Source organism: Aspergillus pseudotamarii (genome assembly GCF_009193445.1).
Source record: "Aspergillus pseudotamarii strain CBS 117625 unplaced genomic scaffold BDV38scaffold_63, whole genome shotgun sequence".
Lineage (NCBI taxonomy): Eukaryota > Fungi > Ascomycota > Eurotiomycetes > Eurotiales > Aspergillaceae > Aspergillus > Aspergillus pseudotamarii.
Window position 1 is genome coordinate 1 of NW_022475077.1, and position 131,674 is coordinate 131,674.

General features: G+C 48.7%; 46 protein-coding genes and 2 non-coding genes across 48 annotated transcripts in view; 22 read left to right on the forward strand and 26 right to left on the reverse strand.

Annotated features, from left to right (window-relative positions):
• Positions 1-837: 837 nt before the first annotated feature.
• BDV38DRAFT_286545 (uncharacterized protein) lies at positions 838-1,215 on the forward strand (the record flags this gene model as incomplete). The annotated part of the gene is made up of 2 exons (XM_032060691.1): positions 838-934; positions 995-1,215. 2 exons carry the CDS (start codon positions 838-840, stop codon positions 1,213-1,215), a joined length of 318 nt encoding a protein of 105 aa, XP_031909708.1.
• Positions 1,216-3,077: 1,862 nt separating this feature from the next.
• On the reverse strand, positions 3,078-3,785 carry BDV38DRAFT_286546 (uncharacterized protein; the record flags this gene model as incomplete). The annotated part of the gene is made up of 2 exons (XM_032060692.1): positions 3,078-3,601; positions 3,674-3,785. The coding sequence occupies 2 exons, from the start codon at positions 3,783-3,785 to the stop codon at positions 3,078-3,080; spliced, it is 636 nt and encodes a 211-aa protein (XP_031909709.1).
• Positions 3,786-5,513: 1,728 nt separating this feature from the next.
• Positions 5,514-5,603, reverse strand: BDV38DRAFT_t192. The gene has a single exon. It is a non-coding gene; the product is annotated as a tRNA-Ser (tRNA).
• Positions 5,604-5,933: 330 nt separating this feature from the next.
• On the reverse strand, positions 5,934-6,022 carry BDV38DRAFT_t191. Its single transcript has one exon. It is a non-coding gene; the product is annotated as a tRNA-Ser (tRNA).
• Positions 6,023-6,225: 203 nt separating this feature from the next.
• BDV38DRAFT_295913 (polysaccharide lyase family 1 protein) lies at positions 6,226-7,631 on the reverse strand (the record flags this gene model as incomplete). Its single annotated transcript, XM_032062802.1, has 4 exons — positions 6,226-6,872; positions 6,941-7,021; positions 7,089-7,428; positions 7,486-7,631. The coding sequence occupies 4 exons, from the start codon at positions 7,629-7,631 to the stop codon at positions 6,264-6,266; spliced, it is 1,176 nt and encodes a 391-aa protein (XP_031909710.1). The 3' UTR covers positions 6,226-6,263.
• Positions 7,632-11,034: 3,403 nt separating this feature from the next.
• On the forward strand, positions 11,035-13,027 carry BDV38DRAFT_295915 (FAD-binding oxidoreductase; the record flags this gene model as incomplete). The annotated part of the gene is made up of 5 exons (XM_032062803.1): positions 11,035-11,154; positions 11,203-11,670; positions 11,719-12,152; positions 12,210-12,391; positions 12,484-13,027. 5 exons carry the CDS (start codon positions 11,035-11,037, stop codon positions 12,753-12,755), a joined length of 1,476 nt encoding a protein of 491 aa, XP_031909711.1. The 3' UTR covers positions 12,756-13,027.
• On the reverse strand, positions 12,723-13,526 carry BDV38DRAFT_257608 (uncharacterized protein). Its single transcript, XM_032055626.1, has 3 exons — positions 13,379-13,526; positions 13,076-13,285; positions 12,723-13,007 (listed from the first exon to the last, which is right to left on the reverse strand). Exons 1-3 carry the CDS (start codon positions 13,489-13,491, stop codon positions 12,833-12,835), a joined length of 498 nt encoding a protein of 165 aa, XP_031909712.1. The 5' UTR covers positions 13,492-13,526; the 3' UTR covers positions 12,723-12,832.
• Positions 13,527-13,643: 117 nt separating this feature from the next.
• Positions 13,644-13,957, forward strand: BDV38DRAFT_257610 (uncharacterized protein). Its single transcript, XM_032055627.1, has one exon. The coding sequence runs from the start codon at positions 13,719-13,721 to the stop codon at positions 13,929-13,931; it is 213 nt and encodes a 70-aa protein (XP_031909713.1). The 5' UTR covers positions 13,644-13,718; the 3' UTR covers positions 13,932-13,957.
• A 161-nt stretch (positions 13,958-14,118) lies between these two features.
• BDV38DRAFT_257611 (Hsp20/alpha crystallin family protein) lies at positions 14,119-15,023 on the reverse strand. Its single transcript, XM_032055628.1, has one exon. The coding sequence runs from the start codon at positions 14,914-14,916 to the stop codon at positions 14,353-14,355; it is 564 nt and encodes a 187-aa protein (XP_031909714.1). The 5' UTR covers positions 14,917-15,023; the 3' UTR covers positions 14,119-14,352.
• Positions 15,024-15,080: 57 nt separating this feature from the next.
• BDV38DRAFT_257612 (uncharacterized protein) lies at positions 15,081-15,926 on the forward strand. The gene has a single exon (XM_032055629.1). It carries the CDS (start codon positions 15,395-15,397, stop codon positions 15,683-15,685), a length of 291 nt encoding a protein of 96 aa, XP_031909715.1. The 5' UTR covers positions 15,081-15,394; the 3' UTR covers positions 15,686-15,926.
• Positions 15,927-16,047: 121 nt separating this feature from the next.
• Positions 16,048-17,164, reverse strand: BDV38DRAFT_181810 (uncharacterized protein). Its single transcript, XM_032052092.1, has one exon. The coding sequence runs from the start codon at positions 16,785-16,787 to the stop codon at positions 16,149-16,151; it is 639 nt and encodes a 212-aa protein (XP_031909716.1). The 5' UTR covers positions 16,788-17,164; the 3' UTR covers positions 16,048-16,148.
• On the reverse strand, positions 16,916-18,308 carry BDV38DRAFT_257616 (uncharacterized protein). Its single transcript, XM_032055630.1, has 2 exons — positions 17,092-18,308; positions 16,916-17,028 (listed from the first exon to the last, which is right to left on the reverse strand). Exon 1 carries the CDS (start codon positions 17,801-17,803, stop codon positions 17,588-17,590), a length of 216 nt encoding a protein of 71 aa, XP_031909717.1. The 5' UTR covers positions 17,804-18,308; the 3' UTR covers positions 16,916-17,028; positions 17,092-17,587.
• Positions 18,309-18,511: 203 nt separating this feature from the next.
• BDV38DRAFT_181889 (uncharacterized protein) lies at positions 18,512-19,363 on the reverse strand. The gene has a single exon (XM_032052093.1). The coding sequence runs from the start codon at positions 19,162-19,164 to the stop codon at positions 18,670-18,672; it is 495 nt and encodes a 164-aa protein (XP_031909718.1). The 5' UTR covers positions 19,165-19,363; the 3' UTR covers positions 18,512-18,669.
• Positions 19,364-21,512: 2,149 nt separating this feature from the next.
• On the reverse strand, positions 21,513-23,638 carry BDV38DRAFT_181800 (uncharacterized protein). Its single transcript, XM_032052091.1, has 2 exons — positions 23,007-23,638; positions 21,513-22,945 (listed from the first exon to the last, which is right to left on the reverse strand). Exons 1-2 carry the CDS (start codon positions 23,295-23,297, stop codon positions 21,680-21,682), a joined length of 1,557 nt encoding a protein of 518 aa, XP_031909719.1. The 5' UTR covers positions 23,298-23,638; the 3' UTR covers positions 21,513-21,679.
• Positions 23,639-24,404: 766 nt separating this feature from the next.
• On the forward strand, positions 24,405-26,502 carry BDV38DRAFT_274109 (uncharacterized protein; the record flags this gene model as incomplete). The annotated part of the gene is made up of 3 exons (XM_032057793.1): positions 24,405-24,742; positions 24,912-25,215; positions 25,276-26,502. 3 exons carry the CDS (start codon positions 24,405-24,407, stop codon positions 26,500-26,502), a joined length of 1,869 nt encoding a protein of 622 aa, XP_031909720.1.
• A 200-nt stretch (positions 26,503-26,702) lies between these two features.
• Positions 26,703-30,173, reverse strand: BDV38DRAFT_286553 (major facilitator superfamily domain-containing protein; the record flags this gene model as incomplete). Its single annotated transcript, XM_032060693.1, has 3 exons — positions 26,703-28,415; positions 28,559-28,808; positions 28,864-30,173. The coding sequence occupies 3 exons, from the start codon at positions 30,171-30,173 to the stop codon at positions 26,703-26,705; spliced, it is 3,273 nt and encodes a 1,090-aa protein (XP_031909721.1).
• Positions 30,174-31,304: 1,131 nt separating this feature from the next.
• BDV38DRAFT_257621 (uncharacterized protein) lies at positions 31,305-33,856 on the forward strand. The gene is made up of 2 exons (XM_032055631.1): positions 31,305-31,725; positions 31,837-33,856. Exons 1-2 carry the CDS (start codon positions 31,691-31,693, stop codon positions 33,665-33,667), a joined length of 1,866 nt encoding a protein of 621 aa, XP_031909722.1. The 5' UTR covers positions 31,305-31,690; the 3' UTR covers positions 33,668-33,856.
• Positions 33,723-35,009, reverse strand: BDV38DRAFT_257623 (GNAT family N-acetyltransferase). The gene has a single exon (XM_032055632.1). The coding sequence runs from the start codon at positions 34,651-34,653 to the stop codon at positions 34,195-34,197; it is 459 nt and encodes a 152-aa protein (XP_031909723.1). The 5' UTR covers positions 34,654-35,009; the 3' UTR covers positions 33,723-34,194.
• A 2,045-nt stretch (positions 35,010-37,054) lies between these two features.
• BDV38DRAFT_286556 (uncharacterized protein) lies at positions 37,055-37,471 on the forward strand (the record flags this gene model as incomplete). Its single annotated transcript, XM_032060694.1, has 1 exon — positions 37,055-37,471. One exon carries the CDS (start codon positions 37,055-37,057, stop codon positions 37,469-37,471), a length of 417 nt encoding a protein of 138 aa, XP_031909724.1.
• A 1,814-nt stretch (positions 37,472-39,285) lies between these two features.
• On the forward strand, positions 39,286-41,488 carry BDV38DRAFT_286557 (putative 5'-nucleotidase; the record flags this gene model as incomplete). Its single annotated transcript, XM_032060695.1, has 3 exons — positions 39,286-39,666; positions 39,748-39,941; positions 39,997-41,488. 3 exons carry the CDS (start codon positions 39,286-39,288, stop codon positions 41,486-41,488), a joined length of 2,067 nt encoding a protein of 688 aa, XP_031909725.1.
• A 221-nt stretch (positions 41,489-41,709) lies between these two features.
• BDV38DRAFT_181970 (5-oxoprolinase) lies at positions 41,710-46,154 on the reverse strand. Its single transcript, XM_032052095.1, has 2 exons — positions 43,307-46,154; positions 41,710-43,251 (listed from the first exon to the last, which is right to left on the reverse strand). The coding sequence occupies exons 1-2, from the start codon at positions 45,827-45,829 to the stop codon at positions 41,932-41,934; spliced, it is 3,843 nt and encodes a 1,280-aa protein (XP_031909726.1). The 5' UTR covers positions 45,830-46,154; the 3' UTR covers positions 41,710-41,931.
• Positions 46,121-48,153, reverse strand: BDV38DRAFT_182026 (putative cytochrome P450 monooxygenase). Its single transcript, XM_032052096.1, has 3 exons — positions 47,629-48,153; positions 46,565-47,581; positions 46,121-46,511 (listed from the first exon to the last, which is right to left on the reverse strand). The coding sequence occupies exons 1-3, from the start codon at positions 47,902-47,904 to the stop codon at positions 46,413-46,415; spliced, it is 1,392 nt and encodes a 463-aa protein (XP_031909727.1). The 5' UTR covers positions 47,905-48,153; the 3' UTR covers positions 46,121-46,412.
• Positions 48,154-48,684: 531 nt separating this feature from the next.
• On the forward strand, positions 48,685-51,085 carry BDV38DRAFT_286560 (transcription factor domain-containing protein; the record flags this gene model as incomplete). Its single annotated transcript, XM_032060696.1, has 7 exons — positions 48,685-48,761; positions 48,819-48,947; positions 49,002-49,225; positions 49,280-49,788; positions 49,845-50,130; positions 50,183-50,554; positions 50,619-51,085. 7 exons carry the CDS (start codon positions 48,685-48,687, stop codon positions 51,083-51,085), a joined length of 2,064 nt encoding a protein of 687 aa, XP_031909728.1.
• A 330-nt stretch (positions 51,086-51,415) lies between these two features.
• BDV38DRAFT_295921 (FAD binding domain-containing protein) lies at positions 51,416-56,451 on the reverse strand (the record flags this gene model as incomplete). The annotated part of the gene is made up of 4 exons (XM_032062804.1): positions 51,416-52,936; positions 54,418-55,281; positions 55,339-56,004; positions 56,050-56,451. 4 exons carry the CDS (start codon positions 56,449-56,451, stop codon positions 51,416-51,418), a joined length of 3,453 nt encoding a protein of 1,150 aa, XP_031909729.1.
• Positions 56,452-56,820: 369 nt separating this feature from the next.
• On the reverse strand, positions 56,821-57,274 carry BDV38DRAFT_286563 (DUF3759 domain-containing protein; the record flags this gene model as incomplete). The annotated part of the gene is made up of 3 exons (XM_032060697.1): positions 56,821-56,987; positions 57,076-57,204; positions 57,259-57,274. 3 exons carry the CDS (start codon positions 57,272-57,274, stop codon positions 56,821-56,823), a joined length of 312 nt encoding a protein of 103 aa, XP_031909730.1.
• A 234-nt stretch (positions 57,275-57,508) lies between these two features.
• On the forward strand, positions 57,509-58,599 carry BDV38DRAFT_182054 (uncharacterized protein). Its single transcript, XM_032052097.1, has one exon. It carries the CDS (start codon positions 57,739-57,741, stop codon positions 58,411-58,413), a length of 675 nt encoding a protein of 224 aa, XP_031909731.1. The 5' UTR covers positions 57,509-57,738; the 3' UTR covers positions 58,414-58,599.
• A 2,854-nt stretch (positions 58,600-61,453) lies between these two features.
• Positions 61,454-62,647, forward strand: BDV38DRAFT_257636 (putative 3-hydroxyacyl-CoA dehydrogenase). The gene is made up of 3 exons (XM_032055633.1): positions 61,454-61,652; positions 61,711-62,045; positions 62,104-62,647. The coding sequence occupies exons 1-3, from the start codon at positions 61,538-61,540 to the stop codon at positions 62,641-62,643; spliced, it is 990 nt and encodes a 329-aa protein (XP_031909732.1). The 5' UTR covers positions 61,454-61,537; the 3' UTR covers positions 62,644-62,647.
• Positions 62,648-62,782: 135 nt separating this feature from the next.
• BDV38DRAFT_295926 (SDR family oxidoreductase) lies at positions 62,783-64,454 on the forward strand (the record flags this gene model as incomplete). Its single annotated transcript, XM_032062805.1, has 1 exon — positions 62,783-64,454. The coding sequence occupies exon 1, from the start codon at positions 63,424-63,426 to the stop codon at positions 64,450-64,452; it is 1,029 nt and encodes a 342-aa protein (XP_031909733.1). The 5' UTR covers positions 62,783-63,423.
• A 65-nt stretch (positions 64,455-64,519) lies between these two features.
• BDV38DRAFT_257639 (GNAT family N-acetyltransferase) lies at positions 64,520-65,383 on the reverse strand. The gene is made up of 2 exons (XM_032055634.1): positions 64,928-65,383; positions 64,520-64,869 (listed from the first exon to the last, which is right to left on the reverse strand). The coding sequence occupies exons 1-2, from the start codon at positions 65,322-65,324 to the stop codon at positions 64,643-64,645; spliced, it is 624 nt and encodes a 207-aa protein (XP_031909734.1). The 5' UTR covers positions 65,325-65,383; the 3' UTR covers positions 64,520-64,642.
• Positions 65,384-65,841: 458 nt separating this feature from the next.
• BDV38DRAFT_286568 (lovastatin nonaketide synthase) lies at positions 65,842-78,186 on the reverse strand (the record flags this gene model as incomplete). Its single annotated transcript, XM_032060698.1, has 8 exons — positions 65,842-68,777; positions 68,847-70,649; positions 70,704-71,401; positions 71,469-73,707; positions 73,765-73,985; positions 74,034-76,797; positions 76,849-77,496; positions 77,550-78,186. The coding sequence occupies 8 exons, from the start codon at positions 78,184-78,186 to the stop codon at positions 65,842-65,844; spliced, it is 11,946 nt and encodes a 3,981-aa protein (XP_031909735.1).
• A 2,900-nt stretch (positions 78,187-81,086) lies between these two features.
• BDV38DRAFT_295931 (MDR family MFS transporter) lies at positions 81,087-83,615 on the reverse strand (the record flags this gene model as incomplete). Its single annotated transcript, XM_032062806.1, has 9 exons — positions 81,087-81,633; positions 81,699-81,983; positions 82,054-82,214; positions 82,278-82,781; positions 82,838-82,933; positions 82,991-83,165; positions 83,221-83,272; positions 83,332-83,408; positions 83,460-83,615. 9 exons carry the CDS (start codon positions 83,613-83,615, stop codon positions 81,493-81,495), a joined length of 1,647 nt encoding a protein of 548 aa, XP_031909736.1. The 3' UTR covers positions 81,087-81,492.
• A 1,087-nt stretch (positions 83,616-84,702) lies between these two features.
• BDV38DRAFT_286571 (uncharacterized protein) lies at positions 84,703-85,017 on the forward strand (the record flags this gene model as incomplete). Its single annotated transcript, XM_032060699.1, has 1 exon — positions 84,703-85,017. One exon carries the CDS (start codon positions 84,703-84,705, stop codon positions 85,015-85,017), a length of 315 nt encoding a protein of 104 aa, XP_031909737.1.
• Positions 85,018-87,788: 2,771 nt separating this feature from the next.
• BDV38DRAFT_286573 (bacterial alpha-L-rhamnosidase-domain-containing protein) lies at positions 87,789-90,896 on the forward strand (the record flags this gene model as incomplete). Its single annotated transcript, XM_032060700.1, has 1 exon — positions 87,789-90,896. The coding sequence occupies one exon, from the start codon at positions 87,789-87,791 to the stop codon at positions 90,894-90,896; it is 3,108 nt and encodes a 1,035-aa protein (XP_031909738.1).
• Positions 90,897-91,290: 394 nt separating this feature from the next.
• BDV38DRAFT_274123 (type II 3-dehydroquinate dehydratase) lies at positions 91,291-92,118 on the forward strand (the record flags this gene model as incomplete). Its single annotated transcript, XM_032057794.1, has 2 exons — positions 91,291-91,722; positions 92,104-92,118. 2 exons carry the CDS (start codon positions 91,291-91,293, stop codon positions 92,116-92,118), a joined length of 447 nt encoding a protein of 148 aa, XP_031909739.1.
• Positions 92,119-92,651: 533 nt separating this feature from the next.
• On the forward strand, positions 92,652-93,636 carry BDV38DRAFT_286575 (uncharacterized protein; the record flags this gene model as incomplete). The annotated part of the gene is made up of 2 exons (XM_032060701.1): positions 92,652-92,840; positions 92,917-93,636. The coding sequence occupies 2 exons, from the start codon at positions 92,652-92,654 to the stop codon at positions 93,634-93,636; spliced, it is 909 nt and encodes a 302-aa protein (XP_031909740.1).
• A 568-nt stretch (positions 93,637-94,204) lies between these two features.
• Positions 94,205-96,439, reverse strand: BDV38DRAFT_295936 (putative pentafunctional AROM polypeptide; the record flags this gene model as incomplete). Its single annotated transcript, XM_032062807.1, has 2 exons — positions 94,451-96,439; positions 94,205-94,402 (listed from the first exon to the last, which is right to left on the reverse strand). Exons 1-2 carry the CDS (start codon positions 96,374-96,376, stop codon positions 94,205-94,207), a joined length of 2,124 nt encoding a protein of 707 aa, XP_031909741.1. The 5' UTR covers positions 96,377-96,439.
• Positions 96,440-96,729: 290 nt separating this feature from the next.
• BDV38DRAFT_286577 (uncharacterized protein) lies at positions 96,730-98,851 on the forward strand (the record flags this gene model as incomplete). Its single annotated transcript, XM_032060702.1, has 2 exons — positions 96,730-98,705; positions 98,758-98,851. The coding sequence occupies 2 exons, from the start codon at positions 96,730-96,732 to the stop codon at positions 98,849-98,851; spliced, it is 2,070 nt and encodes a 689-aa protein (XP_031909742.1).
• A 76-nt stretch (positions 98,852-98,927) lies between these two features.
• On the reverse strand, positions 98,928-101,047 carry BDV38DRAFT_274127 (xylose isomerase-like protein; the record flags this gene model as incomplete). The annotated part of the gene is made up of 3 exons (XM_032057795.1): positions 98,928-99,916; positions 100,068-100,071; positions 100,304-101,047. The coding sequence occupies 3 exons, from the start codon at positions 101,045-101,047 to the stop codon at positions 98,928-98,930; spliced, it is 1,737 nt and encodes a 578-aa protein (XP_031909743.1).
• Positions 101,048-101,267: 220 nt separating this feature from the next.
• BDV38DRAFT_295942 (putative pathogenesis associated protein Pep2) lies at positions 101,268-102,088 on the forward strand (the record flags this gene model as incomplete). The annotated part of the gene is made up of 1 exon (XM_032062808.1): positions 101,268-102,088. The coding sequence occupies exon 1, from the start codon at positions 101,345-101,347 to the stop codon at positions 102,086-102,088; it is 744 nt and encodes a 247-aa protein (XP_031909744.1). The 5' UTR covers positions 101,268-101,344.
• Positions 102,089-105,798: 3,710 nt separating this feature from the next.
• On the forward strand, positions 105,799-106,350 carry BDV38DRAFT_257655 (uncharacterized protein). Its single transcript, XM_032055635.1, has 2 exons — positions 105,799-105,872; positions 105,931-106,350. The coding sequence occupies exons 1-2, from the start codon at positions 105,850-105,852 to the stop codon at positions 106,223-106,225; spliced, it is 318 nt and encodes a 105-aa protein (XP_031909745.1). The 5' UTR covers positions 105,799-105,849; the 3' UTR covers positions 106,226-106,350.
• A 1,274-nt stretch (positions 106,351-107,624) lies between these two features.
• Positions 107,625-108,500, reverse strand: BDV38DRAFT_295944 (shikimate dehydrogenase family protein; the record flags this gene model as incomplete). Its single annotated transcript, XM_032062809.1, has 1 exon — positions 107,625-108,500. The coding sequence occupies one exon, from the start codon at positions 108,498-108,500 to the stop codon at positions 107,625-107,627; it is 876 nt and encodes a 291-aa protein (XP_031909746.1).
• Positions 108,501-111,066: 2,566 nt separating this feature from the next.
• On the reverse strand, positions 111,067-112,314 carry BDV38DRAFT_295945 (uncharacterized protein; the record flags this gene model as incomplete). Its single annotated transcript, XM_032062810.1, has 2 exons — positions 111,067-112,076; positions 112,125-112,314. The coding sequence occupies 2 exons, from the start codon at positions 112,312-112,314 to the stop codon at positions 111,067-111,069; spliced, it is 1,200 nt and encodes a 399-aa protein (XP_031909747.1).
• A 355-nt stretch (positions 112,315-112,669) lies between these two features.
• On the forward strand, positions 112,670-119,954 carry BDV38DRAFT_295946 (P-loop containing nucleoside triphosphate hydrolase protein; the record flags this gene model as incomplete). The annotated part of the gene is made up of 8 exons (XM_032062811.1): positions 112,670-113,734; positions 113,790-114,126; positions 114,172-115,605; positions 115,658-115,994; positions 116,047-116,837; positions 116,886-117,785; positions 117,834-118,595; positions 118,648-119,954. 8 exons carry the CDS (start codon positions 112,673-112,675, stop codon positions 119,952-119,954), a joined length of 6,930 nt encoding a protein of 2,309 aa, XP_031909748.1.
• A 510-nt stretch (positions 119,955-120,464) lies between these two features.
• Positions 120,465-122,477, reverse strand: BDV38DRAFT_286585 (RNA dependent RNA polymerase-domain-containing protein; the record flags this gene model as incomplete). Its single annotated transcript, XM_032060703.1, has 1 exon — positions 120,465-122,477. One exon carries the CDS (start codon positions 122,475-122,477, stop codon positions 120,465-120,467), a length of 2,013 nt encoding a protein of 670 aa, XP_031909749.1.
• A 132-nt stretch (positions 122,478-122,609) lies between these two features.
• BDV38DRAFT_286586 (uncharacterized protein) lies at positions 122,610-123,404 on the reverse strand (the record flags this gene model as incomplete). The annotated part of the gene is made up of 1 exon (XM_032060704.1): positions 122,610-123,404. The coding sequence occupies one exon, from the start codon at positions 123,402-123,404 to the stop codon at positions 122,610-122,612; it is 795 nt and encodes a 264-aa protein (XP_031909750.1).
• Positions 123,405-124,522: 1,118 nt separating this feature from the next.
• Positions 124,523-125,822, reverse strand: BDV38DRAFT_295948 (FAD-dependent oxidoreductase; the record flags this gene model as incomplete). The annotated part of the gene is made up of 2 exons (XM_032062812.1): positions 124,523-125,227; positions 125,295-125,822. The coding sequence occupies 2 exons, from the start codon at positions 125,820-125,822 to the stop codon at positions 124,523-124,525; spliced, it is 1,233 nt and encodes a 410-aa protein (XP_031909751.1).
• Positions 125,823-126,078: 256 nt separating this feature from the next.
• On the forward strand, positions 126,079-128,705 carry BDV38DRAFT_257661 (Zn(II)2Cys6 transcription factor). The gene is made up of 7 exons (XM_032055636.1): positions 126,079-126,184; positions 126,238-126,266; positions 126,328-126,432; positions 126,496-126,905; positions 126,962-127,671; positions 127,731-127,960; positions 128,015-128,705. Exons 1-7 carry the CDS (start codon positions 126,134-126,136, stop codon positions 128,595-128,597), a joined length of 2,118 nt encoding a protein of 705 aa, XP_031909752.1. The 5' UTR covers positions 126,079-126,133; the 3' UTR covers positions 128,598-128,705.
• Positions 128,706-130,800: 2,095 nt separating this feature from the next.
• Positions 130,801-131,674, forward strand: part of BDV38DRAFT_274134 (uncharacterized protein) — a gene marked incomplete at both ends in the record, with an annotated part of 894 nt that continues 20 nt past the window's right edge. Inside the window, one exon of the mRNA XM_032057796.1 lies at positions 130,801-131,674. This exon is cut by the window's right edge and continues 20 nt beyond it. Coding sequence (XP_031909753.1) covers positions 130,801-131,674 — 874 coding nt within the window.

Below are 131,674 nucleotides of genomic sequence, written 5' to 3' on the forward strand. Positions count from 1 at the left end.
AAAAAAAAAAAAAAAAAAAAGAGAACCCACAAAAAAACCAAAAAGAACAAGTCAGAGACAGGTGTCACAGTTCGCTTTTCCAGGTTAAGGGAAATGATCCAATTCTAGGTCGGTGGCCAACTCTTTGGACTTGGCGAGGATGTAGGGAAGTTCCTCTGCGGGTTGAGGGTTATGTGGCACTGGAGTACGATGGATAAAGTCTAGCAACAGCCAGAACATCAGAGACCGAATAATAGTCAGGAGGCATATTGAATGAGTGAGCGGGAGTATAGATAGACAGGGTATGTTTAACGGATCAATAACACCAGGTTTTGTATATTTTACCTTGGTGGCCACCCCCCAGCCCTGTACAATGGGTAGGAGGTGCAGCAGGTATGATAGACAGTGTCCTTAATGGATAGAGATTACATATGATGAAAGGCGGTTCCAGCCCTGCAAAGCTCGGGGAGGTACTTAGAGTGCAAAATTACAGTAACCAGCGTGTCCCCAACATGAGGCTGGGGAGCCTGAGGGAAGACTACAATGAAAATATTGCCTGTCAGAAATGAATATGGAATAACCTAGATTGGTGGAGGTGTTATTCTCACCCCAAAAAGCTCAGCATATGTGGACGTTTGTACAGAAACCTATATCTCCGCACTCCCGCTGATTGTTATGAAGGGATAAATTGGTACCCCGGTTCCAGGAATGTCAGTAAAGCTTTCCGGTGGGGAGCATAGAGAAATCCTAGTCAAGCACCCCAATATATTCATTGAGTAATAGTATTGAGATCCTTCTTCCCTTGGGGCGCATTTCGCTTACACAGGACATAGGTACATCAATGTTGAAGTAGCCACAATGGCTGCGTTTGATCACGAAGGGTTTTATAAAACTGGCGACTACACTGAACGCATTGGGAATGACTACTTTTTCAAAGGCAGGGCTTCATCTGATTGTATGTATTCTCCCAGGTCCTGACAAGCGCTCACCACAGCCAAACTAAGTGCGTGTTAAGGGGTCCAGTTTCATGAATACACGATATCTATTCTGGAGCTCGAGCGTTATTTCATGGATCTTCCATATATTTCTGAAGCCCACGTTCTCCCAGTGCCGGATCGTGAGGCTGGTTGGTTGGTTGCAGCACTCGTTGAGGTTCAGAAGCCGAATGCAACCGAACAAGACCACGGTAATATCAGCCTTCGGCGTATACATGAGGGCCTCGGTGTGCGAATCTAGTCTCATACAGATTACCTGCTCTTTTAGGGATTCTTCCGAACAAAGAAGTCCCTCGAACGACCTCCGTCAAGGCGTTGAAAACAGAAATCCTCCGGAAATACTTTAATATATCGGGATACCTGCCAAAAGATTATGCCATGGATGGCGCAGAGTATTGGGGAAACAAATTGGATTTGACCGCTTCGACCCGCACGTTTGATTGGGGAGGCATTTATCAGGGTTAGTTGGGAGTTTATGCGGAGCATGATAGTTGACAAATTGTTTAGGGAGTCTCACTTACTATAGAAGAAGCACTTGCAAAGAGAGAGAGATCTGCTTGCAGAATTCTATTGCCACCAATGATTTGAGGTAGTCGTACATTTGAGCTACAAGCCCTTGCTGAGTCCAAGATTTTGGACTTGGATTCAACCGGACCTCTGAGAAAGAAGGAGCTAGGGGTGGTCCAGTTTTGGTCCCTGCCACTCCTTTCAAATAAGCCTAACTGTACAAGATTATCCCCAGTCAATCTCGTATGAGGTTACTTTGTTAAATTATCAAATTCCCACAGTATATTAGGAGTAACACGAGTCCAGGATTAAGCAAGCAATATGAACGGCGTCCTTTGTCTGAATTATATAACAACATCACGTTATGCCTTTCTGGCATAGATTATAATATCCGCTTTGGACAAATGGCGCCACAGCACTCATCAGGATTGGATTGTCTCTCAGGTTTCAAAGGGACTATGGGTTGGCCGCAAAGTCGGTCCACTATGTCGGTCGTCCCACAACCACTGTTTGCACCCGTAAGGACACATACCGTATTGCTTGATCATTGCCACGGCACTGCATTTTGGAATCACTGTTGGTGCCCTCAATACGGTCTCAGTGTTTGCAGGTCCTTGTGATGTAGTTTACAACTCTATCATCAGTTTGTGAGCAAGTTTATGGAAAAGCGAATGGGTATGATATAACAATCCCACCCAGAAAAGAAGGGGCGGTTAACAAGCTTGCAGGAGTGGAAATGGCTGGTTATAGCGGGGAAAGAGTGTTGAATAGGCTGAGGAAGGGAGTGAGGTTTTTATAGAAATTTTAAAAGCGGCAAGCAGGACTAAGCGGCGGGGTGATTGGCGTAGGGTGTCCCATCAATGATAGTACAAATCCAAATGCTGTAAAAATATAATTTCTTCCAAATCTTCATTTTTTACATATATGATAAATCAAAGCCAGCCATTATATAATTAAGATCTTATGTAAATTTAGCCATTACAAAAATAGAACTAGGCAGCCTTCCTCCTCTAGGACCTAGGTATATGATATATCTATCAGTAGATTATAGAATCAGTCCAAAGATAACCTATCCCTGCATATGACTAGTGACCCCCTACTCAGAAGAGGGATTCCTTCTGCTTAACTTCACTGTGAGTTTGAAAGAACGTGAAGCGTGAGTCACAATCCATAACGGAAAGGGGATTGAATTTATACACCCTCTCTCATTACACTAAAATAAGGTATTACAAACCATTGGCAGATTCCATCTGGAGTTACTATGGCAGTACTGACCGGTTTACTCATAGAACTGTGAAGCCTACGTTGGGCGCTGAGTTGGATTCGCATATACAAAAGAGGAGTCTTGTCCCTTTTATCTTTATCTTGCGCTTCTTAGTTTTGTTGCTACTCCCACTATTGTAAAGATTAATAAAAGCGAAGTACATGAGGCCTACATAATCACATATTGACCGGGAGGAGAAAGCAATTCTCTAGTCATCTAGATATAAGACTGAGAAAGAAAGAGACGAAAAAAGAAAGATAAGAATGCTTGAAAACTAGATTTATATTGCTTCTTTATTTATATAGGGCTAGTAATACCGTGAAAGCCCGCGTTTAGTAGATAACATACTCAACCACGACCGTCTTGCTGCTAGTCTCAATCTCAGTCTCGGTTTCCGCCTCGCTCTTGTCCTTCTCCTGCTTGAACTTGGTCTCGACCTCGTGCTGGAGCGAGTAAGGACCAGCCTTTGCCTCGTGCTTAGTCTCCTTGCTAGTCTTCCTCTCTGGCTTCTTGCCCTTGGTCCATTCCTTCTCCACCTCGACCTCGCGTTCGATTTCGATCTCCGTCTTAGTCTCAGTCTTGGTGGTCTCGAATCCAATTGGGGCGTCGTCGGCCTCAAGTTCGTCGCTGAGCTTCAATTTAGGTGCGCTCTTGTCGACGTCGAAGACGATCTTAAAGTCGGCCGTGAGACCACCGGCAGTGGCAGTGTACTTGAGTTCGTCACCCTGAGTGATCTTGAAGGAGGCCTTGTCACCCTTGGAGAGGCTCTTCGGGGCTTCGGTCGACTCGCTGATGGTTGACTTGTCCTCGAGGAGACTGATGGTGGCGTCGGTAGTGACGGAGATGGTCACAGGGACTACACACACACAAGTTGTCAGCAGAACGTCAAGGTATTTGTGTAATATATGGGAAGAATATGATCACTGACCAGATGAACGGACATCACCTCCCTCCTGAATTGCCTTGATCTTGGATAGCACGTCGAACTGCTCGACGAGAGCCTCGACTTGGCTGTGGAACTGAGCAATTTCGACAGACATTGTGGATGGATATACTGGTGTTACAACGCACGTTATAATATCACAGAGGAGGAATGGATTAGAGGCCAGGAATGAGGAAGGAAGACGGCAGTGGTATTAAGTAGGAGGGGAGCTTAAGGGAGCCAAGAGAATGACAACGTAGCGATGCGGGCAGAGCCGTGGTTCGATCATTTCGATCAATGAGGCCTGTGTCTGCTAGCACGGGTGTACTCCGTACTGCGAAGGTCGTGTTGACCCTTGGTGGCGCAGTTCGCGCAGAGTGGAACGTGGTCCTATTACATCTTGTAGAAGGAAATTGATATACAAAACCACCCCCGCTCCCGCAAGCACGGACCAACTGTACCCTAATCAGCTTTAGCTATTGATTTTAATTTTTAGCTTTATTGTCGTGACCATTGAATAAAATTGTATTCATTTGAGGATTCTATATGTTCTGAAACAGTAAAAGTTACTATCTTACCGTTTTCTCCTGTTCATCTCTGCTTGAAAAATGAAATATTCCAATCTCTGAGGGAAATTTTCGCTGGGAATCTGGGGAGCCCTTGAACGGAGTATTTTGGTGGGACTGGGTGGGGTTTAGTGAAAGCACTGCCACTTTACTTCCACGTTATTGTTTTAGATCGGCAAGACCATTGACGATGTCCACCTAATCTGGCCAATCCTGTGTCGCAGCAGGTGGTCGTAGCGAAAGACTATCGCTGGCGGGGATGGATTGGATCTCATTTGTCACCGGTCTCCCACAGCCAGGCCCAGATCATTATCTCCAGTAAACGAAGAAAGGTATCCGGTATAGTCGGCGTTTCAAATAAGTGGTTGCATGCCAGGCTGCTGTGAGAGATACACACATAAAGGGGAGGAAAGCAAGCGTGGGGACTTGCATTGTGATAGATTGTCAACCTGTTTCGATAAAATATGGAGAAGTAAATAGTGAATGCGGAGGCTTTTCATAATTAATTTCAACGTCTTCTCGTATCCTGATCAGTACAATCAGTAACTAGCGATATGCAATATGCCCGGGAAGGATGGTTCATTTCAGAGGCACATCTCGGCCTGAAGTGTCCAGTATTCCTGGTTCACATATACCCAACACAATAAATACGAGATGTGATGAATAGATCGGCACGATGGACATGTTCATGGGTTCCCTTATCTTACGTTTTGTGGAATATATTTCCTGTGCTGAGGCACACTGGAAATACAACTTCATACCGATCTGGGGTAGAGAAGAATCAAAGTGAACGACTGCTGACCGAGAGCTCGTCCGAACATGGCCGCCGACGAGGCAGAAGCAGACGGATTTCCTCTTCTACTCGTGCTTATCCAGGGAGTGGGTATGAACAGTCCAAACATAAACTGTCACCGCATACTATCCACGACTTCGACCACTGTGAACAATGAAAATGTTGGGGATGGTGAGGCTGCTAGCATTCGTTGTGCTGTCCCCAGATCGTCACCATTCAATATATTTGCGAGCCATCTACCTACTGACATGATCAGCGTCTGGGCAATATATACCAGACATTGTGCTCTTTCAACTGCCGCGTTGATCTGCGCTGCTCGGCAGTTTTATCCTTCAATGGGTGGAACCTTCTGACGACCAAGGAGGATTATTTGCACGCGACAGTATATACATGTAGTGTGCCCTGGTCACGGCATCCCTAATGGTACACTCTTGTCATCGGGATGAAGGCGGAGAGAGGTAAAATAGAATAAAAAAAAAAGAACACACGTCAGCACTAGGATTCGAACCTAGGAGGGCGAACCCAATAGATATCGAGAATTCGAGTCTATCGCCTTAGTCCACTCGGCCATACTGACTAATCCTATTTGGGCCGGACTTAAAAAAGAGTATTACTAAATATCAGGAACAGTTCCAAAAATCCACCCGTCTTCCCCTGGTAAATGTTCGGCAGCCTAAAAAAGTTTTTACTATAAAGAAAAAAAATACGATAATTTATATTATCATTGATAAATATCTATAGCGTAAATAAAATGATAAACGATCAAGGACTCAAGGAGGTTGAAATTGTTGATTGTTCTACTAGTGAGGTGTTAGCTACGTCACTACTATCTAACAAAGGCGCGCGTAGGCGCTAGGCCAGAACGGGAACCCGCGGTCAACGTAAAGTAAAAAAAAACAAGATTTCACGTCAGCACTAGGATTTGAACCTAGGCGGGCGAACCCAATAGATATCGGAAGTTCGAGTCTATCGCCTTAACCACTCGGCCATACTGACTAATCATTGTTGATTGGATTATAATGCTGCTATACAAGCCAAAAGCCATTTTATTCCCAACAATTCTTGCCCCTATGCCTCGTTTCTCGGCAGTCTGAACTTCTTTTATACGCTAGCATGGATTGAATGAGCAATATCTACAATAATGTCCGAGATTATGATACAAAAAGTGCTAGATGGTTATAATAGTTCTCCAGGGTCGCCCTCCTTCTTGCTGTGTTCAGCGGATGCAAGTTCAAACTCACACCTTGCCAACGCCAGCGTTGGCCTTGACGTTGGTAGGGACATCGGCCACACCAGTGTGACCGATGAGGTGTTCCTTGAGGCTCGAGAATCCGGTCAAGACCGAGGCGTCAGTACGATCAGGCCAGGTGCCAGTGCTGCCGCCCTCGCGGTTCCATTCGCAGATGTAGCCCAGAGGGGAGATACAACCGCTGGCAGCGTCGACGGTGCTGGTGGTGTACAGCTGAGCACCACTCTTAAGGGAAGTGTCGGTCATAGGGGTCTTGACGTTGTCGAAGTAGTTACCCTCCAAGAGCACCCAAGTGTTGGTGTCCACATCAAACGCATGTCCGTCAATATCTTGGAAGTAGTTGTTGACGCCATGGAAATAGATCTTGGAGTCGTCGTAGTCGGTGCCCATGTGAGGAGCACGGCCAGAGAGATCATGAAGCCAGTTACCAGAGAAGGTATACCAGTCTTCCAGGCCCAGAAGAAGAAGAGACCAGTAGTGCTTGCCATTGCAGCCAGCTGACCATTCGGTGACACCGTCGAACTCATTGTTGGAGATGGTGACATGGCCGCCCTTGTTCCAGCCGCTGACGATCATCTGACGACCGATAAGGGAGAACTGGACAAATCATTCATTAGTATCCTACTATACACAATGAAGCGAGCAGATAGAAGAGATTAATATACCTTATTGTGGTCAATCCAGACGTTATCGGTGCCATCCAAGGTGAGTGCATCACCGCCCCAGACGTACTGAGGGTTCAAATCCTACACCAAATGACACCAATCAGTCCTCGTATTCCGACATTGCTGCGAACCAAGCTTGACCTCTTACCGTGATATGGATGTTCTGGATGATGACATTGTTGGCACCACCAGTAAGGCGCAAGCCCTTGCCCTTGAGGACTCCCTTGCTACCCACACCGACAATGCTCTTGTTGCTGCCCACGTCCAGTGGCTTCTTGGCAGCGTTGTCGTAGGTGCAAGAGACCCAGGTGCCATCATCGCACTTGTCCTGAATCCATGCCTGGCCGGCAGAGGTGCCACCAGGGCACTTCGTGGTCGTATCTGAGCTGCAGCATTTGCCGGAGGTCTGGCCTTCCGTGTTGGTGAAATCCCACTCGCGATCAATGAGGATTACACGGGCCACATCGTCAGTGATCCAGCTCTTCAGCCTGTCTCACAGTTAGAGAGCTTTTCACCTTGACCACGGATTGAGATTTATCTCTTACTCGTCAAGACTGGATGGGGTTTGTGGTGTTGCATTTCCTCCACCGGTCGTTCCTTGAGCAAATCCAAAAGCCGTACCGCTGACTCCGGCTGCACTGACCGGGCTCAGCAGCATCGCGGCCAGCATGGGAAGGAGAGAGGAATGCATTTTTCTATTTTTGAGAAATGAGCCTATCGTACTCTGGTTTCAGTGTTATTTTGGAATTCTTCAGCTTGGTTGTCGTTCTCCAGCGGACTTTATAATCGGCGGCAGTGTCCGTGCACGCTCAATGGTACAATTGACGCCCATCTCATGGCTCCCTCGACAGGTTCGCCGTTGCTCGTTGGCGCGCCCCATCGAGTCTCAGCTTAAGAGCAGGTGATGGGGACGTGCCAGGACACCGGAACTAGGTGGAAGGGTTTCTATGGCTTCAAGTTACCCGAACCAGGAAACGAAATTGAGCAGGGGAAGGGGAGAGTCTTGGCATAATCTATTCTAAACCTCAATTGCTTGACTGTCAGACAGAAATTCATGCCGGTAGAAATATTCCGACGCTATCGGTTGTTTAAAAACTGGACCCCCACCGGGCTAAGACTCAACTCGGCTCCTTGACCGACGGAGTGGATCTCCGTGGCCTTTTTTTAGGTCGCTTCTTTCCCTCTCAGCCAATGGCATCACAATTTGCTTTTAATGCTCTCTGTTATGGTTGATGGCGCTCAGTCCACCGTTAGGGCTCGTCAGGGACCAAGGAAAACGGCAGCATTTCGGACTGACTCCGGAAATGATCAGTGCCTTTCGACAGACAACTTCCGGATGCGACCTTGGCAGTGAGCAGCATGGGCCTTAACATGTGGAAAACAGGCAACAGCTAAAGGGCGATTTTCTTTTGGTTCGCCAGCTGAGTTCGCCGTACATTCGCCATGTCGGGTCCCTTGGATAGCGTTGCCCCGGAAAAATTAACGCTAACTCGATAATATTAGAGGCTGAGACAGGACCCTTCTTTCTTTCAATAGCTCCTCAGAAAGTATTGACATCATGTCTCGCAAACGCTGGACTAGTGACAATAGTCAGCCATGGCCGTTCTCAGGGCTTTACAATTCATTACTTTTACCAATCGTGGACATTTCCTAGATAGCTCTAATTCAAGAATGGAATCCTCATTCTTCTGGGACCTATAGTCAACCGAGTTTGTTTTGACCAGAAACAGTGGCACCGTATAAATCCCACCAATATAGGGTCGTGTCGAGCAGGAACATTCGCACATGTGGACGGAGAGGATCATGGAAAGGCGCGAGGCGAAGGTGGAATGCGGCCGGAATGATTTTATTGAGTCAAGTGATTGCAATACATCCCACAATATGAGGCTATGTGTAGGTCCTCGGCAATTAAATGCACTATCCTCCTTGTCTAATGCAGGATAGATTGCGATGCGCATTGCAGAATGATGTAAGTTCCAAGATGATTCGTCCAACACCCAGCCCTAATTGGCGCTAACCTCGTACTCTACGGATCTCCTCATCCTCAGCCATGGCGAGGAACCGTGAACCCTCTCCGTCGCCTATGGAAATCCTTCACTACAACGCGCGCAGCCTGGTTCTGCTCTTCGCTTAGCGGACAAAACGGAGCCGTCAGCCTCCAAAGCGCTTCCACCTTCATCTCATTCTCCTGGAAGTTTATCACCAGCTGACCCTTTGTAGAATAGCTTCGACCCTCACTTCTCTTTCTTCCGTGATTAGACCGACCATGCGCCGGGAATAAATCAAACACGCACTTGATGCATTCGAAGAGAAGAGTGTTCAGCAATGCCCCCCTTTCCTTAGCGTCTACCTTCTGCATCATCGTCTGACAAAAATGCAACCCTAGATATCATTAGTACCTTAGCCCCGATAGATTATAGTCGCCACTTAGAACTTCCTAAGTCTGTCAGCTGGGGGAGTGACGCTAACGGTTTCAAAGTCCCGCATTGTCTTGGTGCCAGACATGCACCTCAACTCATGGTTTGCGTTGGTTATTCATCCTGGTTTGTGTGCAGGATTAGTACATGTGATTGTCCACTGTCCCATATACGAATCTCATATTCCGGAGTTTGGCAGCTCCGGCCGGGGAAAATACCAAGCACCTCAGGGTATTCGAAGACAGATGAGGGACGATGTCCGCCGGCTGAAAGCCCTTGAAGGGCGTGCGTAGGCATCATTACGAAATAAGATGGACATATAGAAGAGAAATAACCTGATTATATTTATGGGTGTTACAGGACTGACCAATACGAAGGTAGATTACGTGGCAAGTTGATAATGAAAAGGGTTTTGCATCCAAATAAGAATACCGTGATGGCTCCTGATCAGTCTACTTTACGTGCATAGGCTAACTAGCCTTACCAACATGGATATGTATTTGCCGCCTTTTGAGTGAGGCATTTGCTACTAGTCTTTTAGGAACAACACGGTGAGCTATCCCACAAAGTCATCTACGCCAAATCTTTTATTGACGAATGTGATTTGTTCCTTAATGCAGCCGTCTGAACATTGACTGGATCGCACATTTTCCCTAGTAATTCTAAGATAGAATGTTTATGTATCGAAAGCATTGATCTTGATCGGTCAGTTATCATCCAAGATGCTGAAATGATTAGACTCGCTCTTCCTTACAGCTTACTTGATACATCAGTGCCACCCAGTGAAACCCATCCAGGTCCCATGAAGCCCTATCTCGCCGTATATGTCTCTAGGTTCTATGCTTCGACCATTGCGCATACGAGGCAAGATGGTCTTAACGACTACAGAGCAAGACATGAAACGCCTCTATCCTGAAAGTATTACACATTTATTATTTTCAATAATCCCCTGGTTCGATAAGATTGTGTCTGGCCTATGATCAAACTAACCACCGAAGTCCGGCCATCCGTATATAGAATATCCTCAGAGGTCAACAAATGCATTGACTGACAGATCCATTCAGTTGTAGAAGATCGCCATAGTTGGGACACGGTAGGGTTGCCGCAAGTTGCTTACGCAGACCCACTTGATGCAAGGATGTTATCGGAGTTAAGAACATTGAAGCGTCAGCAGGTCACGTTAGTATTGGGTATACCTGCATTATCTTATGGCCATATAGCTGGATGGCTGCTTGCTTCTGGCGAACTTCTACTATTCAGTCATAAGAGTGTACGTTGTTGTTCTTACCAATGGCGATATAGGTAGCAGAACATGTCCCATTACGGATTTCATTATCGTCTACACGAAGATTATGCACTTCCACAGTCATCTGGAGGCAGTACGAGTACGTTCACACTGCTGAGCTCCTCACTCCAGGGATATTTCATACCCTGCAGCGGCCTGACGATCTGCATAGCACGACAGTCGAATTATAACTCAACATTCAGGACATGTTTCAGATAAGTCATTTAGGACTTAATACCCTATCTCCAGAGTAAGCCTATTGCATATCGCCAGGTTTACGATTATGTAGCCAGGCGAAGTCTCGACCGAATGGCTGTGCGATATAAACTTACCATTCTCCCCATGGGCATCATTCAAAAACAATCGTGAACAGCACTGATATTCTAAGGCCAATGGCATTGGTCATGTCCGCGTTCATTACTACATTTCTCGGCGTTGGCCCGGCCATGGCCCTTGGGGCAGCGTTAGCCAACCAAGGAAATACCTCTGTTTTACCCGAATGTGTCCAAGCAGTAAGTACTCATATTGCTATTGCGAACAGGTTCCTGAAATGGTTATAGTGTTCCCATTTGGCGAGTATCTTCGGTCCAGATGCGTACTCTCTCGGCAATGCCAACGTTACTCTCTGGGATGCAAAGCAGCAGGCAACGCATTCCGCCTGTTGGGTCCAGCCCTCTTCGACTGAGGACGTGTCAACCATTCTGGGCGTTATCATCAACACCTCATGCCGATTCGCGGTTAAGGGTGGCGGCCATGCGCGCGACCCCGATGATTCTGTTTCAGCTGGCGGCGTCACCATTGACATGCAGAAGATGAGATCGGTCGAGGTTCCCCCGGATCAGAAGACAGCCAAGGTAGGGAGTGGCCATGTTCTGCTAAGTTTGTATGAGGCATTGGAAAAGTACAATCTGACCACGCTTGGCGGACGAGTCGCGGATGTTGGTTTGGGAGGTTATATCCTGGGTGGAGGATTCTCGCATCTATCGCCCAAGTATGGCCTCGCCATGGATAATGTTTTCGAATATGAGGTATGGGACATTACATCCTTGGTGTACTATGGCGCTAACGCTGTTTAGCTCGTTTTACCCAATGCCACAGTTGCGATTGTCAACCAAGAGTCACACCCAGATCTTTACTTTGCTCTCCGGGGAGGCATGAACAATTTTGGTATTGTCACGCACTTTACTATGAGGGTTGTGCGACAAGGTCAGATGCTCGGAGGGGTCAGAGCCTATACGGCCGATAAGAGGGACGCTATTCTGAAGCAGGCCTACGAACTAACGACGAGTTGGAAAAACGATACGAATATGGCATTCTTCTATAGCTATGGTTATCACCAAGAGAGAGATGACTTTACCCTTGCGGTTAATCAGGAGTATTATTTACCGGTTCTAAGCCCCGCGCCATTCAAGCAACTCAATCGAATCCCGTTCGAGCACAGTACTGTTCGCCTTGATCAGACCAGTCGGCTCAGTATCGAGAGTGCGTCGGCAACACCGCCTGGTGGTCGGTAAGTTAAATAAGTCAGTCTGTGTGCAATAGGTCATATTAGATTAACTGGTGACAGAAACCTATTTGCCACTGTTACGTACTCCCCGTCCGTGGACCTTGACAGGCAAATTCAGGATATAATGGCTCAAGAGATACAGTCTCTCAAGAAAGCACCCGGGTTTTATCCCAATCTCGTTATCCAACCGTTGTATGAGGCTGCCATCCGTGCGGGGAAAGAGCGAGGAGGAAACGCTGCCGGTATAGATGCCGATGGACCTTTGACAGGCATGTACAAAACCAACGTCTCACGCTGCTGCTGCAACCCAGGTCCTATGCTAAACTTGGTACAGTTGCCCTATTGACTGTCCTATGGGGAAATGCAGAGGATGACGAACGGATGAATGCGTTCGCACAAGAATGGGTGGAGAGGTCCACTGCTACAACCAAAGATGCCGGCAAACACCATCCTTGGCTCTATATCAACTACGCCAGCAAAGCCCAGGACCCGTTTTTGAGTTATGGAGAGGCCAACCTGCAGAGGTTGAGAAGGATTCAGATGGAGGTTGACCCCCAGGGCGTGTTTACGTCGGATGGGCTGTGTCGGGGATATTTCAAGTTATAATAAGCTATTGAGAATTGGCTCAGTGTATTTCGCATGGCTTCTCATCGGCTACAGATGCAGAGATCTGCTTGCAAACTCTACACCGCACTATCAGGGTTGCTCTCTACGCGAACATGAAAGGGCTTCTGACACATTGGGCAAGTATAATGATAGTTCAAGAACCACGTTTCCAGGCACTGGCTGTGAAACACATGTCGGCAGGGAAGAGTGTGAATTGGACACCTTTTAGAAACGGGCTCGAGGCAGATCGCGCTTGCAGTGTATGAGCCCAAATGAATCCATTCAACAGCAGATGTTGCAAGGCAAGAAAATTAACTTACCAGTCAAATACACGATCGTAGTCTTTGAGGGGACTGCGCTCGGTTTGAACCGATCTCCACCACGTAATAAACGGTTTGGTTGGCGCGACTCGTTCCAGAAGATTTAGTCTTCGCTCTTCCTCGGTGGCTGTGGGGACAGAGAACGAAGGATCTAAGATGGCACTGAGGTCCAGATTCAGTGTCGTAAAATAATAGCTTCGCAACAGAACCCTGTAGTAGTTCTTAATGATTAGTATTCTGCGCAACCGATCATCAGCCGATGACATATGCTAGTTATGCTTGAGACCCAGCAATAGGACCTACCAGATGGCTGTAAGTACATAAATAAGGACGCAGATGGCGAGTAGTACGCGGATTTGCAGATGAATATCGGTGGTGTGGTTCATGCCTTTCCCTTCTGTCTCTGTCGAATTCATCTCTAGATGCTATTAAATAATCTTATGGAATCCTCCGGTACAATATTAAGAACGATCCTTCTGGGGATGATGGCCAGCGTGTCTCTCTTTATATATAGGACTGTAAAGGAGGGCTCACCCTAAACTTTAATTCGTCCAAGTTAATCGCTCAAGTGGCCTGAGAACCCAGTGAGGGGAATCACAATCCACAACTAACCCAAACATACTCTCATGAGTACCACGAAATCATGAGGGGAAGATCCACTGTCTGTTGCCAATTTATCTTTAGGCTGAACGCTGTGAGTTGTGAAAGATATCCGCCTGAAACACTGGATCGATTTGCCGGGAGAAGCTTGCACGCTGCCGGATGTCGTCATGCAATTCATGATCTACGTTTTATATACACCCCCCCGGCGATCATTTCCTGGTACTTGATCATTACCCTATTGGGCTACGCGTGAAGTGAGGTACATGAGATATGGGCGGTTATTCCTGTAACAGAGGGGATGGGCTTGAGTCGAGTATCTTTTATGCATTAGAATCACCTGCACTCTTGGCTGGTCTGAGTTTATTCTACTCGGATTTCGATTTATAAAAATTAAATTACATGACAACAGGCTGCAAATGAAGAAAGTCAGGAAGAAATAAATGCATTTTAGTCTCGCTGAATACGCCTGGATGAAGAATGGTGACACTCCCAGCCCATCACGCCCCGTATCAATTTCCCCTATATACACACCCACCTTGACGAGGAAACCATCGTATTTTGATTGTGAATGTCGAATGGCCCAAGCAAACGCCATATATGTAAAGACTAAAGACTGAGAGAGTGCGTTTTCATATCACTTCACCTTATCAATTTGAACTCCAGTTCCCCTTCACCTATTCCTCGACTTTCACCTTCTTCACATCCCAAGTCGAGGCCACCTTTGGAATAGTCACCGAAAGCACTCCATCCTTCAGTCGAGCATGAGTGTTCTCCTGATCCACGGCGGATGGAAAGCTGAACGACCGACGGAAGTCCCCAGTGGCGCGTTCAGATATCCACCAGGACCCTTCCTCCATTTCAGACACATGCTCTGTATGCCCTTTAATATTGAGAGTGTGCGCGTCAACATACTCGATCTCAACATCGCTTAGCTTCACACCGGGGAGTTCCCCTTCCAGCTGGTAGGTATCCTTCGATTCGCGCATGTCGAAGGTTGGTGCATATGCCCGGGGATGCGGATCGAGGCTATGCCCTGATAGATAACGGTCGTAGTCATCCAACATTCGCTTAATGGCGGAAGGGCCTCGGTGGAACTGGGGCATCAGAGTCATCGCTCTGGCGTTCGGGAGCCTCCCTTGCGCAGCGACGATGCATGGCTCCACTCGAGGCTTGGAAGCGATGGCAAGCAGGCTCGGGATACGACTGGAAATTGTGCTGAGGTTGCTACGATAAACCATGTCGGATATATGAATGCTGGTGCTGGATAGCTGGATTCGAATGAGGTGACAAGGAATGAAGTCGGTATCATGACACAAGAGCAGCTTTGAATCACGCCACTGAGCGAGATATTTCGGGTAAAAGGTCCATTAGTATTGGGCCTTGGGAAAGTCTGCCACGTCTAGAACGATTGGATGTGGCGAGATCACTTGAACAAGCGTTTGGGGGTTTAAGTTCGCGGTGCCTCTGGTTCTGCGGAGAAAGCTTGGAGACCAACCACAAGGTCGTGCCAATATCCTGACCCCAGGAGACCAAGGCCTGGCCTGCAGTAGACACGCTGGGCAATGGCTCTCCTTGTTCAGCGGAGGAAAGCATCTGACTGAAAGTACTCATTATAAGAGCGAAGTGGTGTTACATGTACTGAATCATTAAATCTCCCCGAACACCAACGACATAATCATGGCCGAGTACTATTACTCTTGAAAGAAGCGAACATAAATGGACAGAAACCACTCGAGTCTCCTTCGCATATGCGAACGAAAATTGGACGAGGAATGTGCCCATGCCGACCGTGACTTGCGCATTCTAGTGGGCCACACGAATATCCTCAATGCATTGTTATCGGCCCCGATCCCGATCTCAAGCCTTGTGGACCAACAGGAAGAATCTGTTGCGATACAGCTCGGGGCTGAATTTAAGGCTCCACCCCAAAGCCTTCCCATAAGTACGATGGGTCTCATCTCTGCCGATGGGCTCGATTACGAGGTGCTGCTACCATCCTACGACTGACTGAAACGATTTCGCTGCAACCCTAAGTGAACGGATCCGTGTATGCCAATATACGTGGATCTTATTGCTCGCTCTCATATCCTGTTTCGGTCTGGAAGATTGTTGGCGCAACATTTATAAGTGATCAAGCACCACATCCCTTGAGTGAGGACTGATTTTTAGTCCCCACGCAAGCTTGGCGGGCTGGCCGATCTACTATGGAGTGGAGGATCTGAAGGCATCTTGAAAATATTAGACACAAACTATCAATGAAAATGTCCTAGTAATATTTCTCCATCTTATAGGGGTTGCAACTCCCGTGCTGCCTAGAAGGGGAGGTGGAGCTCGAGGCCGTTCTCGCACCCCAGTTCCCTGTTTTAAGTACGAAAATAAATCTTATTAAAAAAATAATAATAATAATTAGGTCTAGAACGAACCTAGTGTAAAAAAAGAAAGCCGGTCTAAGCCTGGCCAAAGTCCTGTTTTAGACTATCGACTTTTTATCAATCTCCCAGACACTACTGGGATGAAGTCCGAATTGATGGCTATCGGATGATTGATCGCCTTCGCGCGTATCCTTTTGTTCGACCTTCACGTTATAGCTCGTACTAATATAGACGTCGTAACTTCCATCCTGACTAGACTCATTAATCGCCTTCATACTCTCCCGCCGTGTGCTCTTCTTTGTCCGTGTCGTCAAGTTGTACGATTCCGATCCTCCATGGTATCCGTATGGATGACCGCTGGAGCCATCCTCCACGTAATTCGACCTCCAAAATCTCTTGGTGAATAGCGGACGCAGAATGGGAAGGTTAACTGTAGCGACACCGACAAAGGTTTCCCGGATTCCCCATCGGTTCACGGTGATACTAGACGGTTCTGCTTTTAATGTGAGAGTGGTTCGAATAAGCGACGCGCTGATGACGAAGATGCCGGAGCTGAGGAATATGGCGATAACGAGTTTTCTATTCACGATCAGGTCAGTTAGAAAGCGTCTTCTCTCGGGTGATCCCTGCATGTACAATGGATTGCGTATTACCTCGAGAACGATGTTTTTACTTTCCAGAGTAATGGGATTGGGATGAAAAGCCTGCATCGATGGGATGTGAGTAGGAAGGAACATTCTGAGATGTCCGGATTCCTTACAGAGCTAAGTCAGTGCTATCAGGAACTGGTCAGCTTGACTACACATATAGGGAATTGCGGTAGATTTGCATACGTGACGTTCAAGATGCATGTCACTATAACGTTTTGGATCTTGAGTCCACACCTTTCTGGAAGGTAATTAACATCATTGCAGCCCTTGGGGGTGAAACAGTTCCTTACTAGAGGGCGGAGGATATACTCTCCAGTTATCCGATATACTAGGCAGGGTGCATTAGCGCATATGGGCGTATGGAAGGAGATAGATATCCAGGAGCGCTTACGGAAAACATCCAAACGTCACGGTTAGAAACACCGCAATGTAGGTAATCCCACAAAACGCCGCGAGCCATTTAATGACCCGAGATTGCCATAACCCCAGGGTTAAACGCTTGCTTTTGTCACAAGGATTTCGTCTTAGTTTCCAAGTGCGTGCGATCACGGTGAAACATAGGTTCTTACTATAGGAAGAGCATTTTTGCTTTCATGACCCAAATTAGGGCTGTGTAGGAATACCAGGCAGCGAGTTCCGCCTTGGAGCCGGCTACAACGGAAGAATATTGGGTCGGTGTGAGGGAATCATGTAGGCCGTGTGGTATCTCGAGATTAGTACCTAGCACGTCTTCTTGGATTTTAGCATTGATGGCACCAACCCACGGGGGGTATGTCCTTACATGAGAGGTGTACTGTTACAGCATCCATAGTCAGGAGGCCTATTGCCTAGTACACTTCTTTAACATTCCAGGATACTGGCAAGGGCGTCAGTAAGAAGAGTGGATCTTACCAGAAACGCGAAATAATCATCGCCTTGAAAGCCTCTAACACCAACCGTCCGGATCCGGACACCCATTCGCACAAATACAATGAGAGCGCCGAGTCCGAATTCTGTCCATTGTTCAGGGAGAAATGACTTGTCTTCGTAAAAGCCAAGATCTGCCATAACGAATGACAAAAGAACAAGGCCCTTGTGTGGGATGAAAACGCGACGCTGTGCATCAACTAGCTCAGGGTCAAGTGGGCTACTGCATGCATGATATAGGAGATGTACTTCGAGGCAGGGGAGCCAAGGTGAGGAGATTGACGTTTGCTAATGGATTGGTCCCAAAAATGGGGAAACCTACACCCTAGTGCGAACACAGATTGTCATAGGGGATGGCCACTCCGATCTTCATGGGCTTGGAAAGTACTCTACGATCGAGGAACCTTATTCTAAGCCAGACAAGATCCGCTTCAATCATGGATGCACTTATCACTTGCCTGTTTGGGGGTAGCGAAGATCCATCGCCGCGGCTGGCACTCCGAGATCCACTCCCTGGGCACTTCGTCCCCAACTTGTTTCGATAGAGTCAGCTGCTAGGCCGTTAGGGCTTTCATTGCTTTTTCATGGACGGTATAACAAACAACAACCATGGTCCAGATCGGGGCAAGCTCGTCCTCAAGTGTTCTAGGGGCAAGATCAGAATCACCCTTTCAGGCACGAGTGCTTCCAAAAAAAAAAAAATGAGCCATTCTCCGAACCAGGGATACGATAGTGCGAGTTTATCCATTGCGACAGCATGCCCGAACGAGAGCCGATGCCCAACATCGAGAGCCTTGACTTCTACTGGGTCGCATACCCGAGATTGCTCCTAGTTGACGATGGATTTTGAGAGCAATGGAACATCGAGGCCCCTGATCAGCAGATTTCGTATACATGAATGGACTGGAACGGTCGAAGGATCAATGGATTCCCCACCAGTCATAGTAAATTTTATTAATGGTTCAGCTCAGCTTTGGTTGGAGTACGAAGGGTAAAACCACCAGCGGTACACCATGTGGGCCGAGGTCCATAAACCCAACGCCGCGGGCCGCAACCACTGGCATCATTGGGCCACCAGCTGCATTTCCTCGCTCTTAGTTGGTTGCCAAGTCGTGTCTGGGCGATTGAGATCCCTTATTTGGGTCAACTGCACGGGACATTTTTCCTTTGACATCGAGAAGTTGCACTTAGGGTTCTGGCTCCCAAGTGCCCATCTCAGCACGAGCCAATAGGGGCGCATTGGCAACTTCATTATAGTGACCATAATTATTGCCTCGGTTTCTAAATATATCGCAAGAGGTCTTCTGAAAGGCATTGTTTCTAACAGAATACTCCGTACAACATCACCAGTTATGCATCCTGGGCACAACGGTGGGTGGATTCCAAGCCGAAAGGGGTAGCATAAGTGCAAGTAAAACGTACTATGTAAATTCATACAGACCTTGTGTGGGAATTCGCTCGTTCCCCACGGACGAAGAGATTTCTCAGGGTCCAGGGAACCGAATTTAGGAGATGTGGAGCTGAACACGCAGGGACGATGTGGTATCCACACCAGCATCAGTGGGTATGACCTAATATACAATCGCAGTCTACCCAACCATATGCTCGTAGGTTGATTAAGCCATGTGCCGTCGTCTCATCTTGTAACTAGGATAACGACTTAGCGTGAACCATACAAAACCTCTTATGCCGTTCTATACCGTGTGTGCTTCGTCTAGCACAGGCACGGCAGAGACCCAATTGGGTCCCTCAACATGTACTAATTTTGAATCCTTCATAGAACTTTCGCCCTCGTGTAAGCTTTTCACTATGCCGAGTACTGGCAGAGTCACGACAGAGGAGACCCTCACAAGATGCGAGGCTACTGTGTGATACGTACATGGATTGGCGCTGATTATAGCCGTCTTTCCTTGGGTATATGACAACCGTTTCCTTCAACGGTTAATGGTCCATTAAATGGGTTCACTTCACTCGGTCCGAATTTGGCCAATCCATGTATTTCATTTTCCTAAATTCTCTCGGATTGTTCCCCTCTCTGCTTGTCCCGACAGATCCCCACCCTGGACAGAAGAGCTTTGGGGTACTGCAGGTTTGACTTCTCGATATTCCACATTTCCCACACTGGTCAATTATTATTCTCGAAGCAATTCTGCGTCCCAACTTCAAATGATCCATACCGTTCTTCCCCGAACCGACCCGGTCAAGACGATCGGTAATATGCTCAACATAACCTAGATCAGCGACAGCACCAGCCGGCGAAGCCGAACCTCTCCAGCGCTCAATCAGACCATCGACTCACTAGGTTAGGACAAAACCGCTAGTGCGATTGTCCGGATCAAGCTGTACAGTTGCACAAAGCAGGACCATCCAGGTCTAAACGGCCATAAAGTTGGGATATTTGCGGGGGTTGTTGATCCATATTGGCCAACATGGGTTTTCCGAGGGTAGGGCAGAAACCTTGTTTGATTTATGCGCGAATCGAATGTATGCATGAACCTCAGCATTACCAATAGGGTTATGTAGCTCACCAATAGCTTCACGCAGGTACGAGACGAACCGCGGTAAAGAACGTTAGCCCACTCAAAATACGTGCAGCGATTTAAAGTAACCCCTTCGGGCCCGAACACCTTTTTGCCATCCGTCAATTCCGAAAGTCAATTATTGACATGACGTCTCCTCGACTCTCAATCTCAATTCCTCGGCCGAATGTTATGGAAACATCCCCATCGTTGCGAGTCACATTTGTCCTTCGATCTCCAGAACTGATATGAGGCCGTCCTGTCGTTCGGGGCCTCTTGGCAATGGTGAGGTGATTGCATGAGATGGCAGTCCTTTGAATCACACATCCAATCGCTGGTTATTTTGATCATTCTGAGGGGACTTGATCCACACAGTATTTTGCAAGCCTCCCATAGTAGAGAACCTTTCATTGAGTCTCGACATGAGCTAGTTCGTACATGACGTTTTCCACTGATCCTCACGCTTCAAATTACTCGTCTGGGGCAATGGGGATGCACTCCACTTCTGTCAACATGCTCATTCCAATCATTTCTATCCCTCGGCACTTCCCTTCAAGCAATGAAGTGTGACCCTCCCGGCAAATGAATCCTTCAGACCCCATGGGCAAGCCTGCCAAGCTGACCGATTTCCGGTCTGGAATGTTCTGCTGTGCTGGTCGTCAAACTATTATTATGACTGGCACCACATCTACAACACCCTGGAAGGACACGTGCTACTCTATGCCCCAGACCACAGGCTACAGAGTCTTGATCAGCCCTTGCGTAGAGCACTTCAACTGACGTCAGATCCGTTCAATTGTCTTCTCGATAGTCGAGAACGTCGCTCGATATTGTATGAGCTGTAGCTGGGTTGCTTTTCCTAACGCAAGAAAAGCACCCAGGGAGAAACTCTGGTTCTGGAACGCTGGTTAATATCCATCTACTTCTGCCGAAGCCTCTGAATCGCCGGATCTAGGGGTGTCTGTTCTGGGGATCCAACTATGATTCTCCGACATTGCGATGAATGCTCGCGTTACCCGATCCTACTACCTTTGGCGATGTGTTATATACATCGCAGAGACGGTGTTCCTTGTCCATATCCCTGAGTATCGTGACTGTAGAAAGTTGTTGCATCCGTGCTTAGCTATAGCTAAAGGCGTAGTGTTAGAACAGGCTGGGTTGAAAGTGAGCAGGTAAGCCTTTCTGAGCACACTTGATCTACACGCAATGTAGCTGCACATGGCTGATCTGGATTACAGGGCGCTAGCATGGCCAGCGGTTGCATAGTGACTTTGAATATCAATGTTCATTCATTAAAATGCTTGCTCCAAGCCTTAGAACATGCTTCAACTATGTAAATAGACATGACTTCATTAATCATCCATACGTCGTGTCAACCAATTTTTAGGTCACGGCGTTACCGCGAGCCACGAGATGCGAGAAGAAAGTGCGGATATTAGTTCCATTGGCTCAAATGCACCGACCGGGCACAGTTCGAGTGCCACTGTTCAAATCAGAGAGGGTGGAAGACATTCGTCCATTCAGCAACCCTCTTCAGGCGGCTGAAGAGATGCTTTACCGCTGTTGCTTCAACTGCTTGCGGAACGACTCTTCTTGCCTGACCACCCCCATTGGGAGCGATCGACCAACACCGAACAGTACGAACGGTGCCCACTTCCACCGGAATGGGTTGACCAGGATCACAAACACAAACCAGTAGATCAGTTCGGAGTACGTGAAGAAGTCGAATGCGTTGGTCGGGGAATGCTGCTTCACAAAGCGGGTGAAATCGATCCAAGTCTTCATGCGACCCTCCGTGGGTTGCGTCAGGGGATCCGTCAAGAACATGAGCAAGAAGCGCGTGTAGATGCCAATGTGCATGTTGCCCACGGTTCCAATCGCGTCCACGTAGGTGCTATTGTTGGCGCAAATCTCGGGGTACTTCGGGGGAAACACCTGCAAATACCAGCTGGGTGGACTATACGGCTCTTCAAACGCATCGTCGGGCAAGAAAGATAGTGACGGACGCTTAAAGCCTGTCGCCATGATAATGACATCTCCTGTGACGACGGACTCATGGCCCGGGCCGCCCTTGGGCACCTTCCTGGCGCGGCGGTTGAAAAGGATGCCATTCTCCTTCACGGAGACAATATCTCCGCGCAGCCACCGAGCCTTGCCCTCCCGAATCTTGTCGAAGAGCTCCGAGTTAGCCATTGGCGTTGTCGTGAAGAGACCACCTGAGGGTGCAATATCCTCCAAGTCCCGATAGAAGAACTTGTGCAGGAGCCACTCCGGGATCCACGAAAAGGAGGTCTCCATTCCAAAGATGTTCAATGCCAGCAGGGACTGAACCAGCACGTTTCGGGGGATGATCCACTTATCCGACCGCGACAGGACATCGATTTCCGCCGCTTTCGACTGGACCGCGAACTCCAGGGCCTCAATGGCGCTGGCACCGCCACCGATGATGAGCACCTTTTTCCCTTCCACATCCTTGCCATCCAGTTCCGATGAGTGGTAGATCTTGCCCTTGAATTGCTCCTGGTCGGGCAACGGCGGCATCTTCGGGTCACCACAGACACCAACCGATGCTACCACGCCATCAAAGCGGCCGTACTTCTCTTCGTCATCATTGATGATCCATTTGCCATCCTTCGCCTGCTTCACGGAGGTCACAGGGGTTTCGAATGCCGTGTGCTTCTGCAGACCATAGCGCTTCCACACATCTACGATTTGCTCCCGAATCTCTCCTTGAGTCGGATACGCGTTATCGTATTTCACCGACGGATGAAATCGGTACATAATACTATGAATCTGCAAGGAGGATGTAGAGTTTACTCTCTATGAACTCATTGTATCAGCCATTGTCCGGTAATCTGGGAATCAATGAATACAAACGTACACTCCAGATACCTCCCAGTCCCTTTGCTTTGGAGCGTGCCTCAAAGATTTGTACGTCGAAACCATGACCCACACAGTGAGCTGCCGCCGACACGCCCGTTAACCCAGCACCAATGACTGCCACTCGTTTTTTGGGAAGGCCATTGACGAGTGCAGCGGGTGGTGGCGGGGCAGGAGCGAAGAACCAGTTGATGGCAGCTTGAACTAGGAGATAGAAGAAGGTGAAGGTGCCAACGAAAGGGTGTTTGATGAAGTCCACCCAAGAGGACTGAGATGTCCCTGGCTGAACCATCGTGGCTGGTTTTGCGAATTCAATGAAACTGTCCCGTCAATTTGATGCCCAAGGAAAAGCAGGAACCGATTGTGTGCCAGTTTTCTGTTGATTGTTGTTTGTGTGCAAAGAAGGACAACGAGGGGAGATTTGAGGCCCTTTTTCAATGGCAGCAAGATGCAAAACCATGACGTAGTGGGTGGATCACGTTTGTCGGAAGGTTCTTTTGTATTTTTTTCAATGCATGTGAAAAGGCCACGCAAGGATGCTCAATGGTTTCATCATACGGGAAGAGACCTGGTTCGAATCCATGCTGGCTCCATTACGTTATGTGGCTCCCTCATGCCATTCACATCTTGTGGGGTCTCTCTCTCTCTTTCTCTCTCTCGCTCTTGCTGTGTATAACCTTAACCTGTTTTCTCAGGCATCATCCCTTCCCAGCTGCATCTTATCTTATCGGGGGATTGCCCGATCCCGTTAGCTCCGTCTCTTCCAACCAGTTTCCTTCATACTGACAAGGGACTAAAGAACTATTTTCATGTGTTCTTGGAGTCCAACTTGTTCATATGAAATTCATATATTCTGGCATGGAATCCCTCGTCAAAACGTCACTCGGAGACGGTTGATCCTCATCGATTGACCGGAACACGATCAACCAAGTGCAACTAGTCCACATCACCGACTTCTTACTAGATATGTGATCAATGAGTAGGAATACCAAGTCGGAATTGGGTTGGGTCAATGACACTCGTCAATACTGTATGGACTGTGTTAAAACACAAAGAGCCGTGGATTCTGCCTGGCAAAACGTGACCTGTTCCCGATTGGGTCTAGGGCGGTCGTGGGAAAAGCATCCCGAGGATCCATTCAGAACTGCAAAACGATCATGTAATCTTCAATTTGTGTCGACTCGACCTCCACAGACCAATTCTACCTTGCCACCGTCGTGGTTCATACTCACACTTTGACTATCGAGTGCCGATAACCATGTGCGACTATCGCTAAAGCTGTTTCCTCAACGCGTCGTGTGAACTCCAACGCCCATGACGATTTGCCTTCTCCCACCGGCTGCCATTCCTTGACGCTCGTCCACACCCCCAACCATCTCTCTCGAACCCTTACCCAAAAATGGCCACGCAAGGTGCTCCAGTCCTCGACAGGTTCCTGTCGGGGATCTCAGAGATAATTCGGAATCGCGACGGCTCGAAGCTTCAAGACTTCCTACAGATTGAGCCTCCGTTGTCCGACATTTACCGACAGATGGTCGAGGAGTTACGGCGACAATATCCCAGTGGATCGAAAGAGGCTGATCTCCTGCGCCGATGCGAAGGGCTCGTCCCGCGCACCAAGAACGGCAGCTCATGGGCCGCTTTTCCGACATTCATGAAGCTATATTTCACCTTTCTCCGCGATGTGAATGTCGACAACCTACTCGAAACCTACAACCTGCTGAAAGGGCTGGTGAAGTAAGTCCTTCTGGATGTATCCTTCACCTAAATCCCTCCCTAGCACTACTCTCTATGGGATATTACCGCCATCGAATGTAGTGCTGGGCTCCTGTCGTCCTGGTCGGTTACTGATTGTTTCTGCGGTCGTCTCCGCCCATAGCCAGTCTGTTCTTGCGCTCGGTGACAGTCAATACGGTGTGATCGTGCTGCCGACCGTCCTTTACCTTTCCAAAGTCCTCGCGAAGCTGGCCATGGGCCTCGATCGCCGCCCCGAATTGATCGCACATTTACTGAGAATGGAGGGTCGCTCCGATCAGGACGAGAGCATCGAGAAAGTGACCTTGGTCGAGAAGTCCGCCAATGTCGTCCGGGAAGCATTCATCAAGTGTCTCACGGATCGCAGCGGAACCCCGGGGGTCCATGGCAAACCCGAAGGCAAGCGGGTGGGCATCTATCTCATGGCCAACCTGTGCCTGAAGTTGCTTTTCCAGGTACGGAGCCAGATCGAGACCGCTTCAACCGCTCCATTACACTGACACAGATGGCTCCAGTGCGGGAAACTCCGAAATGCAGAACAGATGTTTTCGAGTATCAGCGCCCAGTCTCCGCCCCTGAAATACTTCCCCGCCTCCCAAAGAGTGACCTATCTTTACTATCTCGGACGATATCTATTTTCCAACAATCTCTTTTACCCCGCCCAGATCGCCCTTCAATCTGCCTACGACCAATGCCATCACCAGGCCCTCAGCCAAAAGCGAGTCATTCTAACATACCTGATACCATGTAACATGATCATGGGTCGTTTTCCTTCACTAGAGTTGCTACAACGGCCGGAGTCAGAAGGCCTATCCGACAAATTCGTTCCGATCTGCCGACTCATCGTTCGCGGCGATTACATTGCCTTCCGAGAGCATCTTGCGCTGGATTCACCAGCCACCGAATGGTTTGCACAGAAGGGCATCTTACTTGCCCTGCGCAATCGGTGCGAAATCCTCGTATGGCGGGCGCTTGCTCGAAAAGTGTTCATCCACGGCGGCTTTCATGGTGAACCCCAAGGCTCCGCCCAGCGCGGACCGCCTCCTTTCCTGTACCTCCACAAACTCGAAACCGCCGTGCGATGGCTCCAATCGCAACATGCGCAGTCCATGCATGGCTCTCTCGGCTTCTCTCCGTCCGGCCAAAACCGCGACGCCCAGGCCGGGCGCAACGAGTTCGGATCGCAATTGGTGTATAAACTACCCGATCACGATTTCGCTGGAGTTAACGAGGTCGATGGACCGGAGTCCAAGCCGGACCCAGACTTGTTGTCCAAATTTGAAGACTTCCTCGTGCCAGACGGATGTTTTGACGTCATGGGACAATGGCAGTCCAATTCACCGGGGGTCTTAGTCGACGGACAGCCCGACGTCGACTACTCTCAGTATGAACTAGACCCCTATACCCACCGAGTCGAGCTAGACGCGGAAACTGATCAAGGAAAGCCAACGCCCATGATGCGAGAGCTTGAATCCGTCCTCGCGTCTCTTCTCACCCAGGGCCTAATGCGCGGCTACTTAACCCACAAGAATCCTCGGTTCGCCATTCCTGGTGCACGCCTGCGCGGCGCCTTGCCGACCGGGTTTCCAAATGTCTGGCAAACTATCTCCGCTCGCGAATCGGAGGATGGCCGGGTCCCTGGTTGGGTCCAACCTCCGCCACCCATGGCGGGTGGTGGTCTGGCAGCAGGCGGAGGTCGTGTCGTGAACCTGTCGGGGGCACGGCCAGTGGGCGTGCAGTAATTTAGGAAGTCCATCCAGAGTCTCGCACGACTGACTCCGTGACGCTTTCGGTGAATAGCACGATGTGATATATTATGATACCATTGATGTCCTTACAATCCCTATCCTGGCTTTGATATTGGCCACCCCATGGATGTTCCCGGAAGACTAGTCTAGAATAAAGATCAGACCGCGGAAAGTAAACGTATCACTTCCCACCCTCAGTCTTTCTTGCTCTTGATCAGGTAGTAGTCACCTCCTCTCCAAGCCTTATATACACCGTATAACCCGCACACCGGCCACGTCTCCCACACCATCCTCTTCGCCCAACCGACCCATCCCTCGGGGCCCCCATGCCCCATGAGACCCAAATTAACGCGCACCTTCTGATATAAATCTGGCAAATACGTCGCATGATATTTCTCCCGCAACGCATCATAGCGTTTCTGATCATAGATCGACCAAAACTCCTCCTCTGTATAGTAGGCATGGGCATACAGCCACTTCTTCCCGCCCAACTCCCGAACCTTGTTCTCCAAGCGCCGATTCTGCGCAACGAACGCCCCGGTATCCGACGCATGGGGGGACGGCGCCCACAATCCAAAGTTCATCAGACAGTCACCGTCATCATCGGGGTCCTCTTCCTTCTGAGATTGATGCGGGCCTGTCTCGGCGCCGCGAGCCATGATTCCCTGCGAATGATGCAGGGGACACAACCAGATCGGATACGCGCCGAAGGTTTCCTTGTCATCGAGCCAAGTGAGAAACTCCCCCGTAGCTTTGTACGGCACCGCCACATCCTGGATGATGTGTTGTTTTGAGAGCCCACTCTCGTGTAAGGCGTGATACATGACTCGGGTGTGCATAAAGGTATCCAGGATATACCGGGTGATGCGATTGAACGGTGTGATGAAGTAGCTGAAGGCGTATCGACCCGTCCAGAATGCGCCCCGATCGTACCGGAAGAGGTAATCTTGAATGGGGACGTAGTGGGTGACCGAGGCGGAGGGTTCGGCATTCGGGCGGTGGATTTTTCGGGTTTGGCGCTGCGCGTGGATGTAGAACCAGGGATCTTGGGCGCGTGTGAAGCGTTGGATGGGGGTTTTGTTGGAGGGCAAGTCGACCAGGCGACCAGCGCAGACGACGATGTGGTCCGGAGCATAGATGATGCCATCCAGGTATTCCGTTTCGGGGTGTGCGGTGGTCTCGCGGAAGACTGTCATCGCTTGGGACATGCTGGAGGTAGAGTGGTAGGTTAGTTCGACGTAGGGTTTTGCTTCGCGACATTGGATCTCGAGCATGGTTACGACGCCGAGGGTTCCGAAGGATGAGGCCGCCGCCCAGAAGAGTTCTTGCTCGTCGGGTACATTTTGCGAAGCTGTGCGGATGTCGCCGTTGGCTAGGACGACCTCGATCCGGTTCACGGTCGCATCGAAGAATCCGTGTCGAAAGGAGCTGCTCTCGCCCGACGTTCCGGAGAAGCCGCCGCCTGCGGTGATGCCAGGAAATTCCATGACGACCAGAGGGATGAGCCCATGAGGTAGGGTGGCCTTGACGAGTTCGTCCATGGGGACGTTAGGCTCAACCAGGATCGTCTTGCGGTCTGTGTCCACGGCCAGAACATGGTTCAACTGCGCGGTGTTGATGGTGTTGGCTGCGCTGTGTTGCGATTGTCGCGTGCTGTTCGTGGAGCCATGGTAAATGCGGAAAGGTTGTTGGCGTTTGTGGAATTGGTGGGCTTGGGCCGCGATAGTGGCGACAGCTATATTGTGAGCTTCCATAGTGCTATCCTGGAGGACGACATAGGTGTCCAGAGCGAAGCGATCCGGAGTGAAGTTTGTACGTACCTTTGGAATGCGGGTGCCTGTTGATGTGTTTTGATCGGGGCTTTTCCCCACTCGGAAAGTCAATGCACGGGTAATGACCTCATTGTTCTTCCAGATTAGATTAGATTAGATACCGGTTGGCATGAAAGCTTCTCGACACGATCTGTACATTGCCTCCTAGTCTATAAATTCTAGTTTTATTGCCAGGTTTATCTGGACCTTCGCGATGCCTGAGAGCGCCTCCAAGATACAAACATGAACAGAATCGACACCACTAGACCCAACCCCGCAAAGCCAATACCCAGGTAGAGAGCTCCTCGATAACCCCGGAGGACATTGCGTCCACCATCGTTCACATTCGACTCCACAGTCCCGGCAAATCCCAGTCCCAGAGAGATGGAGTAGTTCACCGTGGTAGTGACGAGGGATGCAGCGAGGCCTTGATGGTGGTGGGGCATGGAATTGCTGAGGATGAGCGTGCCGGATGGGAAGGACATATCCCTGTCGCAACATGTTAAGACGGTAAATTGGTTGGTTGGAGAGATAGTCAACTTACATGCCCCATGACGTGATAAGGCTGGCTACGAATGCCTGAGCCCAGTAGGTCTGATCCACGGGGACCGTTGCAAAGACGGACAGACCGGCCGTAAAGAAGAGCATCGCGCAAAACATAATGACACTGGGAGGCAGTCGGCCGAGCAGGAATCCTGTCAGCAGAGCCGCGATGGCACCAGACGGAGCCGCGGCAACCCATTTGGCTGTGGCCAACAAAGGAGTGTCACCCTTAATATCCTCCATAAATTGGTAAAAGTAGTAGATAATGATGCCAAAGCTGGACCACCCGGCAGCGATACATCCCAGCACCCACGCCAGGTCACCGGTTAAGACTGAGTTTGGCAGCAGCGGGCATTGGGCAATGCGTTCGATCCACAGGAAGCCGCCAAAGATGATAACGCCAACGATGAGCAGCACGTAGGTGTACGGTGTGGTCCATCCGACCAACGCAGCCTGGTTCCATGCAAAATTGATCAGCACGAGGGCAACGATACCGGCCACTGCTCCAAGCAGGTCTAGTCGTGCCCAAAGCGGGAGGTCCTTCTGGAAATGAGGTCGCGGCGTGTGCGGAATGACCAAAACACCCAGCACAGCAAAGGCAAGGCACACCATGCCCTGGACCCAGTATGCCCATGGCCACCACACCATTTGTGCCAAGATTGAGGAGAACACGCCCCCGACGATAAACCCGCTCGGCGCGGTGGCTCCAAAGAAGCTGAAGATCATCTCTTTGCGCAAGCCCGGTGGGTATGCGCGCCCGAGGATAGCAATCGCATTCGGGAGTAACATGGCGGGCCCCATTCCTTGAAATGCGCGGCAGCAGTCGAAGAAGATTTGATTCGACCAAACACTGAAGCCCGCCAGCAAAGACCACAGACCGAACCAAGCGAAACCGATAATGAACATCAACCGATGACCGAAGAGGTCGCCGAGCCGACCGCAGACTAAGATAAAAGTGCCGACGGTCAGACTGTACGCCGCCGCAAACCAGCTCAATTCGCCCGGAATGGACGTCTGGAAGCTCTTGCCGATGATATACACCGGGGCGATCGAGATGCACAGGCCCGCTTGCGTCATGAATTGAGCCATGCAGACGACCACTATGAAAAGAATCTCTCGCCACGGCTCTTTCGGCGGTATTACAGCGGACAGAGTGGTCTCAGTGCGCGTCAGTGCTTCGGGATCATCATTGGGGTACTTTGACAGTTTCCCATTCAGCTCACCAGGGCTAATGTCGGATCTCGACGTGGACGGAGAGGGTGTGGCATTGTACTTATCAGACTTCTTCATGTTGGTTCCAGCGGTTCCCATAACGTCCCGGTATATCAGTCCCTTGATGGAGATTCAACGGGAAACGGAGTCCAGCACGTCGGGGGTGACGTCTTTTATATCTGCCATGATCGAGACAATTCATGGAGAATGACCCCTTAACGTATTAGTGATATCCACTAAATTCTCTCATCGGCCTTGCCTGGTACTAATCAGCGAGCGCGTTCAATCCGGTTTACCATAGGGTGATTTGATAGTTTCGCTCTTGTCATTTGTTGCGTACCAGGGATCCGCTCCATTCCCGTCGGATTCGATGTCCGCGTCCCGACGGGACATGGCTCGGAATTGATCGACACTGATGGATAGACACGGGAGTTGCGAAGACTGGATTAAGAGGATTCATAAAGAAGGTTCTTAGTAGCGGAAAGAAAGAAAGGAAAAGGTATTGCAAAATGGCGTTGTTCTGGTAAATTGAAGTTCAGTTAGTCTTTCACACCGGCATCCGCTGTGCGCATATATATATCTCTCTGTCTCGAATGAATTAAATTGGTCTATTATGGTTGGAGTCCTCATCAGAATGAATACTATTCAAGTCATGATTAATAAACCAGGACGGTATCTTTCGTCGCGAAGAATACCTTGATCTGAGGTTAGTCCATTATGAATTTAATGGTTCAATGACTCTTTTCCAAGTTCAAGGCTGTTGACACCTGATGCACGATGGATGCCGGACACGTGATCCTACGCCTAAGGCAGCCGACTGGGAGTATTGTACATACTACTAGTAGTACGTCCAGAGTACCTTGTACCTAGATTCCTGCACGAAAACCTCCGACCCCCGGCTCTAGGGGATGCCTGCAGATGAGGAATTAAGGTTATAGGATTACCTACTAGTCGAGACCCCAAATGCACCTAAAGGGTGCGTCCCGGACTTCTTATCCGCCTTTGGGGTTGATAAGTCACCCGAGGACGAGTTGTGCACTCGAAACCTTAAATAATCTCCGCATTAGGGAGACATTAGAATACATAATCATCCCAATCAGGTTAGCTTCTTGACCTGCCCCGATGACCTCATCCGGTTACATAACCCAAATCACATGCTGGCTGTCAAAGAGAGAAACCAAAACCAAAAAAAAAAAAAAAAAGAAAAACAGAAAAGTCAAGCTGGTTGCCGTTCGACAGGGCATGACAGGGAAGGCCAAACAGATGTGATATGCGTTGTCTGCAGCATGTCTGCTTCAACTCCTTGCGTCCGCTGATCTCTCTCTCGTATTTGTTGTTTCCTCCCTTCACAAAAATTATATACGACGGCGTGAAGCGGTTATAGACGACTATTGATTGATCCATTCTTCATTCTTCCCCTTTTTACCCCGCCGGAGGTTCGAAACATCCAACGAGTCACAACTCCACTGCTGCCTTGACTTGGCTGTTCAGTCGCTTCGCTTGCCAGTACAGACCTACATTTTCCTTTCTCATTTCTTCTCTTTTCCCTCTCTCTCCGTCTTGCTCTTCAGTCGGGTTTACGACCGCGCTACATTTGACATCCGACACTTCACACTATGGGGAAACCCCCCGCCGCGATCGTTATTGCGAGGTACGTCTTAAATGACTTTCGACATTTTTGTTCTGGACTTGCTTTTGCACCCTTCATTCTCTCTGTCTTTCTATGTTAACGAAAACTTGCTGACCGGTAGTGATATATTAGACATGGTGCCCGTCTCGATGCCGCCGATAAGAACTGGCATCTGACGTCTCCAACCCCCTACGATCCTCCGCTTTCTTATGGCGGTTGGCTTCAATCCCGTGCGCTGGGGGCTCGTATCGTCAATGTTTTACAGTCTCTGGACCTCACCCAGGAAATCGATGGCGAGACGTTGCCGTCGTTTCGCCCACGACCTTCCAAGCGAAAGCGTCGAATCGTGATTCATTCCTCGCCCTATCTTCGGTGTCTACAAACCTCGATCGCTATCAGTTCCGGGATCAGCCAGCACTATCCTGATAGTACAGGACCAGGCCCGAGTCAGCCAAATGGGTTCCTGTCCGCCCCCATCATGTCGCCAGCACAGGAGCCGATCACTGGCGCAGTGACCAGTGCCTCTGCAGCTCCCGGTGATCAGCGATGTCTTCTGCGCGTCGACGCCTTTCTCGGCGAATGGCTATGCCCAGACTATTTCGATGAGATTACCCCGCCCCCTAAGTCAGAGAGGTTGATTGCCGCCGCCAAGGCCGAACTATTACGCCGGGACAGCATCGTACCGGAAGCCGATACCAAACCTCCCACGGGCTTTTTCCCGGGTGGCTGGGGCAGCCTTGGCAACAAACCCCTGTCTCCCCCTATTGAAGAGGAGGATCACAAGGCCTATTCCGGGTACACGTCAAACGAGCGTCGGGAGGGACAGAGACACCGGGCCGGCAGTTGTGACACCCTACGGTCCGCAGACACCCCACGCACCCGGAGGTTGCTCAGCAAAATCAACACTAACCTCCCGCCTATCCCCGATGGGGCGTACATGCCCCCGACGCCGAGCTATGCCATCTCGCCGTCCGAACCGATTCCCACTGGGTATGTCACGCACGCTCGGGATGCTTGTGTGAGGATCGACTATCCGTGGGATAGCATGCGAGACCCGCCGAATTGGGGAAATGGGGGTGAGTACGGCGAAGAGTGGAGTACGATGCACACCCGCTTTCATAACGGACTGGAGCGGATGATCGGCTGGTATCAGGAGCACGATGCATCCCTTCCCTCCGGTCGGCGTCGGCGTCACTCGCAATTATCCTTGTCCGAGACCGCAGAGGAGTCGAAGATACCGGACGACGAGGACGAGCCCACCGACACGATCCTGGTAATCGTCACTCATGGGGCAGGCTGCAATGCGCTCATCGGAGCCATCACTGGCGAGCCCGCCCTCGTGGACATCAATACTGCGTCCCTCACCCTGGCAGTCCCGAAGGACCGTGTGGCTGTCCCAGAGAAATTGGACGCGATCGGCGGACCCGTCGTGCCGTATCGTCCCGCGAACGAGCGGGCCGGGTTGCGCGATTACAAGCTACAGCTGGTGGCTTCGACCGACCATTTACGACCGGTCTCAAACGTCTCGACGTCCGTTCTCCCGTCGCCTAGTACTTTAACTTCTCCATCGTCCGCGTACCGTCCACGATTCTCGACCCGCCCGTCGTTACCGCAGGGCGGGTTCGTGATCGGCCCTTCTGCTTTGTCCGGACCGGGCACCGGTTCGTGGACATTTTCACGACCTTCCACCGCTCCTCGCAGTGCCAGTGGCCTGTGGGGCTCCAACTCCATCTCGGCCGGGGACGCGGCGGACGATATAATCCCCAACTTCGGTGATTCCTGGTCGGGTTCCAATGGGACTAGCAACAATGACCACCACTCCGGCAAGAAGCCGGAAGAGTCGTCAGATTGGACGCCCCAGCTTCCCCAGAGGACGCTCTCCCAACGAGGGCTCTGGGGAAGTGGGCCTTCGAAGGAGCCCCATGTCAAGCGGCGCTGGACGGTGACCGAACGACGAGTTTAACCAGGGTAGATTAGACCATGCGCGGAATACCTTTCTCATCTTCTGTTTCACACATTTAGCGGACTCGTCCCCCTTGGTTTCCCTATTCCCTTTCCCCCTTTTTCCTTTTTCTTTTTCTTTTTCTTTTTTTCTTTTTTTTTCCTTTTCGGTTATTCGGCGAGGCGTTTCTGGGATCATAGCGAATCTGAGCGTTTAACGACTGCATGAAAAATCCTAGTATGCTATGACTTTGAGCGATCGGGATCTTTGACCCATCTGAGCACATCTACTCAACTCTGGAAATGTACAACAATATTAATGCCACTCCACCTAGGTACCCTCGGCTCGCTGTCTTTGATACACCCGTAGGTAGTTTGTGTATATCGGAGGTAACTGAATATACAGATCCACTCTAATCAAGGTGTATTCGTGATTCCCCCTCTTAATAGCCGACGGAACATTTGCTTCCGTCAATCTGACCGTGGAAATAACTGTCGAGCATGTATGGCATGCTTGCCATCAAACCTGATCAGTAAGAATCATATCAATCAATGCAACACCTTCACCATGTACACTCTCCGCAGCCCATTCTCCCACCCCCGATGTGTCTCCACATACCCCAATCTCTCGTAAATTCCCAGATTCTCCACCATCTTCTCATTCGTATACAATCTGATGCGTTCAAACCCGCACGCTCTCGCCGTCTCCTCCGCAAACCCCATCAACCTTTTCCCCAACCCTACCCCCTGGGCCGCCGGCGCAACAGCCACATTATCCAGTAACATCGTCCCCTCCTCCGGAATCAGCACCAGAATCCCACTCATTACCCCATCCTTCTCCACCACATACACTCGCCCGGCGTCGATCAGCGCCCCATAATCCTCAAGCATGGGGCCGGGTTTTCGGCCGATCCGTTCAATGTAGGGGGTGTAAGCTTTGTTGACCAAGGTTGCAATAGTGAGTTTATCGGAGGCAGTTGCGAGCCGGGGTTTGAAATCCAGAGCCATTTTCCTTTTTTGCTTTCCCCGATGGTTCTCCAAGGGAAAGAAGAAGAAGGGGTGGAGGTTGTTGAGGTTGAGATTGATTTGGTTAGAGTTTGATATTGTATATATTTACCCCCGTACTCAGTACCTTGTGTAGGGCTTTCTTTTCTTTTCTTTTTTTTTTGTTACTTTTTCCCGATGAGAACCTGGTGATCATCAGGAAAATGAGGAAGTAATACACCAATGATGGAATTTGGTATCGGATGTCTTGTTGAATCTTGAATGTAACTTTGGCTTTTAATGGATATGTAGGTACGTACTGATTAGTAGGGCTCTATCAGACCCGTGACTGGGGTGTGAGAGTACACAGTAGTGGCAGGCGTGGGTGGAAGTTGTCGTTGATTGATATTGAGGAGGAAAAGGCGGATCTTACTAGTCATCGGGTGGTTGGGATGGTCATGTGTCATGAGACTAAAGATACAAACTAGTTTGTTGGTAGCTTTGGTTTTCAACTTTCGGGTTGGATTTCATGGCATTTTGAATTCATAGTCCTATTTACGAGGTGATTTAATGTGTAGGATTAGGGTTAGGCGGGCCAGTGGTAACACTGCAGTGAGAGAATGCCCTGAGTCTCAGGTAACACCGAGTCTGGAAGGAGAAGCACCACCAGATTGGCAATCATATCATCCGTGCAAGGAATTTCAATGCCGAGTTTATTACTCTAAGGAAAACAGTGGGCAGACGCCTGGATACCCTCACAATTCATTGATACATCGTAGTTCTAATGTTTCCACAAGAGTCTTATTCTTGATTGATATGTGATACGCATGTCTGATGAGATCTGATCAACATACCTAAACGCTTCTACTTGTAGGACACCTTTGAAGTAGCTATGAAGATGTGCAACTGAATTTGAAGGTCATTCAACGAGAACAAGAAGTTTATCGCCGTTTTGGCTTTGGTGGGAGAGAATACATCGATAAAGTTGTCTATGTTCTACGGAGAATGAATGAGCTGATTGACCACAAAGCGCATCCCTTCCCATCCTGATGGTTTCTGGTTGCGGTCGCAGAGGGAGCGTTCCAGAATGCATAGAGTGCATACTGGATACCCAGTTATTTCACGATAATAATAATTGGTTCAGTCTCTCCAGATAGCTATCACGATAACAACCTCAATATTCTAACAATTTCCCGTGGAGTGCTCGGCCTATACCATCTACCTTTCACAAATCATGTACCATACCCTTAGTAGAGCACTATCCTCTGGTAATAAGGACCTTTATCTGCTCCATTTGCGCGAAATAGAATTCTGTAGACTATCATAACATGACTGTAGGCTGTGTCTCTCGCTAACATAAGATACTGATGATTAACCATACACGACATTGCCGATAATGAGAAGTCCGATGTTACACTCGCCCCAGTGTCAGTATTAGCTAATCAACTCAGCAGAAGGGATTCCACAAGAGCTGAAATCCGGATCTCACGTTAAACAGGCCGAAATAGATGGTTGGGAGCAAAGTTTGATGGACAAATGCGGAAAACCGAAGTGGGAGTCATGACGTAGATTGAACTCCTACGAACACCAACTATTCCAATCTATTGGGATTGATTCCAAGTAGATCGTTGAGCTACTCCAACTCATGCGATTTCTACATTGTTTTGATCTCCTCGAAGAAGCGCCAGCGATTTTATAATCCCAACTACAATGCGGTCATCATTTTTGATTCTGGCTACTGCGCTGCTACCGTCTATCTGCCTTTGCACGACTCGTGAGCGAAGCGGTACGCATTGCTCCAAACACTATCAATGTAAATGGACTAATATATACTAGGGTACTCCGTACAGTGAACCTAATGGGAATGGCTACAAGCAATGGGCAAAGATTGATGGTCGATGCCGACGACTGAATCCTCGTCTGTAAGGTTCAAATAACCTTAGCAGCCTTAGCAGCATGGCTTCTATTACTGAAATAATGCTGGCTAGAGCCGAAAATATAGGGTCCCTCTATATTGGAGAGGACACTTCTTGTGATCTTTAATTCGAGTTCAAAGTCATATGTCATCGCGAGGGGACGCATTCCACCTTATAGACGAGTAAGCGTTCAAGTGGAGCGAGTACAAATATGTCTTGAAGTCACCAAGTTCTAGAATCTTTTAAGTAGAATGGTTTGGATCCTTAACCACGGAAAGTAATGATTTTGAAACCTAGTTGCCGCAACCTTGACCATTTAGCTCCAAGCTTTCCGGTTGCAGTAATGTTGAAGTTCAAGTCGAAGTGCTTTATGTCATAAGTCGTCACGGCAGAGTACACCAAATCAATCTATGTTAGCGGACTCCGGACTATAAAATGTGGTATAAAGAATCGGAAAATCATGAATTCTCAATCTTGGTCTGTCTTCCAACCACTATCCTTAACCAAAGATGAAGTCTTTCACATCTCTTCTCGTTCTCTTCAGCGTCTCCGCCCCTGTTTTCTCCTCTCTGCTATCACCTATCGACGTCCGGAGCGAAGACGTAATCGTGCAGCTCGCGAACGACTGGACAGGCGCTAATGCCAATGCTACTATCTCGCCTGACGGTTCAAAGCACGCCATCCAGAAGCTCTGGGGTAAATCTGACCTCGTTGGAGAAGACGGTGAAGTTTACGCGACAAGTGCATCACTCGTGAAGTTCGAACAAGGGACAGCATGTCGTATTGTAAAGCAGCCAAACGTGAACGTTATTATGCACTCGCAAACGACCTGGGTATTCTTGGATCGCGGGGCATGGGTGAAGTTGGACAACGCGATTTTACAGTGCGTTGATGTTAATCAGACTCCTTATACAGGTGATCTGTAGGCGCACTTACAAGAGAGGTCCTCATGTGGTATACACGGTATGCTGTTTTCCGCAGCCCTTGATGTGGTTCAATGTAGGCCAGCCTGCTTTCTGAAAAATATGTGTCTCCATACTAGCTTTCCATTCAGTGTCAACACCTATAGTCCATAATTCGTATTTGGTTAAATAGTGGCACATGGAGTTTATTGATGTGAGTATGTCTGTGCCGTCGCATTCACTGTCGATAGCATAAGTCTTACTATACAACCGCTAGAATAAGGAGTAAATTGTTCCCTGCATTATTCATCGTATCTATAGGCTGGAGCCTAAATTGGAATAGACTCTATTTGGACGATTAATACGAATGTCAGGAAATAGATTGTAATCCTGACAGGTGGTTTCAAAGCCCGCACCTTGGGTTCTTAATATCTTAGATCTTCTATATATTCGTACGACATCATCGGAAGGTTCAAAGGTTACAGTTACCACTGCCATGACGCATGAGACAATACGAGGCGTCCGTCCTCTCTTGCGACTGATTTCGGACAGATCTGAGACGTTGTTCTTTGACTTATGTCTGAAGCTGGGATGTGGCTCAGAGTGAAACATATATAAGAGTAGCGAGTCATACTGATGTATGTTATGCCCTTTGGAGTTGCAATCAATCAAAAATCTTATTGCTTGAACTCTGCAACACCTTCAACTATACATCGCCATCTAGCAACGCTACATACAATGGACAGAAATAGCTTGATTGAGAAATACAAGGCAGTTCACTCTTTCCAAGCTTTGTTGATACCCAGTCTTATCTTATAACAGAACAGTGCAAACGTTGATATGGTTGACATATTTATAAGAACATTTGAAGATTATATATGGAGTACACAGTGGACCTTCCCCAATACTCCGCTGATGCATTTCTCTGACAGGACAAGGACATCAACGGTGAGGCGAGCTGTGGGAAACCTTACGTCGATCTAATGTATTTGTATTAGGGACGATGAATGCGGATGAATACCGAACCATGGCAAGGGAGGTTTTCGAGGAGACCTAAGTGATCAAACAATCCAATGGTCCTTTCAAAATGTAGATAGAGATCATGATGGCCGGCTCTCTTTTTACGGTAAGTGCCAACCCAATGGAGGTATCCTTCAAAGTCAGGTTTTAATCAATTCTGTACGGATAGCTCTAAATAGAGTATACAGACGGCTGCATGAACCTGGAATAAGCTGTAAAGTGTTGGGGAAGAGTGGCATGGCCTCGCTGTTCTTGCCGCTATTCGTGTGGTAGACTGTGTTACAGCTTACTAAATCATAAACATTCATAGTGTATATAGAAAGATGCCTAGGTAAAGGATATACACATCAATAAGTGAGGATCCGAGCCTACGAAATTAATGGACAAAGGGCACAATACAGACTAGATAGGCTCTAAGCACGACAGTCTCTCTAGCTGGAAGCCCTTCTTGATGCTCAGTCACTGCGGGTTGCACTCTCTCAAATGATGACATCTTCTAGATCCACTTTGTCCTTGGTTTATTAGATTATCAACTACTCCGTATGGCTATAAAAGATGAGGGCTTTCCCCCCCTCCTAATCACTACCAATGATCCACACGGACGGGGTGGGGATCCCGTAGGTAATCGTCCGTGGTTGATTGGCTCGGACCATCGAGGGGGATCCACGGTGGCTCCGGTGCCTGCATGCCTGGGGTGTCCACTGCGCTGGTCACCGCTGGTGTCAAGTGATCCAAACCCCTCCTCCTCCGTCTTGCTTCCCCCGACTTGTTCTTCATCCCTCTTGATTCACTCGGTCGCTTTCTTCCTCCTTGTCAGAATGTCTGCCGTGGAAAACGACGGACTCACCATCACTCATTCTTCCGAACGAACCGGAACCCCCGATCTTCGTCTCATCCATTACAATGATGTTTACCACGTGGAGTATGCCGATCCCCCTCGCTCTGTGCATCCGTCACGACAGTTCACTAACCAATATCCGGAATCCAGGCCAGGGTCTGCGGAGCCAGTCGGTGGTGCTCCTCGATTCCAGTCAGTGATCAATCATTACCGTTCGGATCCCCGATTCGCCGGACAACCAGACGTCCTCACCTTTTTCTCCGGAGATGCTTTCAACCCAAGCCTCGAAAGCACGGTCACCAAGGGGCGCCATATGGTTCCTTTTCTGAATAAGGCAGGCACAGATGTCGCATGTGTTGGGGTATGTTTGCTGGTGTACGGGGAGAGTGTCCTATGCAAAGTACGATATGGATAATGCAGGTCTGACGTGTATGTGAGATAGAACCATGACCTTGATTTCGGTGTTGCGCAGCTGCGTCATCTGCGTAGCCAGTGTCAATTCCCATGGTTACTGGCCAATGTCCTTGATCCAGCCCTAGGAGAGGATATCCCCATTGCGAACTGTGAGCGAACCCGGATGTTGACCGCGTCGAACGGGCTCAAGGTGGGCGTGATCGGTCTGGGGGAGAGAGAATGGTAGGTTGTCCCAAACTTTTATATATGCTAAATGTCCAATTCTCACGTATTCAAGGCTAGGAACTATCAACTCCCTTCCCCCAGACTTGATCTACAAATCTGCTGCCCAAACCGCTCTCGAACTTGTCCCTCGTCTCCGTGAACAAGGCGCCGATATCATTGTCGCTGTCACCCACCAACGTGAACCGAACGACTACAAATTGGCAGAGAGGCTTCCACCGGGCTTCATTGATATCATTCTGGGAGGTCACGATCATTACTACGCACATGCTATCGTCAACGGGATTCAAGTTCTGCGCTCCGGGACAGACTTTAAACAGCTTAGCTACATCGAAGCGTGGCGGAAAACGGATGGACCAGGATGGGACTTCAGCATAGTACGGCGCGATATGGTCCGATCAATTCCAGAAGACCCAGCGACCGTGGCGCTGGTAGCCAAGCTAACATCCAGCTTGAAATCCAAGCTGGAGAAACCCATCGGCTACACTGTCCGGCCGCTAGACTCCCGATTTTCCACCGTCCGCCAGAGAGAGTCGAATCTAGGGAACTTTGTGTGCGACCTGATGCGATTTTACTATGCGGCTGATTGCGCCATGATGGCTGGTGGTACCATCCGCGGTGACCAAATTTATCCGCCGGGTATTTTGCGACTGAAAGATATCTTGAATTGTTTCCCTTTCGAAGATCCGATTGTCTTGCTCCGGGTCCAAGGACGAGCTCTGATGGACGCCCTTGAGAACGGTGTGAGCCAGTTGCCCGCCCTGGAGGGTCGATTTCCACAGGTGTCAAACATTGCATTCAGTTACAATCCATCTGCTCCGCCCGGCTCGCGTATCAACTGGGCGAAGATCGGAGGACACCCGATCGAGTACGACCGGACATACTCCCTTGCCACGCGAGGGTACATGGGCCGTGGAAAGGACGGCTTCGCGTCGTTGCTGGTACAGTCTGCTGGCGGCGAGGTAGAGGAGGTTGTCGACGAGGAAAGCGGAATCTTGGTCAGCACCCTCCTTCGTCAGTATTTCCTGAGCTTGAAGGTGGTGGGTAGGTGGCAACGCTGGAGTAAGAGCTTGGCACGTCACTGGGGCACCGTGCACCAGAACCTCCACTGCAATGGCTGGCTGAAGCCACCATCTGGCCAAGCCTCCCCGGTAACTGAGAAGGCTCCGGTACGGCCCCTGCGACCGACCCTCCAACGGACCAAACAATATCATTACTACGGCCGCTTTCAGGAGATTGACACGGAAGGGGGTCCGGAGACAGAGGCCGAGAGTAATGAGGACATGGATTCTGATTCCGACTCGGATCCAGAAATCTTGACTTCTCCGCAGCCCACTACGAACTATGTGACACTGCCTGCGCAATCTGCAGCAGAGGAAGAGCACCGACTTCGACTAGCGCGACGCGTCGTGCGTAAATGGATGCAGAAGGCTGGATTCCAGTCGACCACGTTGAACGGCACTGACGATGCTGGTTTTACCCCGACATGGACTCCGGGTATCTCCCCGCGTCTCGAGGGACGCATTGTGATAGAAGACACACGGTAGATTCATGATAGACCACGAGATTTAGACGATTTTCGATATGATTTATGATAGAACATGCTTTCAGATACAATGTCTCACATGGAAGCATTTTGACGGGCAATGGAATTTTATCATGTTGGTTTGCTTCTCTGCTATCAACTAAGACGCATCTATAGAGTACCCTGCTCGTAGATATTATCGCCTTGACCCCGAAAGTATTTCAGACTTTCTTTTTGGTTGAAACGATATATAGAGGAGCAAGGGTAGCATCTGATTGCCTCTAGCGACAATGGACAGTCAAAATCCGAGTGAAACACTTCGAAATTTTACATTGGTAACTCCCATGAGCACAGTCCAATCACAAAACGTGTATTATCAGTCATGAACCCTTCCGTACAATCATCAAGAAACTTAGATATAGAACACCATTGAATAATACAAGCATAGAACTCCCATTAAACCTCCTACTGCGCAGCACCCCAACCACCACCACCAGCAGTCATGATCACGACACGATCATGCGTCTTCGTTGAAACGGTATTCTTACCACCGATATTCACGACGCGTTCCTTACCCGTCTCCTCATCCTTGGAAATCCACAGATTCAGACCAGACTGCGCATCTTCTCCCCCTTCCAGACCGTAGGGACGATGGACTCGCCGTTCCGATAGAATTGAGCATTCCATAGGTGCCAGGAACTCGATGTCTCGGACGACGCCGTCACCACCGGGGTGCAGTCCCTTTCCGCCCGAGCCGGGTCGAAGGGTGAACTGGCGCAGCAGAGTCGGGTACCGCTTCTCGAGGATTTCCGGGTCGGTGATCCGCGTGTTGGTCATGTGGACGTGGATGCCGGACTCGCCCTTCCAGGTTGGTCCTGCGCCGCTGCCTCCGGCAATGGTCTCGTAGTAGCCGAAGCCGGGGATGGTTGCGCCGGTGTCCGGGTCAACCTTGGAGTTGGTGCCGAAGGTCAGGTTGTTGCAGCAACCTTGGGATGCGGCGCAGGCGCGGAAGGCCTTCAGGACGACGTCGGTGATTCTTTGTGATGTCACGACGTTACCGCCCACGACGGCTGCTGTCTTGGTCGGCGATAGGATGCTGGGTGATGGCACTTGGATGTCGATAGGCGCTAGACAGCCCTGGTTGAGAGGGACGTCTGAGGCGATCATGGCTCTTAAGCAGTAGATGATGGCCGAATGAGTGATAGCGATAGGAGCGTTCCAGCCTCCGTACACTTCGGGTCCGGTGCCGGAGAAATCGAAGACGGCGGATCCGTCTGACTCGTTGATCGTGACCTTCAGTCTAATCGGAGTGCCGTCATCCATGTAATCTACAGCTTCCAGGGGTTCGCCCTCAAAGCGCTTGTGAAGATCCTTCAGGAGGTTGCGCACGGCCGTCTCGGCTGTGGCTTGGATAGCGTACATGTACTTCTGCACGGTTTCGACGCCGTACTCGGCAAACAAGGATTGAATCAGGGCAATACCGCGTGTGTTCGCGGCGATCTGAGCCTTCAGGTCAGAGAGGTTGTCACTAATGCACCGTGAGCCCGAGCATCCCGGGTGTTGTGCTGGCTTGTTAACAAGCAGGTCGATTATACGCTCCTCCTCAAATACGCCGTTGCTCACGATTTTCTCTCCTTCAATCGCTGCGCCCTCCTGCCACAGTTCGGTGGATTTCGGTGGCATCGACCCTGGCAGGATACCACCGATATCCGCGTGGTGGCCACGAGACGCGACGTAGAACATAATTTCGGTACCACCTGGCTTGTCAAACACAGGCGTGATCACCTATATCGTTTTGTCAGTGTTGCTGATAACTTCGAGGGCATTGGACTTGACTTACTGTAATGTCAGGGAGGTGAGTTCCACCACAACTGGGGTGGTTAGCAACTAAGACGTCACCATCTCGCAGGTTGCCCAACCATTTCTGGTGTTGATAGCGAACGGCGAATTGCATGGAACCGAGATGAACAGGAACATGGGGTGCATTGGCTACAAGACCGCCATCTGGAGAAAATAGAGCGCAGGAAAAGTCCAGGCGCTCTTTGATGTTGGTCGAGACGGATGTCTTCTGTAGGGTGCGGCCCATCTGTTCAGCGATCGACATGAAACGATGACCGAAAATACTCAGTCTGATAGGGTCGATCTCGGATGAGAGCTCGGAGGGAACACCATTGACGGCAGTCTGTTCCTCCTTTAGGTCAATGACAATGCAAGTATCCAGGATCTTGGCCAGGGAGTTCGGAGCCACCACGATAGTCTGGGTCTTGTCGATGATAACGGCAGGGCCATGGACGCGAGTGCTTTTCTGGAGCTTGTCCAGGAGGTACACTGGGGTGTCAATGCGACTGGAGTAGCCGTCAAAGTAGGCTTTCGTCGTGTTATCCGGAGTTCCGCTCACATCTTGCAAGGTGGCCTCCCGCAACTGTACCAGAGGACTCTTCTCTGTGCGCACCTTCGATGAAGCGATGGTGCGCACACGAATGTCGTCCACCAGGACCGCTCGGTCGGAATTGAAGTTGAATTCTCTGCGATGCCGGATCTTGAACTGTTCCAGGAAGCCCGAATCATCTTCCGGTTTCAAGATCATTAAACTGGTATCGGAGCCTTCATAGCGCATATTGAGGTACAACTCGTGCCGCACCTGATCAGCTGAGAATCCTTGGGTGCTCATTTCTGCCGTAGCACTGTCTGTCATGTCATTGAAACGCTTCTCGAGGCTTGACTGTGAGGTCTCAAAGTCAGCGGAGACCGGCTCCTGAGACTCCTTGACCACCTCGGCCAATGCCAACCCGTACGCGGAGAGGACAGAGGAGTATTTATGGATGATAATGCGCGAGATGCCCAGTGACGCCGCAACCGAGCATGCATGTTGACCACCGGCGCCCCCAAAACAAGCCAAGTGATGCGATGCAGTTTCAAATCCACGAGCTTGGGTCAGATTGCGAATAGGGCGAGCCATCGACTCATCAGCCACCTTCAAGAATCCCAGAGCAACTTCTTCTGGAGCGTACTCAGGCTGCCCCTTCTCTTTTCGCTCCGTATTGATCTTCTGGGTCAACTCATTGAAAAGCTTGGTGGTTACTTCGGTATCAAGAGGCTGGTCCTCGTTGGGGCCGAAGATGTGTGGGAAGTACTCAGGTAGTAAGCGGCCCAGGAACAGGTTAGCATCTGTGACTGTCAATGGCCCTCCTTTGCGGTAACAAGCAGGGCCGGGGTGGGCGGATGCTGATTCCGGCCCGACATAGAACAATCCGTTGCGATACGACAGGATGGAGCCGCCACCTGCTGCGACGGTGTTGATATCGAGTTGTGGGGATTGAATGAGCACACCGGCAACTTTGGATCCGAACACATGCTCGAGGTGACCGTCGAAACGGGACACGTCCGTCGAGGTACCACCCATGTCGAAGCCGATCACAGGTGTCTTTTCGGTAGGATCCCAGCTGGTGGCTGCGAACCCGACCACACCGGCTGCAGGACCGGACAAGATCGCCTTCAGCCCGCTGAATCGGCGAAAATCGACCAGTCCACCATCCGATTGCATAAATTCGAAGCGGCACTCGCGTTGACGCTCCAAGCCGCCCTCGAAGCTGGAGGAAATCGAGTCGATATATGTTTTGATGACGGGGGTGAGATAGGCATCGGCTGCGGCAGACATGCCTCGTGGGACAATTTTAATCATCGGTTGTAACTTGGAGGACAATGTCACGGAGAAGCCCATGCTTTCAGCTAGTTCGCCAATCTGACGTTCATGCTCTGGGTATGCGAACGAGTGGACCAGCGCCACCGATAAGGATTGGTAACCCTGCTCCTTGTACCGCTGGAGCTCCGAGCGAACCTCCTCAATGTTTAATTCCTGCACCACACGGAACTTCTCCCCCGTCACACCCTCCACTATGCGAGCTCCGGAGAAGCAATCCTTATCCGCCGATGGATGGCACGGAACGATACGTTCATTGACCTCAACCACGCCTTCCGGCAGCACTCCTGGGCGGGCCATCGACAGATCAAAAATGTTTGGCCGCGACTGGTCACCGATCTTGAGCAGATCGCGGAAACCCTTGGTGGTGAGCAGGACTGACCGGGCCCCTTTCCTCTCCAGCAGCGCGTTTGTAGCCACCGTTGTTCCCATGCGCAGAGAGCCAATCCGATCCAGCTTCAGCGGTTGTCCTCTGGGGTGGGGTTCGCCCGTGACAAGCTCGAGAATCTGGCGCACACCCTCGGTGGGAGCATCCTGATAGTGGGCGGGATCAACGGAGAGTAACTTGAGGATGATGTCAGGTTTCCCGGGTACGATGGCATGTACATCAGTGAAGGTGCCACCCCGATCGATCGAGATGGTTATTTTCCCGTCTCCGGCCATGTTGCTTGCGTGCTAGTAGACTGACCGGATCGAGAGAGGAGGGTATAAGGAGGGGATGGAGGAGGAAGACGAGAAGAGACGTAATACTGCTGACAAGGTGGGTATTCCCCGGGTTTAATATACCTTCATCCGCAGTCCTGTTGCGGGACAGTGATAACGACAGCGGGACATGCCATGGAACCCTCCATCGTTTCGGTCGCTCTAGTCTCCGACTGGTTGTCGCGAGCCCACATCCACTATCTTGCTTCGCTTTCCTGCTGGTTGCGTCTTTCCCCACGGTCACGTGTCGGGCCGATGATCAACGGCGGCGGAAGCTCCGGCCCGAATAACCCGACGGCTGCATCATCGAGGTGTCATCCTTTACCTTTTGTTTTGTACGTCAAAGTACATGCACTCTCTGAAATGGTTCTCCCTAGAAACGCTCTTTACGTCTGCCTGGGTAGCGTCCTATCCGGTAATGCCATAAGAGGAATGTGCATCCGGAAATCTTAACACCTCATTTCTATCTATCTCTTATCAAGTATGAACATTCAATTAAACAAAGGGGTATCTATGCTAGGTTACTAGGTAGTGATTCCACGACTCAGTGATTTCGCGGGGTACAATATGCCATCGACGGTGGCATGCCTTGGTCAGACCTATCACCGGTAATTAATGCTTCACCAGGACGTACGAGCTGCAACTATGATGTGAGTCAGTCAAAAATACAAGCCGTAACGGAGAAAAGAAACCCACGTTGAACTTTAGGAGCACCAAGACAACAATCTTTTTCAACTCTAGCCAAGCGACCCGAACCTTTGGGCGATTATTGATGCTGGTGCTGAACTGTAGCAAGTTTTGGTTCATGGCCCACCGTTGTCGCGGGTCAGCAGTGAGCCATCGTTCCGGCTGATAGTTGTGAACGTCCTCCCCATAAATACCAGGATCGCCTCGTAAGGCTTCCGAATGAAGTTCCATCATGGTTCCCGGAGGAATGTAGTACCCTGCAACGATAGCGCCTTCGGGGGGTGTTACGATCTCCCGGTTGTAGCTTAAGCTAGGCAGCTGGCGCATTGATTCCTTGAGTACAGCATCAAGGTAACGCAGTTTACCCAGTTCCTGCCACTGGGGAGGGTCGGAGAGTAGGCCCTTGTTGAATGCCGTGTCTACCTCAGATCGGAGTCTCGTCATGACGTTTTCGTTTCTTAACAGGGAGGAGAATGTTGAAACGAACGCCATAGCAATACAGGTGTATGCGCTGTCTGCATTGCTACAACTCCGGGGAAAGCTGAGGTTGGAGCTAATTGCACGATCATGCATAGCCCTAGATGATTGACTGCCGTTGAACCCGCCTTGAACCTGCCTGTGAACAAATGAAATGCCGCGGCGCCTTTTTAACCTAGCGGGCGGGCTCTTAAGGAGCGCATATTCGATCATTGGTAACGTGAAACATTTGGTTGGGCGGCTATACCAGTGACAGCCTGCTCCCTGAGCGCTAGAAGGCATGTCTTGCGTGGTCAATTCTTCCAGAACCAGGCGATGAATGAACTCAGTGGCAAAGCCCTGAAGCAAGGTCGTTAGATGTACCAGTGGATGTTGTCTCAAAGATGTGATCAATTCGTTGGCTGCCTGATCAATGATGCCTTCATATCGCATCGCCGATTCCAGACACCTCCGTCGAGTGGCCTTGCTCATTAGATTACTTTCAAGATCGGTCGAGCTCGCAGACGAGACTTGGGCGAATACAGTACAATTATCATATTCAAATGTTGACTACGAAATAAATTAGTACGAGATACCACGACGATGATGAACATTACCCTTTCACTCGGCCGGCCATTATGGACTGGGAAGATGGCCGTAGGGTCGGAAACACTGATGGAGTGAGGCCCTAAGCGGACGACCTTGCCGTATTTCTTATGAAGGCCAGCTAGACTACAACCATAGTCGCTTGTACTGCGAGCGTATGCCCTCCACAAGTCAGATATGCCAGTGAACAGAGGACCTGGAACAGTGCTTAAGCGGGTGTAGTTGCAGAGCGCGTGCACAAAGGCCAATAATCCCAAGATTAAGATCGTAATTACACACACAACCATTGCCGATCCCTGGCCAAAACCCTGCGCATCTTTCTGAAAATCCTGTAGAAGTGGCCAAGGTTTGGTGGAGTTCAAATTTGCGAGAACCACGCTCAACCGGTGCCAAAATTGTCTCCTTTTTCATGGGCCGCGATATTCCGAGAGGAACCCGAAGGAAGAAAAATAGCCGGAAATTGGCAGCTGGCATTTTGGTTCACCCCGACGGTCCCCAATTATCCACCGACATGTTATTTTTGTCCCTAGAATCAAGTCTGTTGGCTGTAGTGCTTGACTAATCACTCCCACCTCACGATTCGCCCAAGTAATGGATTGCATGAATGGTGGTGCCCCATCGGGCCGATGTGCTGCATTGACAGGAACATTCAACGCTTAAATGTGGGGAAAGAAGTGACTTGAGAACTGATAGCAATCCAGATAACAGAGAATTAGTCAAGGATCAGGGGCATGACTGTTTGGGCCCCACAACTGGTTCGTATCCGCTCCCTTTGCCAGTGTTATCATGGCACGCGACCGTACACCGTCTGCAGTTCCAGTCCCTGCTAGCGGGAATGATTCTCTTCTGTACGAGACGAGCAAAAAGTTGATGAACTGTCATAGCCCAATCGGAATCTGTGGGGAGTATAGCTTGCAGGTCTGTGCGTTCGTTCAACGTGGACCCACGCCATCAACATCTATCCCGCGGGCAAAAAGAGCAGCGAGGTTCGGCACCACAACTAAGATTGGAAACGAAACTTGGACGCAGCACCTGTAATCGGTGCGATATGTTCTTTTGCTTGTCAAATGGCGCAAGGAAAGGACCGAAGTGGGTTGCAATCTCGTTCGGAAGACCGCTCCAATGCGAGACGGTCCATTGTAGCGTAGGTGACAGGTGGATACGTTATGGTAGGGTCACAGTGACTAACAGTTGGCCACAGGTGTAATCGATGTCGCAACAGAAAGACCCGATGTGCTGGCAATCCACCATATCAGTGTGCTGCATGCGAAGACGCCGGCCAAGTGTGTGTTTACTCCGAAGCTGAGAAACGCGTTTCCATTCCCGAAAGGTACTGCACATGACTTCAGAGTTCATCAGGGCACCTGACTAACTCGATATCAAGTTATTATCGTCAACTCCAATCTCAAGCGCGGGCTCAACTTCAGGCCCAGGCACAGACCCAGACCAGTCTATCCCGTTCACAGGCCAGTCGCCAGTCCTCACTGTTCACCACTGCTAGTCCTACCCAATCCACTCCGTACACTAGTACCGAGGCGCCTTTGGACCGTGATGACTGGTGGTATCAGGGCACCGACCACCTCTTCCTGAACCGGTCTGGCGAACACCGTGCGTTGTCCTCAATTTAAATGCTTTGTCATGATCTTGGCTAAAATCTAGTAGAATTTGTCGGTGCCTCGTCGGCTACCCATTTAGCGAAACGGTTGAATCCAACCTCGACTAATCTAGCGTGGGATGTTCGTCCACTATATGACGATCCTTCGTCGTTGCGTCGGTCGGTAACACGAGCCCTTCCTCAACTACCGCCCTTTGAATTTGCCAAGCGGCTGTTCTGGGTCCAGTACTCCTACATTGGCACGATCTTTTCTCTCATTCACCCACAGGACTTTGAGGAACGACTGCAGGTTGTATACAATCAACCGCCTGACTTCTCCAACCGAGAGTCGTGCCTGGTTTACTGCCAAGTTCTGCTCGTCATAGCCTTTGGCCTGATGTACTCGGTGAACCAATGGTCCGGAGATGATGGCCCTCCGGGATTCAAGTATTTCAAGCATGCATTGCGCTTTTTACCTGATATCCATGAAGAAGGTTCCATATTCTTCGTCGAGGTCCTATGCTATGTGGCGTATTATATGCAGAACCTCAACCGACGAGACGCTGCCTTCCTCTACGTACGCCTGATAAACCCTTTTTAGATGCTATCGACGCTGCTAACGTTGGTTAACAGATCGGCCTTGCTCTCCGCATGGCGATCTCACTGGGTCTTCACCAGGAGGTCTCAGACCCAGCCATTAGTGAAGATGACCGAAACCGTCGGCGCCGAGCCTGGTGGTCCGTGTACAGTCTGGATCGATTATTGTCAGTGAAATCGGGAAATCCGATCACGATACAGGACGAAGATATCGGAGTTACATGGCCGATTCCAGCCGAATCTTCCCATGCTGTCCCATGGCCATCAGTTGTGCTTACATATTATACCCAGCTGTCTAGGATCTTAGGACGGATCGGGGAAGGTGGGAAATCCCTTGTCCTAGCAAGGACTTATCAAACTGACGTTGAGATTAGAGATATATCGTAAAAAGCCTCGATCTGGCTCTAACTTATTAGCATCTGTCCAAAGTATCACGAACGATTTGTCTGAATGGCTGCGGCGGATACCTGACCGGCTGCGCATTGACTTTTCGGCCTTGGATACTCATATCAACCGCGAGTTGGTGTCCATCTTCTTACACTTTTATTCCTGCGTGAACATGACAGCTAGACCGTTGGTCTTCTATGTAATTCAGCGGCGATTAGATGCCGAAGCGCGAGGTTCTGCTACAGAGGACTGGAAGGACGGGCTGTCTCAGAATACAGTAGCTGTGATCGACAGCTGCATAACGGCAGCCCGGGCTACCACGGTGATTATGGATGCCGCTGCGAAGCACAACTTGATCGGTGAGTATATCCTATGTCGCCTTTTGTGTTTTTTCAAAAGCTGATGGTGCGGACTGCCTAAAAGCTACGTATGGCTATCTCGACGGGGAGTATATCTTCTCTGCTGCCCTTCTCCTGGTGATGGTGAATGCCGCATTCCCACACAACGAAACAAATGCCCGCGCGATGGAGACGGCACTGAATCTGCTTCGCGGCATGGCAGACCGTGGGAATACGTACCTCGGCTCACGTCATTCACTCTTACTCGAGCTGCAGTCCGCCATTGGTCCGAACCGTACGAGAAGAGAGGACGTCTTCATCGAGGCTCCCGTCACTCCCAATAGTACTCAGCAGCCAACACCATCCACAAACGTGGCTGAAGAGCAGCATCCAGGGGTGTCACCATGGCCACTGCAACAAGATCTACCAACGATGCGAGACATTACCTTTAACTTTGACATCAATGACGACCCAGGACTGTGGGAAGAGGTTCTACACCAGATAGATATTGATATGGATACCGACTGGATTGAGAACACGCTAAGGAAGTGATGAGGCTCGACCTCAGTTTCCAGCCATCAGCGCAATACAAAGACGAGCTTTGTGGTTATGGAAATTGAACTGGAAGTGGATGTGGCCTGACGAATGTGGTGCTCTGTGTCAAGCTTGTAATCATTTCTACAACAGCCCGTTTCCTGGATTTCTGATGCTTTGGCTTGCCAGTACGAAGAGAAACACGTCGGTAATGACTGAAGAATGAATGAATGTTATGAGATTCTCCTATTTATTCATTGTATAGTTGGTACATAAATCCAAATCATAGCTAACAATCCTCTAACGCCAAAGCCGATGCAAGAGCTCTTCAGAATCGATCATTCAGTTCTAATGGCTATTCACCCGAAAAGCGACTTGAGCCACAATATTATCCAGACATTTGACAGGGTTTGCTGGCACTACCTTTGTCCTCCAGGCAATGTATCCATCCGGTCGCAGGAGCGATGCGCCGGTAGCGGACACTCCCAGAGCCTCTTGGAAGCTCCCTCTGTCAGCAAATTGGACGTCTCTTCCGATGCAAATATGTTTCAACATGACCGATGATCCTAGATTCACTTGAGCCACAACCTCCTCCCATTCTACCGACTCGGAGACCAGTGTCCATGAATCCTCACCCACCACATCTAAGATTGAAACGGGGTTTTCATCTTGAGTGACCCAGAAATGTGGCACATGGGTACCCGGCTGGCCTGCCCATTCGTCAGGCTTCAACGCTCGTGGGAGGTTATTGTCGACCCCAATGAAGCCATGTGATAGATACAGTTGTCCAAACTCCATCGCATCGTCATCGAGCTTTTTACCGGCGGGTGTGGCCTTGTCCAGGTGGACTTTGTAGTCGGCGCGGGCAAAGATCTGATCATGGCGAAGGAGGGACACGGGTCGCCGTTCCGCATCGTACGTGTCTAATAGTTCAGGTGATGACTTGCCTGCTAGAACCGCCGCTAGCTTCCAGGCGAGGTTATCGACATCATGGATTCCTGTGTTTGCTCCATATCCTCCTCGGTTGGGCGGCAGCGTGTGCGCCGCATCGCCAGCGAGAAAAACACGCCCCAACTGGAAGGTGTCTGCGACAAGAGCTGCTAAGTCCCAACGACCAGTCGTGATAATGTCAACCGGTAGGTCTGATCTACCGATGGCTTGGTTGATAGCCGAGCGAAGGGTGGGCTCATCACGCTCAACGTCATCGTGGAACATCAAGACCCACCGACCGTCATTGTAGGTTGTCATAAAGGCTTTGAGATCCGGTTGATCGATACTGAATTGGTGCACCCCCTGCATATACTGTTCCAGGGGAGCGCGGAACAGTACGCTGCGCATGGTCTGCATATGGCCGCGCCCATTCCGTGGGATCTGCAGTAGCTCGCGAACTGTGCTGCGATTGCCGTCTGCCGCGATGAGATACGAGCCTTCGATTTGCATCTCTTTGTTTTGAGGATCGAGCACTGTCACAGTGACACCATTCTGGCTCTGCTCCACGTTTGTTACCTTGTGTTGGCGCCGGATATCTACACCTCTTTCGACGGCTGTCGCTTGCAGAATAGCTTCCAATTGATCCTGGGGCAAGGCGGCTCCACGGGACGGCGAATATTGTTTCTTCGTAGCAGGCACTTCCTGGCTTGTCTTCTTATCGGAGCTACCCGTGTCTGACCAGGACGTGCTTTCAAACCATTTGCCTGTCATGCTCTCGACTCTCGCTCTCATCAGATTGAAGTCTTTGGGGACTTCGGGGATCTGGTCTGCGATGCCGAGCCAGCGATAGATTTCCAATGTTCGTGGCGTAAAACCAATAGCACGAGGATGCTTCGCAATGCTTGCATGTTTCTCTAGGACGATAGTGGGTACCCTATGCTTAGATAGACACACAGCAGCCGAGAGCCCGACCAGGCTGGCCCCGACGATGATGACGGGTTGGTGAACCGAAGGAGCCTTCATGTGGTATAAAATTGAGTTGAGTTGTCTTGAAAATGATGTGAGGAATTAAGTCTGTCCAAAAGGTTGCATTCCAAGCTGGGGGCGTTTTCATATTCTTATATGTGTGGAAGAAGAGTGGCTCGGGCCCGAAACTCATTGTCTTTTGCCAGAATGCTTGAGTTCGGGCCCGAAGATGCACCCGAGCTCGGAGGAATGTCAACGTCGGACCATAATAAGATTTTTCTTAAAGTTATTTTCGGTTGTTCTATGGTGGTTCGAGAAGGATTTTTTATGGTTCTTTTGAGAGGGTTGACTGCGCCTTGCTTTGCATATGCTGTAAATCAGTGTGCTGAACATATCAAGATTCAATGCTAGTTTAAACCCAACCTGCCCAGTTGTGAATGAATTTTTGTAGAGGGAATCTCTACCAAAAGTATGGCATTGTTTGATTAATCGGCCGTATGTTCGACGAGTGAGTTAGGTATACCGAAAGTTGGTGGGGTTAAAGAAGCCTATCCAGCTTCCATAGATGCATATATATATAATTGAATGATCCGTCCAGTTTCACCTCACTTCGGAGGATTAAAATTGGTACGAAGTACAAAGGAACACAGAATCTTCCAAGGATAATACAAATTTTATTATCCACAATCGCTATTTCTTTATATAGCTAAATATTAAATATAGGTAGCACTAACAATGGCACCTTCTGTCAGCATTATGCTCTCCCTTGGGTTGGGAGTGAAATCGTCCCATTCTGAAGGGCCTAGCCGAACAATATCTGCTTGATGCAATGGGCTGTTATAAGCTAAAACCCCAATTCTTCCAAACACGGAGAAAACTTTCGACCTTCTTTCCTTCCTTCCTCCCTTCCTTCTTTCTTTGTTAGTTGGGTGAGAAGGGAAGGGTTTGTACCTTCATTATGTTCTCTTATCTTGACGATAGGGCATAGGATCGGATCTGAATACTGTTCTTGAGCAATGGTTTATCGAAGCGAATGCCTATTCCAAGCGACCCAATCATGTTTTTCATATCAATTGACCCTTAATCCAAGTAATCGAAGTACTTTGTGATATTGTATGTTTTGATGTCCTCAGTTGTTTCTGCCCTTCGGCCTTCTTGGAACTCGTCATTGCTATCCCAGCGGAAACCTATCACGCAGGCCATAAATTATGAAGCCGTCAAGCGCCTTATATATATCCTCTGCCGTTAAGACTGATCAGTTTGGAGTTTGCCGCGGAGTCAGTATTGCCACATGGAGGCATATCTCGACCAGGAGGTTCATCCCTCCGTCCACAGGGTCTAAGTCTGGGCCGATAAGAACCGTGTATTGTTCTCTATAACAACTTAATGAGCTCGTCCTTTTGTCCACTTACAAGCATCTTTAATGCCTTGGCCCTGCATTCAGCGCAATCCACGTAGTCCTTTAGAACATTTCGGACCCAGCACTTCTCATTTTTCACACCCGAATGGTCGACATGGTACTTCCAACGGACCGAGTAATTGTCTGGCCGCAGCTCCAGGCTCCCAACTCTCGTTGCCCCGTCTTTATCTCCTAGCGCTATAAGAGCAAACGCCCAAATCTGATTGTCGTAGGGGTTGTATTCCTGGGTTGTATGAGGGTCCAACTGGCGGAGAATAATTCCTTTCAACAACAAAGAGTCCGTGGTCTGGAGCGTCGATGCAATTTCTTCGTCTACCAGATTAACCTCAATCAGAACCTCGCATTCATTGTCGTTCAATATAGCACACCATGGGATAGGCGTAAGATCCGCAGCATGACTAGCAAAACCATCCCCGGTTCCTCTTACCTCTCGGCAGAGAGTTAGTGGAACAGTCGGTGCCTGCATATAAAGCTCTCGCGGCAGGGATGTTAAATCCTGGTAAACATCCCAATCTATCATGTTACACATGGCCTCCCAGTCTACCAAGTCCTCCTCCATTTCCACCAATAGCTTCACCTTAGTCAAGCTTCTCCCAGTGAGTCCATTGTGAGCCAGTGGTTGAGCAAAGCCCTCATAGACAGCTTGCCACCCAGACCAGGACCAACTCGGAAATTCGGCTCTGCGCGGCCCTGTTCCCCTCGCCTTCCAGCATAAATTTACCAGGAAAGCTTCCGTTAGCGGCCAGCTCCGACTGGGATCACGGCCCATGGCCTTGCGATGACTAACCAACGGTCCTAGAATAGGAATGCCAAAGTAGTGGTTCATTGGATACGGCCCATTTTCACAACGCTTCAACAACCCCAATATTCCGTTAATCGCGTCAGACGGATAGGTCAACTTCCGATCTGTGTATTGTGCAAGAAGCTGGTGAATGGTCCCCTCGTTCTTCCACACCTTGTCGTACATGTTTAGCAACGGACAATTAGCATCAGCTCCTAACCCGCCGTGAGGGAACATCTCGCAGGATGTCTTCCACCACCGTTCCAGGATTGTCTGCTCCGAGTTTGAGCGCTGGAAGAAGACTTGCTCATCGGTGAACGCGATCCAGTTCCGAGAAAAGACCCCTTCCTGGTATGTCCAGGCGCGAGTCATCCATGGGCTTTCTCGAACTAATGTTCGCGGGTCGGTCATAGAGGACCAGAGCGTGTAGTCGCCAATCTTGATGTAAGGCTGCTTGATTCGAGGTCGGGAGCTAACACCAGGTAATCCGTAGTCCCCATTTGAACCAGCTGCTCCGATGATGGTTATAAGAGCATGTCGGTAAATATCGGCCATCTGGTTGAGCTGTGCTTCGAACTCGGGCTTGTTGCTCTGGTCTAGGCAGTACCTGTCAACCCAGAGGTACTGGAGGCCGAGCTCTCTGACCACAGTCATGGCATCTTCGACTGTGCATGGAAGGTGAGGAGGTAGGGAGTTGCCTTTAGGAGCCTCTTGTGCTGCTGTCTGACCCCAGACGTAACTGAGAGCGACATAGTCGCAAGGACCACGCACTGGGACAATTTCTCGCTTGTGGCAGTCAATGACTGAGAGTGGCAGCACGTCCATTTCTTCTCTTGGAATCTTTTGAATCAAGTTGCACCATTTCCTCATAGTTCCGTAGCTTACCCTTTCATGGTTGATGAGTACTGGTGTTTCTGGCACTTTGCTATAGTTCACAAAGTGTCGTTGGCTAAGCGTCGGTCCACCACTATGCGTCTGAATTAACAGAGTCGTTCTGAGGGCCACATCTGGTGCATTGACTGGCGTGTTATTTGTCGAGCCGTTTCTAGTACTTTGCCGCGCACGATATATCGATATCCTTGGGCAAGTATCGCGTTCTTCAGGTGGGACCATGTCCAGGAAGAAGTTGCAAAGAGAACATGTCAAGTTTGCCCACTCTGGAGTCCGGTCAAGAACGAGACTTGGGTCTGGTTCAACGAGTGCACAGGAAGTTACTTTCCGGAAGAGGTCGTCCAGGCTTATGGTCTGACATCTTGAGCACAGGGTTTGCTCCTGGTCGTCTGCCATCGTGAAGGGTATCTTTGTTCAATTTTGGGGACAAAATATGAGACCGACATATCTTGCATTCCCAATATATGGCCTGTGTGTATCGGTGTACGGATTCTATCTTGTATCTAGTAATCAAGGCAATTGCGGGGGAGCAATCACAGGCGGTCACATGATCCGTAAGCGAATCTATTAATCACGATACAATTAATGCTGGAAGAAGCTATGACTGTCATTTTATATGTTCCTGTAAGATATGCCTTATGCCCCTCCAGTCTCCACTCCATCCCACAATATGGTGTGCGGTGCGCACAACATAAGATTGCTGCACATTTTCAATCGATTTGCCTTTCATTTGCGAATATTAATTTACCCAACCAACTACGATATCTAGTTGTACCGGTTCTGGAGCTCCCCGTCAAGATGGTTGTCCGCCTCTGCTTGGGCTCTCTCTCTATCAATCCAGTCAAGGCCCCTTGTCTCAATCTCACGGTCAAGTAAAGCACCTGTAATACCGGCTAAAAGCTCCTTGGCCGTGGCATGGGAGTCGGGCTCGCCTATAGGGTGTAATTGTGGTTAGCATCGTGCCATCGTCAGCACTCAAAGTGAGTTAATAAAGCCAAGAAATCTGATCGTGCTCGGCACAATGGTCTTCATAAGCCTTGGCGGCCTCAAGAGCAATAGCTCCTGCAAGGAGTTCGTGTGAAAGGGAGGCTTCATGGTGCTCTTGTGAGTTATTATATTCATCGTAGGCGGCGGCCTGATCGGAGTCATCTGCCCTATGTCAGCCAAGAAACTATACGACATTGCAAGGGGAGGTCTCCTTACCGGAAAACCAACCCATTGTAATCGGGTTTATCTTGCGTTTTGTTTGTGTTGTATAGTTATGAAGCAATGAAATCAGAAAAATAGATCTCTTGACTCTGGGAAGAGTGGGGAAAGAAAGCCCCGCAGTTGGACTGTTATTCGGGTTGGGCTGGGGTTAATTATACTCTGCCCTAGTGACTCAGAGCGAATCACCCGAAGAACTTGTCCTTCAACTTGCGAGTTGGAAAGTCATAATACCCGTTGAAATTGATCTCGACCAAGCTGAATACAGTGAAGGCTGTGCCAGTATCACTGTCACTGCATTCGGCTAACCTACAATGTATGTGTACGCTCCGTACGCTTCGTCAGCCGAGATCTAAGAAGCAGTGTGACAAAGCTATTGTGAAGTTTTGTATAGGCGCTCATACGACTATCGGTGTATGCCCATTGCTTTGTGGTCTAGCTCGTTATTCTTACTAAGAATTTGGGCAGAAGCCTGCTATGGCTTCTCCGTCGGCGTGCGCAAGATCCATCCGAATTTCACTTTTTTCATATGGTCATGCCAATGGGCCAATTGTGCAACAGCATACTAGGGAGGCACGATGTCACAAAACCTTAGCTTACAATATTCGACATTTGCCAAACCCACCCCGCCATCTGCGACTCAAAGCAACCGGGCTATCTCGGCGACTTCAAAAGGAGTTTCTCCAAAATGATAATGTCGAGGCATTTTTGGCAAAGGTCCAGCGGGAGATTTCCGATGTAGCCAAAGAAGAATGTGACCGACTTTTGTATTCAACTGAGCAGGATGAAAATAACCAAGGATCTGAGGAAGCTAATGCCCGTTCTGATTTGAATACGCATTCAAGTGAGGAGGCCGCCGTAGAAGGCGCAGACATCGATATAGTGGTGACAATATGCTGTGAAGAGGGTCGTCATCGGAGTGTTGCGTTTGTTGAAGAACTAGCCCGAAGGCTGGCTATGTTCAAACACGGCGATGGCTCTTCTCAGCACTGGCAACTCAATATCAACATTACACATCGTGATATCGGAGATCTCGAAGATTGCGAGCAGTCCCTAGGTCAGAATAAGCGCCCAAACAAGGTTCAAGCAAAGGCTAGACAAAGAGAACGACGTGAAAAGGGAAACAGGTATGAATCGCATCTTGAAGACTAGACCCAAACATCCTAGGTATTCGAGATTGGACCTCCCTGAGATATGTGGCGAAGCCAGGAAACATAATAGTAGCGAAACTCCTTCTAGAGAAATACGCATTTTATGAATATTCATGATTGTCTGCAACCGTCCCTTTGTGGCTTGTCGCCAGCCCTGGCCAGGTTGAAGTCGTGAAGCAGGTACTCAGACACCTACTGCCACCTCTATGTTCGCTCTCAATACAAGTTCTATGTATCCTAGAAATTATAGCATTACATTCATTCCGGAGTTGGAACTTGAGGTAGCTGAAATACTACGGTATAAATATTAGCGTACGCAAGCCGCCTTCTACGGGAACCGTTCTAGTTTTCTAATTTGGACAAATCACCCACATTGCATGATCCATATACGATCTCAGATCTGTCATGGATATGTTCGGTTGCACAGCGAACTATCGTTGTTTCCCTTATACCGTCGTTGCCTAGCTCAACTTTCGATTTATACATATAGCTTTTTCAAAATACAAAAGTAGCAGATATATCTAAATTAATAAAAACCGGAAGCACAGACATCGTCTGATTCGTAAGAGCCTCCAGAGCGGCAGTATTGGTACGTGACAGTCCCCGTACAATGAGTATTGTCTGTCCAGGACTTAACATTCAAAAGTCGGACCTGGATGAAAGAGAGTGAAGAGAACCTAAAATCAAAGAGGAAAGCAAAGGCTACTACAGACTAATAGAGATGTAGTAGACAAAGGGACACTTCTAAGGAGAATTAGTGATACCCATATCTTTTGTAGGTTATAGACGCTGTATACGCCATAGTATTATTAAGACTCAGCAGGGCATCCCCGCAGGAGGCCGATGATAGACCGCTCATGTCAGAGCGAAGGGAAAGGTGGACCCGGTTGTGCAGTGTATCAGGCCACACGCTCTCCCTGAGATGCAAAGGCGGCTGCCTTGACTAAACTCATCCCGCTCAAGTTACCGAACAAAGTATAGAGACTGGTAATAATGCATTGGCACCAAGCAGTGCACCAGAGAATACGAGATTGCTGATTGGTGTTTGGATTTATTTCCGCGATCCGTTTGCCGTGGCAGAGCTGCAGGAGAACACTAATTGGATTTCCAGAGTGGAGCAACGACGCCAATGCTGTGTCCATGCATAGGCACCCCTCCAACCTGCTCGGGATGCCTCGTATCAAGACCACAACTGAGAATATTAATTAATATAGCAATGAGACTTCGAGCGTGTGAGATATTGCATCCTCCTCTTGGACTACGATATATTGGTTCATGAGCCGTTTTTTTTGTTGAGACGATGTTTCTTCAAAGTAATCATAGGGTCGTATGAAAGTGGGACCGGTGGAGAGCCACGAGAGATGTCTGGGTAATCGAGGGGCCGATACAGATCCATCGGTACGCTCGGCCGGTCGAGCGCTGTTTGTTCTAATGGGATGCTAGAATGTCTCGACTTTTGCTTCTGTCGAATTTCCTCGATGCCAACCACGAAGGACAAATGGCAGTGGGCATGGATACATAGTCATAGCGGAGCACCCTGCTCCGTACTTATTTTTTGTCTATCTGTACACACGGCTGAGGCACTTACAACAGTAATAGTTTCAGGACAAGGGCCCTAGCCTCCTCCCGGGATTGATGGCTCAGCCAAAAGTCTCGGCGCACCAGTCTCGGCACCATCCATCATGGTAACTTATGCGGATGGACAGGGCAGTCCTGAGCTGATTGCTGAGAATAATGCCGCTTGCATCATAATCATCATGGGTGTTTCGCGCAAGAAACTGTCGCGTCACTGCGGCCATGGCGGAAGTTAAAGGCGAGGTTTCTCCCGGTCGTGGTAACACCATTCATCTTGTGCGGGAATGAGAGAATAGACGGAACTCTATAGTCCGCGATTGAAGCTGGCTATGCAGGCCACCATACCCCAGCATGTCAGCCAGATTGATCATCGCGCAGAAGGGGGAACGTTAGCGCACCGACCTGTATGGCCCTGGTACTTGCGTTGGTGGATGTCAATTTCTGTTATAGAGCCGGGGGAGCAATGCTATAGGCAAACACGAAGGTTAATCCTTCACCAAATGTGGTTACCGAGGGAATTAGCGGGCCCGCGGATGTCGGAATGGCTGTAGCGATTGGTGTTAGTGGCTTCGGTGGATCAGACGTCAACCCCGTCGTCTACGGTTGGAAGGACGAAAAATGTCAATTCCTACCTTGATTGGCAAATATGGTCGCGCAATCTAAAACCCCTGGACAGCTCATTTGGTACAGACACTAATGACCTGCGCCGGGACAACAGAAAAGAATGGTTGCATTGAGTTCCCCGGTCAGCCATTCCAATGACGGCGATGGCTTTCTGTTCAGTCTTCTTGGTGGCCTGAAAGGTTGACGGATGCACAAGGCAGAAAGGTTAATAATGTTTGAGCAATATGGCAAGTATGGCGATCAGTCGGGATGCGATGGTGTATAGATGAAGAACGTTGTTTGGATGGGGTTTCCGATGGTCCAGTGATCCAGGCAAACCCCAACAACTGATAGCCACAGGTTCCGAGAACTAACGTTATCACACAAAATCTTCCCACCAAAAGAAAAGTACTATTTTATTTCTTTATCTTTTCCTTCTCATTTCAATTCAATTGCACAATCATGCATCCATGCAGCCCTCACGTCACAACCATCCCCAGATATCACCCTCTCACCTCTCCCCGCATTGTGCCGATCCGCTGATCCACAGTGGGTGAGAGCGACAGAGACTGGCAGGTGGGGAAGAACGATGATGGTGGAGTGCATTCGACCGTCCGTCCAACAATGTCACTGCCTCAGATTCAGGATACCAGCTTACTCGTCCGATGGAGACTCCACCGGGACCCAGGGATCGAGAACCTCGCTTTGATTGCCTTAGTATAGACCGTCGACCCTGATTGGCTTTGAGATGCCTAGATATGTGTGGACAAAAGGCATTATCTTAAGGACGCAAGTGTCTGCTTGTCAGGCATAAAAGGTACCCTAATGTCCCAGAAAGCTCAATATCCATATCTTTCCAATCTCGAACTCATTCTCCGTCACTTCTAGCCTTAGCTTACTCATTTTCTCTTTTTAAAACAGTATACCCTTGTCACCAGTCCTACATAATGATTCCCCCTTCAGAGCCCGTCCCACCCTCCAGCTCTGCCTCAGCCCTAACCCAATTCTTTCCCGGCGCCAACTTCAAGGAGGCTTTCGATGAAAAGGTTGTCTTGACTGTGGGTAGGTAATCACGTTTGAGCTCCACTGGATGCCAAGACTAACCCGGTGTGTGCAATAGGTGGTGCCAATGGTATTGGAGCTAGCCTTGTCGAGCTCTGTTGCCAAAACGGCGCTCATGTCTGCATTGGCGATATCGATACCGCCCAAGGAGAGGCCCTAAGCAAGAAATGCCGGGACAAATGGCCTGTCTACTGGGACCCTGCCCTTCCACCAAAGCCTCCCCGAACCTCCTTCTACACCACCGACATCACCGATTACCAGGCTGTCGTCTCCCTCTTTGACCGTGCATTCAGGACTTATAAGCGTATTGATCATGTGGTGGTCACAGCAGGTAGCATGGAAGCGGGCAACAATTGGTTTGACCAAAAGTTGAATTTGGAGTCGGTGCAAGAGGTAAGTTCCTTGCCAAGACATACTTCATTGGAAGGGGAATGTGCTGAGCTTTCACCAGCCTCCTTCCACGAAGGATATCGACGTCAACCTCATCGGGTCTCTCTATGTCACCCGCATTGCTAGCGTCTATCTCCGCCATAACCGTGGGCCAGGAGTGGATCGGTCCATTCTGTTGTTCTCCTGTGCTGCTGGCTTCAAGGAGACACCAGGTGTATCCATCTACCAGGCCTCCAAGCACGGTGTGCAGGGTCTCATGCGCTCTCTTCGCCCCTACTTCCCATCACCGTACAAACACAATCTCCGCATCAATACTATTTGTCCCTGGATGACCGAGACCCGCACTACCCTTACAAAGATGGTGCAGGAACGCTGGACCAAGGAAGGCTTGCCTGTGAGCACGCCTCAGGAGGTAGCTCTTGTATCTGCTGGTGTGTTAGCTAACGACTCTCTCAACGGGACTTCTATGTACGTGGAAGGTGGCCGTGCCTGGGAGATCGAAGCCAACATCGATCGCTTAGAGCCGGAGTGGCTGGGAGAGGAACCGTCCAAAACGCTGGCGTTGGGACAGAAAGTACTGAATGACGCATGGGCTGCGTAGAGAAATATTAGGCTGAAGTAGTTGGATGTTTGAGTATGTGTTACAAGTTGATACCCGTTAACGACCATGAGAATGATTGCACTATTCTAGTGGAAAAGCTAAAGAACATTGTACGTCATGCGATGTAAAGCCGTTCGACGTTGAAAACTTGAATCCACCATTTTCCGAACTTTCACTGCTGAACTAAGATCACAGGTATCTTCAAGTAGGACAGAAGAGGCACATTCGTACATTAAAATTCAAGCGAAACTGGACTGTGAAGCTGCCAAAACATCCCAAGAACCTGGATGGTCCAACTTCGCCCTGTTCCAATCAATTAAACCTGCCGGCTCTTGCTCGATATGTAGCAATGACCACGCCGATCCTTTCTGAAAGGCCCGACCTACCATGTACAAGGACCATCCAGACTGTTATCATGGCATTTGAGTTTTGCGTAATACCCGCTTTTTCAACCACGGGCACGAATCATTCTCTTCCTGCCATATCCTGCATCTTGACTCTCTTTCTTGGCGCTCACCACAAATCAAGCAATGGAGCTGAATCACCAAACTGAAGGCTCAATCTAGAAGGACACAAAAAGCTTTTCAGGAATGCCTTGATAGTTGCTCTTGGCCATGATGTCATATTACTAGCACAAGGGGATGTTTTGTTTCTTGCGTGAACCTCTGAAGGTCTACTATATAAACCGTGAATGTGAGCAAAAACTGGAGTTGAAAGCTCAATCTATGCTATACTAGCAAAACAAGCCCGCTGTTATATTCATAGTTCTACCACGGAATCATGGCCAGTGAGACTGTCTTGGTCACAGGTGCATCAGGCTTCATCGCTACCCACATCGTTGAATCATTCTTGCGTGCCGGTTACAACGTCCGCGGCACCGTTCGATCCGAACGGACGGCTCACAAGGTCCGTTATACCTTCCAGGAGTACAAGGATAACTTGAGCCTTGTCATTGTCCCGGATGTCGCTGCTGCGAAAGCCTTCGATGAGGCCATTCAAGGAGTCACCGGGGTCATTCACACCGCCGCGCCCTTCCAAACGGAAGTTGAAGACAAAGAACGGGATCTGTTGCGACCTGCCATCGAAGGAACAATCAACCTCCTGGACTCCATTAAGAGGTGTGCCCCTCAGGTCCGCCGAGTCGTCCACACGTCTTCCTTTGCCGATATCCTTGATATATCAAAGGGAGACCGACCAGATCACATATACACGGAGGCTGACTGGAATCCAATGACATATGCGGAGGCCATAAATGAAAGTACCCCCGATATGGCTTCTTACTGCGCAGGAAAGGCTATGGCGGAGCATGCAGCGTGGGAGTTCATGACCACAGAGAACCCTCCATTTGACCTGGTCACTATCTGCCCGCCGTACGTCTTTGGTCCGGTCAAGAACGCTACGGCAAGCCTGGTTAACCTGAATACTTCGTCAATGGATGTATACCGACTGATGTCGCCCATGTCAAAGCCAAGCCATGCTATACCGCCAACTTCGGTGTGGGTGTGGGCGGATGTACGTGATGTTGCCGAAGCGCATCTAAAGGCCTTCGAGGTTCCCGAGGCTGGAGGGCAGCGCTTCTTGATTGCGCAAGGCAAATACAGCTATCAGCGAATAGCCGATATTCTCCGAGATAGAGTGGTGGAAGTGAGAGATCGTGTTCCTGTGGGTAAACCACGATCTGGATTAAGTGATGTCTATGGCATCGATGCATCCAAGTCAGAGAATGTGCTGGATCTAAGGTATCGTCCCTTAGAGGATTCTATAGTTGATGCGGCAAAGTCATTTCTGAAGCTGGAGCAGGCGAATTGATTACGTACTATATTTCTTAATTTCTTTTTTATATCATCTTTAGCCGCCAGTAGGCTTTGTTTATTTTTGATATACTCTAGGATAGGCATGCTCTTGCCGATATAAGGGTTAGTTTATACAGACTGTGAAACAAATATCAATTCGAAAACAAAACCCGGGAACAATCGGTGCAGGAGTGATACATGCAAGTCTAGGCATCCGCCGGTCTAACCATGTAAATCTGTACGAATCCCTCCGTGATCTCGTTTGATCCCACAACCTGGAATCCCTTCTTTTCGTACAACGGCTTGCCAGCCACAGTCGCGGTTAAGAAAGTGGGTGTACGCTCCACATCAGCCTCCTCTAGTCCCCAGCCCAAAAGCTGACTGCCTATGCCTCGGCCACCAAACTTGGGGTGGGTCGCGAGCATATCCAGTGCTGTTGTCATTCCGATTTAGCATTTATACAGCTAAAATATTGCGACAAAGGTACATACAATAATGAGGTATCGACCCCATAAACTCATGCTCTTTCTTGTCTATGGCCTTGAAATGCTTCGCACAGAGGGCATTGTCACCACTCGTCGGCCACTCCACTTTCTTTTGCTTCTCTACATTTTCTCCGGACGGGGGAAACTCAGTGGAAGGAAGCTTCCACTGTGCAAACCCAACAACATCACCGGTGGTCGTATCAACCGCCTTAATGAGAACGGGGCCAGCGGGATTCACATATTGCCCTTTACTGACGCGGTTGAATTTGGCGGCGAGCCAGTCCCGGACATCAGGCGTAGGAGGGAGAATGCGACGGTCAAAGTCGGTGTTGAAAGCGGCGAAGAAAATGTCAGCTAGGACGTGGCCATCATCGGATGCAGTTGTCAGGATTTCAATTGGCATTTCGTTATGACCTCTGCGGGTGAGTCTGGAGGGATTATATAGACGGTTCGGTGAAGCCGGGAAGATTTTCACTGGAGGTACGTCATTTCGATAAAAGTGGGTCACCCGTTTGTTGCGTAATTTTAAAGCTGTCTGTGTTGACTACTGTCTAAAGAGTTATATTCTACAAAATATTATCCTCTTCCTCTCGGTCTTTTTTTTTTTTTTTTTTTTTTTTTTTTTTTTTTTTTTTTTTTTTTGCGTGGATGATATGCTGTTGCTTTGCTGCGGTGTGCATTTAGAGGTACTGAGGCAACTGCCCTAAGTTCGCTACCAGCCAAAGCAACAATATCTGGAACACAACACCAGAGTGCGCCTCTTCGAAACCCTAGGCTTTTGTGAAATTATTAAATTACAGCAGCAAGTCGTATTAAAACTCTGCCAAGACATGTGTCATTGTCTAAGTGGAAATGCTGTGATGGGGTAATGGCCTTCGTATAAACAGCCAGCACGGCCTCTAGTGAAGATTGATAACGTCTCATCGCTGAGACACAAGGGGAGCCTCATCAGCACCGCTCTCAATTTGAAAGTTCTGAGACGCAACGATGTACGAGAAACCAACTCGTTTGGCGAACCCAATCCATTCCGGTCCCGATAGGAATTTCGCTCCTTCCTTCTCTCCCAAGCTCTGTTCCCAGATACTAGCCAGGTCCTCAACTGTGAGGCGAACAGAGCTTTGGTGATGAACGTAAGACACAGGGTAACGTTCATTGGTCGCGAGCTGCGCAGCTGCGGAATCCATGGGCGCGGTGAGTCCAGCAGGTGCGAACATGGTTGTCACTATGTTGCTCGCGACTTCGTCGGCTTTAACAAGGTCCATGTGGCCACGGATATTGGATGATTTTATGGTGATGTTGTGTTTCTTATTTATTGCACGCAATTCAGCCAGTGCCTCCTCATGCTCGTCAGACATGGTCTTGGGTGCTACGTGGAGGGGGCGATGGATAGTCACGGGGATACTGAGCTGCTCAGCTGCATTTTCCAAAATCTTTTCACTAGCCCATTTCGTTGCTAGGTACCCGTTTGATCCGTCGTTAGGAGGTAATTGAGAACATGGCACAGGAAATGGCGTTGGGAAATCTTTCATATCTCCCTGATGGGTGGAGAACACGCCCCCAGAGGATATATAGTGGATTCGAACTCGTCGTGGTGCAGCAAGGGCGACAAGTGCCCTGGTAGAATTGACATTCGGTCCTCGCATCGCTTGGTAGCGGTCCCAGAAAGAGCGGTCTGCCCCAACATGCAATATGACGTCGGCTTCGCCAGACAGCTGTTCAAAAACATTCTTTGGCAGACCCAGATATTGCTTGCTGAGATCCCCTGCGTAGTAGGACACCTTGCCTGGCTCTCCAGGACTCTCAAACTGTCGGCGGACTGCTACACAACGAATCTGGGAAACTCGAGAGTCGCCCATTAGCTGCGCCAATAGTCTAGAGCCAAGAGACCCCGTGGCACCAGTCAGAATGACAACTGCCCCGTTATCTCTCGGCTTGCAAGTCCTCGTGGGGATAGACACTAGTGTTAAAGTTGAAGTTGAGGTTTCTTGGCCCCAATCTATTTTTGCGTCCTGATGTGCGTTCTCGATGCGCTGAGCCATGAGCTTCAGAGTACTTGCTTCGTATAGCTCTTCTAAAGAGAGGACAGCCGAGAAACGTCGTCTGACTAGATCTTGAAGTTTGATCAGGAGAAGCGAGTTTCCGCCTGCTTCGAAGAATGTTTGATCTGGCTGTGCATCTATCATATTGATCAATTCAATTGGAAGGACTTCATCCCAAACTCCCTTGAGAGCCTTCTCGGCATCCGTTAATAGTTGAGATTGGTCTGTGTCTGCGATTCGGTTGATCGATGGCAATTCCAACTCTGCAACTGCGGATCTGTCTGTCTTAAAATGAGCATTGACAGGGAGTTGCTCAAGCTCGATGATCAATGCTGGACGCATATATTGTGGAAGGGCAAGGCTAGACTGCAAACCCTTCAAGAAATAGTTTCGATCAAGATCCGCTCTCTCGCGCGAGAATACTACATGAGCGATGAGGAACTCCGGATTTCCACGTACTGACACAACAGCTTGCTCGATAATACCTTTGGCCTGCTGGACTATGGTGCTCTCGATATCTTCCAGCTCTATACGGATCCCTCTCAATTTCACGATTGTGTCACTCCCGATCCGACCTTCAAAGTGCAAAGAGCCATCACTTGCCAGCCGGCCACGGTCGCCTGTACGATGGAATCGTGTCCAGCCTCGGGAGGAATGTTCCTCAGATATGAATGGGTCTGCTATATACTTCGAATGCGTCAACTGGGCATGGTTTAGGTACCCAATGGACACACCACAGCCCCCGATGTAAATTTCTCCGGGATATCCGATAGGCAAGGGCTTCATGTTCTCATCCATAATGTAAGTGGTATAATTTGGCAGAGGCTTTCCCACAGAAAGCACTTCATCATGAGAAGAGTTTTGGACAGAAATACAGTGACTGGCGATGGTAATTTCTGCGGGTCCGTAGACGTTGATTATCTGCGGGGTGCAACCACAGAGAGAGTTAAATTCATCTACCAGTCTCGGGGTCAGAATTTCACCTCCACTGAGAGCAAATTTCCATGTTTTTAAATATTGCAGTTGTTCATGGCCATGTCGGAGCCAAGAGGCGTATTCAGACGGCGTGGCAAAAGTGAATGTAATTCCTTCCTGCACCATCAGTTGAGTAATCTGAAATGCATCGCCTCTCTTGGATTGTGGCACAACAATGAGAGTGCATCCCGTGCAGAGTGCCATGAGTGTCTGACTGATAGCAAGGTCAAATGTGGGCGCGCTTTGCTGGAGAATGGTCTCTTTCCCCAAGCCCAGTGTTTTTGCCATGCCTTCAAGGTGTTGGCAGAGGGTAGCTTGGGATAGGATAATTCCCTTCGGCTTTCCTGTCGATCCACTGGTGTAGAGAATCATGGCGGGAAGGCTCGGGTCGACAGGCGATGCGGGCTTCATGTCTTGGCTGCTGCTAATATCAGAGACATTGACTATCGAAGTCTTTTCCGACGACAACGATTCGGCCAACTCGGCAGTGGCCTTGTGACATAAGATAACGCTGGGCTGACAGTCATCCAGTAGTTCGCGCAATCGTGAAAGAGGCTGCCTGAGATCGACGGGAACGTAGACCATGCCAAGTTGAAAAGTGGCCAGCATAGAGCAAATGTGGTCTACACCAGGTTCCTGAATGACACTGACCCTGCTTCCGGCTGGGAGTTCTAGTCCACGCAAGAACAATGTGATGTGATTGGAACGATTTCCTAAAGCACGATATGTAATCCCATTCTTATTACCATCATCCTGGATGGAAATTGAGTCGGGAACGACTGCTACATGATGGTTGATGCATTCACTTATGCTGTTCGGCCAATTGAACTGAATATAATGCCCTATGTTGCACATTGTCAGTATGGGTCAGACATTGAATGGGAAAGTTCAATATGGGACCTATAGCCTACCGCTACCAATGGTGATGGCTTTCTCAATATCCTCATTTGCGAACAAACTGCCTTCAGGTAGGCGCTGGGCAGGACTTGTGGCGAAGTTCGCGACTAGATTTTGGAAAGCTCGGCCCAATAAATCAGCATCTTCCTGTGAATATAGACTCTTCTGCACGCTCAGGGAGACTACAGCGTCCCCGTCAGTGTTTTCCATGACGTCTAAATTGATATCATATCCTGTCCTTCCATAGTCCCAGTGCGTTCTCTGCACCTGACAGTCCCCTAGCACCAATCTCTCCTGCACTCCTGTTCGGAAGTCAAAGAACACTTGGAAGAGGGGCGAATACTCAGCAGATCGCGGAATGTGCAGGTCCGTTAGCAAAACATCGAAAGGGAGGGTGGCATGCTCAAGTGCAGAATAGGCCTTGCCACGAGTGACTCGCACAGCATCACCGAAAGACTGATCCATATCGCGAGAGAACCGCACTGCTAACGGATTCACGAGGACTCCCATTGTTCGCAGTAGGTCCTTGTCTGTTCGATTTGACTCAGCAATTCCAATACAAAGATCATCCATCTCTAAGAGCCTGAACAGCATAGTTTGTAACACTGTCAAGTAGAAATGGAAGCTCGTAACATGGAAGTTGCGACATCTGCGTTTAATACGTGCGGTAAGGACTGGATTCAGTCGGAACGTGCTGACATAGTGCTGATATGCCTTAAGTGGCCGGCGAAATTTGGTTTTAGCAAAGGGCAGGATAGGTAGCGGTTGGGGCGGGTTTGCCAGCTCTTTACGCCAGTACTCGAGCTCATGGGCCATCTGGCCACTCTCGTATGCTTCATGCTGCCTCTCGGAGTAATAGATGTATTGGTGTTGAATCGGGGGTGGACGACGCTGGCCTTGGAGCTGAAGGAGCTCTTGTAAGAAGCCCGCAAACCCCACACCATCCATAGCAATGTGATGATACCCGACAATCAGATAATGGACTTGTGGGTCTATTGTCAGTAAGACGGCTCGCATAGTATCTCCGCTTTCCAGGTCATAGACGTGGTGCTTTAGCCGAGAGAACTCGGTGTTGACTTCTTCGCCAGTCGTGATATGGCGTAGTTCAAGCCGGAGGCGTGACTCCTTCATCACACCCTGCATTGGCTGATTACCGTCTGGGCCTCCTTCAAAGAAACAGGTTCTCAGTCCCTTGTGGTGGACTCCAAGCGTAATAAAAGCCTGGGCCATTTCCTCGATATGTGGGTTTCCTTCCAACCGATGACAGAAAGTGATGTTGAACGTCGTTGGATCTTGAAGGTGGTGCCGTACAAACCAAAACCTCGACTGTGCAAACGACATTCTCTCCTGTCTTTCGAGTGATAGCTCAGTTATACAGGCTGCATCTCCGGCACTGGGGCTCGAAGTAGGCGTGAAACGACTATTATCCTCATTGTCCGACGTGGAAGGTTCCGTGTAATCGTCGCTGGTGGCAGAAGCGGTGAGCATGGGTGCACTGGTGTCCGTTGAGCTTGAAATCGATACTTCCTCAGTTTCTGGGCGTCTTGGTGTTGTCACCATCACGACTTTCTCATCTCTGGCCTGTTTCGGAATCGTATCTTGAGGCAACTGTTGCAGTGCCAGGTCGACAATATCGGGTATTGTTGATCCACCGAGAACCTTTAACACAGGTATATCCACATTGATATTCTTCATGAACCAAGAACGTACCTCAACCGCAACCAGAGAGTCAAGCCCAAGTTCTATTAGGGGTACTTGGTTGTCCAGGCCTTCTGCGGGAAGCTGAAGCAAGACTAGCAGTCGGGCCGTGAATGCGTCTGAGTGAGATGATCAATATCCTGACTTCACTATGGTTGAAAGAACGGACTTACCCTGAATCATTTCCCTGGCTTCTTGTGTTGTATTTGCGTCGAGTAATTGCTCCTTGACTGAAATACGTATCCTTTCTTCAGGGCCTGCTGTAATTCGACCTCTATCGGCCAGCAAATGAGAGAGTCGGGGGTTGTGGATCCAGGACACCCTATCATCGACCACTGGGTCTACCTCTCGAATGCCAGAGATGATTTCATAGTTAGCGCCGTGTATGACAGGGCTTGCCAACACAGCCTCTGCAAAATGCTCTAAGAAATCCTGTTCAGAGATCGGGTAAGCGCCGTAGGCGTGGATATCATCCGAGGTTAACTGGCCAGCACGCGTGATATACCCTAAGCCAAGCACAGGTCCGAGATCCATGACAGATGCTGGGAGCCCTTGGCTTCTTCTTTGGTCGGCTAGAGCTGTAAGGTATGCGTTTGCAGCAGTATAGCTGCTTTGGCCGCTATTTCCACCCACAACACTGAGGGATGAGAAAAGGATGAAAAAGTCAAGTCCAGGGTCCTGGAACAACTCGCTCAAGTGCCTACTTCCGTCAACCTTAGGCATTAGAACAGCCTTCAGCATATCCACGCTCGTGTTTGAAAACAATGAATCCTGCAGGACCATTGCGGCATTGACAACTCCAGCTACAGGTGGGAGTTCTCTGATAAGCTTTTGGTACAGCTCATTGATGCTTCGTCGTTTGGTCACATCACTAGAGATGAGAATTAGTGGGTTACATACCTTGTCAGTGGGTATAGCAGTAAGGGCAGAAAGCTTACACAGAGTAGACATGGACCTGAGCGGCTTTCGTGCTCTGCATTTCTAGCCATTCTTGGGCTATCCGAGGTTTCCGACTAACGAGGACGATGGTCCTAGCTCCATGAGCAATCATCCACTCGCATAATGACTGACCCAGATCACCCGTGAGCCCAATTAGCAAGTATGTCTTATTACTGTTGAAGGTTGTCTGAGCGCTTGCGGTCTCAATGGGCACCATCACATCGCGGTTCGTTTCCCAGTCAACAACTTTTAGGTAACTGTTTTGCACGCCCTGGTGTGAGCAACCGTCGGGTGCCACGGATTCCATTCTGTATATTCGAGTTCCACTAGATAGCAGTTCGGCCGCGTTGGCCATTGCCTTCTCAAAGAGGGAATGAAGCACATCAGCATTGGTCTGAGCGCTGGTACTGACTTCTGAGCAGAATATGTCACTCCAACGGATGATAGCGCACCTATCAGGAACACAGGCCTGAACTTGCCTTCCGAAGAGAACAGGTATGCCGCCAGTGGAGAAGTCCGCAAAGACGGTTAGGTCCCGTGGTAAAGCATCAACAATGTGATGCTCCATAGTTCTTGGGTGCACAAATATCTGTTCTGAACTGGTCGCTGGTGTGTTGACTAGCTCAATGATTTGAACCTTAAGATTTATGACTCGCAGGTGCAACACAGAGAGCAAAGACTTCGGGGGTTGGTATAGTAGAACGGTCCCACGGGACGGTACTTGCAAGAGGATGTGGTCTGCTATAAGCTGCCAAACCACCGCTTCCAGGAGCTGGCCTTGCCATGCAGTGTCGAATCTACATGGGAAGACCTGGTGCTGAGGGGCCCGGACAATTGACGAATTGGACTCGGTGTACAGAACAACCGGTTCAAGGGTTCCTTGGATCATACCATACGCAACAAAGATAGGTCCACACAAATGGACATTTACTGCAGCCGATATTGATCGTACCACTGTAACTGTTACCAAGTTCTCCACAGCCTGGAATATCGATGGCTTGTGAGAGCCTCCAGATAGAATGTATGATTCACCCCGAATTTGTAGCTCCACAGGTGACAACAAAGAGTTAACTTTTTTGGTGATGGGACGCCGTCTAGAATTATAACGATTGTTACGACCCAGGTCATGCACGACACGAGGGATATACTCCTTCCCATCTTGCAGGTAGATCTCTGGCTCGGATGTCCATGCCAAGTCCTCCAATTGCCCTTGCTGCGCCCAAGTTTGGAGAGCGCACAACTTCAATAACAGTTCGGCAACGTATAACCCGTCAACCTCAGCTAGTGCCAAAGCATTGAGGAACTGTAGGTGCATTCCCGGAACCTCATGAATCAAGGACCGACCAAATCCAATGCTCATGTTGTTATAGGGTTCCTGTCCCTGGCAGCCAGATGTTACCCAGACGATATTATTCGCTGCATTGATCAGAGACTTCAGACCCTTGAACTTAGGCTCGGTGGCAGGATTAAATGTTGGCTCGTCGAGGTCGCCTAAATAGATTATGTTTGTCGGAACGGGCAAACCTACATGGTCAACAGTGTCTAGCCTGCCGACAGAGTGTATCCTCCTAAACTTGGAAGAAAGGACATTGCAAATCTTTCGAACAAGCTTCGATGTTTGCAAGCTCCTACCTCCCACAACGAGCAAGTCACCAAACTGCTCCGTGGGGGGCAAATTGAAGATTGGCTCCCGTAGAAAGGTAATGCGTTGGTCGACTGCTTGAGTGGCCATGACAGAGAGCGGATACGGCAGAGGATCAACGGAAGGGGTCAATGCGTCCACCCCAGAGAAGCCGGCTTTGTGAAGGACCTCATCCCATTGAACTGTTTTAATAGTGGGTCCCAGCTTACGGCCATCGTTGTGACCTACCCACCATCCAGGTAGTCCGCCCATAAGAAAGCCGTATCGCATTGGCCTAGCATCTGTGATCTCCAGGAGCATCAGGTGGCCTCCAGGACGAAGAAGGCCCCGGACTTGGCGAAGACTCTCCTCTAACGACTTCGTGGCATGGATGACATTGGACGCGATAACGAGGTCAAAGGAATGCTCCACATAGCCTTGAGCGGTAAAGTCCAATTCGATATCCAGTGTGCGGTACTCCATTTTACTCGAAAATTCCTTGAATTCGTCTTGCGCACGATCAAAAAATGCAGGGGAAATGTCGGTATATGTATATGAAGTGAACTTGAGACCTACTGATTGAAGGATTTCCTTCGTTGCACCCCCAGTTCCGGCGCCTAAATAAAATTAGCATTGTTGTATAAACTGTCGGAACTTGTCTAAGAGTCCTTCACCGATTTCTAGAATCTTCATGCGTGGAAAGCGATGAACCAGCTGCTTCACCATACGAGCAAGCCAGCCGTTCAACACCGGGAAACCGAGAGAATAGCGATAGTATTCCTCAAGCATGTTGTCCTTGGCCAAATGTTGCAATATGGTCGTCTCCCCACGTACCACAGAGATCAAATTCTCACCAACAGAATGCATGATGCGCAGATCAATCAGATGTGCATATCTAAGAAGCTGTTAGTCACTCTCCACAAGGATATTGCTCTAGGCCTACTTTTCTGCCACAGTAAGGATATCTTCCTTAGTGTCTTTTGCCCAATCTGGCTTAGCCCAAGGATGCTGACCAGAAGAGACCTGGTTCACTATATGCTCACAGAACGTTAGTAGACACCGATGATGAAACTGGGCACCATCCTTGTCATGCTGGTTGATACTGTGATGCAAGCGGCGAAGGTAAAAATGGGCAACACGCTCTAGTAGAGTGGCCAGCTCATATTCCTGTGCCGACGCTCTGTGTCCTTCTGTAATTGAAGCACCATCGAGAACCAGTAAGTCAAAGATTGTCTTTGAAAAGACCTTCCTGTCATCTGCCGAGGTTGCAGGTGTGAACGGCTTTGCCCTCACTCCTTCTAGTTGCAGAAGCGCGTTGGACATATCGCGTGGATATATCTGGACATTTCCTTCGTTTTGTACTGAGTCACGGTCCACAAGCGTCCCTTCAAACACAAGATCACCGAGGCCTTTAGTAGATAGCAAGGATGCAACGTATGGGTTCAGCCTGACATGCCGCACAGAGACGGGCATGTGTAACGACCAGAGGGCCCCGTCGCCGGGATAGGACATTGCTGCCAGCAGGGCCTGGAAGGCAGTGTCTACCGTTGCCGGATGGATGATCATATCGCTTGGAGACATGCGGAAGAAACCATAGGAGTAGTTTCTTTTCCTTTCTAAGAAGACAATGCTCTTGAATTCCTTTGTATAGCCGTACCCTAGGTGGCTCAGGGAAGAATAGAATTCCTCAGGATCGGTGTCAATAACATTTGGTGGCCGGAAAGGACTGGCGGGAAGAGCATTGAATGAAGGGTTGCCGTAGGTTATCGTGAGATCCCCTTTAGCATTGAGGAATAGTTGATTGCTATCACGGCTACTGCATGAGTGGCATGTGAACTTAGCATGAAGGGTGTCCGGGATCTCAGGGACTTTCTGGATATCGTTAACAGCGAATATTATCTCCATGCCAATGGGGTTTTCGTCGAAAAGAATAGCTTGCCCGATTTCCAAATTGTGAATTTCAAAAAGCTGAACAGGCCTGTCGTCTGAGATCTCCATAGCTGCTTCCCAAGCCATGCAAGTGTAGCCAGCTGCTGGAAAGACCGGCTGCCCCTGGATGCGGTGGTCCTTCAACCAGGGGATCTCTTTGGTACGAAGGAAGTTGCGCCACTTAATCTCACTTTCTGTGGTATTCTCTTGCTCTACACCAAGGAGCGGGTGGACTGCGCGCTTGCGGTACCGGTGGGCACTTGAGATTCTGGATTCAAACCAGTATGAGCGTCCATGGTCCCATGGGTACGATGGAAGCCCCCTGATAAAAGTGCGACTTGCTGAATGAGGGGCGATTATGCGCTCAAACGCATCAAAGGTGACTGTAGATGGAGGTATATGGGACCAGACAAGTCCAAGAGCGTTGGCAAAGGCTTCAATGTCGCCCACCCCTCGCATTAAGCAACCTGAATATGGAATAGGATCCTCTGAACTCGCTTCAGCAGTTTGCGAGAATGGTCCTCGTAGGGCTGGATGTGGCCCAATCTCAATCGCAATGTCAAATGGACCAGCGTTGGAAACAGCATTCTTAACAGCCTGAGCAAATAAGACCGTTTGAACCATGTTTTTAGCCCAGTAGTCTGCACCCGGAGCGGCAGTCATCTGCACGGGTTCCTGTCCTGGACTAACGCTAGAGTACCACTGAGGGCAGCTCTCATCTGGGATAATCGGTTGGATCCCAGAGCTCAACAGGGATTGAACATAAGACTGTGCGGATGGAATCATATGGTGGGAATGGTAGGCGGTATCAACACGAAGCATACGCACAAACACTTTGTCTTCATCTAGCCGTAGCTTCGCTACATCAATGGCATCCTTATCCCCCGAAAGCGTAACACTGGCGGGTGAGTTAGAAGCTGCAACAGTGATTCGCCCTTTGAAATCTGGGTGACTGCAAAGCTGCTCGGCACGCTCTAGAGAGGTACCAACTGCTAACATAGCACCTCTTTCTTCATTTGGGCCTTTTGCCAACTTCGCCCATAGGCCCCGGTAATATGCTATCCGTATGGCTTGGCCAGATGTTAGGAAGCCTGCTGCGTAGGCAGCGGCGATCTCACCAGATGAATGGCCGACTACAGCAGCGAACTCAATGCCAGCGTGTCGTAGCAAACGTACCAGCATAATTTGGATTGCCGTACAAAGCGGCTGTGCAATGGCGGCCTCGCCGAGTCGAGAGGTTTCAGACCCCGCGGCTAGTTGTTCAGTAAGGGACCATGCCGGTCTGTCTTCCTCTGGCAAGTCTTCTAGAGATTGCTGAAGCTCGACAACGATGCTCCTAGCATAGGAGGAGCGTTGGACAAGCTCCATGCCCATTCCAACCCATTGCGCACCTTGACCTGTGAAGATGCCAAGAACCCTGCCACTAGGTCGTGAAAGGGCTCGGATGCTAAGCGGAGTGGTCTCCTTAGAGTTGGACATTTGTAGTCTCTCGTTTATTTTGTCGACAAGTTGAGCAGTTGTTGCAGCCCAAAAGGTCGTGCGAAATGGGAAGGCTGATCTGCGAGTCTGTAGGGTGTATGCTAGGTCTCGCATATTAAGCTTAGGGGTGTTTTGCAGGTGTTCCGCAAAGGCAGTGAGAGTAGATATGAGGGCACGTTCTGACGGCGCGGAGAATGTGAAAGGTGAGAAAGACACTTCTCCCGGGTCATCAGATTCCGCAACCTGCGATACTGGCACAAAGCTTTCCAGAATGGCGTGACCGTTCGATCCACCAAATCCTGTGAAACTGATCAGCTGCCGAAAGGTCCATGTTCATGAAGAGAATATACCAAAACTGTTCACGCTGGCTCTTCTTGGACCACCCCCTGGAACTGCTGGCCAAGCAATAAGAGAAGTCGGTACTCTCAGTTGCTTTGTGAATACTGCGACAGCCGGGCTAAGCGTATCAAAAAGTAAGTTGGGCGCAATTAAACCATGTTGTAGCGCTAATGATGTCTTCAAGATTCCTGCAATGCCAGCGGCGCCTTCAGTGTGGCCAATGACTGTTTTGACCGATCCAACATACATTGGATTTGGATCAGTGGAACCGTCATTCACCCCAAAGAATGCTTTAGCAATTGCCTCTGCTTCCTTGGGATCCCCCGCAGGGGTTCCGGTACCATGAGCCTCAAAATACTGGGGACGGTCTCGAGGGCTATTGGGATCCAGGCCAGCACGTTCATACGTCCGGCGGATGAGAGCTGCCTGCGCCAACTCATTTGGCATGGTGATGCCTTGGGTACGACCGTCTTGATTAACGCAGACTTCCCGGATGATACACTCGATGGGATCACCGTCTCTCAATGCGGCACTGAGTCTTTTAAGGACAACTACGCCAACTCCCTCTCCTCGTGCGTACCCATTAGCCCCGGCATCCCACATTTTAGCCCGACCGTCTGGAGCGAGCATATTGAGATTACTGAGAATCACGTAGTTGTCTAATGAATTTGTAAGTCATCAAAAATATTATCCCACTAGAAGGCCGACGAACCAGGTCCGATGATCAACGACGCCCCAGCTGCAATGGCTACAGGGGCATCATCGTTTCGTAAGGCTTGCACCGCTAGGTAGATTGCCATCATACTGGAAGAACAAGCAGTATCAATAGTCATGGACGGGCCATGCCAATCGAAGAAATAAGACACTCGGTTAGAATGGATACTGCGGGCCGTCCCAGTACCCGTATAAGTCGGCGCACATTCCAAATCTCCTAGCACAACGTCTGCGTAGTCGCAACCCATCATTCCCACAAAAACAGCTGTTTCCGTTCCTTGCATATCTTCAAGGGTCATACCTGCAGACTCAATTGCCTCATATACTGTCTCGAGTAACAACCTCTGCTGAGGATCGATTGCGTCCGCCTCAGCAGGAGGGATGTTGAAAAACTGCGCATCGAACTTGCGGATGCCATCTTCAATAAAATAGGCTTGCTTGGTGTTTGTCGTTCCATGGTGAGAGCCATCGGGATGATAAAACCCTTTCCAGCTGAACCGATCTTCTGGAATATCGCTACTCACATCTCTGGGTGCACGCAGCAGCTCCCACAGTCGTGCCGGTGAGGAGGAGCCACCAGGGAAGCGACAACCGCTTCCTACAATGGCGATAGGTTCGCTTGAGCTAGTGTTCATGACTAAGTATGGGTAGTTATGAACTGGACTTTGCAAGAAGTCTTACCCTGCAAACGTGAATCATTATCTTTCCCTGGGACGGTCTTATACATTGCCTGTAGCTCGAACTATTTCACAAACTTCACAATATTCAGAATGTTTCATCAACAGACTTACTCCATCCAGACAATAAGGTCCAGGACTGCTATTCGGGGTATTTTCCTGAACCTAGTAGGCCATTCGATTCGTTTTCCTATTCTGTTTCCTTCCACTGACAATCATGCAAGCCAATGAACGACTTCCACTAGCAGCATAGTAGTTCAAGCCGAGATACTTAGGAGGGTACGGAATGAATCCAGTAAAGCTGGTGATAAATTCCAACATAATCCCCAAAAAGGCTGAGAGGCCGGCTTGCTCGAAGACATGGGTTCGAATCCTGGAGTTGCCGTCTTTCACTGGGCTGACTCGCTCACCATAGTAGCCTCTAGGACGCCCCTGCAGTGCTAGCGAGGTCCCCATTCCGCCCCAATAGAATGATAGTTCAGATCGGCCCGACGTCCCGTCTTAAACAAGGGCGATGATAAGACACGAGTCCGAGGACATGCCCTTGTATCAACTGATATTTCGTGTCAAGTGTGGAGACTCGTAACGAATGAGATGTAACCCTAACATAACTAAGCCTATGAGGATGACCATATTCACCGCAACCATTGAGAGATTGATATCCAATCGTACTACTGCGTGTCAGGAGGTATACTGAGCAGTTTTTTGCTACCCCTGCTTTGTCTAATTTTAAACAATATTTTTTCTGTCCTTGTGCTTTTCGCTACTCGGCGACTTTTACGAAATAGGAATATAATGCCTAACCCTGTCTGTCTTACTCCTTGCTAACCAATTATTGGGGCTCAGTACCGTTCTGCGAGTGCCAGACAAATTGATAGACGGATTGCTATTTTATTAGATGATCACATTTGTCCAGTGCTAACACTGAGCTCGCGAATCTTAATCGCACGTTAATCCTGGCGCTTGTTGTTGCCACTAGCATATCCCTCCATGGTTCTCTCTCATGCTCGGACTTTTCTCACGGACCTTGACGGGCGGCGTTGAGTAGAGATCATAAGACCAGGCCTACGTTGCATTCAGCCCATTAGGTGCATCTTTAGCCACATGGTAATCTAATGTACCTGATAAATTTCCGCGACCATTTGAGAGTCGGGCAACTCACGGGAAGTCTGTGACGGGGCATCAACCTCTATAAATATATCCATCATGGCATTCTAACGGACTTCTTCCTCTCTTTAAAGTCCTCAACACGCATTAAACTTGGAGTAGAACTTAGAGGTGAAAGGGCTTCTGCTGGTGTTCCCAGGTACTAGACCTTCAATTCTGCCAAAGCGTCTCCCCACCAACTCCACTCCGAATGGTGATTTCAATATTCGATCCCGACACTGGACAGATCCTCGATTTTACAGCGGAATAAATCTACCTTGCGGACAAAAAAATAGTACCAAATTTACCAATACCAACACACTATATATTACACAATTAGATCTATCCATTAGGTTCTGCTGGATTATCTACCCATAATACTAGTCTTTTTATCCGTAAGCTAGATTTAGTCCGCCGTAAGATGAAATCTCACTACTAGTCCCCAGTTCTTACGCCAAGGGGTCATAAGCGCTCTTGGCAAGAGCTTATCAGCGACATAAGTATTGGTCAAGGATGGTCCATATGTTTGTACAGAACCGTCCGCGTCCATGCATGCGTAGTGCGTCCCAAGCAGAAACCCCGCCCCAACTGTACATCAAATTGGCGCAATATGACTCGCCATATCAACCATTCTTCCGAAAATACTGATTCCGCTTTATCCGCGCATGCTCTCATAATCCCTTAGGTATTAATATACACAACCAGGGGTCAGTGCTGATACGACCAAAATAGAACATGACGCTTGATTTGGCTCTGACATGGTGGAATCATACGGCGTTAACGCCTTACATAGAATATCTTGTCGTGGCTTATCCCCCCGTTCGACACTTCCTAGTGTCTGTTGAAAGATGGATAGAACTGTCGCTTCATCGCTGACTCGACAGGCCTGTGACCGTTGCCATGAACTGAAGCTTCGTTGTCAAAGACTACCGAACAATGTGAATTTATGTGAGCGATGTCATGTATCAGGGCTCTCGTGCACATATAGTCAGCCTTTGCGGACCGGGCGGCCTCGAGAAAAGGGCTCTGCTGCCACACCATGGGCTGAAACGGTGTGGAAGTTGGACTCGAGAGATACGCCAAGGATCGGCACAGCGAGCAAAGGTCATGCAGTGGAGGTGAATCCCGACGCATGTGCCAAGGATACAATCATCAACAATGTTTATGGAATGGGAAATGGTCCACCAAATATCGAAGGAGAATTCAATGGCATCTCACCGATACACGCTGATGCAACACTTCGTAGGTTCGCATACCCCAAGATAATGCGCCTCTGCTAATATTCATTATCTTTGTGACAGTCATATCATCCGCCTCACAATTGGACCCTGTAATGTTTAATGCAGACCTTCTAAACGAAGACTCCGCTTCACTTCCTCCCGTGCCCCCGAGTGGATCGTGTGTCCTACATCCTATCCTTGCAGAGCATGCATGGTCTTCGCCAGCTGATCATGTATGGGATGGCTGTCTACAGAAGATTCTGTCTTTGCAAACAAGTCTCTTTAGCTCGTCGAGTATGTGCACTCAGACCCGCTCCATATCGAAGACGCACCAAGATGCAGGGATCGAATATATTGCAAGTATGACGCAACAGCTTATGGATGTCTTTCTATGGCACTCGCAGTTGTGCCCCGCTGGTTGTGGGCAACTATCCTGCGCGTATCACCATCGAGTAGATTTCATGACCCTCCTAATCCTGACGTGCTATGTTCGTCTCCTCCATGCATACATGGGCATGGTTTCATCAACCAACATTCCGAGCTACCATGATGGTCTTGTCGATAAGGATAGCCCGGAATCAAGCTATTCCACTGGTGCTTCTCTACCTGAGGTTCCGTGTACCAGTCCACTGACCGCCGCCGAGCTACGGGATGTGGCGCAGGCGAGCATTTTCGGCCACCTTCTAAACCGACTAAATAGCTCAGCACAATCTTTCATTAGAACGGTTTCGAACAGTGTGCAGCACAGATGTTGTCCTGTTGGTATTGGGATTGCTCTATCGATTACGCCTATGCTGACGGCAGTCGCGTCACTCGAGAAGCCTTTGCGTCTGAGATTAAACGGAGAAGATACCTCAGTCAAGTAATGTTGACATAGAGTAGCATCACAAATAATACCTCAAATGTGCTTTTCCCCTTCCGCGTTGTGGTGGACTGCTGGGCTTGTTGCTGTTTCCTTTGGTTTTTTGTTGTCGATATGGGTCCATCCTAATCCGAAGCAGATGAAGAATGCCACTCCGGCGAGTCCAACTCCCAGGTACTTTTGTTAGTTAGCACGTCGAGGAGTAATATCTAGGGAGAGTTATATATAGCAAGATTACGTACCCAGGTCTGTGTCAATGCATGATTATATGCTTGAATGACATCAGCGTAGTCTGTCGCCGGGACAAGCTGCGCAAAGCTCGATGGAATTGCCCCCGCCTGAACAACATCCTTCACGGTCTTGGGATCTGGGAGGTACTCCAGCAAGGAATCATAGAGTCGGTTTGTAAAGATTGTTTGCGCTGATGCTGTAAAAACTGCACCTCCGAAGAACTGCCCGAATAGAATAATGGAAGTTCCCGAAGAGATCAGCTGACGCGGAAGTACAGCTTGTGTAGCGATGATAGGCTGTGTAATAGATGCTAGTGTCAGAAGACAGGCTAAAAGACGGGATGGAATGACCGGCTTCTATACTGACCACTTGAATTGATAAGCCTCGGCCAGCACCAATGAGGATCTGATAACCAATCCACTTCCCTGACCGGGTAGAAGGAACGAAGGTTGTCATTAGACCTGCGCCAATGACGGTCAATGCGCATCCGGTTAGTGCTGGGGGTGCGCAGTACCCACTCTTGGATACTGCGTATAGATGTTAGCAGATGGTACAATGTATCATCACCGTAGGAATGAGGCGGTACTTACCAATAGCGCCTGCAACCACTGTGAACAGTGTCTGAGCGATGATGGTGGGCAACAGCATTACACCACTTCGGATCGGACTGGCGCCTTTGACAACCTGGAACCACAGCGGCAGATAATACGTGATCACCATAAGTGATCCGAATTGAAACAAGACTGTCCAGAATCCGAAAAAGACAACGGAATTTCGAGCCATCTTGGGTGCTATCATGGCTTTGTCACCGTGACGCGCCTCCTGTACCACAAAGAGAATAAATCCTACTGCAGATCCACATAGAGGGCCAATCACACGAGCGGAATTCCATGGATATTTCACCCCACCCCATTGGATAGCAAGGAGAAACAAGATGCATGATGGGCAGAATAAAAGAAACCCGACAGGATCAAAGAGAGCGAGCGATTTCCGCAGCCCTTTCGGAAGCTCTGGCTCATCGTTGCTAGTTGGGATCTTCATTACCACGAGAATTAGGGCTGTCAAACCACCCGGCGGGAGATTGATATAGAAACCTGCATCACGGTCGGATTAGAGATGATAAGAATTACAGCCGACAGCGATCACGCACACCACCTCCATGACACCCGCGAGGTCAAGCCACCCCCGATCAATGGCCCAAATACCGATCCGATCGTAGCCATCGATGTTCCCAAACCGATCTGCCCTATGATACTATATTAGCCGTCTTTTCGATGAATGTCGATTGTCTGTCAGCCCTTACAAGCCCGAGCGGATGGCTTCATTCCCTTCCCCATGATGGTCAAAGCTCCGTTGTAAATCCCTGCGCTCCCAAGTCCAGCGACCGCTCGGCCCACAATCAACATCCTCGAGGACACTGCCACAGCAGAAAGCAGAGAGCCCAATTCAAACAAAAAGAGGAATCCAAGAAAGGTACACTGTTACAGTCAAAGATCAAGGTATAAGTTTACCAATAATGGATTAGTATCAAACCTTCGGGTTGAAATGCGCGTAGAACTTCCCCGCCATCGGCAGGATAGCACATCTATCCAGCATGAGTATTCCCGCTTTGAAGGGTTCAGGGGTTATTGAGCAGGAATGTACATAGCAATCATGTAAACCGAGCTATACCACCCAATGTCCAGTGTCGAGTGGAAGCGACTAGAAATTTGCGGTACTGCCTGTACACCATGCGTATTAGCGACCGCCGAAGTATGCCCAGCTCAACCTACCGTTGAGATGATAGAAGCGTCTAGGGTGGTGAGAAAAATAGACGTCAATAGAGCCAGGGATACGCAATACATTCGGAAGCCCTTCAGGTGCTTCTCCTCCGGCTCCTGTGCCTCCCTATCGCTCGGTTCTTCGTTATTCTGACCAGACTCATTCATTCTTGCCTGGTGATGTGGAAGAGGGTCTTTTGCATCATCCATCATTAATATCACCTGTCAGTACGATAACCAAAGATACCACATGGGAAACAGTTCAGCTTTTTGAGAAGGTGGGTGATGCGGAATGCGATGTTGATTTTGGAACGGGCGGTTGGGACCTGGTTTAATGCTGGTAAGGAAGTGCAGGTCAGGTGTTGACGAGGGTTTGCCGTAATAGGAAAAGGCGCCGAATAACCTATGCCTCACTGGAGTAATAATCCTTTGAGATATTTATTCTCACGCACTAGAGGTGATATGGAGTGGAGGTTCCATTTCCCAATTCCGCAAGCCCTCGGCTTAACTTTGAAGGGATTGATCATATTGATTCCCTTATTTGACCCGACCGAAATATCAAGTTGGATATGGAGATACTGGTGTCTAGTATATGGAGCAAATTCCCCTGGTATAGAAAGGAGAGAACAGGAGGATCATACAGTGCATACCATCTTGTGCCTTGTGGGTATATATTTTGGTTGTGGTAATATATTACTACTAAGTACTCTGTGTAAAGTCAGAGCTGAGACTGGTAACTTGCAGTAATTACATGTCTCAAGAAATCTACACTTGGCTACTATTATTTCAGTGCATTCTTTAAATCGATAACAAGGCGCGATATGCCTTGTTATGAGGAATGTTCTTTGGGAGACAGTAAAATAACGATATTTCCCTGTACGACACGTGCTCAAAAGTCCTCTCCCGACGCCTCTAAATCACGTGCTCAATATCCAATGATATTGTTTAGACCTAATATCACGTGATACCATGACCCCTGGCAAGGACTTTTGGTGCACGCTTCCGTCCCACAGTCCGAACCCCCCTCAGCAATGGGGTTTGGCATTCCTTGATTTTTCATTGTCTGGTTCCTTTATCGTCTACTAGTAGTACTCTGTACATACCCACTCAAACATCCTTCGGCCAATCGTTGCACCTGTTTCATTTCTTAGTTTTAGACACCTGGACTTTTTGGTACGTAGTGTCAAACTGCCCGACCCTGCGAATCTTCCAGCGGAGCTATGCCGGACCATTCTGGGATATGCTTTAGATGACGATGACGAATGCGATATCCGTTACCTTTTCCGCCTGGGCCTTCTCAACCGTCCGTGGCACCCACATGCAGCTGTTCGCCTATACTCGGAAACAACCATTCAAGGTGCTTTGGAAATTCCTACGAACAGTCCTTCGTAATCCCCGCCTAGCAGCCCTGGTTCGGACCTTGACCATCGGGAACTGGGGATTCTACCCACATGTCACCTTTGGCAAACCCGAAAAACTGGGTCTATCAGGAGAGGATCTAGACCTCATCCATGTGGCGATTGTGAATGCCGGAATTCGTTCCCTAGAAGCAGGTATTATTGATGATTAACACAAACGCGATCGCCGGCCTTTGATGGCACTTCTTCTAACCTCTCTCTCTCCCAAATCTCACCACCGTCTGTGCATATGTGCCACCATCTGACCCCGTTTTGGGAGCAGTATTGCAGCATGTATTAAGGAGTCAAGAAAGTAATAGTTCCCAACCACCGCCTTTGGCTAAGCTGAGAGAGCTGTATCTCTTTGATGAAGTGCCTATCGCGTCGGGCCCCCTCTAAACCCAACGATGCACCTGGTGCCGACGGGACTTTCCAGCTGAACCATCTATGGCCAGTCCTCTTACTTAAAAGGACTGAAAACGCTTTCCGTCTATCGTATTGATACCACAGCTATCCAACTAAAAGACAATCATGGAACATCTGACCTGGAACAACCATACCTTATTAGCAGTGTGGCGTCAGGTGGTGCTTTAACGAACATACAGGGCCTGCTCGCCGTAACAATATCTCTGAGGAAATTCTCACTTCTCTTGGAAGATCCTGAATCTGAAGGAGTTGGAACCATGCCATCAAACAGAGAGATCTGGGATGCCTTACAGCCGCACCGACATAGCCTTGAGTACCTTGATATTTATCGGCAAGGAAATTCATCTCGTCGAGAGTCGGCCCTTCATCTTGGCTTACTGCGTTCATTCTCACGTCTCAAGCACCTTTGCCTTCAGGTGGAGGTGCTACTTGGTGGTTGCGCTGGACGTTCTATTGCTCCCTTCCGGTTAGTCGATACATTGCCATCTAGACTTGAATCCTTGTTACTCTACGTAGGTGAAGGGTTTCAAGCAATTCATGGCTTGGCCGTACAATTCCGGGAGGTATTTGCGAGTCGAAAGTTTCCTTCACTGAAATTGATAACGATGGAGGACTGCCGGCTGCTGACCTCTCAATTTAATCAACTATACATTGACGCGGAGCAGACTTGTAAAGGAAGTGGTGTGGACATTCGCCTTGCAGAAACTACTCGGCCATGTTTCATTATAGACGGCTCCCCATTGCAGTACGGTGGACTTGACCATCCCTTGTGGCTAAAGACGTACGGTATGCTAGATGATGGGAGAGCGCGATCTATGCTCTTCTCATGGAACCCCGAACGATATTGGCTTGCTGACGAGCCACTTCTACCATTCGACGATGACAAAAGGTTTCTGGGATCCGAAACCGATGATGAGGAAGATGCCATTCCATTTCCATTAAGATATTGAAGGCTCAAAGTCCATACAGAACCCTTTAATGATCATACGGGCAGCAATGCATATATGGTATTCGAAAATCTTGAGAGATGCCCTCTACCACCACTGTTCTCCCTTTCCTTTTATTTTACGCATGCAAACACAGTCCCAGAGACATTGATATGGTAAAGCTGTATGCGGAGCTTATTCCTCCAAAGCATGTTCCAAACCTTCATACCCGACTGGATCTGTACTTTCTCCCTGGGGGCAATGAAGACGACTGTATATCTCACTACCGAGGGGAAAGGGAGGCCTGTGGGACTTACTACGCCACAATAGACGCATTCAAACATGCCCTGCGTGAGAATATCCCGCCAGCTGCAGCCAATGAAGGGCAAATCCCTGGTATTGTCCCCAGGTACACTGTAGGCGGTAGCGGGGTATTGTTCATTTTTCAGCGTGAAGATTGGAATGATGACCAACGGGCCTTGCAATCTGTGACCTTTGATCCTTTTAAGAATGCCACAGAGGCGCCAAATGAAGCCGAACCCTACCGTATTAGAGGGTGGCATCCTATAAACAACAATGACCCAGCCTTTGACCACGAAGACCGAGGAATGGTGGCTAACGACTGGATATCCGACGTGGCAATCCCACACCGAGAGGAACGTAGCGGACCTTGGCATACAGCATCCATGAAAGGCTGGGTGAGCTGGCCATCACAAGTTTCCTAGATGCTACAATTCAATGTTCGCTAGTGTGACCAGTCTAAGTCAAAGGCAACCTGGAGTGAACAACTATGGACCAATCCTCATTGTACGACAAGAGTCACGAACGTTGAGGATATGTTGACAAATGTAGCGGCCACTCTAAGCGTGTGATAAACCAAGTTGAGTGTCTTGCATTGTACCCGGTGAACCTCAAGTGAATCAAATACATATTCTTCTATGGTCTTCCTGCGGGAGTGTCCAAGTCAAGAACAAATACTCTGCGGAGGGGATAGCTGTCCTCAGCTAAACTCTTTATCCCCAGTCAGAAACTCTCTGGCACCTCTCCTACATAACACGTTATTCTCCCTGCTAGGAGCGGCATGTACATGCGAAGCAATTGAAACGGACAACGGAAAGCTACTCAAGCCACACCCACAGCCAGACTCTCCCGGTACAGCTGTGGTAGTCCCGCTCAAGGTCTGCTCCATGGACCTAGTGGACGCGGCAACGAACGGCGCCATTAACATTGTCTCTATTCGGCGTGATGATGACAGCGGCCCGACATTAAGGAATCTTCATGGATAGTATTACCGTATTAGCTAGTTTGAATGTAGACTGATGGACCTTTCGCTTATCTCTACACCAATTGTAGAAGGTATATAGCTCTTTCCCCCTCTTAATATATCAGGATCTGCAGAAAAATGCGGGGGGAAACAATACTGGCTGGGCACTAGTCCGCTACATGCAAGCTCATCTCGACTACTCGGGTTAAAGAAACACCGAGGTTGGTCTCGCTATCTTGGCTGGTGGCTTAAAGTGACCCTCTGGGCCGGCTACAAAGATGCGGATGATATTGCGATAGAGATTCCCAACGGTGGAGAAGGGTTCAAGATGTGGTTGTGGTATACACCAGCCCTCACGGGCACGCTGCTCATGCTTCTACCGGCTTGGTCCCGTGCCGCTGTCCAAGTCACACATCTCACCGTCGACGGCAGAACCGACTCACCACTAGACCTTGGTAATTCGCGTCCTACTCTGACCTGGCAGATCAACCAGACTCACAACTGCAATGCGTCTATCTGTCCCGGTGATAGACAGACGGCGTATGAAATTCAAGCCGCCAAGACCATCGCTGACCTTAGCGAGGGACGGCTAATCTGGGATAGTGGTAAGGTTGATAGCAACCAGCAGCAGGTGCGCTTCGGCAGCGAGCTTAAGTCGCGAGACTCCATAGCCTGGCATGTGCGAGTCTGGGACGCGTATGGAGACGCTTCGGACTGGTCCTGGCCGGCCACTTGGACTACTGGTTTACTTGAGCAGACCGACTGGGGCGAAGCACGTTGGATTGATTATCCTGGGCGCACGGAAAACCAGCCTTTACCGCTCTTCGCCCGTCCATTTGACATCTCCCATAATAAGACGATTGCTTTCGCGCGCCTCTACCTGGCTGGCATTGGACTGCACCATGCTACGGTGAACGGAGAAGAAATCACCGACGAGGTCCTTGCTCCAGGATATTCGAACTGGCAGCTGTCAACTGAGTACCGAACGTATGATGTCAAGAAATGGCTGCAGCCCGGCATGAATGTTATCGGTGTCAGTCTCGGCAATGGCCCGGCGTACGTACGTCGCAGCGTTAAGAATCCGAGTGTCGGCCGAACCTCTCCCTACTCGTGGTGGGAGAGTCAGCTTAAGGGCAATGGCACACTGGTAGAAGGTGCACTAGCCGGAAGCATAAATATACACCTCAATGCTACTACTGGGTATCATGTCGGCGGCAGCATCAACATTGACACCGGAGGGGGCGGCGAGAAGCTCGAATCGCGAACCATCACCGCGATCGGCAACAAAACTATCACTTTCGCGCCTGGTCTTACACTGAATCACAAGGCTGGTGCTCAGGTCACCGGTTCGGGCAACAACATTGCTGCCAGTGACGCATCTGCTGGTGCCGCTGTCACCCCGCGCTTGATTGGTCGTCTGGAAATCACCTACAGCGATGACAGCAAAACCACCATTGTCACGAACCGGTACTGGCGCACCACTCTCGGGCCTCTGGTCACCGACGCATGGTACTCCGGCTCTGATTACAACGCAACCCGGGAACAAGTGGGCTGGGACCGCCCTGGAGCCGATCTCAACTCACACCCCTGGATAGCGTCTGGCTTGGCTCCTCCACCTAACCTTGCTACTCGGCTGGTTGCTCGTGCCGCTGAGCCCGTCAAGATCCAGGAGCGGCTCATCCCGGTATCGGTCACTGAACCCGTTCCTGGGACTTGGGTGTTCGACTTCGGCCAAAATATTGCCGGTTTTCCCCTACTCAACCTCCCTGAGCTACCAGCTGGTACGACAATCAAGGTGGCTCCCGCCGAGTCACTTGCTGCAAACGGCACCGTTGACCAGGCGTCGCTGGGTCCGGGAGACCGTGGCAGGGATTTGTTTATCACGTATACCACTGCCGGCCGGTCTGGCGGCGAGACCTGGCACCCGAAGTTCAACTACTTCGGTATGCAGTGGGTTCAAGTCACAGGTTTGCCGAGCGGCTACAAGCCTAGCCGGGACCTAATCACAGGTCTTCGCGTCCAAGCAGATGTCCCATTCGCTAGTAGCTTTACCTCCTCTAGCGCTCGTCTCAACCGAATCCATAAGATGGCGTGGTATTCAATGGCAAGCAACATCATATCCGTCTTCACTGACTGTCCCGGGCGTGAGAAGCTTCCTTACCCGGCAGATTTCACCCAGCCATTTGGAGCCCTGGCGCGCAACTTTCAATTCCCGGCTTTCTTGCGCACTGCCATGCATCACTTGGTCGAAGGCCAGTCCATCGCAAACACGTCGATGGCCGGGAACGTGGCCTTGAAGACACCTGTATACGATTGGGGGTATCGTGGCCGTTTTGGAGATGAGATTAACTGGGGTAATGCAATTGTACTCGTCCCCTCCCTCCTGTATGATTTGTACGGTGACACAACGGTCATGGCCGCCTACTATGACCGATTGGTCGACTTTGTTCACTACATCCAGCGGGAGAAAGCCCGAGGACATATTGTCGACGCAGCCCTAGGTGACTGGGTGGAGGATGGCCCCCAGACCTCGGGTCGTATCACCGGCACTTGGGGCTATTACCTTACCGTCAGAGCCATGGCCCGTATCGCCAACCTCACCGGGCACCACGCCGACGCTGACCGTTACAACGACCTATCCCACAACATCCGCAACGTTTTCCACTCCGCCTTCTGGAATGACACCAGTCGTCGATACACTAATACAGGCAATAATGGTACCAGCAACGCCACCCAAGCTGCGCAGGCATTGGCTCTAGACTCTGGCCTGGTGCCTGAGGAACATCGCCAGGAGGTCCTCAATGCCCTGGTTGAGCTTACGTATCACTACCCCTCAAGCGACGGACAGGGCCCACATCTAAGTGGCGGACAGATTGGTCTGGGCCCGATTGTACGGGCGTTGTCAGCTGGGGGTCGCGACGACATTCTCTGGGAAGCACTCCAGCAGAACGACAGGCCCAGTTACGGCTATTTCATGGCTCCGACCGAGGCTAATCCTCATGGTTTCACCACCATCGGCGAGGAATGGGACCGCAGCTCATCTAAGAATCACATGATTCTTGCGCAGATCGACGAGTGGCTCCACGCTGGAGTGGTAGGCATTCAGCCCACTGCCCTAACTACCATCAGCTCTACATGGGAGGATTGGCTGATCTTCCAGCCTAAGCTGGTCGGGGATCTGAGGAGCGCTAGTGGTTCTTACCAAATGCTGCAGGGAGAGGCTCGCTGTGAGTGGCAAAGGACTGCAGAGGGTAACTTTAATCTCACAGTAACAGTCCCAGCAAATGTTGAGGCAGAGGTGCGTTTGCCTTCAGTCGGCAATGTAACAGCATCGCAGCGGGCTAGGTTTGTCCGTGTGGACAAGTCCTATACAATCTATGCTGTCCCGGCGGGCACGCATGTCTTTAACAGCGAAACACATGGCATGAAAGGGTAAATTCTACTGCCGCAGTGCCAGCTCTTTAGTGTTTAGTCTCAATATATGAATCATAAGTTATACACGCTGAAGCTCAGGATGCCGTGATGTGAAGAAACACAAGGAAACTTCTATCTTCATATTGTGGTCAAGAAATATGTGTTCTGTAGTTATAGTGGATATACTAGAATAAAGTTTTCGATACTAAAAGTCTAAAAAGCTACCTCAGCCAGTAAATAGGTAAACCATCCTCGACGTACTAGTACGGAGTACTTCTATCGGCTCAATCAATACCCGACGGTTCAATCCACCACCGTACATCCAACACCAAACCATCTATAATACACTCTACACCTTACACCCGTCTCCATACCGCAAGAAAAAAGAACCTAAAGAACGCTTTTAAAAATCCAAAATGCCCTCAATCCTCCTCCTAAACGGCCCAAACCTCAACCTCCTGGGCACCCGCGAACCCCACCTCTACGGAACAACAACCCTCAGCGACGTCGAAACAGCCGCCAAAGAACTAGCAGCCAGCTACGGCGCGGACGTAGAATGTCTACAGTCCAACCACGAAGGCATGCTGATTGACCGCATCCATGAAGCAAGAGGAAAGGTCCAGGCGGTCGTCATCAATCCGGGTGCCTTTACACACACTAGTGTCGCATTGCGGGATGCATTGCTTGGGGTCGGACTTCCTTTTATTGAGGTCCACATTACCAACGTTCATGCCAGGGAACCGTTTCGGCATCATAGCTATTTGTCGGATAAGGCGGCGGCTATTATTATTGGGTTGGGGACTTTTGGGTATCAGGTTGCTGTGAAGCATGCGTTGGAGAATTTGGTGGTTGCGAAGAGGAAGTGATTGGTATGGTTAGAAAAGAATAACCTCTACGCAGAACATTATAGAAGGTTCAGGAAGGGATATCTATACTTGTACTGTATGACATTGGGAAGATTAAATTTATGTAAGGAGTATGTGTGTCCTTAACTTCAACACAATGGCGGACTAGTTATGGCATTCTACAGTAGGCCAAGCCGGCCAGGAGAGGTACTCAGTGAACACAAGAAGAAGGAGGATAATCCAAAGCAAACTCCTTATTTTCACCTCTGAAATGGCTATACCTCACGTTCTGTGGTGTTAGTATTAGTAGATTGGCCATACTACTCTTTAACTTGTAGGTTTATCACCAACTACTTTCTATGATACTTTTCTTTCTGCGAAGAGAAAAAGAAATCGTAGTTTATATAGGTTTTCTATAACGTCTATATCACTGTAATATAGCCCCGGAAGAGTATAACTAAATCTATATGGATCTTTTAATTTATTAAGCTTTGTAGTGTTACATCCGGGGAAGGATTCTGTAGAGGACGATACTGAATTAATAGCTTTCTTTCTCGAATGCCTCCTTCGAAACACGCTAATCTGCATCCCGCTTAGCCTTGTTTCAAAAGTATGGAATTGTATTGAAAGATCATATCGTGCGGGGTTCAGTTTAATATATTACGTGAAACCCGCTTACAGCAGTTTTCGCGTTCAGTTTCTTTCGACTTGATTTCCGGAGAATGAGCCCTAAAGAGGCGAGTTTTGATTGGATCCTGTTTTGAGCATTAACCTAGACCGCTTTCTACAATGGTCTATGTATATTTGAAATACGGCTTCAGTACCATTGATGTTGTATTTTACACGAAATTAGCGGGACACTGGATGTTGGAAACACAGATATTCCTTTCAATCCTTCGTCCTCAGCGGCGGAGGGACTGAATACATACAAAATGCCTGTCCATAAGATTGACGACAGACAACCAAAACAACCTCCCTGGGGAGAACTTCCCTTGGAAGTCTACTTCCTCTCCGAATGGGAAAAGCCCCACCCAGATCCCTCACAATCCAACGAGTCCCCCGCAGACCGTCGCAAACGGCTTGTTCGCCAATTTCTCGCTTTGGGGTTCGAAGGCAGACAGGTATGTGCCTCCTATCATAACTGAATGTGAGGATCATACCTCGGAACTGACCCCCGAGTCAATGCCACCTTGATAGCCTTACTATCAGAAATCGCCACCTACTCCAACTGAAGGCCAAATAGGCGAGATCCTTCGGCCTATACGCCCCGAGGCGCTACGCGCCTACGCTGATGACACCGGATCTTTATCGGGTCTTTGGCTTCGCCTCTGCTACACTGATGAAGAGGCGCATAAGGCTCTCTGGGCCGAAAATGAAGAGGCAGAATGGGTTACTTATGACGGGATAGTACTCGACGATGAAAGCATCTTCGGTGGCTTAGATTTGGCAGCCGCCCTGGAAGTCTTTCCAGAGCGTGTTACGAATGAGCCTGTTGATCTTCAATTCAGAGATGCAGAGTTCAGAGAGATGGTAGAGGCTGCGCAAGAAAGTCCATGTCCTAGTGCGCAGAACTACTCGGATGAGCTTAAAGAGTTTTTAGCGAGAGGTCAAGAGAGGTTAGACAAGAACCCACTGATGAGGTATTCCCGCTGGCACGCTGCCTGTGTTGTTACTCATATATTTGTGGAGGATGAGGTGGCGCTCAAGGGTGGAGGTATATTGCATGTATTTTTAGATGATTATGGGAATGTGGTGAGACAGTGGCGAGTTGAGAATGATGGATCAGAAAGTAATTATGACGGCGCTTGGTTTGAAGGTTGTTATAAAGAGGCTTTTGACGGCGGTATGGGAGGTAGTATGGAAGAAATTGGACCGGCCTATCATAAGGGCGGAAGCAGAGGGCCTCCATATTTTTAGTATGCTTAGGAGCCCGGGATGACGAGTCGGAAGAGCCTAGTATAGATAAAAGGACTTGCTTAATGTTCCAGGCATTGAGACTCATCATCGGCCTGATATGGGCTCGTTCTAAAAAGTAATCAAGATCCTTGGAAGCCCATGTTAGCTTTCTGGATGAGCCAGGTAATAGAAGATAGCTATCGATATAGAATGTCAAAGGGAAAGACTATATGGTGTAGTATATAATTCGATTATGATTAAAAGTATTTTCTTCATTATCTTCTCTCTCTCTTTATATATATAGGTTTGTGGGATTTAGTTCTTCTGGTCCAGAATTCTGTCTTATAGATAATGTGTCTGTATATGTCGATATTTAATAGTTAGGCTCGAACAGGCTAATAGAATTTTGATTGATGCATTGTTAGTAGGGTTATGTGAATGTGTGTTTGTATGTATAATTGAATATAGTTAGGGAAGAGGTTGTATGGAATTGGTTTCATTTGAGTAGCATGAGTATAGGAAGGCCGTCGTCTGTTGCGCTAATCATGGAGATACCAAATTAATATGTCACTGCCATCTGCATAAGAGATTAAAGAGCCCTCTCTCGGATCGACTGTTGAATGGCATGTCTCATAACATGGACTGGAGCCGGTCGTTTCGTAAAGAGCTCGTACTGCGCAATGCCCTGCTCGACTAAGACCGACAGGCCATCAACTATGATCCAGCCTCGTGATACATGTGGTCTCATTGACTTCATTAGTCGCGTTTCAAGGGCGTCATAGGCGACCTATAGATATTAGCGTACGATATTCTGGTAACTATACAAATGCCTTACCTCAACAAAGACACCACCAGTTTTGCTTTGTAACCACCGATCGGGGATATGCAAAGAGTGCGATGACTTGATATCGCACCCCTGCCCAGGGATACACGCGACAATGATTGTGGGCTGGCGAAGGTGCGCTGGCCATGGATCATCCGCCGAGGAGAGTATGGTCAGGTGTAAAGCGGGCTTATTCTTTGATTCCACCCATTCACGATAGTAGTCGACAAGTCGTTGGGCATTGGAAGGGGTCCGGTTATAGACACATATGCGCTTCACACCAAGCTGGTAACACGCATAGATTGCAGCATGGGCCATGCCGCCCGCACCAAGTATCAGGGCAGTTGATCCGTCACGGATGGCATTTGCTGGGGAAAGGTGCTTGTAGATACAATCTTTGATTCCAAGATAATCCGTGTTGTAGCCTTTGCGAATGACTTTCTGCAATCCATTGGGCTGGCATTCCTGATGCAATACCACCGTATTCACGGCGTCGATGTCCAGTGCTTCTGGACATATCTCGTCTAGGTAGCGAAGAACTTCAGTTTTGTATGGAAGTGATACCGCCACGCCTCCATAACCCTCGTCATCCAAGATTTCGCGAATATCAGATAGCCTTTGTCGCTCCATTGTGTCATATGTAAACGGTAGTCCACACGCAGCGTACGCGGCATTGTGCATCGCAGGTGATAAAGTGTGCGATAACTGTTGCCCAAAAATGCCGAATCGTTTCCGGCGACGAAGGAAGCATGCTGAGACCGCCATCTCTGCTTCCCGCAAGGTGACGCCTGTTGAACGCTTGCTTTCGAGAACTACCGGTGACAAGGTTGGATTTAAGCAAACCGAAGTGCGTCCAAATAGTCCTGTATTGTATGCGATGATGGGTATGAGAGCGTCTTTGGCGAGACTCTGCGGAATGGGTATACCGGGAAGAATGTCTCCCGCTGCTGTTGATTCGCCGGTTATACGGAGTGCGTCGAAACCAATACTTTGCGCTTTATGACGAAGGGCGAATAGCTGCGGAAGATTCTCGTTCCTCACCAGAGGATACTCTTGATGATACGTGCCTATGGCCATGATATAACCCTTAGCAGCAACTACATCCTGCGCCAGATCATTTCCATGAGACATGGAGTAAGTGATAGCATCCGGCATGGTCCTCAAGGCCATTCCTAGCAGCACGCGATAGCTCGATATATCTGGTACCGAGGACGGACTGATATCTACGATTACCAGAGCCCGCGAGTGCCTCCTAAGCATGGATACGGCCCTTGCCATTGACTCGGATGGCCTTCTGTCGTGAGAACCAGAAAGCTCAACTTTCAGGTTTATTGCATCCGACCCATTCTCGAGCTCCTCGTAATTTTCGAGTTGTCCCTCTAAGCAAGCCAATGGCACCTGCAAAGCATACGTGTACGACGCAGAGAAGGGATCCGCCGAAAAACGAGTCCGGTGTTCACGGCCCCAGATGCGATGCAGGAACCTTACGAACATTCTCTCCGTCTCTTTCAACTTCAAATACGCAGGTAGTGTGGAACAAGCCTCACCGACCGACCCTTCTGTCACGTTGTAAAAATCCAGGTTGGAACACGATTCAAAAAACGAATTTCCAGCCTCCCACATGCGCTCGAACTTGTCCTGGCTAGTCGCGATAAGCTGCTGTAAATCGCTTCGGTCCCGTCGAATGTAGAGAACTGGGTGACAAGAGGCGAACTCCTCCAGCAGAACCTGCTGTTGTCTGCTTGCCAGCCAGCCGAGTCCGACAATCACACAACCTTTTTGATGCTCTGTTAATATCTCCTGGGTCACATCTAGCTCGAGTTTGCGATATCGTTCCGAGCCATGTGCGGCAAAGTAACCATGTGGAGACATGCCGTGCCTTCGCTGAAATATAGCGGCATAGTCAACAAGCTGTCGGCGCAACGCCACAGCTGCCATGATCCCTAGGGTTTTCTTGCCCGCCCCGGGAAATCCAACCAGCACCAAGCTAGCGTCCGAGCTGTATCGTCGAGAAGACCAAGGAAGTCCATCATATTGCTCATTGCTACGAGTTGTTTGAAAGCTCATCGTCAGTATACGTACAGTAAAAAAACAATCACATGTTTAGAACACATACACGACGTGCTCGCTCGTCTGGATCTTCTTGATCTTCGAGTTTCGGATTTATCATCGGTTAATTCCATAGCCGATCACGTGCCCTGATCGATATCCTCCTCGTTTGGAAATGACGACGATGACCTCAACTAGCGAGCATCTCATGCTGAGGGTCTTGGTCTAGCATATTTAAAGTCATGCCAAGACCTCATTCAAATAAACGCCAGCGGATTAGTCGTGCTTGTGACCAATGCCGCCGACGCAAATCCAAATGCGACGGGGAGCAACCAGGGTGTGCGATCTGCCTCCAAGCCGGCCGGCGATGTACATACCAGGACAACGGTCGACGCCGTGGATTGCAAACTGGCTACGTGAAAACCCTTGAGACTGTACTTGGAATTGTTTTTCAGCAGATCCCTGACAGTGAAAGCGCCGTCCAAAGCCTTCTTCGTGATCCTCAACATCAGAACAGCTTTCTCGCCACCGAGTCGGTAGAGAAATATACAATGATATGGCGCAATTCAAAAGTAGCGAAAGGTGTGAATCGCTTATTAGCACCTGGGTCGCAAGAGAATATATACGATCCACTCGGTGATGATGATGATGAGTACCACCAATGGGAGTCATGCGACACGCGTAGTCCAGAGAGGACAAGTCACACCCCAATGAATGCCTCGAGTACTGATACGTACTCCATCCAACCTCCACCTGCATCTGCATTACATATAACGGCATCTAATGATATCTTAAACTTGCCATTCCCAGGCGACGTGGCAGAGCTGGTAGACTTCTACTTTGCTCACATTCAGTGCTGGTTCCCTATACTTGACCGACGCGACATTTTAAGGACTATGCACGGCGACCCTTCCGCAAAGAATCGTAGTGCAAGCTATCCAGTAGTCCTGTGGGCTATTATTGCATACGTACGCATGATGAGAGAAACTGCAAGTATGGAAGCTTGTCTACAGCCGAAACATATAGAAGCCGCCATACGCGTGCGCCTGATGCTGGATTTTAACAATCTAGAGTTGAGCCACGTTCAGACCCTACTGATTGTGGCTCTTCTGAATATTGGACGTGGAGACTTAAACCAAGCCTGGGTGCTCGTTGGTCAGGCTATGAGGATCGTCGTTACCCTCCCTGAACCAGCCAGAAACCAGAGATACGGGCACGTTTTCCAAGGTTGTGTGTTTCTTGATAACATGGTTTCCGCACTTCTCGACAGAACTCCTTGTCTCTCATTGGAAGAACAGAGTGAAAACAAACCCATCGCTGAGGATGATCTGGAGGAATGGGAGACGTGGACATCTTGTGATCAAGCCCCGAGTCTAAAAACCACTCAGAAGGGGCCATTGCGAGCCCTGAGCATGTTTAACCTGGTCCATGAACTTATGCAATTATTAACCGAAGTCTTGTACCGTCCATCTGGACAAGAGAACATACAGCACATTGCTTCCAAGTTGAGAGACTGGCAATCGGTTCTTCTAACACGCTACCCATATCCCCCACGCCACTCACCAAATCCTCCTTTACTAAATTTACACCTAACCTCATCATTTGTTACGTTGTGTTTGGTTAGCAAATGTAACTTCGACGATGCGACCATTACCACTATGGCACTCCATGCCCTACGGACGTGCCTTGATCTACTTGATCGATATATTGAGATCACAAGCGAAACGAAATCTTCCCCCCTTCTGTATTGGTTCTTTTTCCAGGCACAACGATGTCTACGCACGAGCATTCTGATTGGCCGCTGTGGTGAAGAAGATGTGCTCCAAAGACGCCTCAGTCAGCTTATGGGTAAACTGAAGTTGGCCAGTCCCCCGAGATTAAACAGGTCGTATATACGCGACTCGCGATCGGGCTGGAATATAGAGGACTTTAATCATTTTCTTCCTACAATCCAAGTGTTTGATAATACATACACTGCTGGTTTACCTGTGAACATGGCCCATGGTCGTACAACTGCCCCCATCATCAATCCTACCAGCATCCATGATTCTCAGAGCTACCTGGTCTCGGGTCTCTCTGACAAACCTGACATGACAGTGGCACCTACTATTTCTACTCCCATTTCTCCTGTTCCTCGACAAACGCCCCATATATTAGATGAAACCGGAAACTTTGACGCGTTATTTGAAGAGATGGTTGCTTCCATAACGCCACTGAGGTATGCTTTGTGCCGGGCATCTTCCGTAACAGCCCATGCTAATACTATACAGTCACGAACCTACATTTGCGCAAAACCTCGGCTTCCACGCAGGAGACCTGGTGACAGACTTTGTTGCCGAGCTGCAGCAACCAACTCATGATTGATGCTAATATGTAATCCTTCAAAATATGCATTCAACCAGGTAATACCGTCTATATAGTAGATACACTGTGAGAGTCCCTAGAGATCTAGTTCCTCTGCCAGCCTATTCCAGGCTTTGATGCCCCGTTGTGCATGTGTCCCGGGCACTGTTGAGTCCGGATCGGCCATCGACCTCGAAAATAACTCCATTGACACCCACCCCTCAAAATCAAGGCCTTTTAAGAATGCTTCAGCCACCTGTACCACTGGCAGGTAGCCACCCCGCTCTTGTTCATAAAGGAACAATCTCGCATTCCGACTCCAGCTCATCCGCGCTGGCTGTCCTTCAACGTAGAATGGATGACCCTCTATCAACGGACTTTGCATTCTTTCTGCGTCCACGACCTGCACGTAAAACAACTTATTCACATCGACCGTCTGAACAAGGTTCTGGATGGATGCGGTCAATTCCGCATCTGCATTTGGTGTCTTACCAGAGGCGCTGGCGGGGTCAGCCCATACCCGTCCGGCGATGTTGAAGGTATCCAGACAACACCCAAAATTAGGCCGGTCCACTCGCCGAACCACCTCCCATAAATTTTCCCACGTTGAAATGAAAGTACCCCAGGCGAGATTTTCATATGCAAACCGGACCGCTGGCTCTTCTTTCAATCCCAGGTCTGCGACTTCAACCATGTCGGCAACTATCAAATCCAGGTCACCTGATATTCCCTCGGTTTGAAAGTTAGAAGGTATTTGGATGATATCAGTTCCCAGAACCTTGACAATGGCGAACCACAGCTTAAGGCGCTCGATCTTTTCCCGGTGCTGAGCGCGATCCGTTAGACCTTCATAGAATAAGAACGGCTGCATTCCAATCACTTTTAGGCCACAGTGGTCGCAAATGGCTCTAGTTTCCTCGGCAGCAGCAAGTAACGTTGAATCATTTACGGGCCCTTTTTCTTTGGCGAGATATTCCAAATCTTCGTAAAATATTTCGACACCTTTGAACCCTGCCTTGGATGCCTGGGCGAGCTTCTCGGGGAGGGAATGTACCCAAGCCCTCCCCAAGGACATGGAGGCGATTGCTGGCGCACAAGGCATTTTGACGTTTTAAGCAGTGATGGTACAACTGTGAAATACGTGCAAACAGATAAATGCAATCATAATAGAATGTATACTATGATCCGAGGCACTAGTCCCGTTTATATATGTGTTGGTAACGGCACTATTCTTAACCGAACTTTAATAATCGGAAAATGCCCGATCGTCTATTTGAGATGCATATTGCTAAAGGAAATTTCTTTAACTTAGAAATTGATTGCCGGACTTTCTTCTGCTGCCCTTCGAAGCACTGCCCATGCCTCACTCACAGGTATTTGGCTACTTTCTTTCTCACCGCACCATAGTCGGTACTGCTCATGAATTTGGTGGCCGATAATCTCAGTGCCCTCAACTGTCTTCCAGCCACATACCTTCCCAGCTTGCAGGATGCGTGTCTTTCGTGGCTTGAAACACATGTCGAGTAGAACACCCTTCTCTTGGGGAGTGGATAAAAATGACTTAATAATCTGGTGAACTTCCACCTCGTCGGGGGTGCTGGGCTCGGCATCCGGAACAGTGCCCACGATGTAGTACGGCGAGGCGAGACCTTGGACCTTCTCGATGCGGTCCACGTAGATGATGTCTAAGCCGTCACCATACACCCGTTTCGCTTCTTCCAAGAGGCCCTTAACTTCATCGCGATCCCTATTGACAAGATAAATCTGCCGGCATTCCAGTTGGTCGTATAGAGTAAAAATCGCCGCCCGCGCAGCTCCCCCAGCGCCAATGAGCACCGCCGGCTTTCCTCTGCCTGCTTCGCTCGCTCCGAGCAGACATCCCTTAATCCCGCGCCAGTCTGTGTTGGTGCCTCTTAATTTTCCGTCGGCCGTCCGGTATACATTGTTGCATGCCCCCAGCCGGATAGCGTATTCGTCCAGACCGTCGAGGTGGTCCATGATGGTGCGCTTGTAAGGCATGGTCACTACTCCACCGGCGAAGTCGGATCGTCGAAATAGTTGAACAGCATCTTCCACTGTCGGACACTCTTTCGCGAGGAATTTCCAGTCGTGGCCCAGTGCTTGTGCAATGTAGTTGTGCATGAGTGGAGCGATAGAGTGGGTCACACCGACACCGACAAGGTATGCATAGACACGAGTATCTGTTTCTGAGGGCATTTTTGCAAGATGAGAATGAAGAGATGCTCAACTAATCGAAGGAATGCTTATCCGTGTAGATTAATATAAGCTGTGGTAGAAGCTACCATATCTTCTTATGCACAACTGATCGGTTGTGGATACAGCCGATCAGGGGATGATTTAACCGACCACCATACATTGATGCGTCACGGTCCTTAGAAATACAGTGCCGCACTTTATGCTTATTTATTATTGTCTCTTTGCGCTGATTGCCTTGCCCCTTCCAAATTCCAACAAAATTGCACCTGCTATCACACGTACATATCGTTCTTCAAAATGCCCGACCTCCATTCTCTCCCTGCAGGCACACGGCCCGAAAATGCCATCCGCAACAACGGACCTCCCCAACTAGCCCTGGAGCGGTATATGCTCCGCGAACTAGCAGAAGGATGGCCATGTTATCGCGACGCCTGCGAATGGGAAAACCTACGCTCCATCTTCCACCCGGAGGCACACATCTACACTACCTGGACGGGGTTAACCCACCACTTAAAGTTTATTGAAGCCTCCCAAGCCGGAATGGACAAGGGAGCCTTCATCATGCATCGAATCCACGGAAGCACAACTGACATCGACCCGAATGCCACACGTGCCGTTACAAAGATGAAGGCCACCATCACACAGCGGTTCAGCGACGTCAGCTGTGTATCTGGCGGGACATGCGAAGCTGATGCGGAAAGTGACTGTCGGTTTATCTTTTTCTGGGAGAAGATGTCGGACCCTGCCTATCCTGATCTGCAGGGACAGTGGCGGGCTCGGTTTGTTCGGCATTGGTACGAGAAGGATAAGCTAATTCCTGTTAATCCGGGACGGATCCCCGTTCTGGACGAGGAGAGGTTGCAGAAGTATCCTCCGGGGTATAGGTATTTAGCCTACATGCAGGAGGAAACCATGGGGGTGAAGGTGCTCTTGGATTTACCTGGCCACCGCAGGGAGGGGTCGACGATCAATGGGCAAAAGCATGATTTGCTCTATTTCCAGGCCCGGGATTGGATGGACGGAAAGGATGTTGCTTGGTAAATGTATATCGTGTGTTGTTAGACTGTGAATGATTTAAGGGTTTTGTACTTCCATCAATTATCTTTCCGTGGCGGCAAATCACCGTTATCTACTTGGTTAGCATTGATCTCTTAATTTTGTCAGTATAGTTCAGAATGTTCCGAAAGTGTTAGGTGGAGATATAGATTGTGTATATGATCTACCGTACCATCTGCTAAAGGGCTGTAACTTGCACTACACGCCGTGGACGAAAAACAACAACTTCCATGCAGAACGAATTTTTGAAATTTCCCCCCTGCCAGGAATTTATTCCAGTACTTCTTTTATTACTGGATAGTATTGTAATATTACTTTTCTGCGCTTTTTGCTCTCCCTCCCAGATTTACTATATTCTGTTACTCTGAGGGGGTGTGATTTCTCCAGTATATCTATATATAACGGAGCTGTGTCAACTCCGTTGTCCACTATTGCTTTGTGTATAGTGACGGTTTGGCTTTAGTGTTAAGATATAACTTGCTTCCAGTACTGGTGATATTAGTCGGTCTGCTATACTGTATTTTCTGATAGTGTGATATCTAGTGTTCTTGCGATTCTGGTATTGATCTTCTTCTATAGTGTGTTTTTAAGCAGAAGTCGCCCCGGATATTTTGATATCGGCCTCGGGATTTCAAAAACAGTCTCAATCGTATAGTTGTCAGAGCTGTGTTCAGTCCTATATATTGTACACTTTACTACAGACTCTGCCAGATACTCAGAGACAAGGACAAGGTCGATCGTGGATTTATAATCTCCACCCTGTCCTCTACCTTGCCATGTCTTTGTGCCTCGTTTAAGAAGACTGCTGAGAGCAAATTCATTCATGAGGTCAATGATTGGATCCGCTTCACCTTGTCTTTCCAATGACACATCGTTGTTGCATACAGTGGAGTGCGAAGTCAGTCTTACACTTCAACACTTTTATTGCTCTTTAATTTAGTGCCTGCCAAGACACGCTTTGACGATAATGATTAGCTCCGGAAAAAGCTCTGGTCATGTGATTTCGGTGTGGATAGTATCTAACCGTCACAAAGCTATTATGCATTTACATTGCTGGTAATCTAAAAAATGGTGGGATCGACAGCTTGGATGGGAGGCGTCTTGGGGTTTAGGGTGAATTTTGGATCCACCGTGATTTCTAATTTACAACCATACGGAAAAAGAACACCTCTACATTTGTAATATGATATAGGGAAACCTGCTCTTGGCAGGAAAAAGCCTATATTGAGATAATGTATACAAACAGCTGCTTGTAGCTAACCGAAGAGTTGTGCGTCTGTCTAGGTCAGAAACCAGTAATATAGTGATGACTGGGAGTCCTCGTTGTCCGTGCTCACTGAAGATAGTGTGAGTTCTGCGCGAAGTGAATGATAAGATAACAGTGAAAGGTGTCTCTTACAGCCTAACCACGACCATCATTATCAGTGGCATGTCCATGTAGTCATCATGCAATATCAGACAAGAAACCATCACTTATGCCCTATCCATATCCATTGTCGGTGCGGTGTTCTTGTAGTCATTATACAATATCAGACGAGGAACCATCACTTACATCCTGTCCACACACATCACTAACACTATTTTTGTAATGTCAACACTCCATATTTTAGACTACGACTCATCTGTCTCTTCATTACGGTCTTCCCCTTCTCCATTGGTAGGCAGCGCCGTAGCAGCAGCGAAAAGAAGTATAAGGATGTGTATAAATTGTGTACTGAACACTGACGACCAAGGTCTGAAAGAATAAACTTATTCTAGGTCAGGTATTGAATATAATCATGACCTTATTATACTTGTAATTATGGTCCTAAACACTCCCTTATATTTGACTTCGGATTGTACATTGTGTGCTATATACGGGGCCAATAGGGCAATTAGTGATAAGCACATATTTTTAGTTCATTATGATATACCCATTTTAGTACAGCCGATCTACACTTTGATTTCTGACTACGTAGCTTTGAATATTCATTTTGCGCAGACCCCCTAGATTTCGTTAATAGATATCAGCAGTCCCAAATAGTTAACAGCACTAGTAGAAAAAAGTGGACCTTGACTTCTGGTCATTTGGCTAGGATTTATACCTAAGATAGTCTTCAAAAGTTTTGGCGAATTTGTGTACTACATAGACAGCATACTACTGGCCAAATCGCCTTCCAGAGAGTCATATACCTTAACTAATTAATTGTAATAAAGTTAATTATGAAGACAGCTCTCAGCTGAATATCTAAGCCACTAGTACCCACAGACCACAGCAGTAGGAAAGGTGTATGGCTGTGACTGCCTCACTAGAAGGGTGGGCATCTGCTGTCAGTTGACATCGGCAAAACCAATTTTTCGTGCCAAGAACAGCAAAACGCCCAATAAAGCGTGAACTTGTATTATTACGGTTATGTACAGAACGTGCTACTTAAATGTATCATATGACTAGGGTTTGAAAGAGCATCTCTGTTTCCGACATGGAAGGCGAAGCTGAAAGCCCCACAACTTGATATAATTCATTATATGATTCAAAGTGGATCACTAAACAGGACTGAAGTCGCACTTGCCGCTAACTGGAGATCTTCCTTTACCATACTGGAATGTGCCTTGTGTGGAGCATTATTGGCCTACTTAAGTAGAATAATTGGCTGCTTAACTACCCCGCTATTCAGCTCTTCATGTTAACAGCCACCACAGATCGATGCCTTGAAAATCATTTTGCTATGAGACCCACACTGTTACGCACTCCAATAGACTAACGTATCTACATAGGGCATCCGGAAATACTAGTAGGTGTCTCTATCTATACTCTTTCATGTTTTTCTGAGCCCTCTGATTTCCATAGAAAACCGTCTATCTTCAAACGAAGATATCTCAACCAGTTCGCTTACAGGCCCGCAGCATTTGAGTGGGTCATCAAGGATCCAAGACCCCAGAAATGAAGACAGGAAAGTCATATGCATTTCCTAATACCTCAGCATCCCCCTGAGCCTGGGCAAAAGTTATTTCGCCTGCTCCCCGAGCAAAGGGGTGAGTAAGAGAAGATGTAAATCATATTTGGCTAAAGATGTCCGTTACCACCCAAGGCACTTCCTCACCTTAACCTTCAAACTCCCCTCCTAAAGTCGGTTGGTTGGCTGAATTCATACGCTGACCCCTCGCCCAGGCGATATGCAAGGTTGCACTATCTAGTCCTTATACATACAGGAAATTAATCGAGGATCTAACAGACAATAACAAATAGATAATTGGGCACTTAAACTCGGACACTCCTGGGTTGTAAACTGAGATTTCTCGAATGTAGTGAGAATAATACGTAAGCCAACATTCATGTGTGTTGCGATCTAATTGCTTTGGAGCTTAATCGCGATGCATTCAAATTGAGCGGACGGAAGAAGGCGGTAGACCGTATAGTAGATGTTTTTGTTGTCTTTTGGCGCGGTACGCGTTCTGCCAAGTATGGCGAGACTTTTAACCCACTAATGTATCATGCCGGTTTATTGTTGGGGACCATAGTAGGCCAGGCTGTTTAGCTGGCTTGTGTGATCTGCATTCAGCTGAAAACCCCGCTATCCAGCTCATACTGACCCCACTTAGTGATATCTAGTTGAACTCTCAGCTCAGCTCGGAAAGAACAGACTATTCTTTGCTATCTGGTTATTTATACCCCTCTCTTACCTCCTCAACCCTCCATCTTCGTTCAACTCACTGCCACTTGTTCCTCCTACCTACCAAACACAAACCAGTAGAACCGACCCTTCGAAATGCCTTTCATTCCTGTCCTTGAGTATGTCCTCTTCATTAATAACGCAAACACTCTCTATGAGACTAATACAATAATCCAGCCCCGGGCTTTATGCGCACGTCATCAGCAGACCCCAGCCCACTATCGTCCATTTCTGGGACTCAGAAGCAAGTCCACCTACCCCGGAATTCCAAATCTTGGAGTCGGGAAACTATCCCGGTAGCGAGCTTGAGGCATTCTTTGTTGATCTTTCCCGAATCCCTGTTCCAAACGCCCCGAGCAAAGTGCCTGTGACGATCCTCTTCAGTCAAAACACACAGCTGGATACTGCCGACACCGGAGATATGGACAAATTCGTCCAGCTTCTTCAGCAAGCAGCTGAGCAAGGGCTTTGAAATCATGAAGCGGCGCCTTACCACGAATGATGCATATGCCATGTTAGGGCACCGGGCCTTATGGACCCGAAGAGGGTTAAAAAGGACCTTACTTATTGTATCTAGCTTCTTTTCCCCAAGGATCAGTCTTGTAGCCAATCCAGCTGTTATCGTTGATCCAATATACCTCACCCTCTAGCTGTTTCCCTTACCTAGTCGACAGGCTGACATACCCTGTGTTGTATGTCGTAACCAGTATGACCATCATCGAAGATTAAGGTTTATTTTCTGTTTATTCAATATTCTCTGGGCGTAGAAATGTGGCTGGACTTAGCTGGACTCAGCTGGGGGTTGAATTGATCCCCGTAGCCCCACCATGGCGTGTCCTTCAGATCTGCTAGCCAGTGCCGTATCTGATATCGATCTCAGCCATTTCAACGCTGATATGGGACTGTGTTTGCCACAAATGCTGGGCAGCGAGGATTTCAACACCACGAAGATGGAGTAGAGATGTGTATGCTCGATCCATCTGCCCGTGGGATACATACCATAGTGACAATTCAGGAAAAAACAGACCAGCATAGGAAGAATGGCGGACGGGATGGGATAGCAAACGTTTATAAGGGACAGATTCAGAGATGATATTGACCACCTAACAATGTGTAAATGCCTTCCTTCTTCAACCGGTGGATAGGCTAATTAGTAATGGGCCGTAGCGTTATATTTATGAATCTTAAACCCGCTTATTTTTATCTATTTTTTATGTATAGCCTAATGTTGCTATTAACACTTAAATATTACTATATTATTTATAGCTTATTTAGTGTCTTTAATTAATTAATTTAAATAATTTTAATAGATAAATTAGGAGTACAATTGCAGACTCTGGTCCTTCGAAGCTATTTCTATGTAGAGTGGCATAACCTAACCGCTGTAACCTAGCTATAGATTAAAGTAAATTAAATTATAGTAATTAAATTAATAATTATAAATTAATCTATAATTAATATTTAATAATTTTATAAATCATAACCTAGTAGTTACTAGTTAGATATAACTGACCCCATTAACCTAACCTAAGTTACCTAACCTGGCCAAATACCAGTCTAATCTTCTCTATATATATAGATTTATAGAATTTAGATATACTAGATTAGAATTCTATTTTACTAATAAGACATCTGTATAGCTAGACATTTCATTAGTTAGGCTTGAACAGGTTAATAGAATTTTGATTAATTAATTAATTGACACCGTGGGTGACTACAATAGAAGGAGACGTACATTTAGGTCCAGAAAAGAAAGGCTGTCGATGTTACCCTCTGTAAGGCAACATTATTCTTCTATATCATATCAAAGTGGTATCACCACATATATAGTCATGTTCTATCTGCTCGATACAAATGATTCGTGTTTTATGTTACAATGACGATGTCCCTCCAACCTTATTTCCTGTAACAACCTCAATAGCCTTCCTCATAACGACCTCCGGTGCATCTAAGCCCGTCCACAACCGAAACTGCTCGAAGCCCTGTCGAAGAAGTACCTCTACCCCATTCGCCGTAGTCCATCCGGTGTTCTCCTTAGCCACTGCCAGTAAATTCGTCACTCTCGGCTTATACGCCATCTCAATACAAAGACCCTTCTCATTCCCAAACAAACCCTGGAATGCCTCCTGCGACATAGCATCCCCGGGAACAGTTCCAATAATCACTTCCGGATCCTCCGGCAACCTCGATGGAAACTGAACCGGTATAACCTGGCACATATCCCCGAAATCCTCTGCAATTTGCTCCGCCTTGGCCAACGTCCGATTCCCAACGTAGATCCGCTTGATCCCAGCTTGAGCCATCGCATAAACACCAGCTCTAGCTGCGCCTCCAGCCCCGACCACAAGTCCAACTGGCTTGCTCTCGTCTGATGTATACTCCTTGATCAGGGAATAAAGACCTGACCAGTCCGTGTTATCACCATGTATTTCACGTTTGAAAGTTCCATCTCCCGTATGAATCGATCGAGCGATGAGAGTATTAATCGCTCCAAGCCGAGTTGCAGAGTCAGCGACCTGGGCACAGAACTCCCCGGCGCTGAGTTTATGGGGCATTGTTACGCTAGAGCCACCGAAGGCTGGATCATCGATTAAGGACTTGACGTCTTGAAGACTATTGCATTCCTGTATGTCGTATCGGTGTGGGAGACCGTAGTGCTCAAAGGCGGCATTGTGGATTGTAGGTGAGAGACTCTGGGATATTCCGTGGCCGAAAATGTGGTAGTTTTGTGGAGTTGGCGTTGTCATTTTTCTCTCCTGGAACTGATAATTGTTGTTGTAAGGGTGTAAAGATGAACGAGAAGGGCTGTAATCTAGTGTATACATGAGCTCATTTATCTATCGGATAAATGGGGTGTTGGTTTACCTGGCCGTATTTAATCCTTTCGGCTATATCAATAGCCTAGCGTTCGGCAACGGTATCCGGGCCACCAATGACTTCGCCGAGTACTTTTAACGGTTAGCCGGTATATCCAAAAGGGAGGACGGAACAGATAGTGAAATATTACCGATGGTGTATCATGTTTTAGCAAAAATGGGAGAGGAGTTCGTTGTTCACAAAAGAAGCCTAATGGCAGATTCGAGTTGTTGAAACCCAAAAGGATTGCCATGAGAACAGACATAGCAACTAGTGTAATGCTGTCACTGGCCTGGGGCACCAGGGGAAACACAGATCGGATGGGAACATCCGTAGGCCATTTCTACGGCCTTAGATACATCATGTCCCGACACGCCTTTTCTGGCTAATTTACTTTTGAATAACTCCAAGGACATTTATTTTTTGTTCGTCTATTTACTTGCTAAGGTTATCCCGGATGTCAACCAATATCAGACCATTATGATCGTTCATGTTGAAGCCTCCGTTCGCGGTCTCGAAAACGGCATGTGGGTGAGAAGTAGTAAATTGTCGGAGGGCATTTTCGGTGTTCGGAAGCATAGTGCTCTCGAGGGGACATAAGTAGGTAGATTAAATTCCGTACAGTTCAGATATAATTGTCTCTCCTATAAGCCGACAGAGACAAGCAAATTACCTCAAATTTATTTCCCCTCATCACACCACGTTGGGTTACATCCCACAGTCCCATAAGTAGGGGCATAGCATAACCCCTGTCTCTAGGGTTACTGAAATTCCTATCTCCGATTAAACCGCATATTCATCCGTCAGCTTCTCATCCGCGGCGATCTTTGCTTCCAACTCGGCGTTTCTGCGATTGACCTCCTCACACATTCCATCTGATGCCACGGCAAGAACGGTCCCATCAGGATCCTTGGCGTAGTGGCCGTTATTCTCGGCATAAAAAATTGCATACGGATGCGCCTTTTGGATTTGGGCGGCTTTGTCGAGGGTTGCGAAGATGCAGACATCTTCGGGGATTGGGTCCTTGTAGCGAGTGGTGGACATCATCGAGTCTTTCTTGTAACCAAAGGAAAAAGTTGTGAGGTCAGTGCTAGGCAATAGAGGATGCAACGGGCGACAATCGACCCAGCATTGCTATTTATATTGGAGCATGCCTCATGGTAAGGTTCTTGGATTGTTCATCCACCCAAGAAGCTCGAGCCCGATTGGGAGATTATTCGTTCGAAGACCCTTGTCCGACGTCCTTATCCTGTTTAAAGGGTCTTAACACTAGGCCTAGGCAGGTTAGAGGATGGCCTAATTAGGTAAGATAGCCTCCTAGTTAGTTAACTAGTTAAGGTAGTCGGATGGATAGCGGTGGACTTGCCTAATTGGGCCTAGTAGAGAGTATCGGGTCGGGTGCGGGTTGGCCTGCCAAAAACCCGACCCGCGAACTACCAGAACCGACACTCGGCCACAACATATCTATATGTGTTCCTCCCCGAATCGCTAGGGTACTAAAGATAATGATGTGTAAGTACCCTTGGTAGTAGTAGCACAATTTTATCATGCAAATGGCATTCATCTATGCTCCACACACGAAGCCCTTACATGACTTCAATTTAACCTATCGATTTGACGAAATATATATTGCCAACCCATGCCCTGTCGCCAAGAGCACAAGACGCACGGCCCGCAAAATGTGGAAGCTGCATTGGCGATTAACCCTAGATCTTGTCTATTGTGTAATTCACATAATAAGAGGACTGTTACATAAATACTGGCCTGATAGCTAAGCTATGTAGTTTGGAATAAGCCTTAGCAGAAGGAAATCAAACAAATGAGACTAGGTTTCTATATGCGCTACGAGAAAAGAGTGTGAATACGGTGAGATACAAACCGAATCACATCCTGAATTCTGATGTTCTCCGGGATCAATGGAAGGCTATTTACTGGCTTAAGATATCGACTATACGGAATTCTTTTATCCAATTGTTTGCTCCATGTGAAACCTTTGTTTAAATCAACCCGTTTACAAGAAGGTCAAATCACAGCATGCCTTTGTATTCGCATTATGATACGGGGACAACCATATATAGGACAAAAGCCGGTATCAAGGCATCCAAGGGAGCACACATTGCGATTAGCCCCGGATCCAAATCTACCAGTCGCAATTGATAAAATAGAGGTCTACAACTAGGTGTTGTATTGTCAACACAAGTATCGATCCAGTCTGCTGCATCCAGCATGAGTGTTTACATTGCCTACTTCCAAAATCCTTTCGTCGACTGGAAGTAGGATAATGGTAGGTTTGCATTAGTTTATAACTAGAGGTAGGCAAAATGGATTGAAAAAAGTATTACTAGTACTGAGAATACCTAGGTTCTCTACCACTTCGACGCAGGACGGGCGGTTGAGAAGTTTCGGATTAAAAACCAACTCGGCCGTCACTTCAGGAACAAACATTCTGCCTTTGAATCAACCATTCAAAACCCACCTGTCTTCAACCTGCTCCGGTAGAGCTTTATTAACATTGTCTCCAACCTCCCTCAACTCCAGGACCGAACTGCCTTCATCGTGGAACACTTCCAACTGACCATCGGGCTGGCCCCTCGCAAACGCTACCAACATATTCAACAATTCCACAAACTTACGTAGGCTGTCTTCTTCCTCGGTTTCCCACTTTCCGATCATCTCTCGAGCGTCAGTCTTTTGTATTTCTTCAAACACCCCAAAACGATGGAAGGCAAGAACAGTATTGGGAATTTGGGAGATCCACAACCGAGGCAGCTGTTCCCCTAGGAAGTCCTGTTCCTTCCGGCGAATGGAACGGGTCTTAAGGTCGAAGATGGCTGCCTGGGGAATGTATCCTCCTCCGATTTCCCTAGTCAGAGCCTTGTTGGCCGAATAATATGAACTGATTGAGCTATCATTGAAAGCACCTAGGAGTTGATCGACCGTCCTCTCATCCTGCGCAGCACTGCCCTGTTTCGTAGAGTGTTCTCCCGGGCTTTTCTCAGCAATCAAGTCAAGGTGGTACCCATCCGCCTCGAATCGAACGAGACAGTTCAATCCTCCAAGAGAATACTGAATAATCCGCTGATGTGAGTCGGACCCTTTGACCTCTGCATCCCACGTGGTATAGGCTTCTGGGAATGTATGACCGTAGCCCCGAACGTCAGGAATTGTCTGAGTGGGTGAATTCTCTCTGCGGATCAGGAACACGGTCCTTCCCACACATTGCACGACAAAGCGAAACTTCTTATCAATATTCCTGGCGAAACGCAGCAGATTGCCCAATGTACTACCACAGCCCACGATGTCTACTTCGGCAGTGGGGAAGCCTGGATATGTTTCAAAGATCGCCTCAACTGCAGGCTGGAAGGGATAGGAGGGGTATCGGGCGGCATTCTGGTCACGAAAGTATTGGCCCGCGTCTTCTTTGAGCTTGGTCGGTTCAGACAAAGGGGTCCAGGCAGGTGGCTTCCCTATCCTAGAGTTAGACATGGCCGGACATCTCTTGACAGCGGTCATACCGGGGATCATAATGGTTGCAGTCTTCCGATTCAACCAGTTGTACGATGCAATATCACGGACGTCGGTGATTTTCCAGTCCTTCCTTGAGAAATGTAGATCATCGTGCTCGATCGTGGTCAAGGTAGGACCGAGTCGAGGAGAAGGTGGTTGGGTGACGCCTTGTCTTCCCCATGGACGGTCCCTTCCCATGTTTCCCCTCCATGAGCGACTGTATCTGCCCCTGCGGGATTGCATGATGATAGATGATAGTTTCTGATCCACATAAGGAAATTACCCCACTTGAGTAGTGGAATGTACACCAGACGACCATGACCAAAGTACGAATAGCCGCGCAAGGCTCTGTGCTTGACGCGCTGTGGCACAGTGCATTGACGTGTCTGTGGTCGATTGGCTGTCATTGATTCTTTCTTGACCTGTGATTTCTACGACCTGGTAGGTTAGGCACTCCTCTCTTGGGACCTTAAGTATCAGGAGCGTCTTGATGACCTGGCAACGAAATCCCTTTTCACACAAGCTACCCACCCATATCGCATCATTCATGGTCGCCATGTCCCAGCGCTCAGCCAAACTACACAGATTTTTCAACTTGGTTGTCCAGGGGAAAAAGGCCATCGTCAATGTCGATAGTCTAAAGCTGTTTCTGGAATCGATCCAGCATCAATCCAACCGTGCTTCGTGTATTGAACGCATCATCGCCAGTCCGGACGCACGTAGGGCTCTTCACACGGGGCTGCGGTTCGACGTTACCCCGCAGTTTATCAACCAACATACTACGCCATTTCTTCACTATCTCGCGGATCCTGCTATCAAGCAGCTCTGCAGTGGTCAATGGCTGCAAGAAATCTTAATACTCATTGTCGAGCCAAAGACAATATGGACGGCATTGGTTGCTTGTTTCAAGAAAAAGGAATTATCGGAATCCGGGATCCACGCGTTGGCCTGGATGGTCGTGGAGTTGCTCTCCTTTCCACCCTCTTCGAGCATCGATGTTAGAGATGACGCCCAGGAAATTAACGATGATGGCTCCTTGCTCCTCTCTTCATCCGCGCAGGTCCGATCGTTCGGATATAAAATCCAGCACATATTGATGATCCGATCAACCAATGCACCCTTTAGCCCCGACTTTGCACCTGGTGGGCGGCACGACAATGACTTCGCAGATTTTCGAACGGTCGCCATATATCCAACAGCCCATGAATTCGCATCGACGGAGAAACCGTTCTATCGTCGCACGGGTCAGATATCAGAACTGTCCCCCGAACAACGCATCCCAGCCCATCTGGACAATCAGTTCCGTCTTATGCGAGAGGATATGTTGTCTGAACTCCGTGATGACATCCATATAGCCCTGGGAAAGAAGAAAGGTAAAAGAGGTGCATCTTTACTTGAGAAACTATCCATTGTAAACATTCTTTGCGGCGATGATCGACGCCTTCGTCCTTGTTCACTCGCTGTTTCCTGCGCCAAAGGACTTAACGCCCTCTCTAGTCTCCCAGCTGCCGAACGAAAGACATTCCTGAATGAGAACCGTAACTATCTCAAACATAATTCCTTCGGATGCCTGCTTCGTAATAAAGAGATCATCGCATTTGCCACTCTCGAGCGGAATGTCGATCAACTGTCTTGACATACCAGTGCTTGTCATGCGGGTCTTAGGGGAGCAGGCAATGAGAAAGACATTGACATCGTTCAAACTTCACAACGATATTCAGTTCTTGCTTGTCGATGCTGCGGTCTTTGCATATGAACCGATCTTGAAATGTCTACAGGATAAGACTGATCTGTCATTGTCGCGAGAACTGCTGGATTTTCAACGAGATGGACTTACAATGAAGGCCGGCCTTATCCCAGATGATCTTGTGGAGAATATACAAAATGAGGGCAACGGTAATCTCCAGGATCTTATTGGGACGAAAGCACCAGTGAATCTTGATCACACTCAACTTCAATCACTTGTTTCTGGCTTGACACAGACGGTTAGTCTCATACAAGGGCCTCCAGGTAAACCTCTCCTGCAAGAAGTCTAGACTGTTGCTGACTTGTTAGGAACCGGAAAATCCTTTATAGGGGCACTACTGGCCAAGATATTCCATGACCACAGCAAGGAGGCGATTCTAGTGATGTGTTATACAAACCACGCACTAGATCAGTTTCTTGAAGACCTCCTGGACATTGGAATTGACTCGTCATCAATTGTTAGACTGGGATCTAAATCTACTACTCGCACTCAACCCATGAGTTTAGCCGCTCAACGTTCCTCGTATAAACACACTCAAAGCACTTGGGGAGTGATTAACAACTATAAGAACGAAGCAGCTGATAGCAAAGAGCGGTTGACGACAGCGTTCAACAAGTATATCGAGTTCAGAGTCGACGTACGCACCATGCTGGAGTTTCTCGAGTTCGAAGAGCCATCCTTCTACAATACATTCATGCCACCGGAGAACGAAGGGATGAACATCGTGGGTGAGAATGGAAGAAAGGTCAATTCGAGTTATCTCTATGATCTTTGGGCAAGAGGCCGAAACCAACCCAACTTCTGCAAATGTGACGGGTCTGAAGACTCTCATCGCGTCTGGTCAATGGATATACCCACACGCCAAGATTATATCCGCACATGGTCTCATCACATCCTTGAAGAACAAATCAGTAATCTACACGAATCCACGCGCATCATCGACCAATGTCAGAAGCATATAGAGAAAGTCTGGAATCAGAGAACCAACTCCATCCTCAAGTCCAAACGGATTATCGGGTGCACGACCACTGCCGCCGCCATGTACACCGAAGAAATCCGTGCAGTGTCTCCAGGGATCATTCTACTTGAAGAGGCTAGTGAGATATTGGAGTCGCATGTCATGGCGGCATTGAATTCGGAGACAAAGCAATTAGTCTTGATTGGAGATCACCAGCAGCTACGACCGAAGATTAATAACTACGCTTTATCAGTAGAAAAGGGCGATGGGTATGACCTTAATCGGTCCTTATTTGAACGACTAGTCCTGGCCGGATATCCCCATTCAACGCTAGCTAAACAACACCGAATGTGCCCGGATATTTCTTGCTTGGTGCGAGGTCTAACCTATCCCGACTTGGAAGATGCGCCAGGAACACTGTCTCGTCCCGCTCCTCGCGGATTACAGGATCGGGTGATCTTTTTTCATCATGAAAATCTAGAGACGAACTTCGCTCAAGTCTCTGACCGTCGAGATGAAGGGACAAAAGGGAGCAAGACAAATCTGTTCGAGGTGGAGGTTGTTTTGAAAGTTGTTAAATATCTAGGACAGCAGGGGTATGGAACTGACAAGGTTGTTGTACTGACACCGTATCTGGGACAGTTACATCTACTGAGAGATCGGCTAAAAAAGGATACTGATCCGGTGTTAAATGACTTGGATTCTTACGATCTTGTTAAAGCTGGCCTGCTGTCGCAGGCTAGTGCAAATTATTCCAAGCGCCCGATTCGACTATCAACGATAGGTAAGTGAAACAGCTATACACCCTTCTTTACACAATGCTGATCAAACAATAGACAACTACCAGGGTGAAGAAAGTGACATTGTAGTATCAACTTTAACCCGCAGCAACACCAAGGGTGATATTGGCTTTATGGCAGCCCCCCAACGTTTGAATGTTCTCTTGTCTCGTGCTCGAAACATTCTCATCATGGTGGGGAATATAAATACATTCGTCAACAGTCGAAAGGGAAAGGGTGTCTGGGTACCCTTTGTCAATAATCTCAAAGCGAAGGGACACTTGTATGATGGGCTACCGGTCAAATGCGAGCAGCATCCGACAAGGACTGCGGTTATTAAAACAATACAGGAGTTTGATGTTGAATGTCCGGATGGAGGGTGTCCTCTCCCTTGGTAAGTCTTTCCTTCACGTCTGATAACGTATACCAGCTAGCTGACAACATAGCGGTGTCAAATTGGCCTGTGGATTACACACCTGTCCATCTAAATGTCACCAGCTCTCCGACCACTCCAAAATGAAATGCCAGAAAATCACCGAATGGCACTGTTCCCGCGGTCACAAAATAACATGTCCCTGCTTCCAGGTCAATGGTGCTTGTCAACCATGTATTGCTGAGGATCGAGCCGAGGAAGCCAAGAAAAGACGAGATATGAAGCTCGAGCTGGAGAGGGAGAGAAAACAGAAAGAGTATATGAGGGAGTTGACCAAATTGCAGGATGAAATTTCTCACCAGAGGCGATTGTGTAAAGAAAGGCAGGAAGAGGATGATCGGCAGAGAGTTTTGGCTCAACATCGGAACGATCTCAATGTTTTGAGGTCTTCTGGCTCTTTAGATAAAGGCAATACCGGCATCGATATGTCCACAGTTGGTGGTTCCAATATCTCGACAACAAATAGCAACTGTAACGGCAATGTCAATGGAGCCTCATTCAGTACTCACCCGTCCACCTCCACTAAACCGCCTACAAATCGAGCTGTGAAAAATAACCCAGCAAAGCCAGTCCCGCCAGCAACCATGCCAGCCAGTTCATCTGCAAAGGATGATTGGGATTACCAGAAGCAATTTCAAGGTGCACGCAATGACAGCATTGATAAACTAATGGCTATGATCGGACTGGAGGATGTTAAACAGAAGTTTCTTACTATCAAAGCCCGAGTCGATACGGCGGTGCGGCAGGGTGTGGATCTGAGTAAAGAACGATTTGGCTCTGCCCTGATTGGGAACCCAGGAACTGGTACGAATTCTCGCCAGGGCATACGAATGACAGGCTAACCTGTGATAGGCAAAACAACAGTGGCCCGGCTCTATGCCAACTTTCTCGGCTCGGTTGGAGTTCTTCCGGGAAGCAATTTTGTAGAAACAACCGGTTCAATGCTCGCGAACGAAGGCATACCAGGTTGCGAAAAGAAGATCAAGACGATCCTTAACAGTGGCGGTGGGGTTCTTTTCATTGACGAAGCATACCAGTTAACTGAAGGCCAGACCCAAGGAACACAAGTCATGAACTTTCTCTTAGCAGAAGTTGAGAATCTCACGGGAAAAATGGCGGTTGTGTTGGCTGGGTATCGCACACATATGGAGAAGTTCTTCGCGCATAATCCTGGCTTACCTAGTCGATTTCCACATGAATTTAGATTCGAGGACTACACCGATGACGAATTACTTCGGATATTCGAATACAATGTCAGTCAAACCTACCAGAACCGTATGAAATTAGAAAGTGGTGCAGGCGGTCTGTACAGTCGCATCGTGTCTCGTCGCGTCGGCCGAGGGCGTGGAAATGAAGGATTTGGTAATGCACGCGCTATTCAGAACGTTTGCTCGAGAATATACGACCGACAAGCAACTCGGCTCAAAGGAGAAAGGAAGAAAAATGCGTCAGTGGACGATATGCTTTTAACGAAAGAAGATCTCATCGGTCCTGAGCCATCACAGGCTCTACAGAACTGCACTGCGTGGCAGAAACTTCAAACAATGATTGGACTTGACACCGTTAAGAAGAGTATCAAGGCATTCCTGGATAGCATGCAGTATAACTATCATCGGGAATTGGAAGAGAAACCGCTGGTGGAATTTACTTTGAATCGTGTATTTTTGGGATCTCCAGGAACTGGAAAGACGAGTGTAGCCAAGCTATATGGACAAATTCTGGTTGATATTGGCTTCTTATCTAATGGAGAGGGTGAGTGGCAGATCCACAATTGCCGGGCAAGTTGCGCTAACTTGTTAGTTATTGTTAAAAATCCGGCGGATTTCGTGGGAAGTGTGATCGGCGAATCTGAAAAGAATACAAAGGGCATTCTCGCATCGACAGTCGGTAAAGTCCTGGTTATTGATGAGGCATACGGACTCTTCGGAGGAGGAACAAAGGATAAAGCAGGCTCTCACACGAACCAATACAAAACAGCTGTCATCGATACAATTGTCGCAGAAGTACAAAGCACTCCGGGAGATGACCGTTGCGTCCTACTCCTTGGATATAAAGATCAAATGGAGGAGATGTTCCAAAATGTCAACCCAGGACTCACTCGACGATTTCCTCTAGATGCGGCCTTCACATTTCATGATTTCACGGACGATGAAATGGGCCAGATCTTTGATCTAAAATTGAGCCAGCAAGGGTTTGATACCACCAGTCTCGGAAGAAAAGTTGCGATGGATGTTCTCGGAAGAGCGCGAAATCGATCTCATTTCGGCAATGCTGGTGAGATTGATATCCTCTTGAATAAAGCCAAGATTAACCACCAAAAAAGAATCAGTACTGGCCAGTCACGTATATCGTCGAACTTTCTACCGGAAGACTTTGATGAGGATTATGATCGCGGACAACAGGCAGAGCGGAATGTAAAGAAATTGTTTGAAGGGACGGTTGGGTGTGACAAGATTGTCACTCAGATGGAGGAATATTGTCGAATTGCGACTGGAATGAGGGCGCTGGATTTAGATCCTCGAACACAGATCCCATTCAACTTTTTGTTTCGTGGGCCTCCAGGTGCTTTAATTCCCGATTACCCTTGCTATCATTATACTAACAATATGACCAGGCACTGGCAAAACAACTACAGCCCGTAAGATTGGGCAGCTATATTACTCAATGAACCTTCTCTCATCTACAGAGGTGATTGAAGCATCGGCCACAGACCTTGTTGGCCAATATATCGGACAGACCGGCCCCAAAACACAGGAGTTGCTCGAGAAAGCACTTGGTAAAGTTCTGCTCATAGACGAGGCATATAGACTGGCCGAAGGGCAATTTGCCAAAGAGGCCATTGATGAAATCGTCGCTTGTATGACGCACCCGAAGTATGCACGAAAATTGGTCATTATTCTGGCCGGGTATGATGAAGATATTAACCGGCTCATGACCATCAATCCGGGGTTGACGAGCCGTTTCCCAGAGTCTATTGCTTTTAATGGGCTTGATCCAGCTGCATCAATCACGCTGTTAACTACCCTGTTCAGAAAGCAGCGAGATGAACTGAGAGAAAAGGGGAAGGAATTCAACATTGGCGTTCTGGAACATCTACCTCCTGATTTGCGCGGGAATATGCACTCCTACTTTGCAGAACTTCGTCAAACGCCCAATTGGGCTAATGCGAGAGATATTCAGGATCTTGCCAAGAAGATCTTCGCCAAAACAATTCAAAATATTGGTGGTGGGAGACTAGTTCTTACAGATCATGATATTTTGATACAAATGGGTCGGATGGTTCAAGAACGTTCGAGCCGGTCAACAGTTGGCCATCGTCATTCTGGGGCTGCTGTTAACCATCTCCCAGCTGCCACAGATACACAGAGCAATGTACAACCTGGATCGAATGTTAATGCGTCTACAAATACGACGACAGCTACGAATACAAATAAAGCAGCACAATCGCCAGATCTTGGTCCGATAGACTCAGCAACACCCCCACCGAACACAGCTGATCCACGAGATGCCGGAGTGTCAGATGAGATATGGAACCAGCTACAACTTGACAAGCTCCAAGTCCAGAAGTCAGACCAAGAGTATCACCATATTCTTCAAGAAGTGCAAACGCTAGAAAATACACTTAAGCAACAAAATGAAGACGCCGACGATAAATCAGCAAACGACACCGCGACAAAAATGGCTCATGAAAAAGAACGTTTCCGCCGCGAACTCCAACGAAGAGCTCTAGAAGAGGCTCTAGAGAAACAGCGCAAGAAGAGAGCTCAGGAAGAGGAGAAGCGGAGGAAAGAAGCTCAAGCACAGAAGAAATTGAGACAGATGGGGGTTTGTATTATGGGGTACCGATGGATTAAGCAGAGTGGTGGGTATCGCTGTGCTGGAGGTTCGCACTGGGTGTCGGATGCGCAGCTAGGGATTTAGTTGTGCCTAGGTAGACTGGCTTTTACATACACAAGCTCGCCGAATTCCAAATCCCATACTTTAATTTTTATTCTACTCCACAGTGTGGAAGTAGTGACCATGACATGGTTTTGCATTGTATCTGTCCCCCACATTACATTTTTATAGTAACACTCATGTAGTGATACCGCCAATGTTAAAACCTTCTGCAAAGCTGCCCTCGATGCCATACCTAATCTGACCCTAATTTACGCATTCCCGCAAAGAGCTCTCGATGTCCTATTGCTTCATAGGTGCAAAAGGTCGCTTAAACTGTTAATTGAAATCCCCTACCTCCCTTGATTTATTTCTGAGGTTCGCGACTATGCTCATATAATATGTTCTCATTTGGTCCAGAGTACGACCTCCTCATGTTGTCTCAGCCACCACAGGGGTTTCTGGGATTAGAGCATTAGTAAGGACCTTGTATTACGCATAATAAACCACATGATTCGATATATTAGTACATGGTATTATTGAGATTTCTGCAAGTCATTCTTGATTCAGAAACCGAGAGAATCGATTTTGACTGAACTTGAAACACGCGAGTGTGTCAGCTCGCATGGATATAGCCTGGCCACTCTCCGCTTTGATTTGGCATAATGTGCGACCAACCATGAACCACGCAAATTTGCCAGTACGATGATGGGCATAAACACATGCTGCACGTGCCCTGTTCCACTCCCGGGGGCTTGTCATCCATACCTGGCTTAGCGGATGGTCGAAGGATTCTGGCTCTATTGCCTGAATCGCCAACATAGCCTCCTCAACGATGGCTTCAAACTCCCCAGGACGATGACGGTAAGATGCCCAAATTACCTTCCTGATATGACCAATACGGTCCGCTAGTCTGTGCAGGGCGTCTCGCAGTGGAGAATGCACCTCGCCTTGATGAGACAGGTCCTGATATACATTCAACAATGTGTCATCAACATCAGTCACCCGGGCAGCAGAATATGCCTGGAATAAGTTTGTTAAAATTGCCACTCTCTCTTTCGTGGCTGCAGCATGGAGAAACTCGGTGATTGTTGTACCATGGCTGGGTGCACTGTGCCCGAGTCCAAGCATGGCTTTCTTCAGCCGAGCCATACCGGATTGTGGAAGGGAAGTGCCCGATTTATGTGCACTCAACAAACGCGACGCCACTGCCGCCATCATCAGAGCTTCGCTTGACCTGAGGCCGCGAACCTGACTGACGTAACTATGAAGGTTCGTACACATTCCAACCATTGAACGCTCAAGATGAAAAGTAAACATCCTGACCCAGAAGTCCTCCGTGTAAGAGGCTGTTACCACGATCCCATTATGGGTGAGTTGAAGCTCAGCATCACCGTATGTGCGCTGTGGTGGTTCTACGTTGGTAAAGTGACCAACGATGTTGGGATCCCAGCAGACCCAAACACAATCTCCGTCATAGTCTCCACCACCAAGGATTTCGGCTAGTGAGTACTGCCCTGTAGCCGGAAAAACGATAACGTTGGAAATATGTCGTAGTTCGGGTTTCCAAACTGCTCTTCGTTTCTGTATATCGCAAGGGCGGAGCGCTGGATGTCTACCGACCAGTATGTCTGTGTTGAGGAATGTTTCTCCGTCAAACCTGCCATCTTCCCAGCGCCCAGAGAGTGACAGGTAAACCTCTCCAGGCTCCAGAACATCATATGGATCAGCAATACAATATAAACTGGTAGAGCTGACGACTGGAATATGTAGCTTTTTAACATAGGAGTCAAGTCGAAGCTCCAAACACTTCCTCAACAAATCGAAAAGGTAGCGGCAGGAAAGGGGCTCAAACCCACTTTCCAACAGGGTTGCAGCCTGATCGTTGGCGTCCGAGGGCCATGTATAATCTGTGAATCGATCGACATTCAATGCTCCTAATTTTGACAACAGGCTCCTACATCCATTACGGTCGTTCCGCATTATCGCCTCTAGGAGGTCACCTGAAACCTGCTGCATTGAGCTTTGTAGCAACTGCGCAAAGATCTGTCTCGGAACACCGCAGTCTTCGAGTATCCTTACGAACTGAGCACTCAATCTTCCAGGCTGTGGTTGTTTCGAATGCCCAACGACTTCAAATTGCCTCCAATAAGGGTCCAGTGGTATGCCGTGTTTCCCTGCTTTCCATTTTATCTTCAACTGTGAAGCTGATATCTCGATCCAATTGTTGCCACCCTGGCAGGCATGAGCAGAGTCATCTCGGTCAACAATCCACACTCCCTTTGCTCCTGCTATTCTTCCTTGAAAGCAACTTGGGACGCTGTTTTCGCATCCCAGTGCCTCAGCAACTCGGCGACCTAGAGTTCTAGACATCAAGGCACATCCGTCGTTCATAACCCTATTTCCAGTCATCTTATCCGCCACAGCTATGAGCTGGTTCGCCTCAAGCTGTATAGTCGTGAAGGTACCACTCAGCCCTAGTTGCATCCGATAGAACAATTTGATATCAGTCTCCCCGTGGTTCGGTTCCCAGGGGACAAGCCAGTTTCTCAATTCATCGACCGACATAGCTGCCCGGTGAATATTACCTGCTGGAGTGTAGAGAGAGCTGAGGGACCCAGGTGTGGGGAAGTCATCGCCATCAACGGCGAAAAGGTAGATTCGGTGGTTATCACCGTCCTCCTTTATATAGAAAGGTTTTCAGATTCTACCAAGCAGCCTATGCTGCGACCCCGCTAACCATTCTGCAATATGCTCGCGAAGTCTGTTGCAGCCGCAGAACTTCTCTAAGAACGGAATTGTCAAAGTGAGGAAGCGGTCCGATCCGAACCGGCGGTATAGACGGCATCCCTTCTCCAGTTTAAGCGGATTCAGCTTCAATATAAAGTGGCCTTGCACGCAGGGCGCTCTCAGCAGGCTGCCACTAAGTTCAACGGATTGCTGTGATTCTGGCTCCATCCAGCACCCTTCAGCGACATCCCATGCTCTCTTTTTCGGCGGTGCTGGTAGAGGCTGCCCATCCCGCATTGGATGGCCCGTGAGCCATTTACGAAAGAGTATATAGTCATCAGGAATCTCATGACCCTGGACTAAGGCACCGATAGACACATTCCACATGCTGGACACTCGCTTCAACTCATATAAGGCACGGAAGCTAACTTTATCGTCATACCGCTCCTGATCATGCAGAGGGCTATCTGTGAATAATTTACCCTCTACATTTCCCAGATGCGATGCCTCTGTGGATACGGCGTCAGTGGCAGAAGAGATGATTAGATCGGAAAGTATTTTCTCGACACTTTGACTATCCCATGGCTCCTTGTGACTCGCGCATGATGTGGAGGACGTCGGTGTTGCCAAGGCTTCATTCAATTGTAGTCCCATGGGCTTGCTGTACCGTGGCGTAATGGGACCCCTCGACAGATACAGAAGGTAGAGTCCTAGTGGCACTCCTTTATCAGACTGATGTGGATTCCACCGGAAGCCCAACAGCATTGAGATTTTTCTTGCCTGTCAATCTGAGCAGCACTCCACCCATCCAGGTGGCTTGAACAGTTCCAAATCCACTTCCATTATACTCGTAGTCGTCGTTGTTCAGCGTTCCATACATGCTTGGGAGGATGAGAATAAAATTCAGCCAGCACCCGATATGAAATTGCGCCTATGGTTTCCCAAGTATGAGGTAGATAAAGAACTAGGAAGAGTTTGGCCACCCCATTCAACACAAATCCTTGACCTACGTTACCCCGCAACGGAACCAACACCTACGGCGGGCTCAATCGAGATTCCCAATATTTACCACTATCAGTAAGTCCTATTAGAAAACAACTTTAAGCTATATATCTAATTAATAATCTTTATGAATTATAGAATGATATGTTTTATAGAGTAGAGCGCTACTGAATGGCATGTGGCACTGTGGAAAGGGCCTTTGGGACTAGTTTGAAAGAGTCGATAGTAGAGGTCAGCACAGAATATGATGGGAGTTTGAACCAGATACAGACTGTAATTCTAGGCAGGTTTGTTCATGGCAGTGCCTAACATTTCCTTCCGTTCTGACGTGAAATTTGACTGCAAATACCTGAAGAGACACAGCCATCACTAAGGTGCTGTCAGTACAGAATGTCACGACATCAACAACGTGAAGTGATGCAAACCGAAGGAGGAGAAGTAAGTATTCCCGCTCCTTATGTGCTGCGTCATATTTCCTCCTCCAGCCTTAGGCTTCTTGCATATACTAATCTCACTATCTTACAGGATACATGGGTGGACTCAGACTTTGATGTACACCTATTGTCAGAGATACCTACTAGTGAGGGTAGAACACCTATCCACAACCTGGATAAGGATAGGTAGGTTGAGCAAGGTATCAGAGGTCATTGGACGGATGCGAGCGGTCAGACTACATTCCTTCTTCGCACACCTGGACTACGACTACTATATTTGACGAATTTAGGTGTTATCTCAGGCTAAACCCGCATCAAGAGGTCTTTATGCTGTCAATAATCTTGGCATTGGTGTGTCTGATGGATTTTTTGATTTTTGTTTCCTTTTCTTTCCTCCTATCGATCGTCTGTTCTTGATTTACCCCTTTCACCGTCACATTCCCTGGTTTATTCAAAGAATTTGAGAAACAATGCAGCAGCATCCTGAGCGAAAAGCATGGTCTCGCTCTTCGTACCACGTCGAATTACGTCCCGACCGCGCAGAAACATGTCTTCTTCGTACGCGGTCAGGACCGTTTCCAATGCAGGGCCTTCCATGTTGACAAGGTTCATATCTTTGCCACATTGCTCGATAATATGGTCGGCGAGCATAACTGCATCGTACATGCTACAGTTGACCCCTTCGCCAGCGAAAGGTGTTGGAAGGTGCGCCGCATCTCCCAGCAGTGTCACGCCTGGAGCCGCATCCCGGGCCCGGCCGACTGACTCAGGTTCCATGCGGTATAACGGCCAAGCACGGAAGGGGCCCTCTGTAGTCTCGACTAGACATTTGAGCTCCGGTGCCCATGTGGCGTAGAAATCGTTGGATGATAAGAGGAGTTGTCGCACAGCCTCAGCTTTGCTGATGGGGTCGGTAGCGGCCATTGAACTAGGTTGACGGTGGTGGTAGAAGTCTTCAGGGACAGGTAACCCAAAGTACACGCGATATGTGCCATTGGAGACCTGCTGTACCGCCATTTTGATTCCGTTGCCTAGCACTGCCATGTTCCCCAGGCCCACCATCTCGGTGGCCATCTTGTAAATTGGATTGTTATGCGACAGGCTTCCTTCGATGAACATCTTTCCCGAATACACCGGCTTGGCCGAAGTGAGCTAAGAAGCAGATGGTGAGTGATGCCATTCTATTGTTTAGAGATCAAAGGATATCGTGCCAACATACTAAAGGACGAACTTTGCTCCAAGCACCATCAGCACCAACAATAAGCCGAAACCCAGTCACCGAACTGCCGTTCACGAAATGAATAATAGAGCCGTTATCACCGGATGCCATGCAACTATCTGCGTTCCTCTCAACGGCACTAACAGCATGACCCCAGCGAATCTTATGCGCAGGAACCGAGTCCAACAGAAGCTGACGCAATTGTACACGATCAATCTCAGGTCTATTACTACCCTCGTCCATCTGGACGACTGTTGCACCTCTCGAGTCGACAATATGCAAACCGGATGCTTCCCAGCGGGCGAGATCCTTGCTGAACTTGTCAAATAAACCGGCACGCTTAAGGGCCAGCTGCCCGGAAGGCCCGTGCAGATCAAGAGTTCCTCCTTGCTGCCAGGGGCCTGGTGTAGCTGACTCGTCGCGCTCGTAGATGACATAGTCGGTGATCCCACCCAATTCCAAAAGCCGTGCGAATACTAATCCGCCTGGCCCTGCTCCGATTATGGCGATGGATGGTTGTAGCTCCATTGTTGGTGGTTCTGCCAACGTCATGCCAGTGAAATAAAAATAACTAAGTAAGAATATGAGTTTCAACAGTATGAAGTATTCAAACAGATAGTTTGACTAATTTTATATTGTGCACTAGAATTGATATCGCCAAGTCCGGCTTTACCCCCTCTCATTGGTTAGCTTCGGACGGACCTCCGACGTCAGCCAGTCAACGCCTAAGTTCGAGGGCGTCTCAAGGTATTTCCACCATGTCCTCCTTTCTTTCGTCCTCCGTGGTAACCACTGTGTCTTAACGGATTTACCGGAGCCGTTCCGGGAGCTTCTCTAGAATGGAGGCTAGTGGATCACTCGGGGCTAGTCAGAGATTCGCTCGATATGCGGTAAGGAAACGAGAAAAACGCAGAGGTATCGCCACTGATCAGCTCCTGCACAGTGTGATTATTGTCGACAGAAAAAGCTCAAGTATACTCAATTGCTACACTAATATTTATACACCAAGTACGACGTTACTAACTCTCCCAAGATGCTCCCGCGAGCTTCCTAAATGTAACACCTGCAAGCCATGGCCAGGGAGCTGTCACTACTCGAGGGACATGTTGTCATCCTCGCGGTTGAGTATCGATCGCGTGTGAGCCCTCTCCACCAGATTCATTACACCTGAGCACTGTAATTCGACTAAATCATAATGAAGGCCAGAGGCACATAGTGATATCGAAGCTCGGCTGCGACAACTGGAAGTCACCGTGCAACGTTTAACCAACTCCGTCGACCGCGCTTTGCAGATAACCCTTTCCGCACCTCCGAGATCGACTGATACTGAAAGACTGACTGGACATCGTCGATCAGTGGCAAATGCTGAGAGTAGCTCTAATTCTGATCTGTACATTGGGCCATCGCATTCCTTTTCTTTCTTACAGAAGATAGCAGCTAACATCGATGCGATTCCTCGATCATCATGTTATAGCACTCACCAGAGCGCTTACTCTGAGCGTCAATATCTCTCTAGTAGACTAGCCACACAACCAGTGAATCAAACTGGTATGGAAGATACTACGCGCTTTTATGTTCCCTCGAGGCCGGTGGGATATCGCTTGATAAGCAGTAAGCCATTCCACCTCTCTTCTCATAATATAGCTGATTTTTCGATCATCGAATAGAGTTCTGGGAGCTCGCTGAAGTCGGCGAGCCATTCTTCTCTGCCCCGACTGATGAAGCGGTCCGACAGGTTGTTTTTGAGCCGCACAATGTCCGCGAAAAGGCGTGGGTTGTCTACTTCAATTACTTACTACTGTCCGATATTTCAGCTGGGGATGGTGATAGCAAAGAGACAGCAACGCTGCGGCATAATGTACAGCTGGCACTGAATGACAGTCCCATCTTCCTTGAACCGCGTGAAGTTAATGTACAGGCGTTGACTCTCTTAGCCATGCATGGTGAGGACTATGCCACTCCCAACCTATCGTGGATGCTACTAGGGCACGCCTGTCGGCAGGCCGAGGCTCTAGGACTGCATGCGTCGAGTCGCCATTCATCCAAGTTGGGGCAAAAGCGCCTTTCCCTGTTTTGGCTTCTGTTTGTGATGGATAAATCGTGTTCGCTTGCGTTCGGTCGCCCGGCGTTGCTTCCGGCTGCCGTGTACCAGAACGTACCGTTTCCAGATGACGACATTTTGCTAAGGTTTCACCTAGATGATAGCGAGGGAAACGGCGCAAAGGTTTCCCAGTTCGGTGTCCAGCTTTTTAAGAGATCCATGGAGCTGTCAAAGTTAATAGGACTTCTCTTGGACGTTCTGGCGACGGGCGATTCTTCCCTTGCAAGGAGGGATATTCGGTCTAACCTGGATGAGTGGTACCAGGGCACAAACCAAGTTAGAACCTCCTCGTTCATCGGAGTATTTAAACTATGAATTTCTTACCCTTTAGCTAGATCCTCACAGACACCATGCATGCTGAAAGTGCTTCGGCAAGTGCGTGTGACCTCAGGGAGATGGGTTTAGGGATCAACAGCATGAAGTTTCACTATCTTCACATTCTTGTCATCCTACTGAAGGGAGACGAATCAAATTTGGCCCTCCGACTGTCATCTGCTCGGGATGCTATCTCCATCCTAAGTTCCATTGTGTCAAATTGGAGCTCGGTATACAATGGAGTGGTTTGGTATGAAGAACCTTTCTCTTAATCGCGGCCCGTGTGTTAATACGATCAATCCAGGCAGCTCTTGTATTACCCTTTCACTCCTTTCTTTGTAATATTTGAAAACATCATTTATCATACTTGCTGGACACCGGCCGTTGAACAGGACCTGCAACTGCTATCTACGACCGTGAGTTATTATGCAGAAATGCGGTCCCAGATGCGTCTACTAGCTACTGTTTGTGCCAGACTACAGCGTGTGGCGGCTACTTTCCTTCAACTGGCGCGAGCTCAAGTCCGCCAGCACGCGGATGCCCAAACACCGGACAACATGGTAATATCCACAGATAGCCATAGCATATCACATTCAGGGAACCACGATGGCCAAGTAATGAACAACATTTCCTCCATTCGCTCTGGCGATATCGAGACTCTACCAGATGTCGGTATAGGGGAACCGGACGTCGCTAGTTACCTAGAGTGGCTCCCTGCTGACCTGATTCTCACATGCCCTTTAGCTGATGTTGAGCGTCAGAAGCTGAATAGTTCTGACTCCGGGGCGGGTGACAGAGCAATTCCTCGCAATGTCTCCCGGGAGCCATTTGACAATGTGTTTGATTGGTTCTCGTGGGATGCATATGACTCCGACTTGGAGGCGTGAATACATATGTCTAATGTCTAGCAGAGTTCAAGAGTCAATCACATGTTAAAAGTTCATATCACATGTATTATTAATTAGTCATTGTTGAGGGTTGAATATAGTATATAGGAGCTCTACACAACGACGAAGCACTATGCCTAGCTTTCGTAAATAGCAGATTTGTAATAGCGAGAGCTTCACCTTAGGGCTCTGCCTCAATACCTCCATACTCTCGTCTAACCCTGCAGCTAAAACACGTTAAGCATGGACGGTATGAGAGCTCTCGCTCCATAAAACAAGATCGTCTATACCATCCGCCTACAAAAGAGCTAAACGTCGAGGATATTCTGGGGAATGAATAGATGTGGTCAATCTGCCGAGGGAAGATGAACCATTCAATAGGCCAAGCAATCAATGTGTCAAACCCAGCATCCAACTCCAATCAATCCTCGTGCAATGTAGTAAACATTCCAGTCTCCAGCTGAACCTCGGGCTGCAATGCAACCCTGATTGAGAGGGGCCTGTGCGTTAGCCATACAGTTACTTTTCAAGCAATGTTCCAGTCAGAAGGGCTAATAGTGCTGTTGGCCATATTGGCTCTACGCCGGGTCAGATGGTATATATATCCCCGATCAACCACGAATCGCCTGTAAAGAGATCCATACGAATTCTTGCCCAATGGTGTTTGTAGTTAATCCCTATTTTCAGTTCAGATGGCATAGACTAAGGCCTTCCCCGGACATAAATTGCCCTTACACGGTAGGTAGAGGTGGCGAAAACCAATAATTATCATACATAGCGCTTACTAAGAACTCCATGGGTTAGTGGGACTGCAAAGTGACGGGCATTTTCAGCTGCATGGATCTGCAGGAGGAGCTATTGTGGCTAGCTGTATGGAAGTGGAGGAGGGCCTAGGTCCAGAGTGTAGATCACCTACTCTGTTCAACCTCAAGACTGGGTACGCAAGGCACTCCAGACTTTTGGCAACTCTTACCCTCCTGATCTCTTTCATCAAAGACCACGGTACGATAACATTTATGAAGTAATATCATCGTACTGCAGATGATACATATGATTTTGAGGTTAGATGAAGATTTCACCTCGCAATTGCCAAGCCAAAATTCGCTTTCTAGTTTTATACGAAGTCTGAGTCCACCCACCATCACAACCCTCCGTCACAGCCAGCCATGACCTCTGCCGATTCAGATGCAACTAGGAATCTCCGTCACACTAATCTTATTTCACACGTCTGAGGTTTGTAGACCTCTCAAAGCTAGGCAAAACATTTAGAGCTCCACTCTGAAATACTCATTCGTCTATAGTAGCCCAATATACAAGGGCACATGGTAAATAATACAGGCTCGCATGGTGTTAGGTGTGACACCACTGAGTTGGCACTCTCGGGTGTGATGGCAATAGCCCAACCAAGACCAGTTTATACACCTGCGAGTCACTACTACATTCGGACATACATGCATGTACATAAACGAGTGTGTATGAAATGAGGGGAACCTTGTCTCTCCATCTACGACGCGCCCAAGACAACAAGGTTGCCGCATTATCGAGTCCCACGCTGAGTGGTCCGTGAGATGCTTTACCTAGACATGACGCATGTAGTATTATTCACCTAGACTAAGGCAGCTGTTGAGGTCTAATCTCTAATCCCGACTTCGATAAGTTGTCCACACCAGCAAGCTCCAGGCCGTGCATAAATACCCATCCTCTACCCGCCGAACATTGCTTTAATCATTCATCAATCCTCTCCCCTTCTTTTCTTCCAAAATCAACTTATCCAAAAGACAATCGTTAGTACAACCCAAACGCCATGTCTCAAAACGAAACTACCAGCAACGGCTGGGATTTGATCGCCGCTGCTTCCCAGGACGCGCTCAATACGCAACTTGCCAAGATAGCCGCAAAGACTGTCCAGGCGGATGTCCCGTTCGACTTTATGGGGAATAAATCTCTCGCGCATGTCGACATCACTATCCACCAGCCCCAGCTGAAGGTTAAGGATGGCTCAGGCCGTCAGGTTGACGTTCTACTACCCATGGAGGGCAGCATTTCCTTGAATAACTCGAAAATCACGATCCCCAAAGGCGAAAAGCTCATCGTGACGACACAGCTTACACAGATCGAGAACAAATTGGAACCACATAAGGACCCAAAGCAAACCAATTACGATCTGATCATTGACTTTGTGAGCGAGGATGTTCTAGTCGATATGAAGCTCGATATCCCTGCGGCGGACCTCGCCTTTCTGGTGACAGTCCTGAAGGAAGTCATAAAACAGCATCTGAAAGGTGGCAAAGAGTACAAAGTCGCATCCTTTTCGTTATCGAACGACCAAGCCGAAAAGTACCATGCCTTGATCCCTCGCCTCGCCGACTTCTCCTTCGTTAAAGACCCCAAAGTTCCTGGCCGGAGCAACCTCCTTGTGTTGATGCAGTCAGTGTCTACCTCCAAAGGCGAAATATACTTTAATAAGCCACTTTTAGCCTCGGACCAGAACTTTATGGTGCTCATCTCGAACAAGATATTTTTACAATACTTTGTCATGCCCCCTATGGTTGAAAACATCAAAACGCAAGCCAAGCAGCAAGACAAAGTTGCCAACCAGATCTCCATCAAATCGCTTCCCGAGCCTCACCTCTACCAGGTGTATAACACCGAAGATATCAAACTCAAAAAAGAGCACGACCCTTGGGTTTCATCATTGACGGCCTCCGTCGATACCATGGAAAAAGCACTCTGTTTTTATTTAGATGCGCAGGCCGATGTCACATTCCTCGACTTCCGCGTAGACACATGGGATCAAAGCTGGCAGCAATTCCAGGTTGATGACAAGGAGAAGGTTACTCTGAACCAGATCAAGGAGAAAAAGGGCAAATCGACGAAAGCGGAATGGTGGGAGTGGTTGATCGCGTGTGTGTCCTGGATCACGCTGGTCATTGTCGGTGTTATGTATGCGGTCGTTGAGAGCAAGAATGAGGACCTAGGTGGCACCTTCGTGAAGGCTGCACCGCTGGTAGTTCAGTGGCCCAACCAAAAGTATGTCACCCTTAAGGGTATGACTACACCTAACCATGTTGTCCTCG

Coding starts and splice junctions, on each gene's coding strand:
- BDV38DRAFT_257616 (XM_032055630.1), bottom strand. CDS start 17,803: ATGCACAGCGTCGCGTTTTCATCCCACACAAGGGCCTTGTTCTTTTGT.
- BDV38DRAFT_257655 (XM_032055635.1), top strand. CDS start 105,850: ATGCCTTTCATTCCTGTCCTTGA. Junction 105,873..105,930: donor CCTTTCATTCCTGTCCTTGA/GTATGTCCTCTT, acceptor ACAATAATCCAG/CCCCGGGCTTTATGCGCACG.
- BDV38DRAFT_182054 (XM_032052097.1), top strand. CDS start 57,739: ATGGCTTCTCCGTCGGCGTGCGCAAGATCCATCCGAATTTCACTTTTT.
- BDV38DRAFT_181800 (XM_032052091.1), bottom strand. CDS start 23,297: ATGGTTCAGCCAGGGACATCTCAGTCCTCTTGGGTGGACTTCATCAAA. Junction 22,946..23,006: donor GACTGGGAGGTATCTGGAGT/GTACGTTTGTAT, acceptor ATGAGTTCATAG/AGAGTAAACTCTACATCCTC.
- BDV38DRAFT_257636 (XM_032055633.1), top strand. CDS start 61,538: ATGATTCCCCCTTCAGAGCCCGTCCCACCCTCCAGCTCTGCCTCAGCC. Junction 61,653..61,710: donor AAAGGTTGTCTTGACTGTGG/GTAGGTAATCAC, acceptor TGTGTGCAATAG/GTGGTGCCAATGGTATTGGA. Junction 62,046..62,103: donor ATTTGGAGTCGGTGCAAGAG/GTAAGTTCCTTG, acceptor AGCTTTCACCAG/CCTCCTTCCACGAAGGATAT.
- BDV38DRAFT_257608 (XM_032055626.1), bottom strand. CDS start 13,491: ATGAATTCGACAGAGACAGAAGGGAAAGGCATGAACCACACCACCGAT. Junction 13,286..13,378: donor TATGTACTTACAGCCATCTG/GTAGGTCCTATT, acceptor GAACTACTACAG/GGTTCTGTTGCGAAGCTATT. Junction 13,008..13,075: donor TACGATCGTGTATTTGACTG/GTAAGTTAATTT, acceptor ATACACTGCAAG/CGCGATCTGCCTCGAGCCCG.
- BDV38DRAFT_182026 (XM_032052096.1), bottom strand. CDS start 47,904: ATGGTTGTGTGTGTAATTACGATCTTAATCTTGGGATTATTGGCCTTT. Junction 47,582..47,628: donor ATGGCCGGCCGAGTGAAAGG/GTAATGTTCATC, acceptor TTTATTTCGTAG/TCAACATTTGAATATGATAA. Junction 46,512..46,564: donor TGGTGCTCCTAAAGTTCAAC/GTGGGTTTCTTT, acceptor CTCACATCATAG/TTGCAGCTCGTACGTCCTGG.
- BDV38DRAFT_257611 (XM_032055628.1), bottom strand. CDS start 14,916: ATGGTTTATCGTAGCAACCTCAGCACAATTTCCAGTCGTATCCCGAGC.
- BDV38DRAFT_257639 (XM_032055634.1), bottom strand. CDS start 65,324: ATGCCAATTGAAATCCTGACAACTGCATCCGATGATGGCCACGTCCTA. Junction 64,870..64,927: donor GGGGTCGATACCTCATTATT/GTATGTACCTTT, acceptor GAATGACAACAG/CACTGGATATGCTCGCGACC.
- BDV38DRAFT_257623 (XM_032055632.1), bottom strand. CDS start 34,653: ATGGCTCTGGATTTCAAACCCCGGCTCGCAACTGCCTCCGATAAACTC.
- BDV38DRAFT_181970 (XM_032052095.1), bottom strand. CDS start 45,829: ATGGCCGGAGACGGGAAAATAACCATCTCGATCGATCGGGGTGGCACC. Junction 43,252..43,306: donor CTCACCTCCCTGACATTACA/GTAAGTCAAGTC, acceptor AAAACGATATAG/GTGATCACGCCTGTGTTTGA.
- BDV38DRAFT_257612 (XM_032055629.1), top strand. CDS start 15,395: ATGGACAGAAACCACTCGAGTCTCCTTCGCATATGCGAACGAAAATTG.
- BDV38DRAFT_257610 (XM_032055627.1), top strand. CDS start 13,719: ATGAGGGGAAGATCCACTGTCTGTTGCCAATTTATCTTTAGGCTGAAC.
- BDV38DRAFT_257621 (XM_032055631.1), top strand. CDS start 31,691: ATGGGGAAACCCCCCGCCGCGATCGTTATTGCGAG. Junction 31,726..31,836: donor GCCGCGATCGTTATTGCGAG/GTACGTCTTAAA, acceptor GTGATATATTAG/ACATGGTGCCCGTCTCGATG.
- BDV38DRAFT_257661 (XM_032055636.1), top strand. CDS start 126,134: ATGGAGGCTAGTGGATCACTCGGGGCTAGTCAGAGATTCGCTCGATAT. Junction 126,267..126,327: donor TGTCGACAGAAAAAGCTCAA/GTATACTCAATT, acceptor AACTCTCCCAAG/ATGCTCCCGCGAGCTTCCTA. Junction 127,961..128,014: donor GTATACAATGGAGTGGTTTG/GTATGAAGAACC, acceptor CGATCAATCCAG/GCAGCTCTTGTATTACCCTT.
- BDV38DRAFT_181810 (XM_032052092.1), bottom strand. CDS start 16,787: ATGTTCCTTCCTACTCACATCCCATCGATGCAGGCTTTTCATCCCAAT.
- BDV38DRAFT_181889 (XM_032052093.1), bottom strand. CDS start 19,164: ATGCTGGTGTGGATACCACATCGTCCCTGCGTGTTCAGCTCCACATCT.